The 143,067-nt window shown below is 44.7% G+C and overlaps 3 protein-coding genes across 4 annotated transcripts; 2 read left to right on the top strand and 1 right to left on the bottom strand.

Moving 5' to 3' along the window:
• Positions 1-42,603: 42,603 nt before the first annotated feature.
• Positions 42,604-80,947, bottom strand: SHQ1 (SHQ1, H/ACA ribonucleoprotein assembly factor). 2 transcript variants are annotated; one of them, XM_009091193.4, is made up of 12 exons: positions 80,883-80,947; positions 78,606-78,788; positions 78,095-78,159; positions 77,523-77,645; positions 76,601-76,749; positions 75,811-75,923; positions 73,862-73,989; positions 69,270-69,424; positions 67,972-68,025; positions 66,020-66,143; positions 63,202-63,322; positions 42,604-43,733 (listed from the first exon to the last, which is right to left on the bottom strand). In XM_009091193.4, the coding sequence occupies exons 1-12, from the start codon at positions 80,945-80,947 to the stop codon at positions 43,085-43,087; spliced, it is 1,929 nt and encodes a 642-aa protein (XP_009089441.3). In that variant the 3' UTR covers positions 42,604-43,084. The 2 variants fall into 2 exon arrangements, with proteins under 2 accessions (XP_009089441.3, XP_030083981.2); XM_030228121.2 differs by lacking the exon at positions 42,604-43,733 and adding an exon at positions 43,740-47,715.
• A 3,249-nt stretch (positions 80,948-84,196) lies between these two features.
• GXYLT2 (glucoside xylosyltransferase 2) lies at positions 84,197-107,007 on the top strand. Its single transcript, XM_030228099.2, has 7 exons — positions 84,197-84,378; positions 90,447-90,636; positions 90,835-90,966; positions 96,647-96,898; positions 98,250-98,373; positions 100,942-101,114; positions 101,723-107,007. Exons 1-7 carry the CDS (start codon positions 84,197-84,199, stop codon positions 101,903-101,905), a joined length of 1,236 nt encoding a protein of 411 aa, XP_030083959.1. The 3' UTR covers positions 101,906-107,007.
• Positions 107,008-108,675: 1,668 nt separating this feature from the next.
• PPP4R2 (protein phosphatase 4 regulatory subunit 2) lies at positions 108,676-136,022 on the top strand. Its single transcript, XM_050979228.1, has 9 exons — positions 108,676-108,846; positions 109,545-109,626; positions 125,705-125,875; positions 130,349-130,442; positions 131,264-131,301; positions 131,626-131,700; positions 132,076-132,219; positions 132,501-132,769; positions 133,692-136,022. The coding sequence occupies exons 1-9, from the start codon at positions 108,813-108,815 to the stop codon at positions 134,003-134,005; spliced, it is 1,221 nt and encodes a 406-aa protein (XP_050835185.1). The 5' UTR covers positions 108,676-108,812; the 3' UTR covers positions 134,006-136,022.
• Positions 136,023-143,067: the final 7,045 nt, after the last annotated feature.

Raw genomic sequence — 143,067 nt, 5'->3', positions numbered from 1 at the left:
AGGAGGCACAGGAGGGCATGCAACTGAATCCACCCTGTCCTTCCTGCCCTACATCTATTGTTAGATGCATCAAGGAATTTGACCCACTTTGGGAGTTTCTGGTGGTTTTTCACATTCCATTTGTCCTTTCTGACTAACATTTTGCACTTGTTTGTCACAGCCCTGGCTCTGCTCCCTGTGGTGGATGCTCAGATTGCTGGAAAAAGATCCAGCTGCTGTATCCCACTGTGTTTAGAGCTTCTAAGCTCTGAGTGGATCCAGGACACTACCCACGCTGGGTTTTGAGGCATCCTGCTTTCTCACTGAGCTTCCCTCCTCCAGCTGGCTTGAATTCAGGCCTTAAAGGCTTTGTACACTTGCTCACACAAAAAACACAAACTTTGCACTCATAATCCTTGCAGAGGCCCATAACAAATGCAATCCCAGGTGGGCTTTCCCCTGGGTTTTGGAGCTTGTCTGGTCTCTGCTCATGGTGCAGAGTGCAACAGCATTTAGTGATCTGGTGACTAGGATGTCCTCAGCACAAGGGCCCTTTGGCTCAGCTCCCTGCAGGAATCCTCACAAATCAACCATATGGCAGAAGAAAATGGTTTACACACCTTGTCAAGAGCTCAGATGTGACTTACAGTTTATCTCCTCTGGCTCTGGTTGATCCCACAGACACACCAGCCCCTTCCTACAACAAATGCCTCCCCATCCCTCTCCCTGACTCTGCTGCACACCTCTGAGGTTTCTCTTTTGTATGCCCTCCTATCACTTGACTTCTTCATTCAGCCTTAATACCTGTGTCTAATAATAGCTTAATAACTTTATAATAGCTTCAGCCTGTCTCCTGGGAGGTACAGAAATAAGCCTGTCTTTCCTAGTTGCAGACACTATGTTAACAGATCCATTATTGGTCACACCAGGACCATGAGAACTCTCAGCACCCATTGCCCCTTCTCCAGTGCCTTGGCATCCTTTTGGGCAAGATGCTCTTCCAGGCCACAGCAGCATCCAATGGAAAAGCTGCATGGGCATCTCATGGGCAGGTTGTGCCCTGCCAGGTGTGGTATGTGGGGGTTCCCACACTCTCCTCCTGTACCCTGAAAAGCCACAGAGGCCACAGCCCCGATCTCAGGCAGAACTTGCTGTTTCCTGACAAAACAGCCACGTCTCCACGGGAGCTAAAGGGTTGCAAACACAGAGCAGCCACATCCCTGTGAGCCGCCGGCCATCTGGTAAGAGTATCGGAGCGAGGGACTTTCAAAGCCAACAGACACTTATTTTGCAGAGTTTTTCCACTGTAGAGAAAAATCACAAAAATTTCTATTTTGTTGTGTCATAATCCTGGTAGCTAAGAGAGATTTTTATCAGTTTCAACAAACTCTGAAACCCATTGCAGAACTCGGGGAAGGAGCACTCTTCAGCCAGCCATGGGATGTGGTGCCCAGGGAAAAGACAGGTCCCCAGGAATCCTGGAGGGTCATGTCTCCTCTGGAAAAGCTTTCCCCAGTGGTTTGGGTCTCCTTGGAAAACTGCCACCTATGTGCCAAGGCTGTCCCCCATTATGCAGCAGGACAGAGGGAGACCACAGGCTGAGAGAAATGAATTTAAAGCAGATTTTCAGTCCCTATCACAAAATCTGGCTGTTCTGCTGCAACAGTAGTTCAACAAGTTGCAGGAACCAGGCTGCAAGAAGTCAGGCAATAAAGCTGGAGGCTGATCATCCACAGAATCCAGCAGCATTAATGTGCTGATCACATTTGGTGCTGAAGGGCCCAGGTGGGCAGTTATTTAAATTTTGGGGGCTTGGAAATGAACCAGCACATCTCACCGGCATCCCCAGAGCTCACACCCCCAGAGGACAGTAAATCAGGGAACAGTGCACAGGCAGTGCATTGACACTCCTCGGCATAAATATCAATTTTCACACTGTGGTCAGGTTCTGTAAGTGTGGGGAATTGGTGTGGCAACGGGATTTTAACGAGGTCTGGCTGCGATTAATCCCTTTCTAGGCAGTTCCTCTAAAGGCTCCATTCCTTGCTCAGGAATTACAAGACTAAAGTGAACTGTAAGAGACCACAGTGAAGACACAGATGAAACCATCCAAGAATGGAAAACAAAGGGACTCTCTGGAAATTATTAAAACAGCACAAAAACATGGAACTTACCCAAAATGGAAGGTACCTTGGAATGAGTAAGAAATATCATATTGCAATTAATGCAGTGCAGGATATGAGAGCAAGACAGAGCCTACCTCTGAAAGAGCATTCCAGTACTGGAGCAAAACCTGTGGCCAAGCCTGGCAAGTGTGCTGGGGGACACCCATCCTGTGTTGGGGCAGATAGGAAGCAGCAGCAACCCCGACAGGGTGAGATAAACCAGTACTCTGCAAATAAACTGAGATGGGTCACTCGGGTTCCGGCTCTTACATCATACACCCTCCTTTTTTTACCCCTGCAGCAGAGAAGATTCCCTGCCCAGAAGGCAGACTGCTACCAGAGTGCGCTGGGAAAAGGGAGAGCGAGTTTGCTTTGCAGGGGAAGCAAACGCCTCCCTCCAGCCGATCTCCATCGCTCTTTATCTGCCCGCAGCTGCTCGCAATCTGGCCCCGCAGATAAGGAAAGCAGCGCTCCCCATCCTTCCCGTTCCCCCAGCCGGTGAGGTCTGGCAGCTCCGCGCCTGCTGGAGCTGGGGACAGCAGCGCCACGTGGCAGGCTAGAGCGGGGCCAAGTCCCAAGGCTTGGGCTGGAAGGTGCCAGAGAGTGGCAGCTGTCCGTGGGGGTGGCAGGCATGGCAGAGCAGGGCTCCACACACATCTGCTCCAACCCACAGCCCTCCTGTGCTTCAGGAGGGTGCTGAGGACAGGGATTGGTCTGGATCCCTTCCAGACCCGTCCCTCCTCTCCATCCTTTCTGCCATCCCCCTCACAGCTGTAGAAGTAACTTGGTACCCTTCTTTCTTCCAGCTCTGTCAAGTGCATCCACTGTAAAAGGGCCAAATTCATCCCAGGTGTCCACACAGAGGCTTAACTGGAGGGACGCTTGGGATGGATTTAGCCCATTACACAGCGTGTTAATCATATTACTGCAGAAATCTGACGCAGTTCCCAAAGCACAGGCTGATGAATCCTCCTGGAGCCCAACAGGCCTCGTTCCAGCATGCCAGAGGTTCTTTTATTCATTAATCATATTTGCTTAATAACCTTGTATCTCTCCAGTGGAGGGAACTTCCAGGCTCACAGAAGGGATGGCTCTTCTGGAGAGCTGGAAGTACTGGCATTTTCAGCCAGTGTGTGTGGCACAGCCCTGGAGTAATTTCCCTCCTCATCCTCAACCAGAAGGGCACAGGGAGGGATGCAAAGCCCTGCAGATGCTTCACATCCTTCTGTCAGTGCTTCTCCCTCAGTCTGGCAGCAAAGTTTACGACAGCAAATTTATGATCTTCTGGGTCTGAGCTGCCTCTTGATTGACAAGCCCCCTCCAAGCAGCAGCAGCACGTTTAGTGCAGGTAATTACTGATGATGTCAAGGAAAAAATTGCAGAGAAGATCCTGTTCGCAGCCTGTTAATTGTAACTGTTCCTCTCGCTAAAAGTTTTGATAGGTGTAATCCATCAAACGTTCTTTATGCAACTGTGCAGTGCTTGACTAAAGGCCGATTTTATTGCTTTAGCAATCAACGGGGGCTGCACTGTTGGAAGCAGAAGATCCCACTGGTGTTTCCCCATCTCCTGTATCAGCACCCAGTGGAAGAGAGGAAGGTGCTGATTCCAGAGCCTGTTTCTCTCTGCTGCTCACTCGCTCCATGAGGTATCTGCTGCTGTCGTCCCAGGAGCATTTTTTAGCTCTTGTAGTCTATTAAAGCCTGAGATTAGTGCTCGTGTTGTTCCAGCATGTGGTCTCGCTTTGTAGCTGAGGTTCAGGAACTGCCCTTTTATTAGGCTTGCTGAGAATCAAGCTTTTTAAATATCCTGTGATTATATCACTGGAAATCTTTAACTGGCACATTTTCCAAAGTCTGTGCTGTTTGTATGTGTTTTGTTTATCAATCATCCTGGGGTTCTCCATCCCTCAACACACTTGTTTCCATACAACATTTCCTGGGTGTCAATCCCACAGCAAGTTAGAGTGATACCCCACTACAATCCCCAATCCCCAAGGCATTTTTTCCTCACTATTGTTCAGGGAAGGGATTCCCAGCTGGCAAATTCTGAGGCTGTAGCATGGAAGGAATGCTACATTTGATTGTTCATTCCCATTCGGCGTTGTTCACCTCACCACAACTCAGTTGCACCCCAGCAGATGATGTACCATCCCTCAAAGGGCCAGGGGCTTGTAGGGGACAGGCAGTGCCCATCTGGCAGCTGCTGCTTCCTCCTCTTCCTCCTCCCAGATGAGGAGCAGTTTCACATCAGCACTCTCATGGGTGCTGTTAAACTACAGTCTGGGCCAGTTTTAAATCAAGCCCAGATGATCCCTGTCCTCCTTCCAAGGGGTGGTAAATCCCCTTCAAATCCCACCAACCTCAGAGGTGTTAGGGAAGACTCTCAGCCTGGCAAGGTGCTGCTTTTACCTGGTGCTCCCTGTGCTCTCAGCCCTGCCAGCTGCTTGTTAATCCCTCCCGCGAAGGACTGCCCTCATTCCCGCTTTCCAGCTGGAAAAATGCAGGAGGACAAGCACCCAGGGACAGCCGGGCAGCACACGTGAGGGGTGCTGCTGGGGCACAGCAAAGCACTGCTCTGCTCCTCCTCCTTGGCTCATCCCAGCCGAGCAGCACATCCCGCTCCAACGCAAAGCAGAAGTGACGCTGACGGAGTACGACGGGAATGTCAATGCTCTTCCCATCAACAGCACAGGGAAAGCAGGGAGAGCATATGTGTGTGGAACTGTGTCACTCTTCTTCCTGAAATGCACCACCCCAGTCCCCATTCTGGAAATAGAAAATCAGGGACCTGCTGGCACATACGTATGGTGGGAAAGAACTCGGGAAATTCGATTTAAATGCTTTTAAAAAGCGAAGGGAAAGCCAACACCCTCCCAAGACAAGGAGACTAAAAAATGCTTCAGCTAGTGGGAACAGCCACAAATACAGGCTGGTGCTGGCAGAGTCGTGATATTGTTTAACAACATTGCTGGAAAGCTGCTTGCATGCTTTAAAAGCAACCTTAATAAGAAGTAACTACAAAAATGTTAGTTTTGAAGTTACAGGATTAGGAGAAAGCAGACTAGTCTATGCTGTATGTTAATGGCTGAATCAATGTATTAGAGTAGGAATCTGCACTTGGTCTCACTGTGTAAACCTGCTTGATATTTCAGCAGTGAGATATTTTTGCCTTGGTTCTCACAGAGAAAAATACACTCATTTATTTCTCTGAAATACCATATTATGATGGATGCAACTGCCAGGTTATAGCTAATGGATGTAACATGATGGAAAACATCATTATTTAGGTGTGGGAAATTGTTCTTTAGGAATCTGGTGTCTGTAGCAAACCTGCACTCCTTGAACCTCAATTCCACAATGCATTTCAGATGTGGATTTTAAGTGACTGTTTCTAATTAGTGTATCACAGAGCCTTGTCAAAATACCTTTTGGTGAATGGCAACAACGTGTGCACAGGATTTTAAACCCTGTCTAGAGAGCAGCTGTGGAACTCGATGCTTGGCTGAGCAGCAGGAGCACAAACGTGGTGACCACCCCCAGTACTCGTGGTGCTGCTGCTCCTGTGGCACTCAACCCCCAACGTCCTCTTACAGGGAAGGTGCCTGGGGACATGGCAGCTGGCAGTGCAGATCAGGCTGGTGACATGACATCTGCAAGATGCTTCTTCCAAGAGCCCTGCAGCTCCCGAGGGCCCTGCAGCTCCCGTCTCCCACAGCACGGGTACCCAAGGGCCACTCTGGGTGGGTGAGATGCCTGGCACTGCTAAGAGATGTTCCCAGCTGCACAGGGAAACTGGGAGCTCCCCAGTGGCACATGGCACAGAGGGAAGGCATTTTCTACAATTTCCCACAGGAAAATGAAAAGGAGCAATCAAGGAATGTGAGTGCAAGCATTCCAGCTGCTGCGGTGAAATTCATCCCTGCTTTGGGATTTCCCCTTGCTGCCTGGGGTGATGGAGTCAGCCTGGTGTAACACCTGAGGAGAGCTCCAGAACCAGACTGAGCTTTCTCTGACCATTTATTCACAGTCCAGCACTGACTCACTGTAATGTCCCACCACACTGCCCAGCTCAAGGGTCACAGATCACAGATCCACAGGTCCAGCAGCCCCAGCCCAAACACTCACTCGCAGCTTTGACACCATTTCCTTGCAGCAGAAGAAACCCCTCTCTGCTCCCCAGCAAGGGCACACATGCAAACATTTGCAGCTGGCTCCCATCAGCCACACAGAGGCGAATGCTTCAGGTGTTTGATAAATGCTCCTTGCTTCCTATTAATGCTTCTGCTGTGTATCAAGAGGCACTAAACCTGCCTCTGCAGCCCTAGCAGGGGCACTCCCGATGGTTTCTGCTCTGCTGGAATAACACGCTTTGCTACTCCTGGAGCTGTGCAGGCAACTCCCACTGAATCAGGGCTGCTCAAGGGATGGGTTTCTGAGCACTCTTGTGGATGCCTTAGCCAGTTTGAGATGTGCCAGCATCCAAAGCCTGGGTGCTTTGGGATGCTGCCAGATCATCCCTGTGCTCAAACAGGAGCGAGACTCCAGCTGCAGTAAATGTGGGCTGAGCCTTTCTGGTCACTCAGGCTTGGCTGGCACCAGAGGAGCCACCAGACCTGGCTCTTACCAGCTCTGCTAGCATTGAAAAGGCACTGGCAACATTTTCTTTTGTTAGCTTATTGAGAAAATAATGCTAATCACCTTGCACCAAGCCTCCATCTCCAGCAGTTTTGTGACTGTCGCTGTCTTGTGTACAGTTCTCTTTTGCTTCTCCAAATTGCCCCAAAAAGCGTGGTCCACATAGACCCTTAATGACCACAGCAACAAGAATGAAGCAGCAATAATTATTTCTTTGGAATGCTAATCTTAGATAATTTCTAGCACCCACTCTATAGTTTTAAGCATTTGGCAAAATCCTGACTGTCAGAAGAAAATTCACCAGGCTGGATCCCACAGCCTGAGAGGGGAGGCTGCTGCTGCTCTGCGCCCTCAGCACATGCACAGTATAGAACACATATATAGAGATATACTGATGTGCACAGCTGGCTACACACATCACAGACAGCACTCACACTAATGGGGCCAGCAATGGCCTCATCTTGCTCCCCTCTCTGGCTGGACAGGGTGGAATTCCACTGGTGGCAAGGTGGACCCCTTCACCTGCACCTTGCCAGGGAAGCTGTCGTGCTGGGAGCCAGCAGAACCACAGACTCACAGAATGGTTTGGATTGGAAGGGACCTTTAAAATCCCCCAGTTCCAACCCCGTGCCATGGCAGGGACACCCTCCAGTAGCCCAGCAATGAGGAGGCTCAGTCGGCTCACGAGCCAGCACGCAGCCCCTCCAGTTATCCTCATTAGAGCTGGTACCTGTTGCAGAGCCAGGCTGGAGGGAATTGCATTAGGCTGTTTATGGATGAGAGCAGAGCTGCAGGGAGGAGGAGGAGGAGGAGAAGGAGGAGGAGAAGGAGGGGGAGGAGGGGGAGAGCTGTGCCGCAGCCACCGCCGCTTGCTGAGCAGGGAAAGCCATGCCAAGGGACAGCTGGGGAGCCACAGCCACCTCCCAGGGCTGCAGCACCCACACAGAGCCAGCCCCTGCCAACAGCCCTCGTGGAGGGGGTCCCTGCCCCAAAGGAATGGGGACACTCTCTCCACTGGGCCCAGCACATGGGTCAGGGCATTGTTCTGGCCATGCTTTTCTCCAGCCAGCACAGAGGGCTTGCAGCTGCTGGGGGTTTTGTTTGTCTTTTTCTTCTTTCTCTTTCATGGCTGGGAGCTTATTGTGCATTTCCAACAGCAACCAAGTGACCCAGGTGATAATTCAGCTGCCACTCGGCCTGGCACCGGCACAACTTGGACGTGTTTCAGACACCTGGCATCACGCAAGGAGGGAGGGAGACAAAGGGATCGATACCCTCTGCCCCAAAGGCAAACAAATGGCATCGATTAACTCCAGCGGCCATGGAGACTTGCAGGAATTATCTGGGATTCAGCAGGTCTCACAGAGACAAACTCCTCCACGTGTTTCTCTCCGTAGGGAAGTGGTTTCATCCCCCTGTGCCTCCTCCCCCATCTGCTCCCTCTCTCAGATGTCCCAAACCCTCCAGGAGCACACACAGGGGCAAGAGGCCCCAGACACCTGCCAGCCCCCTTGGGATCACTCCTCAGAGACAAACATTAAGTAGAAAACAGGGTTTTTTTGCTCCAAAAAGGAACAATGCAGTTACAGGGTTTGGAGACAGATGTGCAGAGAGAGAGGCAATCCACGCCTGTAGCTGCCAACGCCTCGTTTCAGCTCCAAGGCATCTCTGTGTGAAGCAGCTGATGGCTCTTGGGATGCACACACAGCTCCCAGCAGAGTGGTCTGGGACCACAGGCTGGGTTCTGCTTCCCTGGAAAAGGGTCCTGGTTTGGGGTCCTTACACCACATTCTCCTCCTGGGCTCAGGCTCCCCCCTCAGCCCTCCCCTTGCCCGTGGTCCCTCCCAGCATTTCCAGAAATTCATGACTCCAGGCTTGATGGAGGTCAGGAGTTAACACTCTTCTGTAAACTAGTCCCTCTGAACTGGATTCCCCTCTAAATTTTGGAGGTGCTGATGTTCCCCTGGCAGAGCTCAGTGGGAGCTCCCAGCCAAGCAATGAGCAAAACTCCCCAAATCCTGCCTGTGAACAGTCACAGAAACCTGAGAGGGGCTTTGTGGCACAGAACCCCATCCTCACCAGTGCACTGTCAGCCTGCTGCTGCTCTTGGTTTGTCCCAGGGGCTTCCCCCAGAGCTGCTGTTCTCTTGCTGCCTTTTCCTCTTCTCTCCCTTCACCCTTGCACTGCTCTTCTCGCTGCCCAGCTTGATACTCAGCCAGCAAGGACATAAGCCACTGATAAAAGGCTTTTATTTATTATTCAGCCATCTCCAGGGTTTCAGTGCCACAATGCATTACCCTACTTCCCATATCCATTATTTATTTCCTGGTTCAACACAGGTAAAGCTAAAGTGAATGTGAAAGATGTTTGAAGCCCATACACAAAAGATTAATCCAGCGCAGCTTCCCCAAGCTGAAATCCCTTCTCTGCTCAAAACTCGGACTAAAGATGAAATCCGGCTCCTGCTGAAGTCAAAGAGAGTTTTTAATAATGGATTGCAAGGGCTCAAAGCCTTCACAGATATCTCAAGGAGGAGTGGTCCTGGATGCAGGTTTCTCCTCCCAGGCAGGTCTGCCCCACCACCCCTGTGGTGCTGCCCTCACCATCTCCCACACGAATGGTTCTGAGCTCACAGTGCTGTCAGACCAAAACATCTTGGGATCTTGCTACTTCTTTCTTTTTTTTCTTTTCCTTTTTTTTTTTTTTTTTTGGCATTGAGAATATGAAGGGAAGCAAATTCAGGAACCGGAGATGTTCCCGAGCCCTTGGGTCACAGCCTTTCTGCCATCTGCAGAGGAAGCAATCGAATTTCACCTCAACCCCCGCCAAGCCCAGGCTGGGCTGGGGCCATCCCTGCAGGATGCTGCCCTGCTCCCACCTCCCCGGGCTGCCAGGGCTGGCACCTGCTCTGGGCACCAGTGCTGAGCTCCCCTGGACAGCATTTCTTCAGAGAACAACAGGATTTCTTTGGATAAACTGTGGCTCCAGGAAGGAGGAGGAGGAATTTTATCTTCCACACCTCAGTCCCAAGAGGAGAGTGAAGAAAGATCAACTGAGATTATTCAGGCATTTATATTCTGAAGAAAGCCAGCACTCTAAGAAAAGGGGAAGAAATCCTTAAAAAGGCAGGAGACAATCCAAAAAAGGAAATGTTCCCTTTTTTTTTGTGAACCCTGCTGCAAAGGATTGAGAAAGTCAGAGCAGGCAGGCTGACAACACAGCCCTCAGAAATGCTTTGCCATTCCTAGACCTACACCCTAGGTCATAGAAGGGGAACTCCTCAGCACAGGGTGGCTGGATTCCCTCCCTGCCTTCCACCCCTTCCCACCTGCTGTCCCAGCAGGCCATACAGCTGGGGCTCTCCAGGCAATGTCCCTGCCAGGCTGGCCTCCAGGGACCCCACGTTTCCATGTCAACTCCTGCCTCACCCTGTCCCTGCCTCCTTGCTCCAGAACTGGCTTTTAGAATTCGGACTTCAGCTTTTTAGCCCAGGTTTCAGCTGTGCCCAGCAGCAGCAGGGTGTGGGAGATGTTTCACAACTGCTTGCACGGGGCAGGAGCATCCCAGGACCCCCCAGTTCCCTCCTGCTGGCACCAGCTCAGAGCAGCGATGCCCCTCGGAGGGCAGGGACACGGCGCTCAGCGTCAGGAATCCAAAATCCTGGGCTGGATTTTGGATTGTTGCCCTCGATGCCCCTGCCTGCTCAGGGCTCGCTGGAGAAGCGGGGCAGGGGATGGAGACCTGCGGGCACCTCTGCTCCCCACCTCTGCCAGAGCCGGGCCAGGAGAGGATGCTCCCCCTGCCCCTGCCACCCCCTTCACTGTGACAAAGCCAGCTCCAGGGGGCTGCAGCCCTCCTCAGATATGCAAGATCTCCCAGGCAGGAGTGTTGATACAATGATTAGCGTGTTTGTTATGTTAAATAGCACTACTTAAACACGCGGTGCCCTTCAGCCGGGAGCCCGTGTCAATATTGGCTTGGGAGCAGCAGCAGCAGATAAGCAGGAGGTGAGGAGTCCTCTCCCTTGTGCCACAAACAATGCCTTCGCCGTAGCTTTCAAACCTTCTTTGATCACTCCTCACAATTGTCTCGTCATCAGGACTGTCTCTCTTTATAAATAACATCAGCTTTGATGTAATATCGCCACATTTTCTCCTAATAAAATGGCCTCGATTCAGCCCAGCTCTGAGTAAAGCCCATCAATACTGCTTTTCCCTTCTTAAGAGCACACTTAAGTCCTTCGGAGAGCACGGGAAGGTGCACACATGCCCAAAGTGGGGAGGATTCATCACACGCTGCAATTTAAACGCGCACTTAAGTGATTTACTGAACTGCAGCATTAAATGGGAAGCAGCGATTTCTTTTAACTGCCTATAAATACCATAAGTTCTTGTCATAGCTGGAGCTACTTTTAATGACTGGTGCTTAGCTACACCGAAGTTTTAAACCCCGTGGAAAAAAAAAAATAATAAGCCTTACTTCAGCACATGGCTAACACAAAAGCAACATTTCTTGTCCATATGGAGAACATATCGGCTGAACTCAGCTCCGAGGCGACCTTTATCTTCACTCGGGAGATGAGACCAATTAAGCCGGAGGTGGCAGTGCTGCCGGTGAGTTATCACTCTCCTTCCTCGGGCAGATAAAGGTCAGCCGTGAGCCGATGGGATGCTCCTCCACCACGCTGCCTCTGCTACCTGTTGCCCTGAGACAGCTGCAGATGCCCACAGGCTGCTGCTCCCTGCATGGCCCGGGGGCTAATTTCCAGCTAATTGGGAGATTTTCGACCCCCCCAACCTGAGGAGAGGGTCTTTAGATGAATGTGTACACATAAATCTATAAAAATGCATATATGCAGTGTGCATGGCAGAGCTCCAGCACCTGAACCAAACCCTCCCTGCAGTGCCAGGGCTTTGTCCCCCCTCTGCCAGCCCTGTCCCACCGCGGGACACAGCTGGGGACCGCGGTGGCCTTCGAGCCATCCATCAGCACAGCCGGGTACCACGGCCGGGGCGCAGGGCAGCCACCTCCCCCCGGGGATGAATTACAGAGCAATAAACCACGCTCGTCTCAGCGGCAGCGTTTTATGCCTGCCATCAATCAGGAGACACAAACAGCTCTGTTCCCAGCAGGACTGGCAGAAAGAGAGGCAGAAGGGGGATCCTGGGGATTTACGGGGGGTCCTGGTCGGGGTGGGAGTGCTGGGCACCTTTGTACCTGTCTGCCCAAAGCTGCCCCGTCAAAAAATTCAAATCACAAAGTAAAGCCCCAAATCTGTCAGGAGGAGCTGGGGAGGTTCAAGAGATGAGTCCAGGGGGAGGCTTTGGCAGCGGTATTGCAGGTGCACTTTTGCCATCTGCTCATTAGTTTGATCTCAATTTGATGAAAGAGCATCCTGTGAAAAAAACCCCAACATTTTGGGATTTGAGGTTTTGGAGGAAGAGAGTTGAATATGTGTGTTTGGGGCTCACAACCCCTTCAGTGGCCGTTAGATACCTCAGTGCCTTGTTGAGTATTGCCCTAAACATCTGCTTTCCCATTATTTACAATTAGGAGAAAGAGCAAAATCCAAGCTGGCACATCCAAATGCCTGTATTCTAAGCACAAACACCTGGACAGGGAGAATATCTCCACTTGATACCTGCTCTCTGGTGAATTTGCATTTTCCTATTAGGCTTGTTTCTCCAGTGGAGTGGAGCTGCTTTCTGAAGCATCCCAAGCATCCCAATTCCAGCCCTCTGAGGCAGCCAGCCTCTTGTGCAGTCCTTAGCCAAAAGGAAAAGGCAATAAAACTACAGACCCCAGCTCATTCTTCAAGAGGAAAGCCGAGATCCCCGAGCAGCACAAACTCTGCAAACCTGTTTCAGTGGGGTGCAAAGGTTCAAACGAGCCGCAGCAGCACAGTCACATCTTAACCCCGAAGCCCCTCGGGTCATGCCCCCGGCACTCCTTGGGCTGTCCCAGGGGAGCAGCAGCTCTTTCCCTCCCCTCCCGTGCCCTAGGCAGATCCTCCCCTGGCACTGGGAGCCCCAGCCTCTCACATTTCCACGGGATCCTAACATGCGCCTTGTTTCCTGCAGGAGACACTTCAAGGACATGGAAAACAAGGGATAAGGACACAACAAAGAGCCGTTCAAGCATTTATGAACAGGCTTTTCCCTGGCTCCAGGTAGCTTCTATAAAGCCATCAGTTTCAATGAGTGTTTTGCTGTTACCTAATGTTTCAGGATCTTTTATTTTTCCTTGCTCTGCTAGGGAAGTTTTCCTTGCTGTTGTATAGATGTTTTTCCAAGCTAAAAATAGGACCATCTTTTTACCAATCAAGTCTGTCTGGGATTATGTATTCAAAGACCGTGACATAGAGATGTGGAATAAAGGTTTTATGAATCACAAAATTGAATTCTTTAGGGGCTGGCAGCATTTTTCTGAATAAAACAACAACTTAATGTCCTACGTGTTGTACTTTATGAACTGGGACCTAAACTTATCTTGTACAAAGGAAATTACAGAGGCAATCATGGGAGGTCTTTTATTAGTATTTCTTCTCTCCCCAGCACAGAGGAGAATATGAATTGATTGTCAAAGATTTTTTAAGTGCCTTTGATTGAAGAGATGATCTCTGATAAGCTGCTGGAGGAAAATAGAAGCCAACAGCTGCTCCATTTACCATCACTTAGCCTCCAGTTCTGGCGGTTTGCTAAATAACTCTTTTACATTCACAAACACATCTCTGTGTCACGGCCATGCCACGCACACCTCCCTGTCCTGGAAGTGTGCTGGGTGCCAGATATTCCATGGGGCTGCAGGAGAAGTTACATTGTGATGCTGGGATCACACCCAGGTCCTTCCCCATCTCCCCAGCCTGCATGCTGCCTTTCCCCAGCTCTGCTCCATCCTTTCTTAAGCTGGGAGAGAGGGAATCATCCCTGTTTTAGAGCCCAGGAGAGAAAATAAGCCACTGGTTGTCCAGGGCATTGTGTCTAGCAGATAATTAAAACATCAAGACTGAATCTTTGCTGTTAATGAATTTTGAAGGGGTTGCTGATCCCTGCATAACTCCGCCACGTGTCCCCCCCGCTGCATCTTCCCCTCACAGCTTATTACACCAAGCTATTGTCAGACCCATCTCATAACTCTGGTAGCTGCTTATTGCCATAAATCACCTTTGCCCATGCCACACAATTTGTTTTTATTTTAACACCATCCCTGCCCGTGTACTATGCATGGATCACAGCCTGCAGGTGCCCAGCAGGAGGGCACTGTCAGCTCCCCTCCCTGCCCAGCCTTTGCCTCCTCAGGCTGCCAAATCAGGACAGATGTGGGCATGAGCTGCCCCAACCTGTGCCAGGGTGCTGGGCAAGGGGCAGCACCAGGCTCTGCTGCTGAGGCTGCTGGTTTTAGGGAGCCACAGCCCAGATCTGTTCCCTCCAGGGAAGATCTCTCAGGGAGACCCTTTCCTGCTCCATCTCATTTCTAAAATGAATCTAAATGACCTCCAGCTCATCAAACAGTGCCAAGTGCAGGGTGCACATCTGCAGCACACACCTCTGCACATGGAGCAGCCCTACATGAGCACAGCTGGGGGAGAAGACACCTCTCTGGCTGCTGGTGACTCCCCCACCCAGCCAGTGACAAAGAACTGCCCTGGGCACAGGATCACCCCGCAGAAGTGGGAGCAGGGCCAGAGCAGGGAGCAGGGCAGCAGCCCCACACTCCCTCCTTGCCTGGCTGCAAAGCCTGACCCAACAGAAAAATTTACACCCCACACCTCTCCTGCAAGAGGTGCCTCGAGGCACCAAAAATCAATCCCTCTGCACAGTTTTATTACTCAGTTCAAAGTGCAGTCAGAAGATGTCCAACATATTTCCTCCTCCTCCCTCCCTCCCCCTGTATAAAGGAGAGGAGGAAAATTAAGTTGCTGGCTGGTGTTGGCCCCATCTCTGCCCCGGGCACTCCCGAGCTGGCTCAGCAGCACTTCCACACGTGTTACAGCCTGGTTTCTTGGCAGCCTGCATTTGATGCTATCCTGGAAAAAAGGCTCTGAGAAGCTCACAGGCTCTGCATTTAGCACAAGCAACGCCTTTTCCTAAGAAAACACTTAAAGGGTTACGCAAGAATAAAGCTAAAAGGGCTTGTAATTAGTCAGAGTTGGGCAGGGGCTAAATTAGCCAAGCAAAGTCATTACCCGCCTGAGATCTTCACTGCAAGGCAGCAGAGGATACACACATCTCTGAGATGGTCTGCTAGGAGGCTTTATTTATCCCAGAAACCCCCAGTGCCCCAAATGAAGCACAGCTGAAAACCACTGGCCCTGCAGAGCCACCACCTCGTCCTGCTGCAGCACAGGAGGAGCTGATGGGAGCAGATAAACCCTGCTCCAAACCACCCCAACCCAGCCTGGCAACGTTCTGCAGAGGGTTTCATGCCCTCTGACCTCCCTCACAGCCAACTGACCTCTCTAGGGCAGATGGGAATAAAGCAAGGGATGCACTTTGGGGTGCAGCAGCCCTGGGGGGCTTTGCCTGCTGCCTCCATCACACCCCAGATGCTGCAGCTTCAAGAATTAGTGGAAGAAATGATGGTGGATTTTGGCCATTGCTCCTTATGGGGCACTTGCCAAGGCAGGACTGTCCCCACAGGTCAGAGTGGCCCTTACCACGTTTTCCTAACAGAAGGGGGGAGGAGCTGTGTTTGTACCATGGGTAGGTGTGAGATTACTGGAGAGATGGAGGGAAACTGAGGCAGCACTATCTGCAACACAAACAGTTCCCAAGCTGCTGGAGGAGCATTGCTCCAGTGCCCTGACCCAGACAGACAGCTCTCCTGGTGGATGAGCCTGCCCTGCAGCTCAGAGAGGCACTGTGCCAGGGCCAGAGCTGCCAACACCGTGACACAGTGGCAGTGGGACACCCCCAGCTGTACCAGCCAGCACCCCGACACCGGGAATCCAATCTCCTCCTGGGGTCTCTGAAGCACAGATGCAATCTGTTAGAATTTGATTTCAGGATGCAGTTCCACCATAATTGACACCATAAACGTGGGATCAAACCAGCCCTCCTGCTCTCTCCACACTGGGAGTGCTGCTGGCCAGGCAGGATCCTGAGCTCTGTAGTTATAGCAACAGGCACCGTCCTGATGGCAGCAGTTACACAACTCCCAGCTGCTCCTCTGAGAGTGCAACTCACTGCACAAACCTCTGAGCAGCAACAGCCACCAAAACCCCGGGGGCAAGGGCTTGGGCATCCCTGGGAGTGGCCAAGGCCAGGTTGGACAGGGCTGGAGCAGCCTGCTCCAGTGGAAGGTGACAGGGGCTTGGAATCAGGTGGTCCCTTCCAACCCAAACCATTCTGTGGCATCCTTTCTGCAACACCCCTGCCTCAGGAGCCTTTGGAGTTCCCCAGCCACTTCCACATTGTCACCTGTGGGCACAACCCCCCCAAAAAGCAAACCACCATGTGCCTCCTTTGCCTGCACAGGCCTCAGAGTGTTCAACCCACATGATACAGACCATTTCCAAAGCCTGCTGCCACCCCTGGCAGTAACACTCTCTCTGGCACCCGGGGTGTGTGGGGTCAGCAAGGCACACTGGGTCTGTAAGTGACACTTTGCTGATTTTCTCTTCTTCACCACACGCAGCCAGGCTAAAGAGCAGTTCTCCTGCTTACAGCTCAGACACCCTGCTAGAAAATCAATAGTCATTTGGTGATGCTCTGGCACTTGGCTGGCTGCATTGCAATGCCTTGGGAGGAGCAGCTCCCATCGCCAGCCTCCGAGCAGGCAGAAACCAGCAAGAGTCAGACTGGCCTTGGGCAGATACTCTGGGGCCATTTGAGCAGCACAGCCTGACAAATCCATCCCAACCTGCAGGAGGCTCATTCTGTGCCTGTCCAGGGGGCTGCCCCAGCCCTTCAGATGGCAGAGAGCAGCCTGGAAAAATCCCCTGGGCTCTCTGCATCCTCCCCATCCCAGCAGAGCACATCCCACTGCTCCCAGCACACCCATCCTGAAAGTCCTGGAAACAGGGAGCACACCTTGCATCAGCCTCACTAGAGCCTGGAGAGGTTTAAATGTCAGGTTTATGTGGAACATGTCCCAGCCTAGACCAGCAACAGGTGCCCCCACTGTGGACCTTGGGTGCCTGGAGCCTCTGTGGCAGGAGAGCAGGCAGGGAGCATCCCAGGACCAGGACCAGCTCACAGATCAGCCACAGGCTGAGCCAGAAAGAGTACAGGGCACAAAGCACAGATACCAGCTTATTCACCTCACCTCCAGAAACAGAACAGGAATTACAGAATTCAGTGCTAGAAACAGGATCACTGCTTCAGGGCTGGGAAGTGCCCCTGGATCCCTGAGCCAGCATGGGACAAGGCTAAAGCAATGTGATTCTGCTTGCTGGCTTGACCAGGGGGCCAGGAGCAAAGGAAAGTGGGCATCAGCCACGATTTTAAAAAATCAGGAAGTATAAAATAGCTTTGAGCTGCTTGGAACCAAACCCAAAAGCTGATGGAGCGGATGGCATCTTTGTTTAATGAGGAACAGAAATTGCTCTTTTCTGCAAATCCAGGACAGCACCAGCAGGGCTGGATTTCAGTAGGTTCCAAAGGGCAGCAGACACGGTACTTTTAAATGATAAATAAAATGTAATAGCCCAATCTCAGGAATACAATTGCCTGTTTTCAATGCTCCCCTGCTCCTTTAATTCTTCTCCATCAGTGCAGATATATGAAGTGCCACAAATCCCTGCCGCCTCCCCATCTGTGTGGCACAGCCACAGCACAGGACCTGCTCGGGGCTGCAGCTGCATCGGGAGGCAAATCTCTCCCGGAGAGCAGCAGGGGAAGGACATGACTCTTTCCCCTGGGCGCTGTCGGTGATAAGAGGAGAATTAAGACCGCCAATCTATTTCTAATGGCGAGGTTACGACAGGGCATTTTGGAAGCAATTGAAAGGTTGGTAAAGGGGCTCAGCCAGGAAATGTATGGAGTCTCATTACCTTTTATCTTCCGAGCACATAAAGTTTGCAGAATCTCTGTTTAGGTTAGCAGGAAAGCTCTGCAAGAATTATATATGCTGCCCACATGCTTATCAAGGAGAGCGAGCTGTGCTCTATCAGCCAGCTGTGGGGCTCGGCAGAGATAAAGATATCCCCCTGCCCAGCAGTGACTGGGATAAATCATCCTGTCCTCGCTCTGCCATTAGGCCTAACCTCTGCCTGGCCCCTTGCAGCCCTCACACCACTGAGCTGCCACAGCCAGGACCACGGAGCTTGGCTGGGGCTGTTTCCACTGCTCTTTAGCCTGTCTGTTTCCATCACCCTGCAGCGAGGGAAAGCAGGGAGTGCTCAATTCACAGCACAGCTGCGAATGCTCTGTTCAGCTTAAATATGTGCACAGGGAAAACCAGTGTTTGAATCAGCTGGTTTTCAGGCTGGATCCCCAGGCTGGAATCTGAGGGGCAGCTGGGGACCCGCTGGCTGGGCAGTACTCATTTTTCTGCAGACCACCATCACCAGCTCCATGGGTGTCACTGCTCCTTTTGCCTTCAACCTGGCTGCCCATCAGGTCCCATTGGATCCTAGGTACATCAGCCCCCTCAGCACCTGCTACTGCTCTGCTGTACCACTGGACACCATGGACACATTTGGCTCCACCACACACATTTTCCCCGAGTCCTCTGGCAGCCCCAGACCCTCCATGAGATGCAGAAAACCACATGGGCCAAATGATTGTATGGAGAGGTTTAGGTTGGGAATTTGGGAAAATTTCTTCAGCCTGGTCAGGCACTAGAACAGGCTGCCCAGGGAAGTGGTGGATTCACCACCTCTGGAAGTGTTCAAAAGATGTGTGCAGGTGGCACTTGAGGACATTGGTTAGTGGTGAGCATGGTGGTGCTGCAGTGACAGCTGGACTCAGTGATCTCTGAGAGCTTCTTCAACCTGAACAATTCTGTGATTCCATGATCCTCCCCTACTGCTGTGGCAAAGAGGGTTTGCTCCAGCCCTAAGCACTGCTGGCAGGGTTGGCACTGTGGTCGGTGTGGAGGGGGGACAGTGGTGACCCTCTGGGCTGGGGACAGCAGTGACTGTATGGGCTGGGGGACAGCAGAGACCATCTGGGCTGGGGGACAGCAGCGACCCTCTGGGCAAGGGGACAGTGGTGACCATCCAGGCTGGGGGACAGTGGTATCTGTCCAGGCTGGGGGACAGTGGTGTCTGTCCAGGCTGTCAGAGCAGCCCAGGCCCCGTGTGGGCGATGTCACCGCCAGCACTTGGGGACTGTCAGAGCCGTGAAGGCAACACAGAGATGTCCTCAGGTGCCAGAACCTGCTGCAAATCCCAGGCTGTGCATACAGGGAGAGACAGCCACTGCCTGCAGCGTGTGTGACTCTGCAGTGTGGGCACAGACAGCGCTGAGGGCACTCAGGGCTGCCACGGCCACCCAGGGAAATCTGTCCCTTCCAATGTGTCCAGCAGTGGTCACGAGGACTGTGCTGCTCAGGAGGCTCAGACAGAGCTGGTTTGGCATCAGCCAGTGCCACCAAGGCAGGAGAAGTAGGGATGCACATGAGCCACGTCCCAGCAGACTCATTGGTTTGTTTAAGCACCGTATTTACACCAGGAGAAGAAAACTGCCCACGCGAAGGAGAACAAATTAAAATTCAATTTTGTTTATACCAAATAAACGCTCTCATCAGTGGGAGGATGGTGGAGATATATTGGTACTCACATAATTCCTTGGTGGATTTTATGGGCCAATTGATAAAAAATATCCTCATGAGAGCAATGCACATTATTTCTAGAGCTCCAGTATTTTACTAGCGAGGCAGCGTAGAGATGTGTGATTTACACACCGTGTGCAGAGGGCTACCCCGGCATGGGCAACACAAGCACAAGTGCTCCATGGGGAATTCTCCCCTGGAATCAAGGCACAATGCCTCTGTTTGGCCTGTGGAGAAATGACAACCTAAGCCAGGGTTTTTGTGGGTTGTGGGCCAAGGTGGCACATGGAGCACACAAGCAATGTAGTCACACCTCCAGTGCACTTTCTGTGTGCACCAAGCCCTCCCTTGCCTGTGGTCTCAAGGGCTCAAACAGTTAAATAAAAGCCAACAAACATGATCTTTATGAGCTCTGAGTTTCTGATTTCTTGGAATCCACAAGTCCTGTCTGTGAGGAACAGAGCTGATTTGGTTAATTAGTGTCATCTACACAGAAAAGAGCACTCTGAAGCTCAGACTCTGGAGCACAAACTTGAAACTCACAGGAAAACTACCCTGAAATTTGGAAATCAGGTGCTTGACTGATAACAGCATTTTTGTATTTTACTACACCTGTGCTGTCTGTCCCTGCTCTGCTGCCCCTGGCAGATGAGCAAAGGCCAGGACTCCAAGGAAGTTTTTCTGTGGGATTCTCCTCACACAGCTCAAACTCTTCACCCCAGGCACAACTTCACCTTTGAAACTGGAAAGGAGACATGGCTGGGACAGAGGGCCATGCCAGGAAATATTTACTGGGGTTCAACATCCACCTGTTGGGGGGTTTTTTTATTTATTTATGCACCTTTGCATTAATATATATCATAGCTCAGCCAATGATTCTTGGCATAAATTTTAATAAAATAATCCAAGATGGTTAAAACCAAAACTGACTTCATTACTTCTGACTGCACCAGTCACTGTAATCAATTTTGCCATGTTTTAGGCCACTCAGCAGTTTTGTCTCTGCTCATCTGTACTGACACATGTAGCTATTTTATTAAAATCTAATCCAACCTCAGAATAAATAAAAAATCCAATAGTAATACTGAGGTCTAATTAAAGACAAAAATCTGTTGCCATCTTCCTAGATTGAACTGTCTTCATTTTACTTCACAGATTTGTACTCCTGTCAATCAGCTCATCAGGCTTTTCTAGCTGTACAGACAATTCCAGGGAAGGGAGGGGGGCCCTGGAAAGACACCCTGGTGATGGTGACATGACCTGAGCACTGCTTGGGCAGGTTCAGATAAAAATGCAGCATTTGATTTTGTTGGTTACATCTTGGGTTGCTTGAATCAAATCTTACTTTCCAAAAGGCATTTCTGTGGCTTCAGGGTGCTCACCATAAAACAGTGACTTTTGGTATTTATTGGGTGTTTCCAAAGGCAGGAATGGCTGCTGCATCCCTCAGCCAGAGATACCAAATTTAGCATCTTGTGGGAGGCAGCTGGCCACAGTTTGCAGGGCTGCCTTGGGGGCTGCAGCCTCTGTGTCTGTCACGAGAGAGATGAGTGTTTTGGAGCTGGCAACACTTGGGTCTGTCAGATCTCAACAAATTGTGCAGGTCCATGTGCAAAGCAGACCCAGCAGATCAGACACTGAGGATTTCCAGGCAGACCCCTGGGTTTGAAATCAGATGTTGCTGCTGCCTCAAGCTTGGGTCCACACCTTGTATCCTCCCTCTGGCCTCCAGTTCCTTTCTTTAAGCTGCAGAAGTAGCTTTTCAGAGCCCCCAAACTGTGAGGAGACACAAGGATGTGACCAGACACTTGCAAATTGCTGCAGTGAGCAGCAATCAGAGCCTCCAGTACCAGCCCCACAAGGATTTGCACCATTCCCCCAAACACAACGTGCCTGTGCTGACTTGTGGGACTGGGGGACTTCTCTGGCTCCCCAAACTACAACAAACACACATAAAAACACATCTTAATCAATAATTTATTGCACTGAGATGGCAGCAAAATTAAGTAACCAGAGGGCTTTGGGCAAATATCTGGTAGCATAAGGTGCAATGGGTTTTTGGCATGAGTTTTATTTAAACACGTTGGATCAATTTGAATCAATCTGACATGTACACACTTCAGGGCATGGCTAGTTTCAAATCAATTAAACTCCTTATGACTTTATGATTAGAAACCTGAGGTTAAAAACATTAATATAAAATTGCAGTTTATAAAGTGAAAAGTAAAATCCCAGCGAAACGTTTCATGAAGATCACAGGAATCATTATAGAAGCTTCATTAAACAAACAAGGTAAGAGTAATTAGGCTGTAAATTGAGCACAGTAGTTAAAAAAAGAGGAAACTATAATTAGGAGGTGATGGCCACTTAGCTAAAGATAAGGAAATATGGAGAAGTGTGTAATTTCAAACAAAAACACAATTGATTTCCTCGTGGGATGGTGCTTCCAAACAAAACCTTCCAGGGCACAAGCTGCTTGGAGGAAAAAGATGCAGGACAAGCAACTGGTCTGAAATCGGCCTGGAAAGAGAGAAAAACCCCACATTAGGCAGCAAGGTACAGACAGTGCTGGTATAAAATAGTGAATAAAATCCTAATTTGTATGATGGCTGTAAGCTGTGCTCTGAAGCTGTGACTCTGCAGAGGACTGAGCAGGGGCTCGGGGCTTCCTCTGGGGAGAATGCACATGTAATGTACACAAACTTACACAGACAGGACTAAAATGTGACCATGATCAGCTGGACTGATGAGGAATGGTTCAAGGTGGGTGTTTGGGAGCATTTCTAGGGGAAAACCTGCCAGTAAATTTTGCCCTCTTGTGCATTTAGTGTAGGAGTTGCCAAATTCAAACATGCCACCCCTTACTAAGACAGTTAACAGAAATCTCATGAGAACAAAATCCTTCCAATGAGCACTTAGAGCATGATGATTTTGCTGCTTCTTTGGCTTGGCTCAAATGACCCAAACAGATCCAAAGCATCCCCAGCACAGCTGCATCCTCGAGCAGATTCAGGCCAGCACATCCTTCCAAACCCTGTGAGAGAGCCTGTAAGTGATTCTCCTTCAGAAATATGGATGATGATGTTGCATGAGTTTAATCTGCCCTACCCAAAACATATCTGTTAGTACAAAAAAACCTCTGTGGATCAGAAAATGGAAGGGGCTTCCCAGGAACTCCCTCTCTTACCCACAAGGCATCAATCCCTTCTGAGGACACTCAGCCACAAGTGCCAAAGGGCAGGGTCCAAAGTCCTCAAAGTTATCAGGAAAACTCATCAGCCTCAGTGAGCTTTGCAAAGGGCTGGGTGTCAGCAGATCTCCTTCACTCTTTGTTTTCATGGGGTGGAACACAGGAGGCCCACGCAGGGCTGTGGGAACTTAACCTTTGCTCACACCCAAATGGATGGTTCTGTAGAGAAGTGCAGGATCTGAAGAATAAAAGAAGGATCTGAAGGACCCTCCTGTGGAGGATCTGAAGGATCAAAGAAGGATCTTATTTTTTCCATAAAAATGCAAGGTGTAGAATCAAAGAATCATTAGAAGGGTTAGAAGGGACCCTAGAGATGATTTGGGACAATCCTAAGTGATTCCAGGCAGAGGAAGGACTTTCAGCAGACCCTGCCATGCAGGCAGCCCAGGTCAGGTATTGTCCTCTCTGTTGGTGTCACAGGACACCCAGTGTGCCCAGTGTGCCCAGTCTGACAGCCAGGTGAATAACTATCTTCTCTCATTACAGCCCAGGTGTTTCCAGGCAGCTCAGCTCCATGTCCTCCTCTCCCCATCCTTGTCCTTGGAGAGCCCCTGCCACCCACTCTGGCCCACACAGCCCAGTGTGGAATGTCTGTCTGTCTGTGGCCAGATGGATTCAGTTCACACATAAAGGCATCTGGTCTCTCCTCCTCTCTCCTCCAGACTTGCTGGAGGCTGCAGCACCAGGTCAGGCATCATCCCCCGCCTGGAGGGGTCTGAGCAAACACAGGACCTGTTTCCCAGCCACACACCCAGCCAGGCCACCAGAGCCTCCCAAACCCCACCACAGCATCCCAGCAGCTCAGAAAATAAGGTATCAGGCCTTGAAACAAACCCCAAATCTGCCACTTTGAACTTCTTGGCAGCCAGTTCAGAGCCTTTGAAGCTGCATCCCGGTCCCACCTCCCTCCTGGTTCAAACGCAGCCTGCACGCCTCCCTCAGCTGGCCAGCACATCAGGACAGCACATGGACGGGCAGCTGCAGCACCCTGGCAGACCACCAGCGCCACAACAGACCCTCCAGCACCCCAAAAAACCCACCAGCACTTCAGCAGACCCAGCAACACCCCAGGAGATGCACCAGCACCCCGAGAGACCCGCGGGCACTCGGCAGCAGCAGCCAGGAGCGGTGCCTCGAGGGAGAAGGTTGTGGGGAAGGCAGAGGCTGGGGGTTATTGCAAGGAATTAATAAACAGAAAGAAGGGATGGGCCAGTGTGGTGAGGCACAAGGCCCCTGGGATCAGACCCTGAAGGGTGAGGTATTGAGTCAGCCCCACAGCCGTGACCTTGGGTCAGAGCACGGGGAGGTTTGACTCGCTGCCCGAGGCTTGGCTGGCTCCCTGGTGGGGTTTGGCTTGGCTTTCAGGGGTGGGATGAATCACTTCTCCACGCTTTTCCTCCTGCCCAGAAAGGTGAGAAACTGCTAAAACCCAGAGAAACCCCTGAAGTCGGTGATATTTCCTGTGGCTTTGCTGCAGGCGCCAGAAACCATCTGACCCCGGGGAAAGGGCTCTGCTCCGTGTGCACAAACGGGAGGAGAAAAACTGGTTCTGTCACACAGGTGCTGGGGCTGTGGTGGCTGGGTGACACTGTCCAGCCTCCTCCCTGCAGAGAACAGGGCAATGAGCCTTCAGTATGACTTGGGGGGCTCACAGAACCCCCCCTACCTGGCAGTGGCACCACAGGGACCTGGCGTGGGGAGTGGGACGGGAAGGGGAGCCAGCATGGGAGGATTTTACGAGCTGGCACAGGGCAAGTGGCCAGGGACGCCTGAGCGCTGGCCAGGAGCCAGCACGACGCTCCTGCATTTATGAGGGGACCCGCTGGCTTGCCAGGAAATTACACAACAGTTAAATACTTTATACCCTGAACTAGTTTATTAAGGAACTGCTTGAGATTTTTTCACAGAGGGACCGTTCTGGAAATGATGATGCTGTGAGCTGGAGCTGGCCCCACGATGTGGCACAGGCTGTGACACTGTGTGAGGCTGAGTGACACAGTGCTGCTGTGCTGCTGCTCCCAGGGAACAGGAGCACAGCGTGCACAAAAAGATTCATCAGATGGGAGATCTCTCCCAGGAGCCTGCAAACAAATTCAGAGGAGCAAATCCCAACAGGCAGCTACAGTTACACATCAGCAAAGTCACGGCTGCAGCACAGCCTGGCAAACCCACATGGGTTTTAATCTGTGAGTGTGGGCACTGGTGAGCAAAACCCACAGTAGAATAAATCCCACAGGAAATAAATGCTTGTTCCAGGCCTGGAATGGACAGGTTCCCACCAGGGCTCCCTGTGCCAGCACCCCTGCCCTGCTGTGCTCTCTGCAGATGGGATCAGACCCCACTGTGCCTTCTCAGGTCTCCACTAATTTTCCATGGATGCAAACCCAGCTGTGACTCAGCCTGGCCTCACACACCAGGCAGGCTCTAGAGGCTGCCAGGATGGTAAATGCCAGCACAGAAACTAATGAGCAATCAATCCTGCAGGTGAGGAGTGACTTGGGGCAGACCCCGGGCTCGCAGGTGCCAAAGCCAACACAGATAAATGACAAACAGTAAACCTTGAGACTAGAAATGAAACAATGCACTGAGAGAGAAGGTCACAGTATGGACTGACCAGAAAAGTCATCAAGGATGTTGTAGATAAACAAAAAAGGAGAAAAAAAAATCCCCACATTTTCTTTTGGCAGTGAAGGAGTGCTGGGCTCCCGTCTGCCACCACGTGCTGGTGGCAGAGGGACTTTGCAGAGGGACATGACCACAGCCAGGGGGTTGCACACCCATCCCTACAAACCACCCTGCCCCAGGGAGCACCCAGGTTCTGGTCATGGCCTCAAGAATAGCAGCAATTGTCTGCAGGGCCAGGGAGGGGAGGGCGACCTTTTCTGATTAGGGAGGATAATCAGGGAGCCTGTAACTGCCAGGGTGGCTCCGACAGGGAGCTCCTCAAAGGAGGGCGTGAAAATCAATCTGAGATTGGATATTACACAGGAAATTATCTGAGATTGGCTATTAGGAAAATGTTCTTCACTTGAAGGGTTGTCAAGCCCTGGAACAGGCTGCTCAGGGCAGTGCTGGAGCCCTGGAGGGATTTAAAAGACATGGATGTGGCACTTGGAGACATGTGATTTAAGACACATGGATGTGGCACTTGGACACTGGCACTGGCAGTGCTGGGTTAACAGTTGGACTTGGTGGTCTTGGAGGTCTTTTCCAACCGAAATGATTCTGTGATTCCATGAAAATTGTCTCTGCCAACACAAACCAGCAAGGTGGCTCATGGCAGGAGGGGCACGGCCGTTATCAAGGGAACAGCGGCCATCCTGCACCTCCCGGTGAGGAGCAGCAGAAAATGAGTTTTCCATGGCCACAACAACTGTCAGCACAGTGTTTGCAGCTCATCCATCACCTCTGCAGAAAACAGGGACGCCGAGCGTGCTGACCTTTCCAGGGAAGCACCGCGCATCCGCGGGCCGGCTGCTGCCGAGCGGGAGCGCACGGCTTGGCTGCTACCCAACCAAAAGGATTTGTCTCTCTCCCCCTGGCCTCGAGGGCACAGGAATCATGTCCCTCCAGGACTGGGAAAATGCATTTCCCCTTGGCTTTGACCAGAATTCGCTACCTGGCTGCAGAAGCCTTCTCCAGCACCTGCTGCCCTGAGCTCCTATTCTCTCCCTTCTGGCTTTGGAGACAAGGTGCTCTGGAGCTCCAGAGTGCTCTGCCCTCAGCCCCTCTGCTCCTGGACAACCCAGGCACACTCAGCCAGTGGGCACTAGATCATCTACAACTGCTGGAGTGTCACCAGCAAGGATGTGGCAAGCAGCAGCTATGGCCACTCACCCATGAAATGTAAATTTAATGTAAGTATTTGCAATGTAAAGTGCTTTGCACTTTGAAAAATACGCTATTATTTGTGCCTTTTATTGGAGAGAGGGGGAAAAATATATTCAGAAAAAGTCTCTTGTGCGTGTTCAGTTCTTTCTGCCTCCAGAGTTACGGGGTTTATATTGAAATTTAGCAGCTGTGGGATCTGTGGACCAGCAGTGCCATCACCACTAAATCATCTCTTATTTAGCTAATGCCCTTCATCGCTCGCACTCGCCTGCAAAAGCTACATCTAGAATAGAAAATCACCTGCCAGGCTCCCAGCACACTGGTCAGGAAAATTCCTCCTTCCTTCAGCTCCTCCAAAATGCATCATCCCAATAATACTAACAATGTATTTATAAATATTTCAGGACTGGTGGGTTTGTTTTTAGGCAGTTATAATATTTTCATAAAAGTCCTTTTTCTTTTTTCTGGTTCTCATTCCCCTTACCAAAAATGTCTACCTCCAAACAGTGAAATCCATTGTGAAGGAATAAATGCATTAAAGACTGTTTAATCCAGTCATGAAACTTTATTCCATTTAATATTATGATAAAGGCTTAACTTTCTAGTTCATATCATTAAGGAGCTATTATTTTAACTGTAACTCTGTAGATACTAACAAAACAAGAAAAAAGTGTTCACAAACAGAAATATTTCAATTAATTAAAAATATCATGGGTTGGTTTTGCCATTTCCTGACTTTCAAATGCAGAGAATCATAGAATTAGAGAATGGTTTGGGTGAGTGGGTACCTTAAAGTCCATCTAGATCCAACTCTTGTGGCAGGTGGCTGCAAGGGATATTCATCAGAGCAGAGACACCCCCAGCCCAGGTGAGCGTCAGGATCTCCCTGCATCAGCCTGGTGGCACAGAAAATTGAAGACTGATGATGGTGAAGGAGATTTTCATCATTTGGTGAGGTAAGAGGCAGAGGTAAACACTTCTGGGGGCTGCAAGGCTGGGGGAGTGCCCTTCCACCACAATAATTTTCCAGCAAGCTCCATCTGCTGTCACTGAGGGCTACACAAGGGGACGTGGTGGCTTTCCAGGGAGCTGGCTCCAGAAGACAGCAAAACTTCATCCAAGCACTCTCTAAGCCACAGCCTTAGTGATGACTAATAGAAAAAAAATATGAAATGGAGGAGAGCAAAATGTGGGTCAGTAAAAGCTGTACAGGTGGCTCCCCTCCATTTGCTGTGCCATAAAGAACAGTGGGAGGGAAGGAAACCCAGAGCAGAGAAATCCCCAAACCTTACTGCCAGATCTGCAACGCTGCTGGCATTGGAAGCCAAGGAACAGAGAGCTGCAGGGCAGCAGAGAATTACTATGAAAAACCATCATTTCCTGCCTTAAATCAGTGAAAATTGGGAGTCACCAAGGTAAAGGCTGAAGTAACAACTAAGCAGCAGAAACATCCATCCCAGAGAACCAGATTGTGCTGAACTGACCCCAGCCATGAGGGAGGTGGCCCAGGGTCCCTCCCTGGGTGCAGAGGTGACACCTGAACATGTGCAGGGGTTTTGGGAAGGGCAGGCTGCACCTGGGGAGACCTTGCTCATGGAGCCACAGCCTTCATCCCCAGGCACTGGTCCCAGTGCCTCCCAGCAGACACCCAGTGCTCCTGTAGGACCTTGCAAGTGTCCAGGGCAGCTGTCCCCAAGGGTGACCATGGGCAGTGAATTGGTCAGGCTTGGACTCAGCTCCCCTCACCCCACAGACCCCAGAGACCTGGGGCCGTGGGGTCCCAGCACATCCATCATCTCTTCCCAAGATTCTGCCACTTCTCTGCCCAGTTTTCCTTCTCATTCAGCACACACAGGGATGGGTTAAAACCTAAAGCCATTTATAGTAATTATCCTGAAGGTTGTCTACAGATAATGCAGCAAATAACACTGGATTTGGAAAAAAATCTCCACTCTCAGCTTTAATAAAAGCATTTCAAAGCCCTGGAAGGTTATTTATAGGGTGTGTAAATGTAACTGGAGGGGAGGCAGAGTAAAGGGAGTTCAAAGGGTGTCTGTGAGAAGAAAAAAACCCACTGTGTTATTGACACTGCTTCCTGCTTTCTCACACTCAACAACCTTCTTAAAACAAACTAGAGGAAACAACAACAAAAAAAAAGCTACTGAGAGCTATTTGAGATTAAATAATACTTTTTGACAGCTGGTAGGAAAGGGACTGATTCTGCATTCATGCTTACAATGGGAGCATGCTGCTCCCAACCCTGGCTGGCATTGTAGAAGCATCTGAAAGCCCAGAGGGAGCTGAGGGTCGGGGCTGCCAGGGACACAGGGATGGCAGGGACATGGGGACAGGGATGGCAGGGACATGGGGACAGGGAAGGCAGGGACACAGGGATGGCAGGAGGATGGTGGCTGTGGGAAGAGCTGAGCTCTTTCCTGCAGCATCAGTGGGTTGAGTTGCTGTCACAAGGTTCTCCCTTGGACCATCATCCCCCAACATCACCCATGGCTCCAGGGGTATCTTTTAGGACAAGTGTTTTTCACTCCTCCAGGCTGAGCTCGCTGCTCTCCATCTCGTGAGCACCCCAATTATTTTGGGATGCAGCTCTGGCCTCCCTGCTGCACTCACTGTCACTGGGCTTTGGTGGGAGACAGCACCAGCTGCTGGGGGCTGCCCACGCTGCCTCAGTTCAGGATCCGTGGGAGAAATTTTCCTGGCAGAAACTTGGCTTTAGGCAGAAATAAAATCACGTGGTGCCATCGTTTCCTCAGGGCTTTGGAGCATCCGTGGGCTGAACAGGGTGAAGAGCAAGGCTCAGGTCTGCCCTGCAGCTCCCAGCTTCTCCAAGGAGCACCTTCCCACTCCTGATGCCTGGCCCTCAGGGAAACCACCCCATGCACCTACAGAAAGCCCTTGGATTTCTCCTCCCCCAGGCTCAGCTGCAAATCCATCCAGCATTTTCTGTGCAGGATGTTTCCAAACCCAGGGGCTCACTCTCTTTCTTCTGCTCTGTCTGGGGGATGCCCTGAAGATCTCTGGCTGACAAGAAGCCCATGTGGGGATGTAACAAATGTTCTCCAGTGCAACAGAAAGGAAAGAAAAAAAAAAAAAAAAAAAAAAAATGAAGTGATGGAGCAGGAAGAGAGTTGAATTCATTGCAAGAACCAGGGTGGGGAAGGAGGCACACCTGGACAAGGACAAGGATTTTATCCCTTCAATTCATCCAGCCCTAAGGGGGAAACTGAGGCAGGTGCCCTGCTGTGTTCTGAAGTCCCACCAGGAAACCTGCCCCAATCCTCCAGAGCTGACCTTGCTGCTTCCAAAAAGTTTCACACTGAGTGCAGATGAAGCCAGGAGGATTGGAATCACAGGACAGGAAAGCTGCACAAACACACATCCTGTAAGGTGTCTTCATCCTCTGCTCTTCCCTCAAAATGCAAACCAACCAAACCACAAGCTGGTATTCCAAGGAGGAAATGGCTGAGGCTGGCCAGGACCAGCCTGTCAGCCCTGGGCTCTGCTGATGAGCACTTCCCACACAGCTGGGTACAACAGCAGCTCAGTCTGGGGGGTTCATCCAGCCCTCCTCCTGCCTGGGTCGGGGCAGAGGCATCTTTGAGCAGAGGGAGGAGGGTTTGGATGTGCTTGGCTGAGCAGAGCAGCTCAGGGAGGAGTGATGCTGGGTGAAAACATCAGGGTCTGAGGCACTTTGCTCTTTGCAACAGCCAGCATGGTGCAGGAGAGCCCAGCTGGCTGCTCCCCTCCTGCTCCAGAGAGCCAGCCAGGGTGGGTGGGGGTATTCATTCATTTTGGGTTAACTATCTCTTCCATTTCTGAACAGCTTCCATTTTCCTGATGTCTCCGGGAATGGTTTATGAGGAAATAGAGCCTTGAGGGTGGACAGATGGAGAAAAATCTCCCTTCTCACCAAATTGATCACTATAATCTTTCATCTGCTCAGCACAGGCCAGGGCTGCTGGCATGTGGAGGTGCCACAGCTTTACCTTGGATCAGCCTGTCCAGAGGAGAGGAGCCCCCGGAGCAAGACCGGGAGGAGGATGCACAGCACAAATCCAGATCATCTCACCTGACAGAAAGCAGAGGAAAGGAGATGGGGGGGTTCAGATCCAGAGTCCTGAGCAGCCTCAGGGTTTGCCCACAGGGAGCACTGGCACAGATTTAATTGCTGCCATTGCCCCCTCCCTCTGCTGCTGCTGTTCTGGGGTATGAAGGAGCTTCACATCACTGCTGCTAATGAGGAGAGAAGAGAAGAGAAACCTGCTGTCCCTGTTGTGCAGCACTTGTGTAACAACACATCCACGCCACAGGCTGTAACCAAAACTCTGACAGGGCTGGCAGGGACACACTGCAGGACCTCCAGTGCTGGCAAAGTTCAGGAAGGGGTTAAATAAACAAACAGCTGCAGGGATTGATTTTGACACAGATCAACCTGCCTGAGGACAGGAAAATAGACCTTGCAAGGTCTGTTCCCTTCCCAGGTGCTCCCTGATGCCATGACATCACGGATACATTTTTTCCTGCTCAGTTCTATGGTTGCTGAAGATGTGACCAGCTCTAGCTGGTGCCAGTGGAAGAAACATCTTCCCTCTATGGGGAACACTGGTAAGCTGGCATTGAGCAAATAAATAAAAAAGGAACATGCAAGGAACCATCCTGATACCCCAAATTCAGCCAGGTCTACAGGGAAGAAGCTGAGCCCACACCAGCCTACACATGGTGTAACTCAAGTGCCTGCACCCAGACCAGGTGACTCATTTGACCATCACCCTTCTGGTGCCCAGAGAGTTTCTCAATCTTCCTCCCTCAGGGCTCACTTTTCACTTCCAGGCTGTCCAAGTTGCAGCCCCAGCCTGTCCCAACCTGCCCAGGGGGGGCACCCAGGGTGGGAGGACAATGGCCCAGCCACGGGGAGGTCTCTTCCAGGATCTCCAGCAGCAGAAGTGAACCCACACCTGGGGTGAGCACACCAAGGGATGTTGGTCAAGCCATAGGGTGAGCCAGCACCCGGGGAGATCCCCCACATCCTTCTCTCCTTTGGCTCCAGCCACTCCCACGACTCTCAATTAACATTCAAGATTTCACTGGATAGCTGGCTGATTTATTTCATTTCTAGGGCCAGTAATTTATGGAAATATATTCTTAAAAATCAAACAGAATGCACTTTACTAATAGCTGGGCCATTCTCTGACATTCTGCAGAGTAAATGAGCATTTGTGCCCAGTGGCATGTTGTCCCATGACTGAACCCCCATAAAGGGCTTAAAAAATATCTATTAGCCAAGCTCATTAGCTTAAATATCATTAAAATAAATTATATTTCTCTACATACAGGCCCCAAAGTGAACACCACTCTCAGTGGTTACAGGTCAAACGCTCACTTACTCTAAGGACTCTGTGCTGAAAATAGAAAGGGTGTTAAAATTAGTTTACACATCTGCAGTGGTACAGAAATGATGTGCCCGTGCCTCACTGATCAGTTTGAAAGCATTAACATTGCATATGCTGAATTTTCTTTTCCAGAAACGTCAACTTAACGATTTCCTGCTGGTTCTGTGAACATTAAAAAGATCTTTACCTTTATTGTTCAGCTTTTTAGATTTATTCACGTATCCATTTCTCCTGTTTGGACATCCAGCTGAAGGGAATAATTCAAAGCGGGTTTATTTTGGTGTAGCTCTGTTTCTCCCATTTCTGGTTTCAGTTCAGGGGGGGTGGTTTGTTTATTTTCCCATTAACCAGGCGTAAAATAAACAAAAGTAGCACCGGCTCCTCTGCAACCCCAGCAGCTCAATTAGGCTGATTTAAAGCACTCCCCATCAGCAGGGCTGATTTACAGCCCCTGCCCGGCGCCGCACGGGCCCCACTGAGCTCCTCACTCCTCTGCCTCCAGCAGCTGCCACCACGGGGCTGCTGCCCATCCCAGCCCTGTCCCCAGCTGTCACAACCCAGGACATCCCTCTGGCTGCCCTGCAGGACTCAATACCCTGGCAGGGGGCTCAGAGACCTTGGCACGGAGTCAAACACACCTGTGCCTTCGATTTTAGCCCATGGAAACAATTCCCAACTTTGTGTGAGGAGTTACAAGCCACAAGGGTTTGAGTAGAATGACAGCGAATTTGTCACAGGGTGAAAAAGTAGAATTTTGGGGATTTAGAATGGGGGTTCAGGAGGCAAGATGGAGGAATGTGTGTTCTGTCTTTCTCCTTCTTGCCCTCCATCTTCTGCTGTGATGGTGGCACTTTTGGGTTGGTTTAGGATGGAGACAGACTGTCTAACAGAGGTGATAGGTATTGGGAAATTATTGTAAATAAAGTACACGTTGTTCTTAGTATAAAAACATAACACTGCCCCAAGGGTGGTCAGGGTGCCTCAACCTGACCTGCTGGACAGATCTCAGCAGGGCAGAGAAAGAATGGAACAGATAAGAGAAAATAAACAACCTTGAGAACCAGAGCTGAGGAATCCCAACTTCTTCCTCAATCGCAGGGCTGGGAAAAAGTGTTTTTAATACCTCGGGAGCCATTGCAGCAACAGCAAACCCGACACCCAGCCAGGATGTGCCACTGGGCTCCCTGGGGGCCCACAAAGCACCATCCTCACCCAACAAACAAGGCAGTGTGTCCAGGGGCACCTGGAGATGATGCAGCAGCAGGCAATGGACCTTCAGCCCACAGAGCAGGTATTTTTGGAGAGCAGAGATGATGATTTAAGTTGTGGTGGCTCTGTTGAACCCAGGCTGTCAAAAGGGAGCTTGTCCTTCTTCTCTTTCTTGTTATGCCTCAACACTGAGCTGTTCCCAAAACTTGAAATAGTTGCATTTGTGTGATTGCAGGGGCTCAAAAGGCTGGAGAGGGACTTTTCACAAGGATTGTAGTGACAACCTGAAGGAGGGCAGGTTTGGATTTTACACTAAGAAGAAATTCTTCCCTGTGAGGGTGGGGAGGCTCTGGGTGCCCAGAGAAGCTGTGGCTGCCCCTGGATCCCTGGAAGTGTCCAAGGTCAGGTTGGATGGGGCTTGGAGCAGCCTGGGACAGTGGAAGGTGTCCCTGCACATGGCAGCAGAGATAGACCAGGATGGTCTTTAGGATCCCTTCCAACCCATTCCGTGGTTCCATGATTTTTGTTAGAATATGGAAGTTAATAGGATGCAGTGCCATCACCAAGGACATATCTGGGGGGGTGTGATTGCAGAGAGGTCACACAGCCCTTGCTGGGCTCTACTCGACCCCACGTCATGGGCAAGGAGATCTGGGGTGGCTCCAACGGCCCTGGGCTGAATTTGCAGAAGTTCAAGTTACTGATGAATAATCTCGTCACAGCACAGCGAACACAACAACCCACAGGGTGATTTTCACAGCCAGCCCCTGACAGGCTGAAGCAACAAGACCGTTTGACCTCGAAAGAACACCTTCCCAAAACGCTGCTGGGGCAGGTACCTGCACCCCAACCCCGCAGCTGCTCTAACTGCAAACCAGGGCTGCATCTCAGCCACCTCGGGAGAGAAAAGCACAAGTCACAACCAAAGCAATCCGTGCCTTGCTATTCTCAAAGCATCCCATGAGTTGTATTTTCCTTGTTAGCAGCACCTCAAGAACATTGCTGGCAGTGTAAGAGAAACCCAGCGCTGAGGTCCCCCCGTCCAGGCTGTGACAGATTGCTCGGAGAAACAACGCGGTGATTGAGGAGCCGGACTAATCACAGCAATTGATATAAATTACCGTGTCAGCTACACCGATGCCGCAGTCTGCAGGTTCACACCTCATTAAGCTTCCAAGTGCCAAATGAATCAACAGGGTTCAGCAGAACCATTCTTAATTAATTGTTGTAGCAATAGGGAAAAAGTAACGGAAAAAGAGAATCACAACTCCCGGCGCAGGCGGGCGGGCTTGCACAGACTGAGACTCTGCTCCCATTTAGCATTTCAGATTAAAGACGCCCACGATTTAATCTCAGCCGGCAAAGAATTGCCTGGGGCTGGTTTTGGACTAGGGTGGAGTGAAAATTCAGGCTGGCGACTTGCAGACGTTTTTCCTCGAGTTGTGCAGTGAGTTTTGCATGGAGCTCTTCTGTCGCCTGTGAAATCTCCAGGTTTCGATTTCCCACCCCACCCGCACGGGCAGAGGCCACTGCTGGGCACCTCAGAGCCTCTTGGAGCTGATGGAATTGCAATTCAGCAGATTATTTTTAAGCCAGATGGGTCCATTTTTTCCTGTCTATATTCCCCAAAGCAAGATGCAAATTTACCAGGGAGGGAAGAGGCCAGGAAAGCCGCGGTCTCACCTCTGGCTGAGCTCCCAGCCCTTTTCTCCATGGACTCTGCCGTGCTGGAAGGACACAAAGTCAGGCTCGGGACGGAGCAGCAGCAGCCACAGCTGAGTTTGAAAAGCAAAGGATCTCCAGTCACCATGTCCTTGTCCTTGCAGGGGGCTTTCCTCCAGCACAGGACAGCACCCAGAGGTCTCATCAAAGCCTGGAAATCCTGGAGCTCAGGGAATGCTGAGGAAAAGCCAGCACAACCTGTGGGCTCATGGCATCTCCTGTGGCTGAGCACAGAGCCAGCCTCCACTGGCACTTCTTGGGGCATCTTTAGCATGGATTCGACTCAGCAGCAGCAGCAGCATCCAGCTCCCCAGAGCGGAGTCAGCCCAGCACGCCCGTGGAGCGGATCCAGCCGCGCTCCCGCTCTCCAGGGGAGGGTTGGATATCTGCTCCTGCCTTCCCTCCGCGCGTTCCGCCAGCTTAAAGCCTCCCTGGAGCTCCCATCTGCTCACCACACAGCTTGTAATTGTGTGTGTAATGCGAGGGGCAGTTCAGCACTCAAACCACATTCCCAGCCTTGGATGTCTCCGGGTGTTTGCACTTTCCCCACCGCTGCCACTCATCCGGCCCGCTCTCCCTGAGCTGGAAAACATCCATCTCTGCTGATGTCCCAGCTTGGGGCTGGCACTGCTTTGCTCCAGCCTCCAGGCCCACTTACGCCAGATCATCCAGTTTCTCTGCAGCACTGATTAACCTGTGATCTCAGTAACCTGCCAGCAAAACGTAAATGGAAGAGAAAAAGGGAATATGAGCACAGACTTCACCATTTTCCTCCTTGTGGCTGGGGAGCAGCACTGCCTGGCAAGGAGCTTTACTGCTGGAATCTTATGGGATGTGGGGTGCCAGGAGGGTATGGGAGGTGCCCATGGTCACTCAAGAAAACAGACCAGTGAGTCAAAATTACCCATCCTCAGCCCTCCCTGTGCCTGGGGTGGGATCCAGTGGAAATACCCAGCCAGTTTCAGGGAACTCAGGACTCTTAAATCATCACTAGCAGCCAGGAAAAGCTGATACTGCAGCTCCAGCCCTTTCTGCAGGGCCTGGTTGGGTCAGAGCCCATGGGGAAGGAGGATGTGGATCCCTGAGCAGACACACGCTCAGGGCTGGGCATTCCCAGCACACAGCCTCCTGCATTCCCACAGACACGTGCACCAGGGTCTGCTTCACATTATCAGTGAAAATATCTTCCCATGACTCACCAAAATCCAGCAGATTCTCTTAATGGACTGGTCTGTGACTTTCCTCACATTGAATCACTTTTCCTACAGAGCAAATACATCACTATTTTCTTTAGTTTCTATTTTCCCCATATAAATCTCTACTTAATTAATAAAGCCAGCAATTCTTTAAGAAAAAATTATCTAAGCCATATTTCTGAGCCTCAGAATTACTGTTCTAGCAACTAGGCATATTTAAAAAAATATATTAATAGCAGTTTGAGAAGGAGGTTTTGATAAAGTTGGGCCCAGAAACACTAGTATTATAAATATTTATATTACAAATATTTTGTTCTTTTACACTTATTACTACAAATCAGCGCAATAACATTTCTGCCCTTGTTTTATTTTAAGGGAGTTAAGGTGCAAATTGGAGAATTAGCAATCCAAACAGAATAGCAGGAATACAAACAGGCTTTCCAAGCCCACATGTAAAAGCCAATTGCCAGAGAGTCTCTGTTCTCAAGCGAGGAGCCCAACACAGGAAGGCAGGTTCTTGTGTGGAAAGTCTCTTCACACCTTAATTACAGCTCCTGCCAACCACTTCAGCTCTGGAGTGGGATGTTTTCTCTGGTGAGAGGATACCATTAGAGCAAGGAGCAGCATCCAGGGAAAGCAGCTCGCAGGGGGAACTCCTCAGGCTTCTGTTTTTAGCCACTCTGAAAAGCAAATTGATCATCACACACACGCCCTTCCCTGCCCGTGCTGGCTTTGCACTGACACCCAATAGCTCTGCAGGTTATAATCAAAGTGAGATTTAGGACTTTCCATTAGGGTCATTAAGAGCAGGGAATTGAGGCTCCACGAGCTGGTTCAGCTATCAGAATCCTGGAATATGCTGAGCTGGAGGGGACCTGAACAGATCACCCAAATCCAGCTCCTGTCCTGCACTGGACACCCCGAGAGTCCCACCCTGAGCCTGAGAGCATTGTCCAAACCTGCTGTGTAATAAATAGATTCAGGAATGGTGTATTACTACAATTATTCATAGCTCAAACCTTCAGGATTTCAGAGCACAATCACGTTAGCACCAGGATCTACTTGGGATAGAGACTTATCCCAGTTTTCAGGCAGGGCTATTCCCCCTTCTCTCTGAGAGCCTCCCCTCCCTCCACGCCAAGACCAGTGGGGTTTGCTGTGGGGCATCTGAAGGCAAAGGCCAGCTTTCCCTGGCGCCCCACGCCAAATCCTTGTCTAATCCTTCACACCGTGGATAAAGGCCTGGAGCTCTGCCAGGCACCTCGGCTCAGTTTCACAGCGCCCGAACGTGACACCCGCAGCTCTTTGATGCAGCCTGAGTGGATCAGCCTGTGTCCCGGTGCTGTGGGATCACCTGGACACAGCCAAGCCTGCTCAGATTGTGAGCAACTCCTCAGAGCCCTGTCCCGCTGTGCAGAAGCCACAAAAAAGTGCTGAGGCAATTTAAAACACCGCAGGATGCACACCACGACTTTAACTTTGATAGTGTTCCCCCTCCAGGTGTGTTATTCCCAGGATGTCACAGCCCCTGTGTGTCGCTTGTGACATGGCACACGACAGGTTCTGGGCCGTTTTTACCCCTCAGATATTTTCCAGTCGGACTAACAGGCTGATTTGCTGAGTTACCTGCTGGCAGCAGCAGCAGAACGAGCAGCACGTTACCCCACCGCCACCCCTGATCCATCAGCCATCCGGGAGCGTGGCAGGGAGAAGCAGCTGAGGAGGAAAAAAGCTCCTTGCTCAGGACAGCATCCACTGACAGCTCATCCCGTGCTCCCCTGGCTCTCCCTGCACTGGCTCCCACAGTCCTGAGCAACTTCTTCCCAAACCCAGAGAAGCACACTCGCTGTTTTTGTAATGTCATCACTGGAGCCCAGATCCTCAGCTCGGGTGCTTTGACCTTGTCTGCTGCACTCCTACATTCAGATTTCGAAATTAATCATCTCATTCCAGGTAAGTGCTTTTAAATTCGGTCGAATGGGGCATGAATCTTGCAGGATGGGAAACGCAGGTCTCTGCAGTGAGATGGATGAAGCCCTGCTTCACTCCCCGTTTTGTTTCAAGGCTTCGGCAGCAATCGCCTGCTCTAATTCGAGATGGGAAGACTCGCTGTAGGGTAATTAAGCACGTGGGGAGCTCAGGAGAGCCGCCTGCCAGCACCTGGCAGTGGGATTCCCCTTCCAGAGGCACCTGCACTAAATGGTAATTCCTTCCCTCCATTTCCCACTTCACTCCCGAGCTTCTCCCGGCAGCTCGCAGAACAGATGGAGCAATCACCCTCCTCCTCTCCCCGGCACGGACCCCTGCTGCTACCCAGCGCCTCGTGCAGTTGTAATACACATAATTAGGCAAATCAATGGACAATGCAGCATATTAGAGGAGGTGGAGTTACATCAAGGCAAAACACGGATCCCTATTTATTTACCGCAGGAAACGGGACATTTCTGCGTAATTGCCAAAAATTGCGGGCAAGAGATGAAATGTAATCACAGCCCTGGCAGGTAGGGCGCAGCCAGCAGGTCACTTACCTGCCTTGTCTGGGGCACAGCTGAGGGCAACTCGCTCTCATCTTGCTATTCTGTTGATTTATGCTTTAAACATCTCATTACCATTGATCAGTTACACTCCCAAATCTCTCACACATCCATAATTAGAGAGGGAGGTTTGCAGCCATCCCCCCCACCACTGACTGCAGACCAAAAGCTCCACTGGAGGCTGCACAATGCAAGCAGCAGCAGTGCCTGCCCTCCCTGGGAAGCCAAGCACACACAGCTGGCTCCTGACTGAAGGGGCTGCTGAACCTTCTCCTCCTGTGGCTCCCCAGGCACAGCTTTGTTTGAGGTCAGTGCTGGCTCCCTGCTCAGCAGCTTCTCTGCTCTGCTCCTTCAGCCCTTGCAGCTCCCACCCCGTGGGAAGCAGGACATGGTGAGCTCTCACCACATCCCAGGGGCAGAATGAGAAAGTAAAAAATAAATAAAATACGTGGAGTTAAAGAGTGGGTGTGCTGCAGATGAGCCCCCTGTGAGCAGAGTGGGAGCTCGTGGAGCAGGGTGACACTCAGAAGGGGGCTCTACCTGGGGAAGAGGGGTACAGGGCAAATCACTGATGAGTGAGAGAGGCTTTTACATTTCTGGGCTCTTCAAGGAAGGTGATCCTCCTGCCAGGAGGAAATCTGTTTCCAGGCCTTGCACACACCCAGTGGGTTTTACCCTGGGTCATGGACTCAAACGCAGCTGTGCCCCTGCCTGAGAAAAGGAGCTGTCCCAGAGAGCACCAAAGTCTTGTTCAGGGGCTGCTGAGGCCCCACAGATGCCCTGGACAGAGGGCTCAGAGGGGTTTTATGGAGGTGCTGACACACAGAGGAACAGAGCCCAAGCCTTCAGACACATTACATTTTCAGGAGGTTTCTGGGATCTAATTTTGGTCAGCTTTGTCCAATTTCCAGGGATTTGGAGAAGCAGTGACTGCAGCTGGTGTGGGTGAGCACCACAGCTCCCACAGCACTGATGTCCTTGAGTCGCTTGGACACTGATACACAGAAAGGTATTTAAGGATACCTCAGAAATTCCAGATTTTAGCTTCTCGCCCTTGCTCTGCACAAGTCAGTAGCAGACAGAGAAATCTCCACTGTCAGATTTGTGTTTTCCTTCTTTTTACTCTATTTCTGTGCTCCCCTTCCAGAGTTTGGACCTTCCTGTGTTAGGCCTGGTACCTCTGTGACATCGGGAAAAATTATTTCATTTAAGTCACTCAGAATATCAGCATTAAAGAGAGGGACTGAGCAGAGAGCTCCTGGGGTTACTGGGGAGTTACATTATCAGACCTTGCTGCTTTCCAGACCTGAAACTTTTTGTCCTTTTCCATGCTTATCACTTCTCCCACAGAAATGAGCTGCTCTTGGGTCAGAGCTGTCCTGCATGGAGCTCGGCCAATGCCTTAGTCCTCACCTAAGGGACACAGATCTTGTTTTTGTCTCCAGGCATCCTCACAGTGCCACCAACTGTGCTCAGTTGCTGCTGTGTGGTGCCTTATGATGTGAGAAAGCATTTAAAGAAATGCAAACCAACACTACCAAGTGCATTTGGATCTGATCTCACTCAGGTCACCAAATTCAGCATTTGTTGAAGCAGGACTGTTACTTCTCCACAACCTAAGGATGTGAAAATAGCCTGATTTGTGGGTACCACAATAGTACAAACCCAGAGCTGTGTCAATGCAAAATCATGCCTCACATGTGCCCACATACCATGAAAAGGGGGAGGAACAGATCCAAGACAGGCTCAGGGAACACTTGGGTGACTCAGACAACTGCCCCAGACACGTTTGTTTGTTTGCTGTGAAGGTATAAATGTCATCCACTGCTGAAATGCTTAGGAAGGGTCTGCAGGCTCTCATGGGACACCTCCCTGCTGCTCCCTGCAGACACCCCGGGCTTGGGGACCCCCTCTGCCCCCTGTGCCACCACCCAAGTGCCACCACAGCAGCTCCACATCCATTTTCTTCTCCCAGCTTATCTCCCCCAGGCTTTGGAGTGCATTCTTCCTTATCTTGGAGACAAATGGCCTCCACGGAGAGCTCTAAGCAGCAGAGCCATTTATCTGCCTGACATGTGTTTCCCTGTTTGTTTTCTGCAGCCTTGAGCCATGGGCTGGGCTGTGACAACGCTCAGCTGTGCCACTGCTGGAGAGTCACCCGGCCCCTTCACTCAGGGCTCTGGATCAATGCCTTGGCCATATTTATCATTTATTGCACTAAATCAACTCTAATCGATGCTTTCTTGTTTTGACGTGCAGCAAAGCCCTTACAAGCTTTTCACAAATCTGTTTGGAATCAAGAAAAGCCAGGGGAAAAAAAAAGATACTTAATCAATTCAGCTCTAATTTCTGATTTGGAGAAAGAGGAAAATGTGGCACTGTTCCCATGAGAAAAAGGAATAAAAATCAAAACCCACTTCTGTTTAGCTCCTTCTGATGGTTTCCAGCATTTCACTTGTTGCTTTTAACACCTTAAAGTACTGCATGAACAGGCACGTCCCTAAGACATCTCCATCCTCTTCCAGCCAACTCCTGGATGCACAGGCCTCCCTTCTAAATAAATGTGACTTCTTAGGAGTTCCTTTTTTTGTGTGTGTGTGTTTGGTTTTTTTTGTTGTTGTTTTCTTTTTTTGTTTTGTTTTCTTTTGTTTTCCCAATGTTGATACTTCACAGACTCAGTAAGCCTCAATTTTGGCTAAACAGTATTAAAGCTCCACTTTTCTTCTGGAAGTGTCAGTGCATTTTTTCTGGAGAAGCAAGGCTTCCCTCTCACAGACACTGCTCATCCTGACCCTCCACGTGTGCTGGGCAGCTCAGCCTCAGGTGGAATTCTGATCACCCCACAGGCAAACCCTTCACACCCCACCCCTACCGAGGTCACATCAAATTGTCATCAGTCAATCCACAACAATCAACACCCCTTATCAGCTCCACAAGCAGAAAACAGAGTTTTACACAGATTTCTCCAGCCCCAGGGCAGCTGCAGAAGCTCCTGAGCTCATCCCTGGAATTTGGGGAGAGCAGGACCATTGCTCTTTTTTTCTGAAGTGCATTTCCCCTCTTCTCTCAGACTTTGGCAGCTCTGGTGTGGATTTTATTGCTGGCATTTAGAAGAATAAGTGCTCCCTGCCACACAGGATGGGAAAGGTTTCTCCCCCAGGGAACAGAACACAGAGACTGATTAAGTGAGCAGCAGGTATTTAAGAACATAAAAAATATTGGCAGGTGAGGGCTGCAGCTCTCTCTGAGCAGGAGCTGGTGCAGGAACAGAGCTCACCTGCTGGTTTCCAGCAGGGAACAGCACTGGTGAAGAGTAAGTCCTTCAGCTTAGGATTTTTGTACACTTTAATAGAAAAAAGGCTGAAAAATAATCAAAACTTGCTTCTCCAGAGGAGTGAATCAGATGTTCCTGTTGGGTCTGTGCTCCTGCTGAGCCACACCTGGGGGGCCATGCTCCATCTTCCCAAATCCTTCTGCAGAAATTGGCTAACAAAAAACCAAATGATTGAGAGCAGGCACCTGACTTCAATAACATAAATTAGCTAACAAACTGCATTACCTGACTGGATTATTTGAACATTTTAAAGGCAAAAAAGCATAAATAAGTTGGCCAAAGCTGTGGGCCAGACTAACAAAGCCAGGACTACCCAGGTCAGGTTTGCTCTCAGTCCTGTTCCAAGATCCACAAAGGGTGTTGTTCCTTCACTCTGGTTAACCCTGCTGTGGTGGAACTGAGACCATCTGCAGAAAAACATCAAATAATTGGGATTTCTGTTCTCTACAGAAGTGTCCACACATAGAAACTGCTCAAAAACAGCACAAAAGAATGAACACATGACAAAACTGCTGAAAGAACTTAGGAAAAACTGCAGAAATAGAAACTATCTTTTACACATAAAAGACACAACCATGGGGTCTTGTAGTGATGGCATAGAAATTTCCTTTATTTTTTACAAAAAATACAGAATCTATATACTTCAAAATCATTTGCCATCACTATTTAAACTTTTAAACTTATAACCGTTATTTGAAGTGCTTTACTATGAAGCATTTTAAAATAACAGTACAATGTCATAAACAAGTTTATCCAAACATAATGAGGATATTTTTCAAGTAAATCCCAACAGCTAGAGAAAATTAAAATGAGTCATTTCAGTTGTATTTGATTAGGACATCATTCTATCACTGAATAAGCTTAATGAAAACAGTTTCTAGAAGTTTATTGAATTCTCACATCAAATATTAGACTGTTGAGTTGGACAAAAATAAAAATTAGCTGTGAGAGTATCACACAGTCCTATCAATTATTTTCAAAGCAGTCTTGGCCTCCAACGAAAAAAGAAAAACATTTTTGTGCAGCACAGGACAGCCTTGGGACAGCTCATTCTAGAACAAGCTGTGAGCTCCTGGGTCACACTGTGCTCCTGTACAGTCCCTTAGTCTTCATCTTCATTTGTGCTGCAGAGAAAAAGCAACGGGTTTGGCTTGGGAGACACCTCCAAGAAATTTCCCTTCCCAGCAGCATCTTCTGAAAATCTGTCAGGCTCGGGTACAGGGTTTTCTTCTTGTTCCTGTGAAATGCAGCCTGCAGTAGCCAATCCTTCAGGCTGCTCTGAAAGTCTCATTGCAGACTGGATTTGCATTTCTAATTCTTCTATCAGTTTTCCAGGAGGAGTCGTAGATTGCAAGGAAACCTTTGATTTTCCGTCCCCGACCTCCATCGCCAAAGCGGCTGTGCCCTGCCTCAATCCATTACAGTCAATAAGTGGAGCTGTCCTCTCCTCCTGCAGCGTGCCTTGGAAAGAATTTATTTCCCCATCTTCACTGGTCGAGGACTCCTGCTCATCTGAATCAGAGCCTTCTGTCTCAGATGATGAAGTGCTGCTGGATTCTTCAGAGTCACTTGTCTCCGACTCGGAGCAAAGCAGCTGTTGCTTGGAAACTGTGCCAGCAGCTTTTAACGCCTTCTCTTCCTCCTGTACCAGCACTGCTGCTGCTTCCAGCTCTTCCAGCTCCAGCCCCACGTGGGACTTGCTGAGCGTGGATTTCTGCAAGGACTCACAGAGTGCAGCCAACTTTTTTGACCTTTAACAAAGAACAAGATATGTTATTGAACCTGACAAGCAGAACTTTCCCATTTGATAACGAGAACACCAACCTTAAACATTTCTTTCATTTGCTTGGTATGCAAACAACTTTCTTCTGCAACCCTGATTGTAAAAGTGGATGTTACAGGAAGAAAAACAATCAGAAGGATTCCTACTTACAATTATTTAGGGTAACTTTTCCCACAAGGTTAGACAATATCCCACCGAAAGGTTTTGAGGACACCTTCCTGAAAGATCCTGCTGTGGAATGCTTCAGCAGTGCACAGGGAGGGAGGAGAGATTTCAGAACAAACCTTTTCAGGTTTGCTGTCTTTAGCAGCCCACTCTGCAGCAGAGGGCTGGCTGGATGAAGTTTATGTGCAGCAAAATCATTTTGGTTTCCTACCCTCCCAGAGATATCTGTGAAATGCATATGAGCCAGGAGAACATTCTGATTAGTGATCCAGGCTCCTCCTCTCCCACCCAGCCTGCTCACCCACGATCACAGGAGATGTTCAATAACTCTGGCTGAGATGTACTCCACCCTTCCCTTGGAATTCAGCTGAAATAGAATTCAGCAGGAGTACCAGGACCATTGAGATAGATGTCCCTAATAAAGCAGACACACCACATTGGCTTCCAGTCTCTGGTGCAGCCCCATCCATTTCCTCGAGGGCTGGAAGCCAGCACGTGCTTTACCAGGAAAGGGCACCATGGATTTATAAACAGAGACTGAAATTAAAGAGAGTGCCTCGAAACGGAGGGGGGTGAGGGCAGAGGGGAAAACGGGCATAAAAACCCAAACATACATCCTGTTTCTTGTTGTGGAGTTTTGCCTCAGACTATCAATCAGCTTTTCACCACTTCCTGCAGCAGCAGGTCTGCAATAAATCCTGCAGTAACTGACTGGGTTTCATTTCCTCTGCCAGGGCTGTGAACCTGCAAGGCACGACACACTGACACTGGAGCAAGGAGCTGGGGATGTAATACACAGCTCCTGCAAGGCAAAAGTTAAAGTGCTTGTTCTCTCACTTGAATGATTTTAAAGATCTTTATATTCTATTTCCCAGGGGGCATAATTACTCAGTATAACATAGATGCTTCCACTTTTTTTTTTTTTTTGCTCCTAAAGGAATTGCATTTTTAAGTGGGGGAAGGGAAATTCAGTGCAGCTTCTTACACATTTTACAGACAGGGCAACATTTAAATGCTTTAAAAACTTGGAATAAATCACACTAGACTTCCTTAGTTCAACCCACTGACCAGGAAACTGTGAAATAATTTTCCCAGAAGTAAAGCAACAGAAAACAATTTCTATTTCTAGAATTTTCAAGTCTAAAGCTAAGAATTAAATGCAACATGATCCTACCAGCCTCTAATAAAAAAAAGGGGCACCAAATTTTAAAAACGTATTAGAGTAATGTTTTCTTTCTGGAAACTTATTTCCATTTTTTTGTCAAGGACTTGCATTTTTCTTGAAAAGTTTGGGGGATTTGAGAACTTGCCAACTTAATTGGGAACAAAGCAAGCATTCTCCCTGCTCCATCAGAAAAGAGAAAGGGAAAGAAGCCAAGTGATGCATTGAGAGGTTCATGGAGCCTTGCAGGTAGGTGGGGACAGAACAAGTGGCTGCAGGGAAATCTGCCTGCTGGGCACACTGGGGAGAAGCTGATTTACACCCCAGGTGACAGGAGTTTATATCCCTTTCAGAAAGCATTTTGCTTTGCTTTTCCAACAGCCTCTTTCCTTCCTTCTAACTGTCTGTGCACGTGCCCCTTCCCCTGTGAGAGCTGCTCAGACCATCAGGGTTCAATTCCTTCTCCTCCCCTGTTCCTGCCTGTCCACAGCCACAGGAGCTCGTGCCCAGAACCCTGGTTTGTCCCATTTCATGTGGCTCCCTTTCATTCCACTGACCCCATGAGTAACTCCCCACACACCCTCTGCCACAACCATTTCCCCCCAGTTCCCACTGCCTGTCTCAGCCCTGCTTCTCTGCTGCCATTATGACAGAAAAGCAATTTTCAAAATCCTGCTTCTCCTCACACTTCCACTGTATCTGTCAATTTCTATATGCATATTCTATAATTCTATTCTGTAATTCTATATGGGGTTTTTTTGCTTTTTCCTATTTTTGCCTAGTTTTTCTAACTTTTCATGCCTATTTCCCTTGCTTCAGATTCTCAGTCCTTAAAATCCTCTCCCCCTACTTCACTATTTTCTTATGATGCAGTTTATATATTAAGATACAGAAATATATCACAGAACTGCACCAGGTATTAAGGAGTTGTATGATATAATGTGCTTTTGTCGCATTAATAAATACTTTGCTGTGTCCAGGTTACCTAATGCCAAGTGTTAAGAAGAAAACAGACTTGTTTGAACACACATTATGCTACTAAATTCAAAGTGGTCCTGCTGACAGATAAAAGAATGATCTCCCTAAAGCAATTAAGTTGGTTTTTTAACTTTTGGCCACACCAGGTATTTACTGTCCCTGCTCACTGCAGGGAGCTGGACTAGATGGCCTTTAAAGGTCCCTTCCAAGCCCAAATATTCTGACTATATAAACTCTCATTTCAGTTTTCTCAATAGGTCAAATGTTTCTTCCCAACTTTCCTTCTTCTCATCCAGTCTCCATCAGAATCTACAGAGCTCAACTTTTAAATATGAGACAAACTCAAAACTGTCACCCTTAACAATTTTATAAATAAACCCAAAAAACTCTGCTTCCCAACTCTGCAATCTTGTATTTAAAAGAAACCAACAAAGAACACTTGAAGAATGGGGTTGTTTCTTTTCTGCCCCTGTGCAAGGGACTAAGAGAATTACAATCAGCCATGAGTTCATCTCCTTTAAGGCAATTATCTAATTTGAAGGACAACCAAGTTTCAGGAGTGCATTTCACATCAGCCTTAAGAAAAGGTGGCAGCACTCCCTGGACAAAAAACAAGGCAAACAGCATAAAAATCAGCATGGAGATGCTTTCAAAGGGAGACTGTGGGTCTCTGAGCCAATGGTTTCCCAAGGTGAAAGATAAGCAACAATTCAGGAAAACAAAAATGAGACACCAGAAATGAGATCTTGTGTATGAGAGACCTGCAGTAAACAGGCCCTGCTGTTTCCAAAACCTTTTAAGTAGTGTTTGAGAGATTAGACAGCAAATACTTTAATTTTTCAAGTATGATTAATGGAATCCATGATTACTTTAAGACATGCTCATTCAGTATGCACATTTGTGGTAATGATATCTTATTATTATGGTAATAGTGTTCTTACATAAACATGCATAATAGGTTTTAAAGGTGCTACACATGATAATTATTAGTTATCACAATGTCAGTTGCTTAAGGAAAATGTTTAATTACAGGTTAAACTGATCAGATGCATGTTTTGTTTAATGCATAGCTTTGAGGAACAGATAAGAGAAGCATCTTGGGGCTTGTCCATGTAGTCTGGAATTAAAATTCCAAGACAGAACTACAGTAATCCTTGTCTAGGCACAGGAGAGTTTCTTCAGGTGCTAGAAGAAGAAAAAAATCTTGTTCTACAGATCTTAGATTATAAAGGAGTGAAACTGGGCTGAAAAGAACAAAGAATCAAAGGAGATTTAGCAAATAAAGGGAGATGGACAGAACTCTGAAAAAAATAAAAAGAGGATTATGGCAACAGGAAAGGGAGATCATTAGAGGTTTACAGCAAAGGCCACCTGTGGCAGCAGGAAGAGAAGAGCTGGTGATGGCACTGATGGCAGGACTGGGACATGAGTGACAAGCAGGGTGGGAGCAGAGCAGGACACAACTCCAGGTAAAGCCAAACTCCTACAAGCTCCAGTTCTGCTTTCTGTTCCAGGGAGTACAGGGAGCACAGGATCTGAAGAGTCAAGATAGCTGTTATCTCCAGAACATAGAGCTGTGAGGAAGAAGTCTCACTGCAGACTGACATCAGGGATTTGATTGTTTTCAAGGAAGTTTTCACATAAGCTGGAAGACAAAAATCAACCCAGTCACTGACAGTAAAAAACAAATGCAGGACTTGGAGGGAGGAGGGGGTACATCCAGCCACAAAATCCTCTCATTTTTCCCAAATGATGAAGAAAAAAAAAAGCTTCTGTATACTATGTCCATCAGCCAGCACTATGTGAGGAAACAGGTTCAAAGAAAGAGTGTTAATAGCTCAGACCTTCCCATCTGCCTGGTACTTCCCTTACATGCAGAACCCTTGTTTTAGCAGTTATGTTAAAAAAGACCAAAGAACTCAAGGAGAACTTGAAAATATAAAAATCAGCAATCTGCTCCTCATTCTGAATGATGCTGGTACTGCATACTCAATCATGGCAGGGGAATTACAGATCTGAAACACTCTGCAGATTATTTGCAAACATGGGAGTGAATGTCACTGCCCAGAGCAGCTGTGGCTGCTCCTGGATCCTGGGAAGTGTCCAAGGCCAGGCTGGAAAGGGCTTGGAGCACCCTGGGACAGTGTAAGGTGTCCCTGGTTGAAACTGGCTGATCCTTAAGGCCCCTTCCAACCCAAACCCTTCCATGGGTCTATGAAAGATTCACACTGGCAGCACAGCTTTCCAAAGCTGCAGTCAGTAACATCCCACTGTGGAATGGAAAGTGACTTTTCTGCACAGGCACAAGCTCCAGCTTGCTTTTGTTTTTGTAAACAATAGAAGGATTATTTCTACCGGCTCATCAATTTGGCTTTGCATTCACAGATGCACACAAACATCTCCTGTTCTGAAGTACTCAGTGTAAACAAGGTGTAAGACATGGCACAACCCAGCCGAGTCTCTCTGGTATCTCCCCTGGCTCATCCCAGCCAAGTGACAACTCAGAGCTGCCAGGGCACATCGAGCTGCTCCTGCCCCAGCACAGCAGGAAAGGAACCAAGCACAGGACCCTCAGTGTCACAAACACTGACAGCAGCTCTGCTGGCCAGCCTGGTGCTTGAATGGGACCCAACTGATCTTGGAATGAAGTGATGTTGCTCACACGTGGTTAGGGCCCACTCAGTGCTCCAGTGGGAATCAGTGCTCTGTGCTGCAGGGCTGCCAAGCCCTGTTTTAGAGTGTGAAACACTTTCCATTAATTATCTTTAAGCCTTGCAGGCAGGATAAACAAGTCTCAGAGGCAGCAGAGCCGTGTCAAGCACAGACGTGCCTGCGGAACGAGCCGGGCTGCGTCCGGCCCTGCAGCTCCTCGGGACGCATTCAAACATTCAAACACCAACCAGCAGCCTGCTGTGCCACTCTGCAGGGCTGACACATACAGAAAGGGCTGTTATTTAACTTATCTCCACTCAGCAGGAGCTCTGGACACACAGGATCCATCTCATAGTAAAGCTGCTGCATTAAGCAAAAGGCTTCCTGTCTGCTGCATCACAAGAGCCTTAATTTTCTATCTTTAACACACAAGGAGTTACCAAGTTTAAAGAGAAAGCATCAGGCTATATTTACACCACCTTTCTCCATGAGGCCTGGCAAAACTCAGACTTAGCAGAGAAAGTTTCATAGACAGCCTCTTTCTTTGATAAAGCAGATAAGATATCAAACAATACAACCAGACCAGTATCCCCACTTTAAATGTGCTCCAAATTACATACCTGGCAGCACTGCTTACAATTTCCCACAATTATTCATTTAGCCAGAGGCACTGCAAGTATTAAGACAATTCTAGAGTTAATATTATCTCAGACATCACCAGATATTATCCCAGAGCCTCAGCAGTTCAGATATAGAGAGTGTGCAAATTTACTATCTGCGAGACATTGAAATGTCAGTTAAAACCATAACAAAAAATGAAATTTTCTGCCTTGCCACCTAGACTGGCAAGGACAGGCTGCAATAGGGCATGACTCCTCTTTCTGCAGGGTCTGTCACTAGTAAACAAAAGGGCACCTGCAAAGGGACAAGCTTTTGTCGGTCTCATTTCCCCTGCTCACAGTGGCTCTTGCTGGATTCCATCCATCACTGTCTTCCAGCCCAAGCCTTATCTGCCCACACATCAGGGGTATGAAGAGACATTGTTCCAGTCTCCAGACAATGCCAGATGAGCTCCCCACGGAGCCCTGTCAGGATCCTGATGTACATTCATATCCCTATGGCAGGAAGTCTACAGCTCAAGTTCTCTCTGAGCAGAAGGCTCAACAAGTTACAGCCAAACACAGAAGCAGAAGATAAGAAAGTGAGCTCATCCAAGAATGACACAGCTGGCAAAGCACCCAGCTAGCCCATCAAGAGGAAAATAAATTGTGCTTTGCTCTAAAATTCAGATGCAGCTTCTATCTAGTCTCAAACAGCTACCGGAGCAACCAAACTGGTGATCTTTGGGGAAAGCTTGAAGCTGGTAACTGAGATCACCCTGGTCACTGATCAGCATAATCTGAGAGACAGGGGTGGAAGATAAAGCAGAGGAAAGGCACATTCAAAAAATGGCTGTAACAGACCTTAAACTTCAAGGGTTTAGCCCAGAAGTAGCACAACTCCTTCAGCAGGGCAACTAACAATAAGAAACATCCCTCCACACCTGATGTGCACTTTCAGGCAGCTTGAAAGAAAAAAAAAGATTGAATTCTTATGATACAGAATTGACAGACAATTTGACTTTAATAAAATATTCAAGACATGAAAGAGTCTAGGTTTGATCAGGCCTGACTGGTAAGACACAGGAGCAATAATGATGATGGCACTGAATACTAAAGCAGAATTCATTAATGCAGAAACAGCTCGAGTCAACAGACACAAAATTGCATAAATGGTCCAACAATGGGGTTAAATCACAAAACCCCTCCAGTTCAGGAGAAGAATCTTTACAAATGGACATTTAGGTGCAATAATAAGAAACTCATCACACTAAAGGCACCATCCATTTGCCCAAACCACTCTTTAAAAAGTCATGGGTTACAAAAGAACTTGAGCCTCAGAATCTGCCTAGAGACAAGAGACTAAGGCTCAATTACACCTTTCAGAGTGTGTTTTATAGCATCTCACATATTTCATCATTTATTATTTCACTTTCAAGGTTATTTATAATGAGTGCTTCAATTATACACTAGTCAGTGACCTCCAATCATAGTGAATTAGCTTTGAAAAAGCAAGTTCAGGATCAGAGAACAAAAATACTCCAAAGGAAGTTCTGAAGGAAATTCAGAGCAGAAAATAATCTTGGAAAGTATTAATAGTGCCACCCACTTTGCCTGTCATGCACACTGCTGTATTACAGACCATGACAACAACTAACTTCACACTGTTTTTACTGTTCAAGTACCTTATTACAGGCTTTTACCCCAATTCCCCACAAGTCTGGGCAATCTGTGCAAAGATTTTATTTCGCCCAGATCTGGGAACACAACTATTCCTATCAGGCTAAAATTTAATGCACAATACTACCATGAAGTTTAAGGCATGAACTGAAAAATACACACAGCACCCAAACCCTTCCATGGCAGCAAAAGGCTTTCAGTCAGAAGAGCACAGAAAATATTTTAAAATCATCAGAAAGATGAATAAGTAACATCTAATAAATTTCTTTGCAGCCTTTATTAGCTGGTTAGCTCATCATAGCCTACCTGCCTTAGGAGATCTGAAAGAATCACAGAAGAGGTTGTAGAATTAACAGAGATAAAAACAAACAGCACCATCCAACAGTTTCATGTGCTCAATTTATTATACACTTTTATAGTAAGAGGGAGAAGCCATAAATAACTCCATTAAAATCTCATTAGCTCTGATCAATGAGTACAGAAGACAATGGAAGAATGTTAGTAAAGGAAAAACAGGATCTTTTTCTTCAGAACTTAGGTAAAAATTGACCTAAACTTTAACTAATCTTCTACCTTATCTGCAACAAAAGACAGATGAGTGTAAACACAACAGCAAAACCACAACATTTGTTCACAGGAATTAGCCCTGGATTAATCACTGTTTTCATAGGAAAGAAACAAACCACCTCCCCAGCACATCAAAGACTACTTAATTTCTAAACTTCAAATCAATACTCAAAAAAGTAAGTGCTCAGTCTGTGCAAGATCTTTTGTGCAACTGCAGGTAGGAATTCATGCTTTCTATCTATCAAGATGATGGACTCTGATTTTTAGCCTAAATAACCTAGCTTTGCACAGTTACACTGTCCATGTCCTTACTGACTGTTAAACATTTCCTTTCTAACAGCTCCTGGAAACAGCAAGCAACTTTACCAAATTTAAGAGCAACTAGAATTTCAAGATCTTTGAATTCCTAGATATTTCATGAAAATAAGCAGAGGGATGAATAATGAGACTCCTGGGACAAGGCTGGCAGGACACAGTTATTGTAGGAGGCCAGGGCAGGCACCCAGCTGATCCTTGCTAATTCCAGCTGTGGATACACCTCGTGCCTGGTGGAGGTGTCAAAGGATGTGGGGAAGGGACAAGAGCACAAGGCTTGGGTTGGGAAGTTTATAAAGTCTTTTTTCCTCTTTTCCTCCCAGATAACAGACAAAACAGACTGGAAAAGCATTCCCTGCACAGCAAATCTTCACTGCAAACAGGAAAACCTCACTGAAAAATCAGTGCTGAGTTCAAAAAAGTCTGGAAAATGCATCTGCCTGTGAGCAATATGCCTCCACTTCAACTGGAGAGGAGCAGAAAAGCTGAAATGCAGCACCAGGAGATGATTCTGGGCAGGAGAAACCCCCCTTCTGTGCAGGTGACAAAACACAGCCCTGCCCCATAAACAACGGCTGATGGGGAGAATCCAGCAGGCTTAAGGGGAACATAAAATGCTTTAATCTTGGAATTCTGGCTTTCAAAGGGCATTACATGGATTCTGAAACCAAGAGAGTGATGTACTTACACTGCAATCCAACTGGCAGTCTTGTAAACATGAACTGCTATCTACATAGCTTAAAGTATTACAGTTTGTTAACCATAAATCAAATAGAAAACAGCACCAGTGTTTCAATTTAAGTGACTTCTTTTATGTTAATAAGTCTGAATGTTTCAAGTGACTTTCCCCCCTTATTTATTCTGAAATTCCACAGTGCTTCTTTCATAATGAATCTAAATACTGCATGAGCTGAACTTCACATTTATAAATATTTTAAAAAAAGATGAAGCTTTCCAATATAACATCTTACTTTCATTACTTGGTCTTTTTGATAAGTTGAAGCCAAACAGATCATGGATTATAAAAGAAATCAAGTACAGCTTACTTATGTAGATGATATTATGAAAATATTCATAAGGGAAAACAGACTTGGAATTAATATTGCACTATAAAAAGAAACTGAAGAGTATTTATATGTTTTAAGTTTTAAGAATAGTTTAAGGGAGCTCTGTTGCCAAAACAGCTCCAGTAAGTTGCAGCCAGTCCAAACATCTAATAATGGCACAGCTTCCACAGTCATCTATGATAAACACAAATAATGAAAGATGAATAGATAACTCACCACAAAACAGATGCAGAGAGAGAGATTTTATAAAATGATAGTAATATTGGACGTGTTACAGAAATGGAACACTGAACTGTTCTGTATTAGCCCCATTTCCCTCAGGTTTCTTTGCTGCCATTACCTAGAATTTGGTCGTCACCATCACTGCTGGTGATCTAGGAAAAAGCCCTTCTCATGCTGCAAATCAGACAATTTGTGTTACAGCGTGGGAATGAAAGGTACTCGCACAGCAGGGCAGAAAATGTGAATTTTAGTCTCAGGATAATGCTAGCAAAGTCCTGTATTACAAAAATAACAACAATGGCAGGGAACAGGCTCAAAGGCACAATTACAAACTTTACTCCAACATGATCCTACCCCTTCACAATGGAATTTATCCACCAAACACCACAGTGGGGCTGATCAGAGTTTAACTCTTCCACTGCTCCATGGCTGTGACTGATACCCGAACACCTGAAGGGAAAACTCCACCTGCAGCCCCCTCACCCTCAGTCCATCCCCAACTCACTCTGAAAAGGAAAAGACACCAAACCAGAGCATCCTGCAAACTGCTGGCAGGAAAGCAGATTTTTGCAAGGGCCTGGAGTGAACAGCCTGCTCCCAGCTCCTCCCACATCCCCTGGTGTGCTCGGGCACCTGCTCCCAGCTGCTCTGGGCCACCACTGAACAAGGGGGGATGGCTTCAAACTGCAGCAGGGCCCACTTAGGTTAGATTTAAGAACAGTTTTTAACAATGAGGGTGATGAAACACTGGAAAAGGCTGCCCAGAGAAGCCGTGGCTGCCCCATCCCTGGAAATATTCAGGGCCAGGTTGGGCAGGGCTTGGAGCAACCTCACTGCAGGAGGGTTGGACTGGATGCCTCTAAAGGTCCCTCCCAACCCAAACTGCTCCATGATTCCATGATCATGCCTCATAGCCATAATTATTATTATTAAGCTAGCTGCTGAGCAGGTTGGAAGCAAAGCAGGAAGATGTTCCCAGCCTGGAGCTCAGCTTCCCCCTTGGAGCAGAGCTGCACATTCCACCTGCTCAGAAAGGCAGCGACTGCACGAGCTCATCCTTCCCCTCATCAAACCAGAAATCCACTCAGCTGAGCTGAGCAGCCTGAACAGACACAGATCACTGACCCTTCTGCAGGCACACAGGAACTGCCTCCCAACAACTTTGGAAAATCAAAGCAGTAGCCTGAGGGAGGAAAAAAATGGCTTTCTTCTTTGCCTTCTCTGCCCACAGCAAGGTGCATTCAGACACAGCCTGAAGGAAGCTGAGCTATAGAAAAGTGATGGAATAAATAGGAAAAAACAACAGAGGGCAGGAGAGCAAAAACATCAAAGGAAACTGCAGCTAGCAGCTGGAAGGAAAGATTAAATCCCTTGTTAAAAATCCATGTTTTACAGAGCTTGCTAAAACATACATGAGAGGGAATTTCTGGTATAATACACACCTGCCTATCACCTTTCTGAGCCCTCAGGGCAGTGTTTTGCCTTAAGGCTCTTAGGTCAGTGCACTGTGTTAGCTGGGTATTGTTATTTACAAGTGCTCTGTGTGCACCTCCTGCTTTACAGACACCTGAAGTGACAGCTCAGGCCTTAAACAAGATGCAGGACCTAAGGAGAAGCACAGGCAGCAAACAAACAGAAACAGTATTAAAAACATGCATCAAAACACTGAAAGGGGAGACACACAGAATGTGCCTGCAAATTATTAGTTACTCTTCTTAAATCCAAGAACTGGGATTTAAGGTGTAAGAGCAGATGACCTGGGATGAAAATAAATAAATTTGGGGGTTCTACCAACTCTCTGATGAACTGGTCAAGTCCTTCCTAAGCTTTACAGAAAATGATAGCATTTCCTGTTTTGGGAGCATAATAAACAGCTCAGAATCTCCAATACTTCCTGCATCAGACCCAGAACTCAGGTTTGAACCAAAAGGTGTTTATCTGAGCTGTGCAATTTTGATAGAAACAAGTAAGACTGTACAGAATTGCCCAACAACACAGGAAGAATGAGTCAACTCAATTACTTTTCACCAGGAAAATGTGAAAATTTATTGCTGTCTGAATTTTTCCTGTTCAAAAAGACTGTGTGATTTTTTTTTAATACAACTCAATGGCTAAAACCTGAAATCTCTCCCATCATACTTGTAGACAATTCCTAATCAACCTTTAATTTTCTTACCAATGCACTCCTGAGTTTATCTGGTGTCTTGGCATAACACAGGTCACTCAGACATTTACATTCATGAAGTATTTTCCCCCCCAATCCTCCCCATTTTTCAACATATTTTTGAACAAGCACTAGAATCAGTGTTTTAACACAGTCTTACAAATGATGCATTTTAAGGTCATGCCACTTCCTCCTTCTAAGTGATACTACTCTGCTTCTTCAGCTGAAGTGCACTCACCCTCTTACCTGCTCAGGTTCAAACTGTTCTCAAGCATGACCCAACCTATTTTTCTGAAGCTGTTGCCCTCAAATGTCTTTTATTCTCCAATCCATAACTGTGCTCTGCAAGCTTTTACCGAGTGTGTCATTTTAGACTCACTTGTATTAAAACGCCCATTGTTCAAATAAGCACTTATGGCCAGTCTGGGGCAGCCTGGGCAATTCATTTTACACTTTTAAATAAATAAATAACATTTAATGCCACAAAAAAAAAATATAACAGGACACATTATGTACTTTCTTAGAGATTTTTAAATATGCATTAAATTCATCTCAAAGACCATCTGAAGGAGCCACTCATTATTGGTAAGAGCAGCTGGGACAGCTCAAAGTTAATTCAGCACTCCAGGCCACCAAGGAAGTGAATGGGAAGCAAACCCAGCACAGCACGAGTACTCCAAGCAGTGCTGCACACTGCACTGCCTGCCAGCAGCAGCAATGCCAGCTTGTAAAACCTCCTAAGAAGGAATTACAATAATTGGGGATTGTAGTCCTGAGCTCCAGTAATTGGGGATTGTAGTCCTGAGCTCCTGAGCAAGTGCTTTCAGGGCAGTCAGGGTGCAGCCCCAGCTGCCTCACCGTGTTCCAGGTGTGACCACAAACAGCACCAAGGTTTTGGGGTTTGTCCTTGTACCTGCATGGCTCTTACCAAAGCAGAACAGCAAAGGAAAGAATAGCCTTCAAATTAAAAATCTTCAAAATAGGAGGGTTTTTGTTTTGCAGGGAAGAGGGGAAGAGAATTATGTGGCTTCAGTGCATCCCGCAATGACATTATCATTAAAAAGCTACAGTCAAAAATATAATCCTCTCACTACAAAACAGATGAAGTTAAGGGGTTTTGGGGTGGGGTTGTTACACTACCAGATAAGCAAACACAACAGGCTACAGCAGAACATAGGCTAAAAACACATGCTAATGGCAAAGCTGCTTTCAAAGCAGCACCATGAAAGCCATTTGGCTTTTCTCTGCACCACACACTCTGCAAACTGGAGTTTTTATCAAACCTGAAACTACTGCAGCCTCCACTAAACCAAGGCTGCCATGGGCAGCAGTGAAGGTGAAGCCAAAGCCAAGGCCAGGCAGAGCAGGAACAGCTGCCCAGGACCCTGTAACACAACACCACGAGGGGCATTTTCCCTCATGCCTCAACTGGATGAAGTGCTTTAAACGTGCTGTACAAATCAGATTAATCCCACAGAGCCAAGAGGCAGGATTTTCATCCAGAATATATTACTGCTTATGCCTTTGTTCTTTGGAATCAAGGCTGCTGGATCCAGGAGGTTAACAGCTGAAAATTAGCATATTCCTCTAACATTTGAGAATGCTTTAAAGCACCAATTCATTCTTATTATGTGTTAACACATTCCCTCTTCCCCCCATCACAAATCAAAAATTTAAAAAACTAACATTAGCAGTGCACCATTTGAAAACCTTTTAGGACAGTTTTGTTCCCAAATTCTCCTATCTGAGCTCAGTATTTTCAGAGCAGCAGAGGTGCTGACACTACAAGAAAAACTCCATTCACTCCTCATTTAGTAGTCCTGAGTTTCAAAGGTTACAATTAAACCCTTCCACGGAACATGGAAGTGTTATAAAGGTGAAATAGGACTTCATGAGTACAGGCAGGTTTAGATGGGATATGAGGAAGAAATTCTTCCCTGGCAAGGTGGTCAGACCCCAGCACAGGGTGCCCAGAGCAGCTGTGGCTGCCCTTGGATCCCTGAAGTGCCCAAAGTCAGGCTGGACAGGGCTTGGAGCACCCTGGGACAGTGGAAGGTGTCCCTGCCAATGTAGGGATGGAATAGGATGACCTTTAAGGTCCCCTCCAGCCCAAACCATTCTTTAAATTCATGAATATCAACCCTACAAGCAGCAAAAAAGCAAATAACAAAAGACTTTTAAAAGCCTGGCTTGTGTCTTTTCAAGTGTTTTGAGCTTTTCAAAACCCCAAAACACTAAAGAAAACAAAAATGCCAAGAAGAAACAGCTGCAAAAGTGGCACAATCAAGATATTTTCTACACACTTTGAAATGTTTCTCAAAGTTTCCCAGATTTTAACAAATAATAACCAAATCAAATTTCTTCAGTTTGCAGATAAATGATCCATTCCACAAATTATTTTAACATGCCATCAGAATTTATGTTAAAATTCTATTTACATTCACTGAAAGATCATATTTGACTGCAGAAGCTTAAACATGTTTATATGTTCCAAAGTATTTTCCCAAATCTAGCAAAAGCCTGAGGTAAAGCCAATGCAATGGACTGAAACTAAAATACTTAAAGTTGAGTTCTTTACTCCCTTGTGCACTTTAGGATCTGATGTGAGACAGGCAGTAAAAATCCTGTATCTCACAAATCTTTTTTTTCTCTCAAAGTCCTGGACTCCTTCATGCCTTTGCAGCATTACACTGTATTGATTAAACAAGGGATTCAGAAAACCTGGGGAAAAGAAAAGGGGGCCTGAGCAATCACAGTCGATCTCATCACCTCTGTGACATGCTGTGAATGTAATTAATCCTACATTTATTTAGGAGAAATTCACATCCTACACATCAAGCAGCAACTCCCCGCTGGCTTCGGACTGGGTAATTACAGTGTAACAAGGACAAGGCTTCCATTGTGAGGAAGAGATGAAAAGGAAAACAGACCTATGAGGCCAACCCACCTTTCAGGGGCTGTCTCACCTGCAAACCAGGAGAAGCAAATATGACACGCTCAGGAATATCTGATTTTAAATTAGTTAGTACCAATGAAGACAGCAGCTCCTACAGAGACTTTATAAATGCCACAAGGAATCCTGGTTTTCACTTTAAATCAAGGAGTCCATGGTCAAACTGGCATGTTACACCTACAGTCACCAAAATTAGCACCATCACATTTGTCTCAGGGTGCAGAGCACATATTTGTGAGGGATAACAAAGCAAGTTGCAGATACAGTTCCAGAGAACACAGCAAGGCAATTTAACAGCTCAGCTGCCACAACTCACAGCTCTCCCTCACTGCATGTGTTGAAGCTACTACAAAATACAACACAAACAATCATCTTTATAATCTTATGCTAAGTTAGAAAGTAGAAAAATACACATGGGATCAAACATTCTCTTGTACATGTCATACCTACGAAACTGTGAGAAAAAAACAACTGTACAACAGGCAGGCTGGATGGAGGAGTTAACCTGGTGTTGTGGAAGTCTCCCTGCCCATGGCAAAGGGCTGGAACTGGATGAAATCCACAGTCCCTTCCAATCCAAACCACTCTGTGATTCTATACTGAAAGCACTAAACCCTGGAAAACTGCCAGGAAGAGTCCCAGCTTCACCTCTGATTCAGGAACACAGATAATACACATTTACAAATGTTAAACTGGTACACATTTGAAGCTAAATATGCATGTAAATATTAGGTAAAAACACTTTAAGCTGCCATGGGCTGGAGCTGTTCCCTTGAGCAGGGGTGCAGAACTGCCTGTACTGCCAAGGACTCAAGGAAGCTGTTCAGGCTCCCACCCATGTCATGGCCAGCAGGCACATATGTACAACAGCAGCCAAAAAACCCCATGTGGATAGAGCCTGGCACAGAGGGGAACACAAAACACTGGAGAAAGACATCAGGCCACACAAAGGAACCTCAGCACAGCAAGAGACAGTGGGTAAACTGATCTGACTTCTCTAAAGGACACAGACTCCTGACAGGAGGGAGAAAAGCTCTCCTGCAGTAAATGCACACCTGGATTGCCCTGGTCCCAGCTGCCCACATTGCAGCCATCAACCAACCAGTGGTTTCCCCAAAACCCTTCTCCTCTCATTCATTCTCTTCTGCTTCAAGGAAGGTGTGAAAGATGGAGAAAATTCCAGACTTAGAACAAAAATTCAGTTCTAATTTCACCTGGGAGAGGCTGCCATATGGATCAGAGTGGCTTGTAAAAGCTCGGACCTGAAGAACAAAAGCATGCAAACCAGGCAAATTAAATTTAATTTTATTATGGAAATGAAAGCAATAACAGAAGTGACAGCAGGGTGGATGATAAGCTCACTTAGCAGGGGGATCAAATGAAGTGATGACATGTCATTATGACCTCAGGGGTTAAAGATGCAATTTTCCATCTGGCTGCATCTGGCTTTTCAACAGAAATGTTGACACCACCTGCTGAGATTTACCACAAGCTGCCTTCATAGGTCTTTGTCAAGCTTTTGTTACCCAGGTTAACATTTACTTTTCCCTCTTTTCTGATGAGTTTGACTGAGTAACATGCTCCCTTTCTTCAAAACCTAATAACACTTAAAAGGATTTACATGCCACCTTACACAGTGGATGGAATTATTAATAGTCACTTCACAAGCAGCTTGAAGGGCAATACTAGGAATCTAGAAAGCAGGTGAAACTGTCTTTAAGTTACAAGCAATAAGATAACATTTTAGCTACACTTGCTAATATCCTCCATTGTCTAAGACATTTTGGAATCTACTTTTCTCTTAGTAACAGGCACCTGAATAAAGTAATTTTTCTGAAAAAAAAAAAAAAACCTAAACTAAAAAATCCTTAGAATTCCACACCTAGCTGACTGTAGAATTCCATCCCCAACTGACTATTAGCCACCTGTGTGTGTTTTATTCATCATTTTCATAATTTCCAATTCCAGATACACTGTGCTTGAAATAAATCAGCTTTTGCCAGCCCAGTGACACATTCACTCATTCATCTAATTTACCCACAGCCAAACTATGATCTCAAACCAAATCTGTAATCAGCTATTGACACTCTGCTGGCTATAAGGATTTTGTTTCCACATGGCATATTTAAAAGCTAGTACCTACCAGGGGTGTTTCTCTTCATCTGGAATGGGACTGAGTGCTCTCTTTTACTGGATATATCCATTATGGTTTTGCCTGTGCCAAACTTTCTTCCTAAACCCAGAGACCTGTGCCAACACAGGTGAGCTGAAGAGCTTGTTTCCAGCTGGTTTTGAAGTGCCCAGATTCTTCACTAAAAAGAATCTAGAGTCTGTTTTAACTATGTAAACAGAGACCCCCACCTCCACCAGGAGTTTGCTGCTTACAGGGAAAGAGGAGAAGAAAAGGAAAACCCTCCATGGATTCTGAGATTATCCTCAGCCACAAAAGGACAGGAGGAAATGGAGACAAAGGAAGTTAATAAAGCCTGATGGAGCGAATAATAGTTAAGAAACAAAACAGGGGAAGCATCCAGACTGACTGGAGATGGAAATAACTTTAACACCAAAAGACCACCACAGTAACATCTATAAACACTTTCCCCTCCCAAATGTCTTCCACCACAACAGCAATTATAGAATCACAGAATGGTTGGGGTGGAAAGAAACTCAAAGGTCTCCTCAATCCACCTCCCTGCCATGGGCAGGGACACCTTCCACTGTCCCAGGCTGCTCCAGGCCCCATCCAACCTGGCCTTGGACACTTCCAGGGGTCCAGGGGCAGCCACAGCTGTGCCAGTGCTTCAGAGGGAATTCCCAGAGGGATGTCACAACCTTCATCCCTGAAAGGGAAGATGCACCACCCTCCTCTCCAGCTGCCTCTCCTTGGGGAGCTGGGACCCCTTGCCTTGAACAGACAAATCACCACCCTGTCAAGGTATGTCCTGAGTGACAAGTGAGCTTAGCTGTTCCCTTCAACACAAAGGAACAAAACCAAGTGTTCCCATTCCCTTTGCACTTGCTGAACTTCAAACACTGCTGAACTGCACAGCAATAACTGCAGCATATGCTTAAATGCTGTCCTGATTCAGGCCTAAAAATAGGACTGGGTTCTGCAGCTCCTCTCTCTCTCTCTCTCTTGCTCTCCTAATGACAGACAGCCATTGTGCCATGTCACTCTGACAATAAGATAGCTTAATTGCCCTCTTTCCAGCAGCTGTCAGTTCTGCTTAACTGGGACATAATGTGAGAGTCTGGGAGGAAATGTGTTAATCTATCAGTCACTTACAGCTACTGTGCATTTTCCTGGGCTGGATTTAAAGAAAACTAGGTTTATGACTGACTTGCTAGTCATTATATTCATTGATATGGGCAGCAGAGGTATTACTGCTTAATGACTCATTCCCTTGTGAAAGACCCATGAAATAACTTTCTCCTTTATTTACTGCACTTTTTCTACTCAACTTCAACCTGAATTTCCCCATACCTGGTGAATTTCCCACACATTTCAGGTGTGGTTGAAAAAGGGCTCTTCAAATTTGACACTGCAAAATGAACTGGCTGTTTCAGGAATTCAGCAGGATTTATGAATCAAAATGTTTGCAAACTCCTGTAGTTGTTTCAAAGTATTTTATATATTGTTACCTACCTAGGAACAGAGTCACTGAAAGCACACACAGAATAAGAATCAACATCTACAAACCATCATGAACAGCTATGAACTGAGGGGCTTTAATTCTCCAAGAAGTACTGCTAAGGTCACACCTCAACAGCCTGTGCAGGCTGCCTCAGTTCTGCCTCATTCCCCCTTCTAATCACAATTATTAAAAAATTCCCTCTAAATCCCCTTCACATTGTCTTCTGCACTTCAGATATTTTATCCCCCAGAGCCTCCTGTTAAATACAAAGACTATTTTAGCCACTGGTTCAGGAGTCTGCATTGCTGTATTAACAAATATGACACAAAATTACATTTTTTGTGTGTATATTAGTCATGCCTGTTCCAACTCACACCTTTTGTGGCTTTCAGAGAAGGCTGTGAAGATATAAAAAGGAAGGAAAAATAATACAAAAGCTGTATGAAAAACAGAGTAAATCTGACAAGAACAATATAAAGCTTACTAAGACTTGAACATGCAGCTTGCTTTAATCATTTAATCCACTTCCCACTGTTTTCCTACTGGTACTTTTGGTTTTAAGCCATTAAAACATGCTGGTATTCCAACCAGTCTGGCTGCAAACTACCCAAAACTCTGGGAATAAGCCATGCTGAGTCCATTAAAAGAACACAGGTGAGACACAGAAGCACAGGGGTTTTGTCTGGAGATGGCAAAGTCCCTCTTTCCTCTCAAGCAGTGGAAGCCAAAGCTTCCCACAGTGCCAGGGAGAGCTGCAGGGGCAGGAGCACAGAGCACACGGGGATTTGTGACACTTGTTCTGGTGTTAATAATCAATTGGTGCAACTGCTACAAGCCCATAAATCAATGCTCCATGCAGCTGGGAATGCTTGCATGTGCTGTCAGTTTTGAACTGCAAGCTCCTTCCAACCTTTATCCTTAAGTTATATAAGTGCAACATAAACATTTCTCTTCATAGGAAAGATCACAATAGAATGAGAATTTCCCAGAAGCTGTTTTTGCCAAAACCCCTATTAATATATTAATGAAAATTCACATTTTTATTTAGAATCCAATTCCTTCCTCCCTTCTCCAATGATGTCTCTGTATTTAAAAATGCACTGAATGTCTGCTTCTGTATCAAGAAGTGCTGGAAAGACAGAATTACTAAATGACAAAACTGATCATATTTCCACATATAAGAGACAATTTATTTTACTGATTATTTTACTAACATTTGTTCACAGATGAAGTATGCTAAAAACATCTCCCACATCAGCAACTACTGAAGAACTTACTTGACTTTCTGGATCCAGATGCAATAGTCTGTAATGAAGAGATCATTAAGGATGTAAGCAGGGTCACTCTCCATAAAAATCTTGTGAATGTCCAGCAGACACTTCAACACTGCAGCTTTCCCTGGAAACAGATTTTTGGTTTTGTGATTCACAAGAAATCACAACAGATCATCTTTATCCTCTCCCACCTGAGTGTGTTTAATAACCACAGTACCCACGACCTCCTTGGAAACTGGGGTTGATTCCCAGGCTGGGAACAGCAGCCCTGTAACTGTGTCCTTCAGCATTCACATCCCTGGGGATGGGGAGCCCCTGGATTCAGCAGGAATCTCTGCAGGACCAGAGCCTGCAGGCCCAGCCATGCGTGTAATTCTCCACAGCTGAAGCAGCCCCTTCCCCGAGCTCCTCCCCTGCTCCAAACTGCAGCACAGACAGGCAGGGCACCGTATTTAAAAGAAGCAAACTAAGCTGAAAAGCAGCTCACAAATCACATGAAGTTATGGCCCATCATCTCTCTCAAGAGGAGCATTTTTCCCTTTGTGCCACACAAGCACCAGTGCTGGGAACACACACTCACAGCAGGGCCAAGCACATGGAACTGGGAGAGGCAATGTAAGGATCACCTAACAGCAGAGCAGGGCCTGGAAGTAGGGAGAACTTTTCTGACTTCTGCTAGTCACAGAATAGTTTGGCAAAACGAAAGAAAAAACTCACTTCAGGTTCAGGAAGGAGCTATTTGACACACGGTCAGTAAATACAGTAAAAGATTAAAAATGTATTCTCAATCCACAGCCAGAACACTTTCTGTTGTCAGTTTGACTTTTCCTTCCTATGCAACATTCCAATTAGCTGCAATCTCCCCCCTTAGTTTTCTGATGACAGTTGCTAAAGGGTTAAATGCTGAGACACTTAAAAAAAATTATTTTCACCATTTAATGGTGGGGAAAGAAAACCCCACATTCAAATGAAAACAGCCACCACTGCAAATGGAATCTAATAACCCTCTCCCAAGAGGCTGGCTCCTCCTAGGCTATGAAACCTGAACAGGGATGAAATTACATTTTACAGATTTAGAGGAGAGGAGAAAAAAAAAAAAAAGGAAACAAAAAAGATCAGAACTCCCCCTGCTGTTCAAGCACAAAATTTGTTTGCTTATTTGTAATTCCATACTGAAAAAAGATACAGCCAGAGAGTGAGAGTTAAGGGTGAGGAAGATGGCAATAAGGAGGAGGAAATGGAGAGAGCAAATAGCCATGGCAAACAAAACAGAAAAAACCCACTGGTTTTGGAAACCAAGTCAGCAAAGAAAACCTAAAACCCCAAATATAACTAATAACTTTTAAATTCCATCCCCATCAATGCTCGTCAAACATCACTATTTTGACTAAAAAGAAGTGTGCTCTTTTACAAAGAAATGATGTGGGGAATTAAAATTTTGCTGATTTTTTTCAGATTCCAGCTGTCAAGCTGTCAGCCCAAACCATTTCCAACATCGACTCCTGTTACTCATCTGCCAAGTAACAATGTACATCAGTGAATGTTACACTGATTCCCAACTAAAAATGTCTTTCTTCATAAATTCAAAGTTTTGGATTACAGTAGCTTGATGGGTCTCTAATGAGAGGATGCAAATCTTGCCAGATTTGAAACAGGGAATCCTGCATCAGGCAAACTATCAAATGTCTGCTTTCAGAACATGGGCCCATGATATTTAACAGTTTTTGCATAGTAACAGCTCTGCATTATAGTGATCAATAAATAAACTGCTTTTTATGTGCAGGTGCTACTTCCTGATTATTCCAAAAACCCACTAGTTGTGTTTAAACCACAAATAAAAAAGCTTCCAATGTTTTAACAGGAAAGTAAGAGGTGTCTGCAGATCACTGGATCCTTCTGGAGCTCCTTGCTGAGAGATGACAGACAACAGCCTGAAACCTGAATTTTACAGACTCAGAAATCCAGTCCTCTTCCCACAGACTATTTCAAAATGAGGCTAAAATTTGACCCCAGCTCTGTATGTGCCATTTGATATGATAATCTGATTTTACACCATCATGAAATTCTACCAGCATTCATCCTGTGTATTTGGAAGGAAAGTTTAAGTCATATATCTCGATTTTACATTCTTTTTCCCTACAGACCTCTATGTGTTTTTCCACATTTTCAAGGAGGTGCATTCATCTAAAGATAAACTGAACTTTGCTGTTATTCTCTCTTTTTAATGGAACAGTATTCTGAAACATAAGGAAAGAATTCTACAAACTTTTAAATTAAAATATCTTGGTAATAACTTACCCAGTCAGGCAATATCTCACTGGATCACCGAATGTTCACTGCAACACCATTTTCCATTGTGACATTAAAATAAAAGCAAATTTCTTACCTCTCATGCACTATATCCTCCTCAGAAAAAGGCTGTCAGCACTGCATCACTGCAGTTTGGTTATCAAAATTTTCTTTTTCACACTTATGAACAGCAACATAAGGCAGTGCAGATAAGTGAGGAGGGACAGCATCCATCTTCCCCTTAAAACTTCACTCCCTGACTGTTTTAATGTCAATGGGATTTTCAATCAGCAACAGTTTTTGGCAGTAGTAAAGATTAATATTGCCATTTGTGTGGGTTTTTAATCCTGCAACTCACAAGCATTTAAAATAAACCACTGAAGCACTGCTTCTCAGTGATCCTTCTGTCCAAAAAATCAATCTGATGCTTTTCTCAAAGAAGTAACTCATGCTAAATAGAGAAGTTGCAGGTAACTTTGACAAGGCAAGGTATAAAGATGGTTTGTACAACTTCCAGTCCCTAAAGACTCACCCAGCTGCAGAATCATGACTGTGTCACTGAAGGCACGTGTCACCAGCTCAAAATGCCTGTACAGGGGATAGCACAGCACTCTTCTTCCAAAAGATACCAGGACATCATGGATGCTGGAGAAACTCTGTGTGCATCAGTGAAAAATCTGAATTAGTCCTTGTGCTTGTTTGTTTTCCTTTAAGGAAAAAATCCATAGCAGAATAGGAAGAAAAAAAAAGCACATTTTGATTTATTATGCCTCTAAAAATCTGTATTTGAATAGAAATGGAAATGTACATGTTAAATAGAAATAAGACACTGCACACTGAGTTTGCATGGCAAGATAACAGAAGTCCTGTACATTTTAGTGGTTTGGGATTAAAAAAAACCAAAGAGAACATGGGAATAAAGCATCTCAGTCAAGACTTTGCCATCCTTTAGATTAAAGCAATAAATTACATCTGTCCCACATTATTACATATATTAAGGAGAACCTATAAAAAGCCTTTTAAGAATAAAGGAAAATTAAATCCATATGATATTAACCAGATACATGTGTACATGTAAGATCTTTAAAAATTATACATGACTCTGCTTTTCATGAAAATTCTAGATATTCAAGACAGGGATAAATATACCTGCCTGGGGAGAACCGTTCATTGTCCTCCTTCATGAGTGAAGAACACTTCTAATTTACTCAGACCAGAGGCATTAAGCAGTTATTAAAGACTTTCTTAAAAGTGATTTCCCTTCCAGCTTTCACTTTTCAAGACAAAATGCTCCCTTTATTAATGAATTTAAAAAAAATACCTATTTCATCTTGAACTCTCAATCTATTAAAATTAATAAAAGCACTTTGCTGACAGCCAGCACTTCTTTGCATTCTGTGACTACCTCAACCCATTGTTCACTTTAATGGATCACCAGCAAGCATTTAAATCATTTATGGTTTGTGATTGAATATTTAGAGGCTGAGGTGTGTTCGTGTCATGGCCAGCAAAATGGCAGTCAGCTCAAACAAACCAGAGCTGAGGCATTCTTTCTGGTACAGAATGATGAAAACTCCCAGCCCTAATGGCTGGTCTAACAGAGATAGTTATTAAGAGTTTGGTGCCAGGACTGTGAGTTTTCTAGGTGTGAAATGCACTGTTGGCACAGGCAGCACAAGGATTGCTCCATCATAGGGTAAGCACATGCAGAAAACTCCTTCACTATGTTAAGATGTGGGTAAGGAAAAAAAATAAATTGTGAATTAAGACAGGGCATTTTTACTGCACTCCTTTGTAATCTGCTACTGCAGAACTCAAAATAAAACCTGTTGTCACAAGTTATAACTGAATATAACATTCAACACTAGTGGAAAAGATTGAAGGACTGGACCCAAAAATCCCATCCAGTTTCAGTTTTGATGCTGCAATGTGAGACTCGGCTCAGCAGACTCAGCTCAGAGCTGGGACAGGCCTTTCCACCTTCCTGCATTTTAAGAATTAATGATTTCAGGCCAGGTCCAGTCCTTTCCACCCCCAGCTCTGTAACAATTTCTTTGCCCAGGCCTGGGTGCTTCCAGTGAACAACCTGAACGTGGAGAGATGGAATTCAGGGTTTCCTCTGATCTCTGCTGGTTCCAAAGGATGAGCAGCAACTCAAGCAGGGAGTGGCACTGGGACATGGTTTAATGGTGGACATGGAGATTGTGCTGGTAATGGTTGGACCTGAGGATCTTAAAGGTCTTTTCCAACATTTATTATTCTAAGAGTAAGGCTGAAAAGAAGGGGGCAGGTAAAGTAATACATGCCCAATAACTTCTGCAGCCCAGAAATCCATTTCTTGTACTATTAACAACAGGATATACTATTAATTAATTAATATCTTCAATACTGAAAGAGCAAACTTGGCATAGAAGCACAAAACACACAAAAAAACCCCCAAGTAACCCAGCAAAAACACAACACAAAACTTGACTTTTACCTTACCTCCAGCCAGCACAATGTTGCACTCAGTTTCCTGATGTTCCAAGATGATTCAACCTGATTTGAAGAGAAGACAGTAAAACAAGTATTATCTAACCTAACACTGCTGGCAAACTATAAGATACCATTCTGGCAGCAATTTAAGAACCTTTGTGAATAAGAAGCAGTAATTACATTATGTGCATTGAAATGGCCACAGGACAGCATTAAAAATTATATTGCAATGCAGATGTTGAATAACTGAGTTGCTTCCCATAGTAGGATGATCCAGCCTATGCACAAAAATCTTTAAAATATAACAGCAATACACAGAGAAATGGTATTTTAGTGGAATTCTGTCCCTTTGCACAAAGCAACAGAGACTTGAATCAACAAAAGCCAAGCTCAAATGCCTTTTTTCATGAAAACAGCTCAAGACTTTTGGCTTGCAGAGAGGGTCCTGAAGCCAGCAGTACATGTAAAATGTCATTATTCTTAATATGTGACAGATTCATAGCATTTGAGTGGAAGTGTGGTCCAGTGGGATGACTGGGGCAAAAAGCCAGAAAGCCTTGATCTATAATCCTGGCTCTAGTAAAGATTTGTGTGGCCTGAATGTCTTGGTTTTCCTATTAAATAGGAATAAAAAAAAAGGGCAGGGGAGAAAGGAGAAAAATCCCAGTGTTTTCTACACACATCATACAGTTACTGCAAAACCAATAAAGAATTGCACAACTGTGGTCCTGGCAGATTTGCAATTCTGTGCAGCTCTAACATGCAGCACAACCACAATCCCAGATTACTCTGGTGAACCAGAGTCTGGACATTTTGCTTGTCATTCTACAGTCCATGCCCTGCATGTCAGTCTGATTAAGCCAGAATGGCTTTGATTACATGTGCCAATATTTTGCTTAAAAGCATTGAGAACACATCTCCTCGGTTCATATCAGCTCAGGAGATGTGAGGCACAGAGTTGTACCTGGGAAGCAATTCCAAGAGGGCAAAGGTATCCACACAGAACAAAAAAGAACAATTACTTGTTAAATTTGCCTAAACCAAGAAACACAAATCAGAACTACAGAGAATTGTCTGCAATCTCCTGCTATTCCACATCTCTCCTATTCCAATGCTGCTGCAGAAGAACACAAAAAACCCTACTAATCCCCATGTGCACCAAATCTAGAGATATAAAGTCCTTCATTTTAACTTCATCACGTAAGTTTAATGCCTGGGAATAAGTTAATGTTAAATCCTAAATGGCAGTACAGGGTCCAGCACTAAGTTCCTAAAACATGTTATATTTTTTACTTTTATTAACTTACATTCTTGTCCCCTTCATTGACACGGATCTCGTAGCAATATGCCAGAAGAATATCAATTAATCCAAGATAAACGTGGCGACGGCTCCTTTTATCCAGAAGAAAAGATTTATTTGTGAACTTCCTCATCTGCTCTCTCTCTTCCTCAGAGAAGACAACTATAAAAAGTAAAAGGATAATTGATTATGAATTTAAAGCTGGCACATTCACTTTAATAGGTGGTAATACTACCTCAACAGTGTCTTTAAAAACAGCAGGTAACTAATCACAAGTCACCCATCACTCAAGAAAAAGCCTAAATCACCCTCACTTTCCTTTTTAACTTTTATTAAGCTCTGGTATATTCATTTCAATGTCAAGCACAGCACTGCACGTACACACTGATGATTTTGAACCTCCCCACGTGCCAAGGGTTTCTGTGGATGCCTGGATATCTTATACAGGGATAAATGCACAATCAGGATCCAAGTAAAATGAGGATCTTAAGCCCACATTGTATGGGACAAAAATCCAGAGGCAAATGACAATTTAGAAAGAGTATGGCAGTTCTAACTCTGTTTTTTCTGTTCAAGCTAAGCAGGTCAGTATCACCACTATAGATGATGTATCTCTATTCTATCAGTAAATTTCTTTGTAAGTTGATTCTCCGGTGTAAACATGAACCACACTTTGCTTTTAAACATCAAAGAAACTCCCAATGAAATTAATGAAATATAGCAATAAAGTTTTCTTCCTTCAAAATTCAAACTCTGAAGCATCATAAGATCTACAACTGGACCATAAACACAGAAATTCCAGGTCTATCACATAACAGCAAACAAGATGCAGACTAGACAATTCCCAAAAGTAAATGTTACAAGATGCTCCTTAAGTTGCTGTGAAGTGACAGGTACTCTAAATAAAATATCCTTCTCTGAGAAAATACTTTAATGCTGAAAAAAAAAATTATATCAATTGCCTGAAGTTTTTGAAAATTAATTATCCAAGCCTGAAACTCATTATTAACATGTCCAAACCACCACCTACTTTGTTTTCCCTGTACTTCCAAGTACATGGTGTGAAATTACCAGAACAATTAAAATTGTAATTACATTTCTGCTGTACTAAGCCTGTACACTTTTGTACACTTACACTGCCAAGTTTTAGCTAACAATCTGTACCAAAATCAGTATTAATCTGATGCAAAGCAGCACTTGCTGCTACTTATCAAGTAAACTAAATTGGCAAGTTTTTTGTAACTTTGATTTAAAATTGTTTTGTGTATTTGCCAGTGGCAAAACCATGCCAGAATATAAATGTGTGTTAATATACCCACATCTAAAGGAGTCAGACATTCATCTCACCAAGTTTCTGACAGCTGAGACTGCAGACATTACCTTTACATTTTAATCACCTCTTTTACTTGTTTTAAGCTGGCCATTCCTCATGTTAAAGAAGAAGATACTTCAAATTGTCCTCCCGCAGCAGTGTCAGTGAAGCAGAGTTTAATCTCTGAGGGGAGGATGAGGTCTGACAGCCAGAGGGTGTTTTGTTACAGCCCTACTGCTATTTTACACTGTGATAACACCACTTAAATCACTGGGAGATCTGTATCTGCAGACTACTATGACACTTCCAGCTCTAAATGTGTTAGGGGCACTTAGATAAAATGTGCTGGACCCACACAGAGAGCTGACTCAGTGGTCAGTCAGGAAAGCACAGCTCAGGCAGCACCTCTGATAATCTGCTGGTGAGAGCAGAGCCTCAGTTTGTGATCCAAGTCTTGAATCCCACAGCTCTCCCAAAGGGAAAGAACTGAGCAGAACTGACCCCTCCTTATTTTGTTTTCTTTAAATTGAAATATTGTGTTACAATTTTAAGGTTTTTAAATGTGTGCCTCTACCCTGGGTTAAGGAAATCAGCAACATCAGATGAAGGAGAAGAATAGTCAGCAGAGAGCAGGTTAGTCAGAATGTAGTTAGTTATTGATATTTACCTTATCTTTTAAAACCTGAGATAATTTACAGTGGAGCCTTATCATTAGGAGTTTTGCATGAATAAAAGGCAGAATTTCCTCTCATAACAAAAACTGCTCTGCAGCAGAGCCAGGAAGGAACACAAGATGCAAAGCTCTGAAAACTGAGCAAAGCAGGTAGACAGAAATTTGATAAAAAAAGAAAAGCAATCCATCTTAAACTTATGAATCCACCAGTAATGGCATATATTTGAGCCAAGCCTTACTGAAAGGTGGAACTTTGAGAGGAAATTGCTTCTCTTTCTATAAAGAAATAAGAAAGAGAACAGTCATGAGAGGTTACCCTGAACAAAATAAGATATCCTTGGAGCATATAAATGTTAGATTAAATACATATGTCAGCCTGAGCCTTTGAAGATTATTGTGTTGCCTAAAGAGGAGTTTTTTACAGTAGTGCAATTGGAAGTAGAATAAAAATGAACTTTTAACCAAGCTGAATGTGACTGCTGGAAAATACAAACCCTTTCATCTGGAATCTGTAGAAGCAAGACACTAATGTAAACTTCAGCAGCAGCAGCAAGGAAGCTTTCCAAAAATGTTATCCCCTCCTGGGAAAGGCTGTGTAATTAATAAGGCTTTATGGAGTATTACTTGACTTGAATGAGACATTGTCAGTGTGAAAAAGAGAATGCCCAGTAAGATGTACCACAAGGACAAAAGAAAAAGACACTTGGGATAAGGAAAAAATTTAAAAAGGCAAAATACACAAACCATGCACACAAGCTGGAGAAGAAGTAAAAAGGTCAAATAAAAATAGATTCAAAGTAAGGACAAAGAGAGATGAAAACTTTAAATGTTAATGAGAAGAGATGAACCAAAAAGAAAAAAAAATAGTAATGAGACATTAGAAGAACCTGATGATGTAAAAACAGAGAAAATAACCAGGGATAAATATAAGAGCAGTAATCAACCAAAGAAAATCTTCAGTTAATTGCAATGTCATGCAAAAAATAAAAAAGGCCATCTGTACTTCTAATTATTTCTTGCAGCCAAAGACATTATAAAGACAAAAGTAATCAAGATTTTGGTTCCAAGAAACCAATGAAGATAACAACTGAAAAGACATCAATCTAAGTCAGGAAAAGGAAGAAAAAAAATTCTCATTATTCAGTGTTTCTGAAAAAGAAAAGAAGTTTTTAAAGAATCTGCTAATTTTTATGTCTCTTTCCCACCATAAACTCACTTCTGCATTGAACCTGAGGAGAAACATGTCTTTATTCAAAACCAAACCCTTCCTTCCCACAGGACAGACAGGAATTGCTGATTAAGTGCACCATTCCTTTGCCTGGGTACAAACCCCAGGGGACACATCCTGCTGATGGTCAGATCCCAGGTGGAACAGCCTGGAGCCACCTCCTGCCCTTCTGCATTCCCACTCACAGGAGACCTTCAAGTAGAACCTGCACTCCCTCTCATGGTGGTTTCCTTCACCACAGCTCACTCAGGGTTAGGAACCTCCACTGATTTCAGTCACTTATTCAAACACCACAAATGTTACCAAAACTGAGGTTTCTCCAAGGAAAAGGGTGGGTTTGTTGGCATTGACATCACCCAACCTCCAGATTGCCTCTTTTGTTACTTAAATTTCCTCAAGATTCACAAAACAGTAGGAACCCCTCCACTCAGCCCCATGAAGGTGAGATTTTTTTTTTTTTTTATTATTCTTATTAAATAGATATCTGTTATTACAAATGGTTTGGAGCAAAGATGATCCTTTATAAAGTCCCTTGTCTGTGTAATTTCCATTAGCAGCCTTGCCAGCCTTTTGAGGAGTTTTTCTGGTTTTGACCCTAAAACACAACAACAGACCTGTTTTTCCTCAGTACCTCAATTTGGAGAAACATTCCTTATCAATAAACTCATCCAGCAACTCTTGATTTTAATTATATTCCTTAAGCCAAGCAAACAGGAATAGTGTTTCATTTACTAAGGACTGAATGGATAAAAACAAACAAAGGAAGCCCACATTATTGTATTCTCAAGCCTCTTGTACCTTTGTCCACTGCTTTTTAAATCAAGTGTTTATGATGGACATAATTAACAATTTCAGAGGCTGAAAAGACACCAGGAATGAAGATCAGATTACATTCACAGTAAAATACACAACATCCATCTAAATTCTATTTTTCTCCCAGAGAAAATGGGGAAGTGCAGGTATTATCAGAGCACTGAGAACCCCTGGTGAAGGAATTATCATCATCTGCTTTAGGAATATCAGATTTTCATACAACATAGGAAATGAACAAAGAACAATAGAAGAAAATGCTCAGTAGTAACTTGCAGTGCTCTCTGTAATCACTGTGTGCAGGGAGGCAGCCTCAGTTATCTGTTAGCTGTGCTCCCACAAGGTCACTACTCACCCTGGAAACATCCCTTTAGGTTTCTAAATGGACACAGAGTTTTCTTTGAAAAAAGGTCTCAGACCCATAAAGTAATGCAATAAAGTAATAAATATTAAATGTAATAGAGCAATAAATTTCCTGTAAGAACAATAAGCTATAACATGGCATCACAGCAATTATCATTCAAGCAACAGATGTGTGTATATATATATATATATTTTATATATGCATATTCTCACCAAATGCAGGACTGTCATGTTCCTGATGACTTTCTCCCTGCAAGGCTGTCATCTTTTTATGAGCATCAATCCACCAGGGTTTGTACTTTAAAAGATGCTTAATAGCTTCATCTTCAAAAAAATCAGCTCTAGGGAAAATAAAAAGAACTTTCATATGCTATTTATTTCAATTCATATTATATGTGGGTACATATTAACCCATCCATAGAATACATCTCACTTGGCTCCAGGTTATTTTCCATGTTAGAAATATGTTCTTAGACTTTAAAGCAGAAAATAATAATTGTATAAAAAAACCCAATATTCTCCTATCTTTTAGTATTTCTTCCTTACTTCCTCCACCTTTCCTGAGCCACCCAGAAGCCCAGGGAATTAATGAGCTTGTAGCATCACATGAAGCTGAACCAGCCTGATTTGTTCTGAATGCAGATAAAGGAAAACACTCCAGAGGCTTCTCAGACAAATCATTTTGTTGGGTAGCTCTCCCACTTAAGAGCCAGGGAACATTTTGGGAGGAAGTCATGCAGCTGAAGGGTAAAGGTGAAGCAGGGATGGGGATGGACTTAAGCAAGGACATGCAGCAGCAAGGTGGAAAAAGAAGAGTTGTACATGAACTCTGGAAGAGAGATCATCTCCATCTCAGCACAAAGCCACTGTGGTAAAAATGTCAATCTAGTAATTCTGGGAGGATTTATCCTAAAGGATTCAAGCTCTAAGACTCCTCTTACCATCTGAGCTTTTTCTTCAAGCCAAACAATGGTATAAATACTGAGAATTGAAAAAAACCCACAGGAAATTTCTCAACACCTTCTTCATCCCCACACAAAACCTGAACAGAGAATGCAACCTGCTTCCCTCTCACACTGACAGATTTTTTTTGTTGCCTCCCTTCAATGTCAAAGCAACTTATCAGCCAGGGTACACTTTCCTCAAGGCCACCAGAACAGATGTTTGCCCCCATTTCTACCAGAGCTTCTGTTCCCCTCAGGAAAACAATTTTTGTTGGAGAAAGGCTGGTATCATCTGTTCTGAAACAACCAAGACACAGCCATTAAACTAAATGGTGTAACTCTACCAGGCCAGAACACAGAGTCTAAAATTGAAACCTGAAATTACTGCAATTTGCATCCCATTAGAGGTTAGGAACTACTTCAGTTCTAGTGAAATGTAGTTCAGCAAAGCTCCTGTCTTTGTGTGTTACAGGAAGACATGAGGATGCCTCTGAAATATCCAAGTGAGGAAAAATTCCAGGTTTGCAAAGTTACCTTCTGAAACAACCCAAAATGGGTTAAGCCTTCCTGTGCCCACAAAACACACCACAGTACTAACTGTCCCCACTGGCAACTACCCACTTCCCCCACCAGGTCCATCTTGCACGAATCAATTATAGTAGTAAGTCTCACAGCTTTCATTTATTTTACTTATCTGAATCTAACTTGACCTGAAATGCTCCAACCTGAAAGGCACAAAGAATCATTTTCACCTTGCTACATGGAATGAAGCACAAAGGAAACAAAGTTTTAATCTGGATATTTCCTTCATTCTGCTGTAAAACAAGTTTCACATGATGAATGCAAAAAACAAAGTAGCCAAGACAAAATTTCATGTCTTCAAAACTCAAATTCTCCTCTCTTAGACAAGTGTGGCTTATTAATCCTTCTTTCACAAGGTGAAAACAAAGTTCTGATTTTTATGAAACAAGGTTCTGCAACAGCTGACAGCAGCTCCCCTTAAACACAGAGTAATTAAACAGTTGAGTAACCCTAAAACAAATGAGCAATGTTTTGTGTCGGTGTCATACTAAAAATACCCACTAAGGCCTGCTCTGATGAAACAAACCAGACCAAAAGTAAAGCTGTTCTTTCCAAAAGCAATGTTAAATCTAATAATTTGTGAGAAGGGAATGTGTTTCAAGGGTACCTGGCCAGGTGAAGTTAATCAGTACTCACAGGTAATGATCAGGCTCAAACTTGGCAGCCTCAGCTGCCAAACGTCTCCTCCTACGTTCCTCTGCAGGAGTTTGGTCTGGATCCTTAATGTCAATAACATCACTGAGCTCATCCTGCAAATGGCACAAAATTATAGAACCAAGCCTCTGGTATGGCACACAAGATTTATTCAGGAAGAATTTAAGAAGGATGCTTATCAGCACTGAAATCCCTAGAAAAGCTCCAATCTCCAAATTCAGGCTCCACTATGCAAATAAAACATCAAAATTCCAAGGAATGTAATTATTTGAAGCTCCTAAGAACTCATTATATTATCAGTCTATTCAGGCCATTTTATCATAAGGCAGGGAGGTTATTTTACATTATGATAAATTTGCAATGTTAAACAAAAGAAGACAACCCCAACAAAGACAAGAAAAGAATCACACACCATTTGTGACTTTTGAGAATACTCTCTCTCTCTCTGAAGTGGTTGTACATTAATTAATAGACAATTGCAGTGCCTTTTTAAACATCATTAGGTAGTTATTTCCCATCCCATCTCCTGATGGGAAATTTCTTCACAAATTTCAAGGTAATAAAGCAGCATGAATGTCCAAACAATGTAAATCCTTTATTCATAAACAGCAATCCTGCTGCAAGCCCTGTGAATGCTATAATTCATACAATAGTAAGTTAGAGTTACATAACTGAGTTGCACTTTTCACAAGTTGTTGTTTTGTGGGCAAGGAAGCCTACACAGCAAGTTTATCCAGGATTTCTAGGACAGGAGAAGACAAAATTCACTCACTTGCAGCCTCTGGAACACTCCTGAGCGCAAATTCCCAAATCCATAGGGGTGCTGCAGTGGTGGAGGGCTTTCTTCATAAGGAATCTGTTCCATTTCCCAGTCAAATTCTTCTTCATTCTCTTCAGACAGTTCAGCAGAGGCAGCTGTATCTACAGCATGGTCAGAAAAAGAAAAGGATTACACAGAAAAATCCATGCTATTTCCTTGAAAGGTTTATTGTGCTACTGGTGTTTGCCTTCCTTATTTTACTGCATCTTTTAAGAACTCAACACTGAGTCACACAGACCTGTAACCCACAGGTCCTGCTTCAAACTCCCCAACTTTCAAAAATGACCATCAGGAACACTAAATTTTAAATCCACTCCCTCAGATTGAAATAGCTCTTTCACTGAATTCAATAAGACCAACATCTGATCCTAGGAAAACCCTGACAGAACCTAAGTGATGTTATCAATCATTTAAGGCAGGAATTTAAAAAATCAGACAGCCAAACATTTTTGTCTGTTAAATACTGATGTTAAGCAAGACATGCACTAATTAGAACCTGTAGTTCTAATTAGCTTCTCACTGGAGCTAACAGTCCAGTTGTGGTTTGTAGAAAGCAGAAGAATCAACTGTGTGTCTGTTCTACAGCCACTAGAGGGGTACAAAGCCCTGCAGAGCATTAGCATTTTGTAAAGCACATTTTAGCATATTTTGGAAAGATTTAAACATAACCAAACCCCTAAAGTTGACATGTGCATGATCTGCAACATATTCATTTCTGTTCTTATCCAAACTTATTTATTCACCTCTTTCTCACACCTTGGACTAGACAATAATAAAAATATTGCACTTTTCTACATGTATCACTCTATAGATCTATAACTGTTTCATTACACACATGTATCATCCTGTATAAACAAGATTGATTTTGTCATACCCATCTCTTCTACCAAAGGTTTTGCTGATCTTGATTTCTTTGGTGCTAAAAGAGATGTCAGCATGTCCAGCCCCTCAAAATATTGGCCAGGAATCTCCTTGGGCAACTGAATTGTAAAAGTACCTTAAAAGAAAGCAGGAATATAATTATTGCATTAAAATATCTGAGACAGGCACATGTGCATTCTTCCTCTATGAGAAAGGCTCAGAGGAAGTAGAACTCATCCAGGTAACATTTTATTTTTCATTGATCCCTGTGCATGTTTTTAACCTTATTTCAAAATAATTCAGGATTTTAATGCTAAAACATGAAAGAGAATATTTAACTACTTCAAGTCTCCTGACTTACATTGTATAAACACAGACAGAAGAAAGCAAGCTTTATTTAATTTTTAATCCTTACACCAAACAATCCACAGAAGCTACATTCACCAATCTGATTATTGTCTTAAGTCATGTAATAAAGGTTCTGCAAGCAACAAACTTATTGCTTTATCTCTTTTTTTTTTTTTGTTTTGTTTTAAAGCATAAATTTCTGGAAATAGCAACATTTTTTGACACAGATACCAATACCTTCATCTGTATTGTAAGATGCTTTTTCTCTGCCATCCTCTACAATTCTTCCAGGAAGTGTCAATCTGCAGGCAAAAAATGAGATGCCTCACTGAAAGCCTGACTAATTCTGCAAGTTAATGTCTCAGCCTATAAAAATGTAAGGCACATTCCAAAAGCAGCACAAAGGACTTAGCTACACTCCTCTTTGCAGTAATGCAATCCATGCAGTTCAATCCCCCTGGACTCCTCCCAGGAAAAGACACACTCTACAAAATTTACACCCAGAGATCTGTCTGGCCATTTACAATTAAAAAGCCATTGTACAGTAAATTTAGAACAGTATTTCTTTCAACTTCCTTTAACATGATTTAATGCCTAGGAACAAAGAGGCCAGATCCAAAGCCAAATCTTTGCATGAACTGAGCTGTCTGTAGTCAACAGAATAAAAGCTGCACATTCTGAAGGGACCAAAATTAAGTTCATTTCCTACTGTGAAGATCAATTTCTGAAAACTTTTTCCATGACTTGCCTGAGAAAGTATGGCTTAGCATAAAATTTGAAATCTTCCCCTTCAAAGTAAATGTCAAACTCTGAAGCTCTGGCATAAGGCACTCTGATTTTTACTGTAAGGAAATCCGGGTCCTGGGTCAGTTCAAAAGCTGGAGTTATCATGATGAATCCAGCAGGAAAAGCAAACACTGCTTGTGTGGCCCTGCAGAAACAGGAAAATAAGAAAAGGATGACTAGTTTCCAATTTGTGAGAGCGAGTGGTGTCTCTCCAAAATTCTGTAAGAACATTTCAGATTCCCACATTAATTATCATCTATGTGCTCAAGAAGAAAACACTGACGACAACAGCAACAGCATAAAAGTGTCAAAAACATGAAGGAACCACCTCTCTGCACCTTAATGAAACAACTGATCGTAGAGCTGGAGTAGAGGAAAGCACCTGTTACATGCCACAGGAAAACCACACTAAAAGTGAGTGCAAAAACTTTTCAGCTCCTTGTAACTGTTACTTATAATTTCACACACAGCAGATCTTAGACCTTTCCAGTTCTCTAGTGAACTGAACACAAACCACTATTAAAAAATCCTAAAAACAAGTAATAGTTCCAAAAAATAGAGCTGTTTTGTAATTCACACGCATATTGGCCAGAATATGAGCAACAGATTCAAGGTAAGATCCCTCAGAACCATGTGTATGTATACACACTGGCATATGTACATATGTAGCACAAGAAGAAGAATTTATATAGTGCTATTTGCCTAATATACAAATGCATGACCTTTCAATAGCTTCTCATCTCAGGTTTAATTTAGAACCCAGTTATGGATTGCTTGGGGATTTTTTTGTTTGTTTGTTTTGGAAGGTGTGTTTACAAAAGATCACACAGTTTTGAACATCAGCATTTTAAACTAAAACTATTTTAAATATTTAAACAAATAAAACCAGAACAGAACTATTATTTGGGAAATAACTACTTTTCACTCACTTTCAGTTACCTTACTAAACATATCCCCATTCTGATGAGTCTATGAACAGCCAGAAATCATTAACCACTAACAAGGCTAAATTAACAGAGCATCCTTTTTCTCATTTGGGTAATTAGCCTTGTTTACAATGTATAAAAAAATATTAAAGGTTCCCATTTTACCATATCACCTGATTCCAGGGTTAACATTTCCACCCATTCCAGGCTGAGAAGCTGCCAGGTCTTCTATGGAATTGTATCTAAATAGGAAACACCTGCCCTGTAGAGCACCTACACCTGTACACCAGATGCACTTTCCTGTGGATTTTCTTCTTCTCTCATGACCACAAGCACGGCTAAGAGCTACCAAAACCAGCTCATTTGGACTCTTCAGGGATGACTTACCAGTGTGCATTTTTATTTTCCCCAGTCAGAGGTCCATAAATAAACAGCAGCCCCAAAGCCAGGCCCAGCTCTCCTTGCCCTGCACTCCTGCTGCACTTGGAGCATCCCTGGCCCAAATTAATCACCCCAAACCCCTCTTGGTGGGGGTTTACACAAACCCCTGATATTTCACAGCTGAGGACACAACACTCAGACCGCAGGAATCCCAAATAATCACATCTCCCAGCCTCTCTTGAGTACTAGGGCAAGGCAGAGGGAGCAGGGCAGGGTCAGGGATGGAGGGTGCGAGGCTCGGCGTTAAAACACAGAACTGCTCGGCTTGGGGGGGCCTGGGGAGCCCTCCAAGGCAGGGTCACCCGGAGCAGGTGACACAGGAACCCCCGGTGGGCTTGGAATGTCCTGAGAGAGGGAGACTCCACACTCCCCGGGCAGCCTGCTCAGTGCTCTGCCACTCGCCATGCCAAAGTCCTTCCTCACGTTGAGGCGAAACTTTTTGTGTTTTATTTTACGGGCGCTGCTCCCCGTCCTATCGCTGGGCACCCCTGAACAGAGTCTGGTCACGTGCTCTGATACCTCTCGGCGGTATTTATGTACATTAATCTCATTTCTCCCTTCTCCAGCCTAACCAGGCCCAGCTGCTGCAGTCTCTCCCCGTCAAAGAGATGCTCCAGACCCCTCAACACCTTTGCTCCCTCCGCTGGACCCTCTCCGTGTCCTTCCTGCACTCAGGAGCCCAGAACTGAACACAGCCTCCCGCCGGTGCCATCACACCGGGCCACGCGCCGACCTGCGGCCGTACCCTCCTACAGCCACGCAGCAGCGGGCCCTGCAAAGGGACAGAGCCCTCGGGGAAGGCGGCTGGCAGGGGGAGAATCCCGGGAAAAGCACCGGCAAGAGCCCCGGTCGTGCCCGCCCGCGTCACTCACGGAGCTCCACGCCGCTCTCCGCAGCCACTTCCCGCGCCCGCCCGCACCGGGGCGGAGCCGCGCATACGCACTCGGGCGGGCCCGCCCCGGTACAGGCGCTCCCCTCATGGCCGCCCCTCAGCGGCTCCCGCCCCGCCCCGTGGGCTCTGCCCCGCGGCTCGGTGTTTGTGGATCTGCGCCTTTGCGGGAAACGTGCAGAAATTCAAAGGTCTGCTGTAAATTCCTGCTGCCTGTTAATTTGATGAAGTTTCCTGATGTTTGCAAGAGTTTTTGGAAAGGGAGTGATTAGCAGGCAGCACGGATGTGGGCAGTGTGGCTGTGTAAAGCTAGGTCACTTAGGGTGAAAATCATAATCCGTTGTCTGGACAAATGAAAATAATGAATTCTTTCCTGGTATTGCGAAAAAAACATCATACACAGACTGAGCATATTTTGTTTCAGCAGCTGCTTTTCATAAAGAAGTGTGGAAATTAAACTCGAGCGTGTTGGGGAGATGGTTTTTTTCTTTTCTGTGACATCACTGGTTAATCCAGTAGTAATTCCTGTGAACAAATGTGCTATTTCTGTTATGTTTACACTCCTCTGCCTTCTCCTTTGCTGCAGATAAGGTAGAAGATGAGTAAACAGAAGAGTGACCCCACGAGCACTGTCAGAGGAGGAATTCCCAATTACATAAAGCTCTTCTGAGCTACTGGATTAATGCAAACACTGACAGGGTGAACAGGGGACAGATCCTGATGGATCAAAACAGATGCAGTAGGAAGAAGAACAAGAAGATCAAAGAGCAGAAAAGTGGTTTTAAAAGCTGTAATTTATTAAATATATCACCTAATGTAGAATTAATCTAAATTTTCTGCCTTTGGACCATGAGAGGTATTCTGGTTCTAGATAATTATCTACGTTTTAAAATGCTGCTGACTGTCTTACTGCCCCTCTGAAATGCATTCAAATATTTTTTCCTGGAGGGAAAAAGCATAATTATGTAACCTCTCCTAATAAAGTTTTATTTAAAAAAAAAAACAAAACTAGACAAACAATCCTGCACACTGGAAATCCACTTAATATGTACTGAACTGAGACAGCAGTTCAAGTACTGCACAAAAATTAAATCATTTGTTTCAAAATAGATAGTTCTCCCCACTGGTTTAAAATTGATGGATGGTTTTAATATTCAGCCTAAACGTCCTTGCGTTCCAGTTTGTCACGTGCAGAAATTGAAAATGCATGGCATATAAAAAGCTTTTTTTTCATGTTAAAAAGTTAATGATATCTAATTTCAGATGCTGTGCTGACTTGTTTTGGGCCAAGGCCTCAGTCATGTCCTCAGAAACTTCTGATGCATTTCCAGAGAACTTCAGCACTAATTAACTTTTAGACCTTAGAAAGTAATCTGCAATAAGTATATTGGACAGAAAGCTGGATTATGAACCAGTAGGCACCATCTTCTCTGGATAAGTTCAAATTTGCAGGACAAGCCTGTGAAAGATAAAGAAGTTTCATCTAAGAATTTATTCTTGTCTCACTGACACTTTCCAAGACTGCCTCAGAATCATTTTTTAGAGCCTAAGAACTCCAGCCTGTTTTGTTTTTTGGTTGTTTTTTTTTTTTTTTGTGCTAATACTTTCCTTGTAACAGAACTATTTATATATTGATTTTAGTGAAGAAAGTGGTACATTAGCCATTCTGCTTTTCCATCCAAATAAAGGATGAAGTAGCATATCTAAGGAATGAGTATTGCTTTCTTCTGTAAAATACACACTGAATTTTTTTAAGGCTGCATTGAAAAAGTTTTATTTGGAAATGTACAGAGTACATCTTTTAGTGCATCTTTCTTATGAAGGGAATTTGGCTGGTATAAATTTAATGGAGCACAGAAGAATTAAAATGCATTATCTACAATGTGTTGGGCAAGTAATTAGGACAACTTGCTGGTTTTTTGAGAAACAGAAACATAAAGCTTTGCAATTTATAAGGACAATTGGCTCTACATTGCTAATAATAATGAGTAAATCTGGCAACCTTGGAAATGGTAGTCCAAAACAAAATCACTTAGAGGGCTTAATTGACACATCTAGAGAAGAAAGTGATTGTATTGATGATATAGAAATCACACATTTGAACAGCTCGAGGATTTCAGCCACTGGTACTCTTTTTCATTAAGTATAAAGTTTGGTAGGGTTTTATTATAGTCCATTATTCTTGGGAAAGAGCATATGTTTATGCATTGTGGTTTTTCTGTAGTTTCTCATTTAGTATTGCTATTTTCTCTTAGCATGACGTAATTTACATTTTCATATCTGGCCACAATCCGAGTTGGATGAAACCCTTGAAAGAGTAGCTGTTCATTGCATTTGGGCTGATGCTGAGGCAAAGTACATTTTGGGACACCACAGCTGAAGGCATGTGGTGTGAGCAGAGTAAAATGGACAGGCTGTGCAGTTCCACTGCCAAGTGGATGCCAGTGTCACTTCCAGTGGCTCCATGAGGGACACGAGGCTCCTCCAGCACTAAACTTGCAGGGCTCCACTTTCCCTTCTCTGCCCTTTGTTGTCTCCATTCTTTGCACATCTTGTACTCCAGCTCCATGGGACAGCCAGAGTCCTTGTATTTCTGACATTCTGTACATTTCAAGGTCTATTTCTGTCACCCTGTACATTTCAAGGTCGTAAATCAGATCATAACCCCAAGCAGGATTTATTTCTGTGAAATTCAGTGTTGTGATTTCTGCTGATGTCCCACAGCAGACTGGCTAGGATGGGTCACACGCGGACAAAGCCACCCACAAGTGAGTGAGCGCCTTGTTCCTTCTGCAAGCATTGCGCTTTCTCGTTTACCTGCCCTCGGTGCAGATGGAATGAGGAGTGCGCGCTGCCTGCGAGTGATAAACTGGGGCAGCAAGGCGGAGGGAGGCTCGGTTTCCCCGTTAGCACAGGCAGAGGAAACGCGCTGTCGATACGAGCTTCCCCTTCTTCTCCTGATCACATTCACGCTCTCCCAGCACTGGCCACCCGTGAAACCAAAGCTCCCTCTGAGTACCCGCGGTCGGTGCCGCGTTAGGGGGCACCCACCCAGCCTGTGGCACCTCCCGGCGTTCCGCCGAGCCCGGGCGGTCCCGGGGCCGGGCTGCTACTCCAGGCAGTACGGTAGGCGCGGCCCAGCCCGCCCCGCCCCGCGCCGCTCGGGCCGGGCTGTGCGGCCACGTCCCCGCTCGGGCAGGGCTGTGGCGATGCGGCCGGCGGGACGCGGCCGTGCGGCGCTGCTGACCCGGCCGTGCCGCGGTGCGCACCCGGCCATGCGGCCGTGCTGACCCGGCCATGCGGCGGCCCTGCAAGGTGGCGGCGGCCCTGCTGTGCCTGGCCGTGCTGCTGCTGCTCTATCTGCTGGCGGGCAGCGCGGCCCCGCCGCCCGCGCCCTCCGCGCCCGCCCGCCGCCCGCCGCGCCTCGGCCGGAGCCCCCCGAGGAGGAGCCCCGCGGGCGGCGGCAGCGCCAGTGCCAGGTAACGGGGACGGCTCCGTGCCCCGGCCCCTGCCATCGGGAATCCCCGGCCGCTGTGCCCGTGCCCGGCCCCACGCGTGACCCGCCCGCCCCGCGGGTCCCCTCGGCGGTGTCGCTTTGGTGCCGGTGCGTCGGGCACTTCCCTCTTCCCACTTCCCATTCATCCCCGCTAGAGATCGGCGATGAAAGACCCTTGTGCAAGCTGCTGAGGTTTGCAAGTACAAACTTTTCCCTGCGCGTTTCCCCTGGCAGCGGAGTTGCCAGAGGTGCCGCGGAAGGTTTTCCCCGTGCCCGAGCTGGGGGGTTCCCTCCTGTGCGGGAGCAGCTCCTGAAATAGCGGCTTTTCCTTTGCTCCTTGCCGTGTTTCGGCGGCTGACGTGGGCACTGTGCTGCTGGCTGTCTGCACTGAGGGGCTGCTGTCACCTCCGGAGCTGCGCTCGGCGGGTTTGCCAGGGAAAAGGGAATGCGGCTCCTCTTTGCCGTGTGGTGCCGCTGGGTTCCAAACTGCGGAGGCACTGGCAGATTTTAAACTTTCGAGTTTTTTGTTTTGAGTGTTTTTTAGATGTAAATTAATTCAGCAGAACTTTAAAGGCGTTTTAAATCGTGGTGTGGTGTGTTTCCTGTCCCAGCACCTAACAGGCAGAGTATTTTTTAAAAAACTAATTAGTTGAGAAAAAGGGCAGCTTTCTGTGGGTGGAGGACTTGTTTTCCCCTTTGCATTCCAATTATATTATGGTCAGTGTGACCTCATATATCTAATTAACTTGGTATGTCTTTGTGTCTCTGATTCATGATTTCACAGAGATGTTCTGAATGAAAGACTATTCCCGTTTCTTGAGCTCTTGCTCCTTAACTTATTAAAGCAGTTGGTTTCTCCCAGCATTGTTACCCCACTGAATGCAGGAGATGTTTTCTGGGGCTGAGAGTGGGCCACGGACAGAATTTAAATGCCGGTATTAAAGCAGGATTATTTCCACTAGCAACTGTACCTCCTGAAGTCATTTTTCTTTAAGGCATATCTCTGTGATTATCATGGAAATCAAGAAGAACACTGAAGGAGGGAGCCCAGAAAGTGTGGAACTCCCAGAGAGTGTAAACAACCATTCCACTTCAAAGCGCTTTTCAGTGGCATCTTCATGTTTCACAATTTGACATTATCTAACTTTTTGATTATTTGTTGACTTTGCAAGTCCTTTTTACAAGGTCTGCAGCACAATAGCAAAAAAAAAAAAAAAAAAAAGGAGGAATTCAGTATTCAAAGTGTGCATTTTCTTCAGAATTTTGCTTGTGGGGCTTGGTGGTTGTTTTTTCCTTCGTCATCCTGCACCATTGGCCCCAGCAGGAGTTTGTATAACTGAGCAGCACAATTCTGTAGGTCATGTTCAGCCATTTGCTGAAAGATTCTGTGTTATATTAGTTACTACTAAAATTTATTCAGGTGAGGGTGTCCATAAAAAAGGAATTTTTGTGAGGAGGGTGTGACATAAGTGATTTGAAGTGGAGGTGATGCTTGCCTTGTTGGAAAGGCATCAGGTGGTGAGATCTTCTGGGTTTAACGAGCCTGATCCAAGCTAAACTGAAAGCACTGTGGTGGGTTTGAATTTGGATTGTAAGAAACAGGCCATGATTATCATTTTAGTTCCTCCTTATGAGCAAAGGAACATTATTTTTTTATTTGATGCAAGATCCCACTTTATCTTACTGATTCATTCAGGATAAGAACAAATCTGATTAGGACTGTGAGATCTTGTGAGGTGATCACAGTATACATACTTGTATGAGACTGCAGAATTGATTGACAGAACTTGAATGGAAAACATTTAAATTCAGTTTTGTCAAGGTGGTTTGTCACAGGATGCAAGTTTTGAGCTCAGCTCAGAAACAAAGGTGTAACTTAGGATTTGTGTTTGCTTCAAGAGGATCAGCATCGTGCAGGGAAGATGAATTATATTTCTATTGGGATTTGTAATTTTGCTCTCTGTTGTCCCATAATATCAGAAGACATCAGGTTTTAAGTTTTAAGAAGTGCAGAATTCTTTTAACAAAAGAAGCTATACATAAAGTTTAATGTAGGCACATGTCATTAGCTGGCTGGTGCCTCACAAATGTTAGCAATGACATTCATAAGTCCTGCTTTGGTCGTTACATAATTTTGGCAAATCTAGATAAGTTTCTGGTTAGCTTTGAAAACTTGATTTTTTTGTGGTGGTTTTACTGCTCATTCCTGTTGGAAGTAGCAAGTTCTATGCTTTCAGTAAGACTTTTTTATATAAAGAATTTGAAATACGTGCCAAACCCATGTGTGCAAAGTATCAAAAAGAAGGAGGATCATTTTACATTTGAAGGGCAGATGGGACCATGCTCTCTCTTAAACCAGCATGGCAAGGCAGGGGAAGTGAACCTCCAACAGCACATTTAGTTCCCTGAAAATAACTTTTCCAATGCAAAACATCCCTTGCATGGCAACCTGTCAAGATACTTTTCCTTTCTGTGCAGCCTGTGTGCACACAGATGCATGTTTGGCTTGAGTTTGATAATAACATGCTGAAACCCCAAGTATTTCATACTTGTTTCATAAAGAACCTACTTCATAAAAGGAGAGAGAAACATCCATTCTGGTTTTGAGTGGCTTTTTCCCTTCCTCTCAGTGGTAGGAGAAGGTTGAAACTTCAACCATTTTTGGATTGGCAGCAGCTCCGGTTGGTTTTGTGCAACTGCTGCAAAGTGAGAAAGGTTGATTTAAAAACATTTGTATTTCAAAGTGTGCAAGAAAATGTGTTTCACATCATGGAGCTGTTGTTGGGACGTTGACTCAGGGGTGGCTGTCAGGAGCCTGTTCAGTGAATCACCAGTTTTGATACAATGCCTAAATCTACCCTTGTTTGTGCGGCAAAAGAAAATGAGATCATAATGGGAAGAAGGTTTCAAAAATCAACAGCTATATTGCATTTTGGAAGCATCTGCATGCATTATCTTTCAGGAATAAATTTGAAGGCTTGAATAGATTAGCAGGCTCTGAAATGAGGTGGGAATGCATTATTTTGAATGGATTTGGATTGATTTAGACAGGTTTTGGGTTAATTATGTTTGAGGCACTTTGGCTGTGACTAATAAGAAAATTACATGTAATCTAAACTTTAAGACCTAGGAATGCACACTGTTGTGCTTGAGCACTCAGGCTGCTCCTGCTGTGTCAGTGCCTTTCTGCAGAAATTGTATTCAGTCAATAAAATACGAGTGAGCAACTGGATGGGAGTTGCTCTGTATTGTTGGAAGGTCTTTGCTGTAAACATTTTATTGTGCTCCATCTTATTGAGTTCAGTCTTCAGCCACTCTGTGGGGATGTGTTCTGCAAGTATTTTGTGATGCTTTCTGGAGTGCTTAATCTTAGTTTGTATATCTGTTCTTGTCAAGCACGTTAAACTTTAGGGCCCAGGTCTCTGCATTGCTTTCAGTGTGCTTAAACATTTAATTAAGGTTATAAAATCCAGCTACAGACTGTTCATATCAGATAAGTAGAACTATAAAAGAATGAATGTAACCATTAGGAAAAATTGGCTAATGATAATAATTGCATTACTCTGTGGATCTTTGGGCTTCTTAATGTCTTGAGAGTCTCTTGAGGTGGGAAATTCTTAGAGCTCTAACAGCTGTTCCCATTTTACAGGTGGGACAACTTGGCTGTGTCCTGCACATCTTTCGGGGATGTCCTTCCATCCAGCTGTTGTTCCTCCTGTCCTTTCCATTCTCCTTGCCCTGTATGGGGTGCCTGCATGAACAGGGCAGGGAAGGGGAGCTGGGATCTTCTTTGCCATGATCTGCTTGTTTGTCCTCCAGGCAGTTTGACTTTGCCTCTTCTACACCTGCCTCTTCTCAGGCTTATGGATAATTGTTATTTTTTAAAAGCCTAAGTTAAAATTGTAGTCAAATGCATCCTGCTGTGGAACTATCTCCCATTGCAGCTCACCTTTGTTTTCTCTATCCTTTGAGTTTCTTTATGTACTTACAAAGAAGATGCAAAATGTTGTGTCCCAAAGTTCTTCTGTTGCTACCTCATTGCTACTTCTCTCGCAGATTATTGCCCTCAGTGTCCCAGACTATGACTGATGTAGTTCAAATAACTCATTTTTCTGGGATGTTTATTCCAATTCAGGCCACTCCAGGCTCCTGAACCCTGCAATGTTGGGAATTCCTCCCCTCCAAGGCTCAGCTTTCTCCTCCAGGATGTCTTTGTTGGATGTCTGTTGTTATCCCTACTCCCATGGGCTTTCCAGGCATTCTGCTTTCACCAGGGATTGCTTCTGCTGAGTCTGTTCTTTGGAAGTGTTGTCTGCACATTCTGGATTTTTCACTGTAAAACAGCTGCATAATGCAGAGCCCACTGTGGCTAAAACTGCCCAGGAAAGCCGAGTGCTTTGGTGTGGGGTTTTGAAATGTTCCAATAAAAGTGCAGGGTTTAGTCCCTCTCCCAGAGAATTCCATTGCCAGAAACTACATCAAAGTAGCTCCCAGCCTGTGCATGGCTTGATTTAGAGACTCAATTAAGGAGAAACATTACACAGATGGAGAGAAGGGGGAAAAGGTGATCTGTGTGAGCAGCTAATTATTCACTTCAATAATTCAGCAATTTTTACACTAATAGGTTGGAAAGTAAATACCACTTCACATAGATGTAATATTCCATTATTTATACACTGATGAAATTGGGGGTTAATTAGGACTAAAGCAGAAGATTTTAAACCCTTAATGAAACGTGTTGCTTTGTACAGTCAGTGAAGTGCCAGTGCCTGGTGTTCTTTTACACAGAGGTGGGTTACTCTGAAGGGTAGAATGCTGCTGTTACACAGAGCAGCACTTCAGGGTCTGAAAAAAAATAATAACAGCTTTAAACTGTCATTTTTCTCCTTATTTAGAACTTCTGTTTGTTGCGTTAACTCCAGTGATTAATTGTGTGTGTGTAATTGTGTTCTGAGCAGGGCTGGGATTGATGTGCTCTGCTCAGAGGTATGTCCAGAGCAGGCAGTGATCTATGATTTGCCTTTTGAACTCTCCAGGAATGATTACTGTGCCTGGGATTTGGTTGCTTGGTCAGCCCCATCCTGTGTGATGGAGGCTAAGTGCCATCAGTGTTGGAATGTGGATACACCATAGTGCAGGCATTCCTGGAGGATGCAATTTTTACCTCCACACTAATCACAGAACCAAAAGACTGCTTTCAAAAGGTCTTCAACTCCCCAGGAGAACCTGATTTTTCTGGCTAGCTGGAAGCTTCATTGTGCCTCTTACTGTGTTCCCTGTATATGGATGAAATGTATTTAAAGCCCACACAGGTGGGTGCCAAGTGAAAATCCCACTGTTTGGTCCTTGGAATATAGTCTGATTCATCTGGTATATGTGACTATATTTGTTTTCAAAAATCTCTATTTTAGCAAAATCTCGTGGATTCCATGGGGTGAAATGGAGAGCAGTCCTTTGAAACTCTGCCAGTGCCTTCAAGCTGGAATTAAGGCATGCATCTTTAATAGAAAATTAATTAACTGTTAGAACAATTTACATATGGATGCAGTGTTTTTTTTTTTTTTTTTTTTTTAAGTATGGATGTCTTCTTCCAGCCATTATGGGCTTGGAAATGAAATTGCTGGATGCAGTTGTGTGGTCTGCATTGTGTTAGAAAGTTGGCTGGGTAGTTGTAACTCTGTTCTGGCTTTGTGACCTCTGGGGCTGGGGAAAGAGCTGTCGTTTGCACAGAGCAAGGTGGTGTCTGCTTTGAGGTGCAGTGAAATTGGCTTCATCTGTGTCTGTAGTGCAGTGATTTTTGCAAGATAATAGCCTTTATCTTGCAAAAATAGCCTTTTTCTTTTTGTTATAATTATAACACTGTTTATTTGTACCATGGACAGAAATTACCATTCTATTTGCTTGTTCTGTAAATATCTAACCAAAAAAGTCCTCCTGATCCCTTGCAAAATGATGAAGAAAAAAACCAACACTAATGTCTGTTAATGAGGGATTCTCTTCATGTCTGCCTCAGTAATTTTTATGTGCCTATCCCTGAATTTCCTATTCCAGGAAGCCTGGAGAGCAGAAGCATCCAAAGGAGCCCCCATCCTTGCAGTGCATGCATCTGGCAGTGGTGGCATGTGGGGACCGGCTGGAGGAGACGCTGATCATGCTGAAATCTGCAGTTCTCTTCAGCAGCAGGAGGCTCTGCTTCCACATCTTTGCTGAGGATTCCCTTAAGCCTGAATTTGAAATGAAGGTGAGTTTCTTTGTCATTTGGTAAATAAATAAATAATTAGTTATAAGTTTTAAATCTCTGAGAAAATTACATTAGCATCAACAAGTAGCAGCTGAGCCCGTTGCTTACTGTCCACACTTAGAAATTCCTTATGCATGCATTTTTTTAAAAAAGCTCTATAACATGTAGTGTCTGATTTCCTCCCACCATGTCTTTCAGTTAAAGGAGTGGCCTTCCTCATATACAAAGAAGTTTGAGTCCAACATTTACCCAATAACCTTCTCAGTAGGAAATGCTCAGGAATGGAAAAAGTTATTCAAACCATGTGCTGCCCAGCGTCTGTTTCTTCCGGTAAGGCACCTGGATTTCTGAGTAGGTTGCTTCAGGAAAAGGTTAATTCCACAGAAAGGAAGCTTTGCTGGTCTAATATTAAAACCATTTTCAGGCTGAAACATCTGCTTAAAGATAATTTTAGTCTGTGCTTTAAGACACTGTAAAAAAAAAAAAAAAAAACCAGCACAGAAATCCAGCCTGGCTTTTTCCTGGCTAACAAAGGATGTGTGTTTCTGATTTGTCTCTGGTTCCATGAGCCTCTCTGGCTCTCCAGACTCCAGAGAGAATGTGCGAGCTCTCTCAGGGCAGATCTTTTGGGGTGGATGCTGGGTGCCTTTTGTAAATAGCATTCTTTACAACGTGCTATCTTTACCCACCATCTTCCTTTCCATATGTTAGCCCCCTTAAACTGATGCTCTCAGCATTCCCTTTTCCTTGAGTTTTACTTCTTTTTTCCAAGACTGCCAGAATTGCCCTTAAGGTAATAATTCCAGTGTGTTTGAAGTTGGATTTCATGCAAGAGCTTGGTCTATCCGGGACTCTTCAAGTTCACTGAAAAGTTATATTATACTCAGTGTTGTAAACTCGGAGAGAAGGGAAGTGTTGATACCAATTTTGCGTATCAGAAGTTGAAAGAACGTTTGCATAAAGCAATTTCTGTGGAACTGAGAACATCTATCAAAAATACCTTGTGGGTTGCTGTTGATTGGGGTGACTTCAGTGAAGTGACAAGCTGTTCACATGATCCAGATTTCTTCATGGCTGTCTTAGGAGAAGTGGAGGGGGGACAAAGAAATCTTTCCCCTCTCAGATGGAAGCAATCAGAGACAGCTGCATGTCCAGATACATAGCCTGTGAATACATATGTGAGAAAATATGTGCTGTCAGCAGTTCTGCTGATCTGCCATTTAGGGGTGGACTATCAACAGCACAAAGGCCAGATGGGCTGGAAGTAACTCCAACTGCAGCAGGGATCCTCTCTCCCCTGGGTAAATATTTGTATCACCTGGAAGATAATCCCTAAGCATGAGCTTGTTCCATACTGTGCCAGGATGTCCTGGGTAAACAGAAATCTCTGTTCTTCTGATGCTTTCTGTCGTTTTGGGAGACTAATCATAGGAATGACTTAACTTTTATTTCTCTTCACTGGTCTGATGACAGAAAGGGGTTATGCATTCATGCTGATTCCTTCAGGCTGGGCAGTGCTTTTCCTCATCCCTTTTTGTCACTCACACGTTGCTGAAGTTCTCCAGTAACTTCTTTTAAGGAATTTAAGGATTATTAGACTGTTGCTTGTTGTGTTAGCAGAATGAGGGGGCAGCTGTAGATGTTTGTTTCTCTAGGGGCAGTTGCAAAATGCTGTGTGTGGTCAGGCTGAGGTTTTTGGCTTTGTGTAGGAGGGGCTGTCCAAGAGGACTTGCAGCTGACACAGAGTTGATGTGGGTATAATGAACAAGCTGCCGTCATAGCTGAGGTGGCACATGTCCTGGGGGACCCTCAAGGTTTGGTGCTTGAGTTCACAGGCTGGCACAGCCTTAGGCTGTTTCTGGGTAATTCCAGCCATTAATTTGGTGTTTTGGTGTTTGATAAATGGGTTCTGATATCCCACTTGAACTGTCAGCATGCAATGGGAGCAGAGATCCAAGTTCACTAGTTCACTGTTTAGAGAACCAGTTTGACTTTTATTTTTAATAAATACCAGCAGAATATCAGTTTGGTTTTTTTTCATCCTTCTCTGTACGGGGCACTTTTCTCTGCAGCAGCATGAAATGTGCCTGGATTTCGGGAGGACCCCAGGAGAGCAGTAGTTATCAGCTGCTTAGCTCTCAGTTGTGCAAATTGTCTTGCTCCTGATAATGCTAAACCCGAGTGGAATGCAAGGCTTTGATTCACAAGTGCCTTTCCTGCCAAAGAAATCTCCTCTGCAGCACCAGCAGGCATGTGAAAGTGGACAGGAGGGTCTGAGGAATGTGTTCAGGGAAAATGGGGTAAGAAACCTTTCAGTGCTTTTAGCCAGTGGTGAAAGCAGAGCTGTGGGATGTGCCCCTGCAGTTGCAGTACTGAATTGTTCTGTTCTGGGCAGCATGTTGAAGTGCACATTCCCAACTTGTTGACTCTACCCAGGATGCTAAAATATTCAGGAAGACTGTACAGCATCCTGCATTTTGGGAGGCATTCTGAGGCATCTGATCACATTTGCCACTTGGATACAGGGAATGTTGATGGAGCCTCTGTGCAATCTCACAAGTCAATCTCTTGCTGCACTCTGCTGCAGCAAAACCATCCAGGGCATTTGTAGACACACAGGGAGGAAGATGTAGATCTTTTTGTAAGCACAGAGTGAAACTTTAACATTAAACTAGGAGGGCAGTGCTCTCAGCAGTCACTGGGAACGGGTTTGTACTCCTGCCACGGGTGTTAAGACAGCAGGTGAGGAACATCCTCCAGTCTCAGGGATGTTGGTCCCTCAGGGCTGGCTGCAGCTGTCTGTGTGCTGCTCTTCTGGAGCTACCAAAACAATCAGCTAAAGTATCCTCAAATGCCTAAGGGATTTTTGGATGATTTTTGGATGAACATTTAGAGCCCTTCTCAAAACACTTAATCTACTTAAGAGCTTTTAAGATAGATTAGCAATATCCCTGTGTTACAGCTTTCCTCTTGAGGGATGCTCGAGTATCCAGCCCAGGGGGAATAGATGCCAGGGCCTTATCTAGACAAAAGTCTCTGGTGTAACTTGAGTTAATCTCTTATTACAATGAGGTTTAGTAACTCAACTTCGTGGCACTGTTACTCTAGCATTAAGCTTAGTGATTTGTCCCTAATTTTGGATAAAGCTGTGCTAAGCTGCCACATGAGCCGTCACAAACCCTTAGGTAGCCCAGCTTCACCGTACACCAGTGTGTGTTTACTCAGGAGTGTGTTATTCTTTGCCAACCTTGCTAACACAGGGAGAATCTATGGAGACAGAAGTTGTGAAATCAAATTACAGATAATTGAGTATTTAAGTAAGTGCCAGGCTAAATATAGCCAGTTCTATGCAGAACTTTTTGACAGATTTACTAAGAATATAAGGCTGCAAAAAAAAAAAAAAAAAAAAAAAAATCACACTTTTAAGATGTAAGTGCCTGCAGAGCAAGGGGAGGACAAGCAGAGCAAGCTGTGTTTCTGGCCATCCCTTTCCAAAATCCCAGGCTGTCAGGTGGGTCTGCATGGTTTGTGTGAGCTCAGACCTCCAGACACAGCCTGGCAAAGCTCCTGCTCCAGGACACTGTGTGTCACTTTTAACCTGCACTGAAGTTCCTGCTCTGTGAGGAACTCCTAGAGCTGCAGTGGGTGAAATTAAATCCCCCCTACCCAAAGCACAGCCAGGAGAGATGTGAGCAATTCAAACTGACATCTGCAGCTTTTAAAGGAGTCTTAACACTCAACATGTGAAAGTGGGAAGGACTTAAAGGAGGTAGCACAGCTCTTTTTTAGCCACTTGGGTGTCATTGCAGGGCAACACCTTGGACACAGGAGAAGGAAGAATCTTTTAACCAGCAGAAGGAGAGTAGGCACTGCCCAAAGAACTGCAATACCTGCTTGAATCTGCAGGAAAATTATAACAGTCCATGGACTTCAACAGATTTAGGCTTTTTTTTTTTGTGTATTGAAAGCTGCTGAAAGAATTTTTTTTTTTTTTTGCTGGAAGAAGCAGTGGCCAGGCTGTCACTTATGCTTGGGAAGGATGAGGGGGGTCTGTAGGTACCCATTAAACTTCCCCCTGAACTGGGGTCAGTTTTACCTGCTGGAAAATGCCTCAATTTGCCTTTTTACCAAGGCCCCCTTTGACAAGAATCTTACATGGCCTGCAGTGTGCTGTGGATCCACAGGCAAGGTCTGCTCTGCTTGTACTCCAGTGTTACCTCCTGTCTCTGACTAAATTTGGGGGTGGTTTTTCTTTTTTTTAATACATTTTGATTTTATGTGACTTCATATAGCAGCTCCCTATGAATCAGGGCTCCTAGGTGCTGGAGAATAATTAATACACAATACCCAGGATATCCTTCAACTGAAAACCTTTTTTCTCTTCAAATCATAGTCTTTCTTATATTGATTTATTCTTACAGTAGCTGTCTTTTTTTATTGGTTTGTTTTTTAATACTGGACTTGAGGATACTTAACATCTGCAAATATTTACTCTGAGCTCTTAGTGTACTACTGTACAATGTTTGTCACTTACTTAAGATACCTCCACGTGGTGGCTTGTGGGGTTTTTGTGGGAAAATGCTGTATTGCTATAATCTCCCATCCAGCAGAGATCTGGACTGTGTTGAATGTATTTATTTAGAGTTTCTAGTAAGCCTAACTTTTGTTTAAAATGCAGAGACACTTCCTTCTCCTGCTTGCCCTGTTCTGCAGGAAGAACATGTAGTTATCCTGTCAGAAATACAGGTCAGGGATTTGTTAAACTTGACTAAATGTCAGTCTGAATCCCAATGTGTTGAGTCAGGTGAAAAATCTCATTTAAGTCTTTACTGAGGGATTTGGCATCTTAGTGGATTCCTGTTGAGCATGCTTAGAGGTGATATTTTTCACCCACTTTTTCACCCATCAATCCTAATGTTGTTCACTCTTACTTCACAGGTAATCCTCAGTCACAATACATTAGAATTTATGTAAAACCCAATTGCTTTGGTAGAATTTCTTTTAACCTGCATAAATAGGAGAGTTTGTCATTAATGTCATTGCAGTTGGATGAGAGAGTTGTTGTGTTCCACATGGTGAAAATCCAAAGCCTTTTGGGTTTGCTTTTCAAAGAAGGAGAGAGAAGTAAATAGGGGTTTTGGTTAGACCAAAGTAAGAAGATTTCAGTAGTTCAGGAGATTCTGGACAATTCTAGCAGATAATGAAGAGGAGCAACAAAAGTGCCGTTGGGACTGGTGGTCAACTGTAGGTAATGATCTTTATTACTTTTCAAAGGCTTGAAATACCAGGTCATTTGTCCCACCATGGATATTAATGGAGTGTGTAAGGATTTGGGCAGCCACAAGGGGGAACACGGTCAGCAGGAACTGCTGAAACATCCTGGCTCTAATCTGCAGTTACACCCTTCTGACCTGACCAACTTTACTGTAGTTACTCCTCATACAGAATCTGGTAACAGAGCTCAGAATATGACCTGGTGTGTTTTAATGTGACATTTCTGTTTAACAGCCAGATTTGTTCTTCAGGGAGATGCACATATGTTGATGATCAATGGGGTTGTCTTAATTAACGTGAAACAGTTGTATATATTAATTATATATGAAGGTAAATCTAAATATTCTGGTCTCCTGAGTTACCTGGTTTACCATTTTTTTAAAGTGGAGATCTTTAAAATACTCGGTACGTGCATTTTATTTACATGTAATTTCTGACCAGGTACTAAGTAGTCCTTGCAGATATTTTTGGGAGCTCAGTGAATTACTGCTTCATAAGAAGGTTAATCCAACCTCAGTGCTCTGGTAGCTGCTTTATTGGGCAATTCAAAAAATACCCACAGCAAACAACAAGCCAATAATCTGATAACTGTTGTTCCTCTGTGTAATTACATTTAGCTGATAAATCCATAACCTCTTCCAAATGATCAGTTTAGAGTAAAAGTCCCTTTTGCCAATAACCTTTGTGTTTGTCGCCTCTCTGGTTTGTTTCTCACCCTGCTGCGCAAACCCCAAAGGTGATTTTAAAGGATGTGGATTCGCTGCTTTACGTGGACACTGACGTGCTGTTCCTGAGGCCCATCGATGACATCTGGCACCTCCTGAGGGAGTTCAACTCCACCCAGCTGGCTGCCATGGCCCCCGAGCACGAGATCCCCAAGATTGGCTGGTACAGCCGCTTTGCCCGGCACCCCTACTACGGCAGCACCGGCGTCAACTCCGGCGTGATGCTGATGAATCTGACTCGGATCCGCAGCACTCGCTTCAAGGTGAGAGCAGATGCAGCTTGCACAAACTCAGGATTGGTGTGTTTTTGTAACCACATTTCTCCTCACAGAAAAATAGCGAGGCAATCTTCCCAAGAAGAACCTTAGAAAATGATCAAAACAATTCTTATCTCATTTGCTGTGCCTGTGTTGTGCCAAAGTAGAATGAAATATGGAGATTTACCCAAAGTGATGGTGTTTTGTTTCCTTGGCCTATCAGGGCCAAGTATGTGTGTGTGTCAGGAATTTTGGCTGACAGTCTCAAGTTGTTGTGCAGTGGTGTGCAGAGTTAAGTGCTTGGCAGATTCAGTTTAGATGTAATGTAGTATAATACAGAATAATATAGTATAATAAAGTAATTAATTTGCCTTCTGGTATCAATGGAGTTGTCCTCATCATTCCTCTCCTAGGTCGGGGCATTCCCTGCAAATCCTGTATGTTTGCACATCTTGGAAAGCTCAGTGTAAAACTGCATGGTATTTATAATGCAAAGAATCAGAGAAATATGGAACACATATAATTGGATATTTAAAGCTATTGTGAATGAGATTATTAAAATAAATGAAATTTCCTCAAGGCTGGAGCAGTGAGAACTTGCAACTGAAGCAGTCTGGTAGCAGTGTTAAAATGGCTTCCCCAACATCTTACATTTCCCTGAAAAGATACATGAAAGAATAAACTCAAAGATCTTGAGTGCAGTAGCTGTATTTTTTTTTTTTAAATTGGAAAGCTTGATGTGAATACCCTGAGAAATTGGTGATTTTTGCATCTGTTGTGAATAGACTTTTGCATCCTGCTGCAGATAAGTGACTCTGTGAACTGGTGTAAGTGAGAAGGGAACATTTTCACAACAGATTTGTGTCATTGAGCACATATTCTGTAATCACTAAAACTTTGCTTACCCCAAGGGGTTTCTCAGGCACAGCCAGGGGTTTCCCACATTGTTACAGGAACAGTTGGAGGGAAAAACCCAAACCTTGCTCTTACTACCATAATTCCCATGGAAGGTGATCTTTAGTCTGTAATTTTCCTTGCTTTTATACCTTGGTTTTCACCTTGTCCCTGTATTTTCTCCTTTTTCCCCCTCTTGTTACTTGTAATAGGAAGATTGTGAATAGCAGGAGCTGACATCAGAGCTGGGCCCAGGAGACTTTGTTTTCCTGTTTAGATAAATTCAGGGTTCTGCTGTTACAGCCCTGTCCAGGTCCAACGTTTCCTGGCAGTTTTTAATTTTTCACTGGGGTGTCCAACGTGGCTTAGCAGAGCTTAGAGGTTTGTGTGTGCCCACTCTGGGTCAGATACCACAGCACTGACCATGACATTAACCCCTTGCTTCTGTTTTCTTGCCCTGCAGAACAGTCTGATACCAGGTGGCTTGACTTGGGAGGAAATGTTGTATCCATTGTACCAAAAGTACAAAAATTACATCACGTGGGGAGACCAGGATTTGCTAAACATAATTTTTTACTTTAACCCAGGTAAGGAATGATTCTTGGAGTCTTCATTATCTGTGTTGGGAAAATATATTTGGCTTGATTTTTTTAAGTGCTGTTTGTTATTTATAATGTGCATCAATACTCTGGTATGGAGTTATGTGTAACTGCATCCTCAAAGGATTTATAACCTATGAAAATATTTCTGACATTGCTGCAGGTAATGGGGCTTGGACTTGGTTCCATTGAATATATAAATCTGTTTTATGGAGATTTGAGAAAATAATGAGGTGTAAATTAATGATGAAGTGAAGGGGTGAATTTCATGTCGTGTGTGTCCTTCGGGGTGTCACTGGACCAGGGTGGAGCTGCAGACATGTTTTTGTTTCAGATATTTGCCTGAATGTGAAAGTGCCAAACTTTATGCAAAGCTAAGCCCTGCTTTTCTGGAATTCAGCTGACTTGTGATACCTATGCAAATCAGTAACAAAGCTAATATAGGGAGAAAGTGGACACAGCCATTGGAATATCTCATCTAAAGCAGCTTCCAGCCTCTGAGTGACCTTGTAGGGGGATACAGTATGGGCAAATGAAGGTAATCTTGTCCCCCAGTGAGTTGCAGCTGGATCAATCACTAAAGATTAGAAGCAGGCCTGATCTTAAGAGGCCACACCTATAGCCAATAAGGACAAGTGGTATAAAAGAGTGGATTGGTGGGATCTGGAGTCAGATGAGTGCTGCAAGGACCAAGAACAGTCAGTGCCTAGAGGAGCTGCCTGTGAGAAACATGGAGGAGGTATGGAGCTCTGGCAATATGAAATCCTTGCACTATAATGATGTTAGAGCTTGTGCTATCTAAGACAACGTGACCTGGCCTCAGCAGGCACCAGATGATGTCATGGATGTCCTGCTGGTGAGAAATGCAGGGATTTAAATACTGGAGCATAGCACACACTTCCCAGAGAAGCTGAGAACCTCACTTCATGCTTCTAAATGGATGCTGAGTGTCCATCCCTACTGCTTCTTCTCGTTTCCTATGTGGCCTTGTCACCTTAACTTACCTTAGGAGTAAACCAAGTTTGGAATTATCTTTATTTATTCTGCTCCCACTTCTTTTTCTCTGAGGAGACACAGGGTTGGTAATTGGATATAGCCAAATCCAGGCAAACTGCTGGAGTGAGGAGAAGCAAAGCAAAAGGCAAACATCTGTTTACTGCAGATGTCAAACATCAGTGTCCCATAGATTACCCCCAGTCCTAGGGAAAAATAGTGGGAATTAGTTTTCAAAAAGAAGCAAATGTTATGGGAGCATGGTCTCCTGGAGAAAGAAAAATATGGAGCCAGATTAGTTGTGAAGTCAGACACAAGCTGTTCACTGAAGTGTGCAGGAAAAAAAACAAAGACTGCAAAAAAACTTCAGTATTTTGATGAGTGTTCTCTATCAAAGCTACATGTGGAGACTCCTCTGCACCACGGTTTGTCCTTTCCTCAGAACTGGTAAAGAATTTTTTATGAATTGCGTAATATCAGACTGCTTGAGGAAAGAAAATGAAAGAACTGTGTACCATTAGCACAGAAAACTGGACTTTCTGGGGTCTTCAGCTCTGGGCTGTTATGACTGGCTGGGAGGGGAATTGGCCAAGACTGCTGCAGGTGCCTTTTTATAGATGTGAGTTAAAACCACAGAGAGCTCTGTTCCCTGGGCCTGAGGAGCTGCTTCCTTTGTCCATCTCCAAAGACTGCTCTCCCTTTCTGGAGAACTCTGCTGGAGAGGCCTTCAGGGAAGAAAAGTTCAGAAAGATTTCTGCTTTTCAAGAATCACACGAGACCAGCTGCAGGCTTCCCGGGAAGCTGGGAAAGGCCAACGAAAGAATTCAATCTTCAGTGCTTCTGCCATGCCCTGCTGGCACCAGCCATCATTCATTATTCCCTAGGGCCAAGGCAGAAAGGTTGCAGGGACTGGAGTGATTTATGACAAGCAGATTGCAAGCACTGTGTGCATGAAGTTAAAAAAAAATCACCAGGAGAAAGGGAGTTATGAGCCCTTTTGAGAAATTAGACTCATCTCTAAATAACCTAGACCTGTGAAATTAATGGATGATGACTCTTTGGAGGGCTGTGGATAAAATACACCACCCCTTCTGCTCTGCTCTGTAACAAATTGTCATGGCCTCTGTGACAGCGTCAGCAGCAAGCACTGGATATACTTTGCAAGTTTTCCCTTGCTGGCTTCAGGAGGAGTCTGGGTTTTTCATAACCCCACTGCTGTGTGTGCTTCCCCAGTCATTCCTGTCACTCCAGAGACTCCTTCCTATGCAGAGGGTGCTGGACAGTGCCACCTGCTGTGTGCTCTCTGGTTTGGTTCTTCACTTCAGCTTTCTGAAGAGCTCCCTTGGGTTGTGTTCAGTCCCAGATTTTGTGTTGTCCTGTCTGTTCAGGAGCAGCAGCTGGGGAGTGGAGTCACCCATGAGGGAAGGAGGTGTCTCTGTTGGGGATACTTGCAAAAGAAATGACTGAGCATTCCCCAATCATCTGTCCCAGGCTGGTTTAATTTGTTGTAACTCTTGTCTGACGTGTCTCCTCTCCTTCCCTGTGCCCTGCTGGCGTGGGCAGAGTGTCTGTACGTGTTCCCCTGCCAGTGGAACTACCGGCCTGACCACTGCATGTACGGCAGCAACTGCAGGGGGGCGGAGGAGGAGGGCGTCTCCATCCTGCACGGCAACAGAGGCGTCTACCACGACGACAAGCAGCCCACCTTCAAGGCCCTCTACGAGGTGATCCGGGATGTAAGTGCTGCCTCCACAGAGCCACTCCCTGTGCCCCAGGGTGGGTTCACTCAGATGGCTCTGCCAGCCATCAGGCTGGGTAGTTGTGTTTGGGTAAAACCCACCAGACACAAATGAACATGATTGCTTTGGCTTCTCATGCATTTGAGGTGGTTTAAACATTTCTTTTTTTGTATTATAGTAATCAAAAAGGCTGATCAATTGCTTTTCTGTAGTGCTGAAGGTAGAAAAAGCTGGAGTGGAGTTTCTCATGCTGGGGCTGCAGCTCTGGTCCATAAATTCCCAGGGAAAGCTCCTGTCCTCCCTGAGCACCTCAAGCCTCCAGGCACATAGAGAGCAGAAGCTTGTCTGTAGGCACAGCTTGGGATGTTGTGTGTGTACAGCTCTGCTTGCCAAAACTCCTGTTTCCTTACAGTATCCTGACATTAGTAAAATTCCTGTCAATGCACACTCTCAGGCAGGCAGGATGTGAAGTGATGGGGTCGGTGACCCTCAGCAGGTGAGGGACAAGACATTCCTACCTATGGAAGGTTTTCTCTTACAGAAACTTAAACTGCCCTTTCACAACTACTGAAAACTAAAAATTCTTTTTTGTTTCTTTTCCTTAGTTTCCATTCGAAGACAATCTCTTCCAGTCCTTGTACTACCCTCTGCAGTCGAGGTTTCTGGATACAGTGCACACTTTATGTGGGAGAATTCCGCAAGTATTTTTGAAGCAAATTGAGAAAACAATGAAGAAGGTGTATGAAAATCGTGTCATTGTGTACTTGGGGGCCAACCACAGATACTAACTGTGGCTCTCTTACACAGAAGTTTAAGTCTTGTACACTATGAAGGATATAAATGAAGAATATGAACTTTTACTGAAATTCAAAATATTTCTTTTTCCAGTTTTCTAATAACCCTTGAAATTACCAAAAACAGGATATCCTAGAAGCCTACTGAGATTGTTGCTGAGAACATCAGGAGAATCGTTTTTTTGTGTAATACAGTTGTGGCCTGCCACCTCAGCCCCTTACAGTTTAAGAATGTATTCTCTGGCTTGGTACTGTGATTTGCATTTCCAAGACTATTGTCAGTGAAGAGTACAAGCCTGTTGATCCATCCTCCTCTATAAGTCCTATTTCCTGCACAGTAACAGCAGTATTCCACTGCCAGCCAGTTTTTCATCCCTGCCCTGGGAGATGGCCAGTGCTGCTCCTGACTCCCTCTCCTGCATGGAAATGTATTTCTGCCTATCACTTCCATTTCTGGGATCACAGGACCACAAAATTCTAGAATGGTTTGGGTTGGAAGGGACCATCAGGGATATCTTGCTCCGCACCCTGCCATGGGCAGGGACACCTTCCACTAGACCAGGTTATTCCAGCCCTGTCCAACCTGGCCTTGAACACTTCCAGGGATGGGGAAGCTGAGAGCTTTATGCTGGGATCAAAATGAATAGCCTCAAAGTGGAAGAGGACCTCAAAGTGGAAGAGGATACAAAGTGGCTTTGATGTTTATTTAACATACTTCATTTAGCTTAAATTTCCAAGGTATGATCCTCATCTTGTGATAAGCACAAAGAGCTTATTTAAATTGCAGTAGCTGAAAGATGCTTGGGACCATTCCCTGGGGATCTGGAAGTGAGGACAGTCCTGCAGAGCAGCTATCCAAGAGCAGACTCACTCCTAAAGAGCAGTGATCCAAGACTCCCAGAGGGCATTTTCTAGGTGTAAGCCCCATGGGTGTGTGTAGGAGTGCTTCAAGGAAGCAGCAGAGAAGATGATGTTACTTTTCAAGTCTGTTGTGCAGAAAACATCAGCCAGTACTTGGAACTGCTCATTTTTGTATCTAACAGGCAAAGGAAGAGCTGGGTGAGATAATGGAGCCTTCCCCTAATGAAAGGAAAACTGGCACAGATGGGATATCCTGTACATGTACCATACATTTGTTAGAGAGAAATTCTTGGGGACTGTGGATGAGTGAAAGGATATGTTCCCAAGTTAAAATAGGATTTCTGAGGAATTGCAGTTTTGGGCATTCTCCCCTATCCAGTCAGGGTTTCATAAGAGAACACCATTTGTCTCAACATTTCTCTCTCCTTGTGTGGCAGTTCCTGAGAGGAGGGAAAACACGACCTTGGTGCCATCCCAGGCTGCCAGATTAGAGCCTGTGCAGGGGATGGAGTCCCAACAAGCTTTTCCAAGCCCTGGAGTGTGAGAGTGTCTGTGACACAGCCTGGCAGAGAGCAGGGGAGCAGTGGGACGGGGGCTTGGAGTAAGGGACAGCAAAACTGCAGGACCTCGCAGGAGTGACAGGAACAGAAACCTTGTTTGCACCTCTGCTGTAAATCGTAATCTCAATTTGGTTAAACAATGTGCTCTGACTCCAGCCCTTATCTCGCAGTGTTTGCCACCTGAGTGTAAATTGACATGTGAAGGACAGAGGCAGCTCGACTGTTGTGATTGAGAGCCTGGGAGCCAGAAAGTCATTTAAACTTGAGCAGAGATGCCTTTCCAACTTGCCTTAGGATTTTCTATTTCAGCTGAAGTTTCAGTTGCCAATTTTTAAGGAAGAGTACACTTCTACCTACTGAGAGAAGTTTGAAATGTAACCCAAATGAGCATTGAAGATTTCAGAACCAGAAGGCAGGGAAAAGAAGGTAAAGCTGCTGATTTAAAAAGTCTAAAATAACATATGACAGGTAAACCTTGAGGCCAGCAATTCTGAGAGCTTGTATAAAGTATTAGCTTACTTTTGGTCTTTATTTTCAAGTGTCAGTATAAAGCTGACACAGGTTGAGGAGCTGGTGGAACTGCATGCTGGGCTGGCTGAATTCCTGATTTCCATGGTGTCTCCAAGGCACACAGAGAGCTGCAGAGCACAGTTTTGCTGCCCAGGCAGTTGCAGCCCCAGTGCTGAGGCTCTGGAGTTTGGGAGGCTGAGGTTGTGTAAGCTGTGATTCAGCGGAACCTGCAACTTCGGGCACATTCAAATGAAGGAGTGGAATTCATTACAAAACAAAGGCATTACTGCATATGAACTGATAAGAGATTAAAGCAGTGCTTTTTATGTTCACAGGAGGTGCTACATTTTGTTTAGGAAGAACTGAGCTGTGTTCCCAACAGCTATTAAATATATGAAGTACTTGCTTTAACATGAAGACTCTTGTTAATGTAATATCAGCTGGCAGGAAGAATGGGGGAGGTTCCCCCCTGCTGGGCTTTTTCTGAGGAAAAAAGCAATAATTTGAGCTCTCCAAAGTGTTTTAAAGCAATTACGTAACTTTGTTTTTTGTTGTTGTTAGAATTATTAATTTATATTTCACTACAGCTTCCAAAACCATGTTATATTTTATTTTTAACAGTAGTTGATTGTAATATTCATCTTACTTAGAAACCAGTTTTAATTCATTTTGTATTTCATACTTGTGGCTAATTCCATGTTAATTAGCCTTCATTTATCTTAATAATGGGATGTGTAAATACTTACAAAGACTTTATGTCCTCATTTCCCCTTCCTCTCCTGTGTTTTAGTTATTTCCACTGGTATAATGGATAGAGCTCACCAGTATTTTGCTTACAGGAGAAACTGGAAGCTGCTCAGTGTGTGTGTGCACAGCATGAGCATGTGTGTAAAAAATGTCCCTTTTCTCTGTCACTGAATTGCTTGTGGATTTTTCTTTGACAAGTGCACTGATTGTTACAGCTCCCAAGGAGGCTGAGCAGTGCATTTCTGAGTTGAGGATGATCCCTTGGCTTACAATACAAATAAATGAAATTTTAAGCAAGCTCTATAATTTGCTAGTTTTCTTTTAAAGACAGGATTTTGTGCTGGTCTGGTTGGGATAGAGTTTTGTAGGTGTGATGTTTTAGTGTGTATATACCAGTTTTGACAGTAGGGAGCACAGATAAATGTTCCTCTTTTACAGTTTTACTGTAGTGAAAGAGTCTGATATTGGATATAAAGAGACAAATGCATTTAACTTCCCCCACAGTGATTGTGTGTCATGCTGCAGCTCCAGCTGTGGTACAGTGAGCATAGATCAGAACCTTCTCTCAAAGGAAACTGGAGTTTTATCTGCTACTCTTTACTGTTTCTCCATAATGTTTCACTCTCTGGAGGTCATTTAGCATCATTTCCTCTCCCTCCTTCTTGTATGCATTTTTTGACATTCTTGTGTGGTCACTGCTGTGCTGTCCTTGCTTCTGACATCTCTGTGTGACAGAAGCTCCTGGGCTGTCTGTTCAGCCAGATCCTGGTGCTGACACTGGTCCCAGCTGGGTGATGTGTTGGGCTCAGCCTCAGCTCTCTGAAATCAAGAATAAATCATCCATGTCATTGACCTGGATGGGTAGGGGTGGGCTAGCTGTAAAACCCCAGTCCTGTGTGGGTTCTGGGAAGGCTCTGGGTGTGTGGGGTGTATTACACACTCACAGTCACACTGCTCGGTGAGCCAGGGTTTTTCACTTGCAAACCTGGCTCCAGCCAGTGTTGCTGTGAGATGAGAGTTTTCCCAAGCTGGGAATAAAGTACAGTTTAAGAAAGAGATAAATCTTGACACTTTATCAACTGTCAGAGAATCCTTTTTCCCTCTCCATCAGGTACAATAATATGTGATGGTAGTAAATAGAGAGTGAGATGGGATGGGACAGTCACCAGGATCACATTTCCCACTGCTCTTGGGGCAAGCACTTGTGTGTGCTGGGATCAGCCTGCACCTCCCGCTGGCACGAGATAAAGAATTGTTATCTCAGTTTCAAAAGAGAGTGATGTTTGAAGTTTTGTTTTCAATCTGGATCAGAATAAAAACCAAACTGTCAACACTTCCTTTGAAATGAAAATGGAGACAAAACACCAAATTGAGAATCAGCATGGAAGATGAGCAAAGCACTTTGTTAATGTTTTCTTTTGAGGTAAAATATTTTGGTTTGACTTTCACATTTCTGTAAATGGACCTTAATTGCTGCTGTTACTCCGCTATAGCCCAAAAGTGTATGTATAGTTTTGGTAATTAATGCTGAAATAATGACACAGAAATGACATGGCGCTTTATTATAAAGACCTGTTCTTCTAGAAGCATCTTCTCCTGAATCCTCCTGAAAATGTTAATTCCCTCCTGTGAGGGTCAGAACTGTGCACAGCCGGTGCCTTTTCAGGGTTCACACCTTCAGGGAAAGATCTCCTTCCTGTTCTGCCCAGCGCTTCCAGAGGCCACCATGGTCCTCACCCCTGAGGCTCCAGGTGAGAAAACAGGGCTGGTTTTAGTCTGGCTGGTCCAGAGTTTGTAGAGTGATGTCAGGAAGCTCCTGTCCCAGGGATGTACTGGGAGGAAGGTGTGAAATACAGCTTGGAAAGAAAACTGCTGGCCAGTTTGCCACAGGCTCTTGGATTAATAGGAGACAATCCCTGGGCACTTCCTGGGGCCAGTGGCTCAGCCAGGTAAAGCCTGCAATGTTTGTCACATCTGGCTATTCCTTGGGGTTTTTGTATCTCCTGTGGGTAATCTTTCAAAAGAAACAACTCCCACAAATACAATTTTTCTCTTTTCAGCCTCTTTTTTTAAGGCACTGTGTGTGAGCTGTTCTCATCTTTCGATACTCCCAAGTCTTCCAGATTTTTTAAAAGCACAATAAAGATTTTTAGTCATTTTCTCAGAGGAGAATCATAATTTGTCTCAAGGTGGCTGTGATATACTTTAAAGAAAAAAACAAAACAACTTCCAGAGATCCATGATTTTAGTGTCAAGTTATTGTACCATACTCAGGTTCTGCAGCTATAAATTTAAACAAACCAAGCAAAATCTCTGTGCTCCTTTTTTTGAATCCTTTGATGTGTATCGATGTACAATATTTTCTGAAGAGCTAAGTGGGTCTTGAAATATAAGATTGTTGTCATTTTCTTATTGTTCTCACTGGATTCTGCTGCATTTCCCTTGCTTGAATGCTGTATTGAATTGCTACAGATTGTTTCAAAGCACAACAATCAATTTTGGTTCAAACTGGGTGGAAATACCTTACAAATTGCTGTCACACTTCAGTGAAGGGAAACTGCTTTAAGTCAGGTTGGGTCAGGGCTCTCTAGATACCTAATCTAAGCTTCATTACTGGGAGCAGAAGTAGCTGCTGGTCTTACACCACAAATAATTTTAATTATTGACCCATGCCATGGGGTTGAACAGTCTATAACTCTCAAAAAGTAAGTTTTAAAATCTGAAACGTAAATCTTAACGAGGCTTTGTGTAAGTTTAGTGGAAGAAAAAAACCCCAGGATTGTAAAACAGTTTCTCATTGTTCTTAGGTGTTTAAACCACCACATCTTCCCTAACAAGGTGATTATTCTTATTGTTGGGGCTCAGTGAATACAAGCAGGCTGGGAACTGACACAAAATGAAATCATCCTCTCTGTGTACGTTTTTATTACAAGGTGTGTCAAATACCTTACAAGGAGTAATTATAATTTATGTTTCATTAATGAAGAAGCTCAGGTGTGATTGCCTCGCCTCTTTGCCTGAGATCACACAACAAACTGATGATGAAACTACCTACAAGCTTTTTGTGTTCTAGGGATTATGTTTAAAAAATGTTTCAGCTTTGAAAATGGAAGGAAAAGGTGAACTGAACTCTTGCCCAGTTAGTAGAGGGGCCTGGGCTGGAGCCTCGTATCTGCTCCTTGCCTCACCTCGGGACCTTGGCCAGGAAGGAGTGACAGCTCTGCCAGGGCTTCATGTCCTCAGAGCAAGAGCTGGCACAGGATGGGCAAGGGGATCCTCCCAGGAGCACAGGGAATGTGTGCCAGGCTGGAGAGGCAGGAGAGTCTCCTGGAGGAGTCTGAGGGGAGACCTCACCGGGATCTTCTCAGGAGGGGAAGCGGAGGGGGCAGGTACCGATCTCTTTCTTCACTCCTGTGACCAGTGACAGGACTCGAGGGAATGGCCTGAAGCTGTCGGGAGGTTGGCGTGGGATATTAAAAAAAGATTCGTCCTCGCAGAGGGTGGTGGGGCACTGACCAAGCTCCCCAGGGAATGATCCCGGCCCCAAGGCTGCCAGGGCTCTGGGAGCGTTTGGACACCGCTCTCAGGGATGCACAGATGCACGGGGGGGATTGTTGGGGTGTGTGTGTCAGGAGCTGGGCTGGATGGTGGGCCCCTGCCAGCTGGGGATCTTCTGTGATCTTGAGAATAAAAAGACAGATACGTCCTTGCACAAACAGGGGTGAGTGCAGTCACCCTCAGCCTGAGAGCGGCGAGGAAAGAACAAGAGCTCTCTGAGGGGCTGGCGCATGAAGGGGAAACGGCTCCGCGTTCCCTCCTCCGAGGATCCGCACGGCGGGGCTGGCATGAGGAGGACGCAAACCCGCGGCCGGAAGAGAAGCCCAAAAAGAGCCGCTCTCGGTCCGTGCCTGTCGGCCGGGCACTGCGGCTGAGCCTTTCCCGCCGCTTTTCCCGCCGCCCTTCCTGCCCCTCCCTCACTGCCGCCGGCCCCGCCCCCTGCCGCGGGACCCCCGTTAACCCCGCCCGGCCGCGGAACCGCCCATTGGCTCCGCCCCGTGACTCCGCCCCCGGCGGGCGGGGCCGCGGGGCCGCGCACGGGCACGGCGCGGGCGCCATGTTGGAGCGTCGCTGAGCGCGGGGTCTTGCTGTGAGCGCGGCCCGGTCTGCGCGGGACTGGGGCGGGGGAGCCGCGCGGAGCCGCGGGGGAATCGCCCGGGCGGATCATGGACGTCGAGAGGCTGCAGGAGGCGCTGAAAGGTGGCGGCGAGGCTGGCGGCGGGGGCTGGGGGAGCGGTGTCGCCGCGCGGAGGGGAAGACTGAGGTCCCTCAGACCCTGTCGGGAGAGCGCCCCTCGCTGAGGGCGACGGGTCCCCGCGCTGTGGGGAGGGGGCTGCTCGCTAGGGGGGGGTCCCGCAGAGTGGGGAGAGCCCGGGGGTCGTTGTGGGGAAGTGGAGGGCACAGCCCCCGATCTCCCTACCCAACGACCCTCGGGGCTGCGTGAGGGGGATCGGTGACTCTCGGGTCTCCCCGGCTGCCGCCCTGGACTCCCCGGTCTGGCCGCCCCTTCTCCCTCGTTCCTCCCCCTTCCCCCGCATCCCGGCCCCTTCCCTCGCCTCCCGGCCCAGCCCGAACCTGTCCCCTTCTCCCTCCCCAGCCCACTCTGTTCTGGGCTCAGCTTGAGGAAATCGGTCTCTTTCTGTGCCGTAGCTGCTGAGAAGTTGCAAATCAACTTTTGCTACTCTGGTGCGTGCGGTTTCTCCGCAGGAAAAATAATAGGTGTTTCCCAGGGCTGGGAAGCTGGTGGAGTTCATGGGAACAGCCGGAGCATTGTGAGAACACAACAGTGTTTATGTGGGAGCTGTACTGATAGTTCAAGCAAACGACTAATTATTGTGAATTTTTGTTCTGTCCCGTCTTCTTTTACCATTCTTTTTGTGTCGTTCTCATGCCAACAGATTTTGAGAAGAGAGGAAAGAAGGAAGTGTGTCCAATACTGGATCAGTTTCTTTGTCATGTTGCTAAGACTGGAGAGACGATGTAAGTGTGACTGTTTTGGTGGTCCTCAGTTGTGACTTAAAACAATTTTTGCCTTTTACGTCAATGAGATTCTACCAGGATTCCTTTTTTTTGCCTGTAGGTTGCTTCAGCGAGCTGAATAAGCTTTCCTTAGTTCCCATTTAATTTTGTGTGGATTAATTTAGTCTGCAGATAGTTTGATCTAACGAGGGGAGACTTCTCGTATAGGCTTTGCTCTGGGGTGTCTGTCGGGTCTTACTGATCCTCCTCAGCACAATAAAAAACCTGTTGCTTTCCCTGGATTTTTGAGAGAGATTCAGGTTTTGCAAGTGGCAAGTTCAGCTGCTGTTGCAATGCCTGCTATACACTGTTGTATAACTGTGTTCGCAGTATCTAATTGTGTTATTTACATAAAGATATCAGTCGCTCACATTGTTTCTTTCTGAGCTCTGTAACCATCCTGTGATTGTGTCAGGGCGCTGCTGGTGAAGGGGGCCGATCCGGCGGTGCTTTGCAGCCGCGGTGTGTGGGAGCCACTCGGAGCTGCCGTCGTTGTTCAGCTCGGTGGACTTTGCCTCGTGCCGCCCTTCCCATGCTTTCCCGGCGGCTCTCCCGGTTGGTAGCGGAGGGAGCCGCGCTCCTTCCAGGGATCGCTGCTGGTGACTTCCTTGCGACTCACTATTTGGCAGGAAGGGGAAAGGCTTCCCCGGCTGCGCTGCCGTAGCTGGGCTCACTTTCTGGCGCCCAGGCTGTCTCCTTGTTTTTGAGGCCTAGTGCCAGACCACGGCTCCAGCAGGGGAGATTTGCTTTTGCGAGTGTTTTGTGATCAACCAGTGACCGCAGGGGCTTTGTTTGAGTTTCTGGAGTCCTGCAAACTTGTAAGAGGTTTTGTAGGTTTTGATTTTTTTTTTTTTTTTTTTTTTTTAGTAGCTTGCTAGTGCTGCTTGGATTAATGGTTTAGAAAGAAAAACAAGTTCTGAAATGTACTTTGCTCTTTGAATGGAAGGCTTATGCTCAGCAAACATACACAGCTGTAATGCTTCATGTTTTAAGTAATTTTTAAAAAGTGATTCTACAGGGGCAAGTTCTTGGGAAAATTATTTCCTCTCTGATTTTTATTTTCATTTAGGAAATCTAGGTTTGTTTTAATTATTTTAATTTTATTTTTACACAATTAAACCTGAACTGAGGTCTGTCATCTGATATACAGATCCTGCCTCCTATGTTTCCAGGGTTTTTTTTTTTTGTTTTTTTTTGAGGTCTGTTCTTTTCAGCCTTCTTAAACATTTCAGTTGCATTAAATAGTTTTTTTAAAAGGTGTTGGATGTGAACATCAGAAATGCCTAATATAATCTGGAGATAGGCATTGAAATACTGTTTTATAATACTCAGTTTTGCTTCATATTATCTACCAAAGTCTGTATTTGTTCATGAAACATGTTTGTGTGTTCACTGATGTGTTATGTATGAAAATATCAGGGGAAAAATGAGTAAAAAAATTAATATCTCCTGGGAATCACTCATATGAAGATTGCTAACATGCCTTTTAAGAACTTAATGTACTTTTAAGCTGGTACAGCTTGACAAGTACAAGTATTCTGGAATAGGCAGACCTTCCAAATACGTGCAAATTTAAAATGCACTAGATAGTCTTTATTTTCACTCATGTAAAAATAACTTTGTGTAATAGAATCTAAGCGAGTAGATACTTTGAAGTGAGAAATTACTAGTTTGCCGTGACATTTGTTAGGATTTTTACAAAGTTCAGAGTATAGCTTAAAAAAAACAAGCAGTGGGGATGGTTTAGTCAGGGGTAATTACACCCATGGTTTGCAGACTTGATTATTGAACAACAATGGATCTTACTCAGTCACAGCCTGTTCCTAATGTAGCAAACAAAAAGTACTGAGGCAAATCAGGACAAGTGAAATGTGAAATATTTTTGTGTTCTGTTGTTAGTTCTAGGAGAGCTACATGGTCTTCATGGGGGTTCTGTCAGCTTTTTAACTTCATCATGAATACTGATTGTTAGAGGATAAACTGCAGTCTGCATCCCAGGGTAAATGCTCTCATCCTCCATATGTTTCCAGACACAGTTGCAGCAGATCTTGGTGACTCAGTAAAATTAGTTTGAAAAGGTAGTAATGAAGTAAACTAAAGTGATGTTTTAGGTTCTCCTCAAAGCTTGATCACATGCAGCTCACCCAGCAGATGGAAAGCACAGGCTCAGGTAAGGTCGCTGGATACTTCCCTGCCCCCACTTGTTCCAAAGTGCTTATTCATCTGAGGGAGCTCGGAACAGGTAGGTGCAGGTTTAGGTGAGGCTCTGATCTTCCTGGGATTTCTCTGGCAGCAGCCTTGCCTGGTGCAGCTCGTGGGTCACTGTTCCTCCTGGGCTGTTGAGCTGCTTCTGCAGCTCCACAGGAACCTGGGGCTGGAACTTCTCTCAGTACTGACTCTTTAGGACAAGGCTCAGTTCCTTGATCCACGTGTTTTGTCCTGGTAGCTGGTACTTCCAGCTGCAGTGCAGCTGGAGAGGTGGTGAAGGGGAGGAACAAAGGGTGAGGGTGGTAAAGCCACCACTGCAGCTGTGATAAGGCTCTTAGTATCTTTATTGTAATTAGAGGTCTTTTTCACTTACAAGGGAGGTGTGGAACAAACACATTGCTAATTTTGGTTCTATTATCACTGTAAGCTTAGGTGTGTTATCAGTGCTGTGCAGTAAAGTCCTGATCATACAATGATGTGCATTCACTTCATCTTTTTGAAGTTGAAGTTTTCCTCTTGTACAAAGTTAACCATTCACTTAATTGCTGCTGAGATTATGGCCTACATTTGCAGAAGCCAGTCTAAACTTCCTTTATTAGAGGTGACAGAAGCAAAAGTCTGATTGCTTGGCTACTATGAAATATTTTTGTTTCTTAACAGTTGCCATGGTAAGACAGCCTTAGATGAAATATAATATAAAGTTTGTTGTTCAACGTTTTTAAAGTTGTCTTGAATCTTAGGAATTTTTTTTTCTTTTCAGAGCAGTAACATACTCCTGAATTAACCTGTCTTTTTACTGAGATAATAACATGGAATTTCATTTATGAGACCAAGTACAGTCAGGGAAGTTTGTTACAACCTCCTTGTCTCCAGTTTGTAACAGATCAGTGTGACTTGCAACACTGAGGAAAGTGAAGAGGGAGGAAATCTCTTAGTCCTAGTACTTAGCTGTATCTGAAAGACCTCTAGAAACATGATGAGGTTTTGTGTTCTTTTTTTTTATTTTTTTGTAAGAAATCCACTTATCTATTTTTTCTGAAGTAGAAAGAGCTTTAGAGGATGGGATAGAAATCAGAGCATTGCAGTACTAGAAGTAAAATGCAACAGTGACATTTTTTTCTTGTTTTTGAAGAATTCTTAAAAATAGTTATGAAGATCACTTATCAATTGTGATCTTGTGTCCTGTATTTAAAATGTTTTCTCTTACATCTTAGGAAATTCTCTTGGGTTTAGAGTCACTCTGCCCCTTCAATAGCAAAAATATTTTAAAACCATTTATTTAGGTACTTCACCAAGAAGATCTAATGTGTTGGACTGGAAAGCTAGATTTTTCTAAAGTGGAAAATAAAACTTTGAAAACTAAAGCAATCAAAAATTTTATGTTGGTTTTTTCTGCATTTCCCTCACTCTTGCCCTGGGGCAGGGAACCTATAAAGTGCAGTTTTAATGGCTTACTGTAGTGGAAAGTATAATGCAGAAGCTTACTGCCAGTGAAGGAATTCAGAAAGTAGTGAAGTACCAAAATCCGGAGCAATGCAGTTCGTAGGCAGAAGTGAATAATTGTAAAATCCTTCTAGGCCTAAGTAGAGAGCACTGGCCAGGATGTGATGCAGTTACACTGGTTCTTCCCCTTAAGTTGTTTAGTGCAACTTAAACAGCCATTAAAATACATTCTGGTTTTATTTCTTCCTGTAGTGAAATTCTTTTGGAAGCTCTGAAATGTTTATTTGAACCTCATCTGACCCTGAAAACTGAAATTGTTTCTTCACATGTTTCCTGGAGGGCCAGCATAAGTGGGTTTTGCAGAGTTTCTTGAGTCAGGTTTAATTCATGTGAGTATAGGGCAAATCTGGACATCGGTATTGTCACCACAGACTAGTTGGAAGTGACTTGTGGAGGTGATCCAGGCAGACCCTGTGCTCAAGGAGAGCTAATTCCAAAGCTAAATAAAATTGATTAGGGCTTTGTGCAGCATTTCTGAAAATCTCCAGTCATGGCAATTCCATAGTCTCACTTTGGCTCCCTGTTTCTCTGCTTATCCATGTGCATGGGAAGAGTGTTTCCCTTGGAGCATCCTGGGCCCGGTGCCTCTCAGGAAGGAATCTGTTTCCATCTCCCTGGATGCAGTTGGCCCTTCCCTGGTGGCAGTCAGCAGCTGGATTCCACCAGCAGAGCCTTTGTTCCGAGGCAGCTGTGCTGCCTCAGCTTCCCGCAGCAGCCTCTGTCACAGCAGGGCTGGCAGTGCTCGGCTTCCCCCGGGCCAGCCCAGGGGGTGCCCTGCTGTGGGCTCTGAGCTCCGGCTTTTGTAACTGGGTGTGGCTGGACTTTGGATCCCGGCAGCTCAGGCACTGCAGGGAGCTGAGCTGCACCGGGGCTGCAGCTGTTCTCAGGTTGAACTACAGCGTTCTCTGGTCCTCCCTCCTCGGCAGTTGTCAGGTGGATCAGGGATGCTTTGCCTTTGGTAAATTACATAACTGTAAATGTAAGTTACATAACTGCAGTTCTACCAGAGATAATGGCAAAAATACTTTTGACCTTTTGATGCTGTTTCATGTACTTTATGTAGCAGTGAACTTTTTTCTGATTACACTTTTAAGCTTTTTTGAATCAGTTTAACTTTCCTATTAGTTTATTACAGCAAGTGAAACAGTTTACTGTAGGAGAGCTAAATGAAGATACAGTAGCCATGAATTCCTACAAGAACAAGTTTGCATCTCAGTTTAACTGTTTTAACTATGTACTGTGAAGGCTTGTATAATATCCTTTCTCTTGTTACAAATGTATAGGTTTTTTTAGCCATATGTTCTCTGGCTTATTTCACATGCTTAAATTAAGTCTATTTTTTTCCCTTAACTATGTTCTCTGCTTTTATTCAGCAAGCAGTTGTCTTGCTCAACATGTGTGTTCTGGCATTTTTTTCTGATTTTGAGATAACTTACTTTCTGGAAATCTTAGTGCTTATTTGGGGAATGTAATTCCGTATGATTTTTTAAAAACATGAAATAAAACAATTCTCAAGTTCTGCTGTAATAAGCATTATCATATTTTTCTGAAAGCAGTTTCTCTGTGCCTTTGATAGTGTAAGCCTCTTCCATTTCCATGTTCTCACTAAAGCAAGAGATGTAAGTAAACTTCCTTGCATTGTTGTCCACTCTTATTCCTCACTAACTCCATTCCATTCAGCATCTGGAATTACCCCCTACTAATTCGTATTCCACCGACACTTTTCTGTTTCATAATCCACTGATGTTTTGCAAGGAGAGGAATCTTTGGTCAAAAAGTCTGCTGATGTACCTTTGTCAACACTAATTTACCTTCCTTGTTCTTTTACCTCTATTATAAACAAAAATTTCTGTCTGTGTGAATTGTGTAGCTGCAGTACTTGAGAGCAGTTGGTGATATCAATGAAATCACTTGCTGCTTTGGGAAACACTGTTGTAGTGTTTTATTTTAAGTGCTGCCACTTCATATCTATTGGGAGTGGGGTTTACAGTATAAAGGTCAGACTTCAACTGCCATTATAAAATGTGTGTGATGAACTGAGCCTAATAAGCATTAGTCTCTCTATGGAACACACGTGTAAGGAAAGGCAAAAAGCAAACTCTGATTGCAGCACTGAGGTTTTTGGGGTTATTGGAATGTTTTAATCACAAATGTAGCTCTTTGCACTTTCAGATTTGCAGTGCGAGTGTGGCTTCCTTCCCTGTTGCTATACACAGTTCATTCTTGTAAGCACATTTCCTGATAATCTTTTTGGCAGCCAGTCCATGTCACTTTGCACAGAAAGCCTCCCTACTATGCATTCTCTGGTAGTTAATGCAGTTGCATGTGTTTCTGATGATCACTTGTACTTGTATTCTGTGCTCATCCTTCTCCTCAAGCTCACTTCTCTGCCTTGTTTGATAGGATTTGTTGTCACCCTCAGGGTTTATCTTGATTTGTACCTTCACCTTTCAGTGACGTTGCTGTAGTGACTGCCTCAGTGTGACCTCTGATATTTTCCAGTGGACCTCAAATCTCTGTTCTGTAGGGGCTGTGCTTGTTAGTGTTTCAAGTGAAGGACTTTCCCAGGCATTTAGGTATTGTTCACTCTATAATACAATTCTCAGTGGCAAGAACGTTTTTCCATTTTGACTTTGTTATTGGTGAGCCGTGATCCCTCTTCCTGTCTGAAGCTTTTGGCAAGGTTTGTGCCTGATGGCACCTGGGGGGAAGGAATGAGGCAGTAGTGCACACAGAAGGAGGGGTACAAAGCAGTCTGGTTGACTTGGGGAGAGTGGATTATCAATTTATGGATAAACCAGACTGATGCTGCTTTTCCACAAAGCTGATACGTGTCTGGCAGATCTCAGCTTTAGAAATAAAGCCACTTGAGACAATGACAAAATTTCCATGATGGCGATACCTGGTGATGCTTGGCTTGGAAGTGGCAGGGGAGTGTGATGATGCACAAACACCTAATGCCTGTGGATTAGGTCAGTGAGGTAGGATACACCTTGTCATCCCAGGCTTAGCATGTGTCGGCTGAACTGCCTTGTGGGGAAGCCAATTGGGTGGCTTTTGTTTCTGGTTTTGCAAGGAATCAGTAACAAGTGCAATTTCCTTGACCTCAGCAGAACTGCTGTGAGACCTGAGTGAGGCCTCTGGGTTTTTGGGACACTGCATATGGTGCCAAGCACAGGGACTCACTGCAGCAGAGATCCAGGAGTAGCTGCACAGGGTGCATTTTCCTCATCTGTTCTCCCAGCTTTATTGCTTGATACAATAAAGATCTGATCATATTGCGTCAGTGTGGTCTGCAGCTCCTCTGAGGTGCCCAGCTACTCTAACAGTGACAGCCACACTGGCCAGAGGGCCTACAGCAGTTCTTGTGTGGATTTGGTCATTCTGGGCAAACTGGTGATATCTGAAGCAACATTGGTGTCCTCTATTGCTTTCTATTCTGATACAAGGAAGTTCATTTTTGAATGAAGAATGTTGTAATCTTGGACTTTTTTGTTCTGTGGTCAGTTTTTGACTTTAAAATAAAAGCAAATGAAAGGTACTTGAGTTTGGTTTTAGATAACTGTATTCACAAATGTACTTCTTAGAAAATTTTGGCCTAAAATTTTGTTTGTGTTCTGTGGGGCAGCTATATTCTGTTAGAGTCAGCTGAATATTTATCAGCAGAGATTAGAATTAGTCCCTTGATGATTAAAGATAGTGCTTTAATGTCTTCTTCAGCTGCTTGTTTCCATAACTAAGTCTTAATCTTTGTTGTTCCTGGCAAAAGTAGTAGTCATTTGCAAGCAGCAGAGGTGAACACTCTCACTACTGAAGAAGATGTAGTTCTAATGCCTGACAGTTTCCCTGGTTCTGGAATGAGCTCATTGTGCTCTCAAGGAGAGCAAAGACTGGATTTAGGCTGACAACAATCAGCTAGTGAAAATGGAAAAACACCTCCTGTGCTTGTGGGAAATACCAGTTTTTCCTCCTTTGAACTCTTCAATATATTTTTAATTAAAATGAAAGGTAACATGAGGTAAAACCCTGCTGAAGATAAAATGTGAGTGTTTAATTTTACATGACTTATCAGGTGAAAGGGAACAGGACGCTCCCTCAGGACGAGTGCTTTGCCAGTGTTTTCCCAGCAGGAGCACACTGTGCAGCAAGGCAGTGTTCCAGGAAATTCACCCTACCTGGAGCACCTCAACTTTTAAATTGATTGTTCATTTATAAACACTCAAAGGATCTAGCACTTGCTTAAGGCTTTGATTTTGTCTGCTTGCCAGAAGCCAGTCTCCATTGGTGTACAGGGGATTTTACAGTGTAAATCTGTTGTCATTGTTTGGAATTTCCCATTTTAATATGCACTGTGTGAATGGTGAAAATAGCAGCAGTGTGCAAAATCATGACAATAAAATGAATTGCATCAAAATACTGTTAAAGCACAACAAATAGAAAAATAGGTTTAAAATATAAAGAATATTTGACACAAGAGTGGAATTCTTTTACCTGATAAATGAGTGCTGCTGCTTAAAAAAATGGCTTAGTTTCCTGCTAGTCACATCACACATCTTATTCAGCCTTATCTGCAGCATTAATTTTGTGGTTAGATCAGTGATCTGCCTCACCTCCCTGTGTGTGGGATCACAGGAACGTGTGGGAGCAGCAGAGCAGGCCTTGCCCCTTTTGGTGTAGACAAAGGACAAGGTTGAGTGTCGGGTGGGCCAGCACCCTCCTGTTCTGCACTGGGATGGGATCCCTGTGGGAACCTCAGCATGGCTCATGTCCCTGTTACTGGGAGTTCAGTGCTGCAGCTTTTTATCCCAGAAATGTTCAGTGGTATTTTCTGAAAAAAATTGAAAGCACACCTGTTTAAGAAGCAATCTGGTTTATATCTTAAATAATGAGATAGTAATTCCTGTGTGAAAGCTAACATGTGAAATGGCAACAGGTTTGGGATTTTTCATTTGCTGGTCTGAAAATGCTGGGAATTGTGTTTTACAGGCAGTTCTTAAAATTTTTAGCTTGTGCACCCTTTCTGTATAATTGTGTATGTCCTGATATCTTTGTTTACAGCCACTGAATAGATCTCAAATTTGGGTGTGCTGGATAAGCTTAGGATTGATACAAAACCATGAAAAGGTGGAGGGAGTAGGAGTAGAACAGAGCCAGCCAAGGGAAGAGCTGAGCGTGGCCTCGGTCTCCTTCTCCACAGGCCTGCACTCCCTGGGTTCCCTGGGCTGCTGGAGAGATCCCTGGGTGTTGCTCCGAGAGCTGAGGCGCTGCTGGGGAGGGGGACAGGACAGGCAGGGGGACAGGACTGCCCGGGCAGGCTCCCGGCACTGCCTCCCCGCTGCTGCTCTTTGCACAGCCTGGGGGAAGGGAGCCGCGCTGGGGCTCCTCCTGCCTGCCACGAGCTCTGTGCTCCCTGGTGGCAGGCATGGGCCGTGCGTCCAGGCTGTGGAAGAGCATGCTGGAAAGTTTGCTGCCTTGCCAGGGGTTTGATTTGGGTGTGTGATTGCTGAGTCCACTTCATTTTCTCTGCCATTTCACTTTCCAGATAGTTCTGGAGATCCCATTGATAGACCAGAATAGAAAAAGAATTAACTTGTTTTGGATGAAACTTTAATTTTGCCTTTGACAGCCTGGGGAATTTACTGTCTTAAAGTATATCTTCATCTCCTATGAGCTCTAGAACAAGACACAAAAGAAAAGAAGCAGTTACTAAAGTTGGCAAGTTACTTCACTTCAAAACACCTGTTTCCTACTAGCAGGTCTCTGCGGGGGTGTCATGTAAGTCATCAAAAACTGGGGGCAAAGGTAACACCAGTGACTGACATCTCTTGTTCCATGTCATGTGACTCCCTCAGAGATTGTCCTCTGGTTCTTTCCTTGTGTGTTCTGAAGACATTGCCTTAAAATCAGTTTAGCTGGACATAAAATGTTTGCATCCTAAATATGCTAATTTGGTGGAGGTATTTTTGTTTTGTGCTGTTTTTTTGTTTGTTTGTTTTTAAATTTCTGCTTGTCACAGAGCCAATAGTGAGAGAAGTGTGGAGAGAGAAGTATTCCCTTTTATTAAGTTCTGATATTTCTTTTATGGCCTGTTCAATGAACAGAATCAATAGTAGATCCACTTTGGTTTCATTTTATGTTCTGTGTGGTATTCAGCATCTCTCCAAAACAGATGGCATCCTTTTAAAATTTAAATCAAGTAATTTTGTAATGAACTTAAACACTGTGAAATCTGAAGACAGACATCCCACCAGGACTCCTGGGACTCTTCAGGTTTTAAGTACATAGCTGGGTCTCTGGAAGCTTAACATCTCTTCAATGTAATGTCTTTCTTAATTAAACCTCTAATCTGTAAGGCAATTCCAGAAAGATTTATGGAACAATTGCAGTACTTTCATTTCAGGAGTTAGCCTTGTTTCAGGCACTCTAAATTTTTCCTCCAGTACTTCAATTTTAGGTTTTGTCCTGCTTTGCTTCAATAGGTCTTACTGGAGTTTGAACCTTAAAATCTGTAGAGTTTGTCTAAAGTGGATGAGCCATATGCACTCCCCCAGGGCTATGTCTGATGTTTTATGTCAGTTTTTAAAAGGAGATGAGTAAATCAGTGGAGCTGCCTTCTGCATTCCTGGAGACTTGGCAGCCCAGCCTCCACCTCGTGTCCAAGTCGTGTTCTGGTGTAGGGATGCACTGTTACAGCAAAGCCTTGCAGTGCTAAGTATGTGAGAGGAAACCATGTAATTTGTTCAACATGGATAGTTTTCCCTTAAAAATAGTAGGGATTTTTATCTTTGTCAGGTCTTGCCCAAACAACTTTGTTAAATATTTTAGGTTTTTTACTCTTCTCGTTGACACCTTATCTCCCAAAGTGACTATAACAAGTGGCAAAAGAATCAACTATGAAAACTTGTCCAATGGTCAGAAGAAAATATCAGTTAATTCTCTGACAAACAACAGTGCAGATATTGAGCTGATTCTTCTCCTCCCCAATAACTTTTGTGGTAGGAGAGAAAATCTGCTTTTTGGTAAGAGAGAACCTGCTTTCACAGTTTCTCCAGGACAAGCATTTTGCATAGGCAGGAGATAAGGGAATGGGGGGGATGTCTTTTACACTCTGGGAATGATATGGTTAAATTATTTCCATGTAAAATGCAATTTTGTTTGGATATGCATGTTTGGAAGGATAAATCCTATGCAAATCATGTTAGCAGAGACACAGTCATTCCTTGCAAGTAACTTTCTGCTACTAATTCTTTGAAATCAAAGCATTGCATCAGATTTTGCCCTTCTTTCAGTCTGAGGTGGCCTGTTCCCTGCTGAGGATGCTGTTCATCAAGTAGAATTGGTGCATTTCTAAACTTGTTTGATGTTGCCTGGCAAATTCTGTTGATCTGTAGTAATGGATTAGTTCCAAGAGCAAATCATGTAATTCAAGTACAGATGTGAAATAGATTGATTGCTTTTATTAGAGAACAGAGCTATTTAGGATTGTGTTCTTCTGTGACTCTGCTCTGACAATGTTAGATTGTGTCTAAATTAATCTCTCTTCTTTTTGTTGTTGTTTGTTACTATTCTTCCCTGTGCAGTGGAGATTTTTTTGCTGCTTCATCAACTCTCAGTGACTCAGTGTGTTACTGTTTCACTGTTCTGACTGTGGAGTTCCCCATCCCTCCTTTGTGGCTTTCCTCTTAGAGTTTAAGTTTCTTGCCTTCATTTACTAATTTTGATCCCATTCTGGGGTTTTGTTAGTTCTGTGTGGGATTTTTTAAAAAAAATAATTTTATTAGTGGTTCTTTTGCTTAGCCTCTCATTTAATTTAATCCCTATTGGCTCATTTCATGTCTCATGTCTTGCCTCACCCTTTCCTAGCCTTTTGTCACCTTGTCTCTCTAATTATATGTAAATCTTAAAACTTGCTGATGTTCTTTGTAGGATTGGCTGTTTGGTCAGGTAATGTCTGCTTTCCTGATTGACTTTGAAAACACTTTGAAGTCTTCAAACACTGAAATCTTATCCATCCATTTTTCTCTTATGTTTCTGATGTTCAATGAAATTGCAAGGTCAGGGACTGCACAGGGGTGCAATATTAGGGTGTTAAACATCTCATACCTTGAGGCACATTATTAGCATGTATAAAATGTTTAAGTAAGGTAGAAAGACTGAATTTGTTGGACTCTGTATGAGCTTCCATGCTCTCATTTGTTGCTTGACTTTTAAAGGTGCTTTTTTAAAAACAATTACATTTTTGAGTTGAACTACCAACATTTGTGTTTGCCCTGGGAAAATTTGAAATGGGTGGTGTCTATATGGATATAAACTCTAGTTCTGCAGTGCTGTGATTGATTGTTCCTCTTCAGCCATTCCTTTGCCTTTGACTTTTTTTCTTGTTAGGGGCTTTTTACTTGAAATCAGTTTCTTCCTCTTGGTTTTTTGTATGCCAGGGCAAATAATTTAGGTTGATAAAGGGGAGGAGTATGGTGCAGGAGCTGGTGGGAGGAAAGCAGAGGACTTTTATGATAAGCTGGCATTTTTTCCTAAGTTATTTGGAGCATATGTGGAACTCCAGGCTCATTAGCCCAGGAGAGCTCTTTGTACAGGTAAATTTACACAGGGTGACCCAGATACTGTAGTCAAAGATGCCTTCAAGCACAGAAAATATATATAACTACAAAGCCATCATTCTCTAAAATGAAAGTACACTGAACCAAAACATTTTGGGATCAGCTAATTTTTTTAAGTAGTATTTTTGAAGGTGTTGTTTCAAATGATGCAGTGTTCTCAGTAACTTTTTTCTTTGAGTGGCTCTAAAAGCTCTCAAAGTTGCTGATACAAATTCCCAAGCTAGTGTAGTGGACAGGAAGAGCATGGTTTGGAAGAAAAGGCTGATAATGTGCAGTGCTGAGTGGGAAGAGCAAGTATTTATAAACAAGTCTGCTCTGAAAAAAAGTACGAACAGTATTTTCTCCATGGAATTTCTTAAATTTGTTTTTCTTACAGAATTTATCTTGTTTATCAGTTATTTTCCAGTGTATAAAACTTAATGAGCTTGTACATAAAGCAGAGAGTAGAAAAAATTTCTTTTGCTTCTATTTGGCTCTTGATCTGACTATGGAAAGTATTGACCAAACTTTTCTCTTGGTTTTGGGTTCTCACATTGTGTAACAAAGCAGAGAAAATAGAGGTCTTTCTCAGGAAGCTTACAATAAATGTGGAATATTTTTCTTTTCCTTGAAAACAGATATTTGGCACTTGTTTGTCTTTTCTGTTGTCTGTATTTCTAAGCAACCAGTCTTTCCATGAACGGGAAAAAAAATTTTCTAGAGTTGTAGATAAAGAGTGCTTTGATAGCTAGCAGGATATGTGACTTCTAATCTTAATTTTGTACTGCCAAGCAGCTCTACCCATTGTTATGAAGGAACTGGTTTTCTCTATGGATGAGACACGTGAGTTTGTAAAGTTCAGCTGATGCCAATTGTACATGTCATTTTCATAGACTGGTAAAACAGGAAAGGTGACTTGGCTCTTGTGACACTCACTTTTGATCACTTCCATGAAGTAAATGGGAACTGAGAAAATCTTACTGTCTCTGCAGAAATAATTTTGGTTCTTTTGGTCAGAAATGAGTTCATTATTTTAACAACACTGATGTCAGGAGATGCACAGAACAGCTGTGTTTGTTGTTTGAATTGCTGCTCTGTCTGAGATTGCACTGAGTGTAACAGTGGCCTTTGAGCAGTTCAGCTTTCCTGCTGCTGCTACTGCAGCCCGAGCAGCAGGGAATCCAACAGTGCTGGGAAAAACTGCTGGAGAAACACAGTGAATGTCTGAGCAGCAAGGCTGTGCTGAGCCCCTTCTGCTGTGCTTACACAGCTTCCAGCAACAGTTTGTTGGCTTGATTTGAGATGGTGTTGCTCTCTCTGGGCTAGCTGTGGTCACCCTGTGATTGCAGGGTGAGTATATCCTCAAACCGTGCTGCCTCTGTGTGTAACCTGTCCTGTGTTACCTGGCCAAACAGCCATTTAGCAAGTGGTTTGAAATGCAGGTTGAGAGACGCTTTCTGTGTCAGTAGTTCAGTGTGTTGCAGATGTAAGTTCTTAGCCTTTTTATAATGGGAGAAATGCTAATTATAATTTGTAATTTAAAATCCAAGTGACAGTTTTCTCCACTTCTTGATATGGGCACAATGTTACAATCTTTGTTTTCTGCAGTTTCAGCATTGTAAAAGGTGGGTGCTACTTTCAGGCAGGAGATTGCCATTTTAAACCTCATGTTGTTGATTTATTTCAAACACTGATGGGTTAATAGTCTGTGAAAAGATAAGTGTTACTGTTTAGAAAGAAATAAATAACAATGAAAACAAAGAACAATTTAAGTTTTACAGTGTGGAAATATATCCAAACGGGGTTGTCAAAGAATGTTTAGAATAATAGTGGAATCCCCTTTCATGAGGCAAGTAAAGCTCTTGGGATGCTCTGTGGGGAGTAATCCCACACTGTCATGAGGTTATTTACTGTGGCTGTGGTTTGTTTATGTATTAAATCTGTGATTTGTTACTAACACTTTGGTTTCATGGTGGTAACACTGTACAGCTTTTTAATTTAACATTTGCAGTAGTAATGCCTGATAGTGTACATTGGAACGTCATAGTGTTCTGCTTTGGATGTAGAATGCTGATTGGAGACAATCCAGCTAGACTCAGTGGTGCTCTTTAGTCCATACCATTCCCTTTCAGACCTTGATGTTTATTTATTTATTAATTTTTATTATTATTCACTAAGTCCTGTGATCCCTCCTGTTGTGAGGTGCCTAAAGGCCTCTTGTGAAGGAAAACAGAGGTTTGCTTTCCTCTTTGGAATTCCCCTATTCTTGCAAAATTTATCATTCCTGGTGAAAGACAGGGGATTTCGTGTTTGGATCTCTGTAGATAAACCTGAGCTGTGTTTCCCCCCTTTTCATTTCATAATTATTTCTTTGAGACAAAGGGGAAAATTAGGCAAAGATGACGTGGCCCTGTTTTTCTGGTGCAGGCAGGCTGATGGAGCTTCCTTGGCCCATGGTTTGGGATTTGGTGGTGCTGGTGCTGGAGAAGCAAACATCACCACCCATGGGTCACAGCACACATAGCTGGGTCAGCCCCACAGAAGGGCAGCTGCTGTGTGGGGTCAGAAATAGGCAGGGCTGCCAAAGGCAGCCTGTAGAGATAGAGCCTTTGGCTAAATAGTTTTCTGTATAGTTGAATATTGCTTTGAGCAGGAGCTGAAGGGCTGTCCAGGGGCTCACATTTTACACTTGTTTGGTTTGAGCCTGCTCCTACCAGAGTGTGTGTGTTACAGATAAATGTCAAAGATAATTTTCTCTCTTTCTTTATTGTTGGTTTGTTATTCCCTGTTTCTTCTTTTTCTCTGTGCTGGTGCTGTGCAAGCTCCTGCATCAGGAATAGAAACAAATCGATTCTGAACTAAATCAGTTGCTGCTTTCGCATGGCTCCCTGTGCTGCTCAAGCATGCACATCCCAGAGAGGCCCTGAATGTCTGCTGGGGCTGCCATGGGTGGGGAGGGGCTGCCTCAGCACTTGTCTGTTGTACCCAGTGAGAGGGACCTGCTTGCTTGAAAATGTCAAAATCTAGAATTTTATAAAGGATGAAACTTGAAGCTGTAAGGCAGGAGGTAATGGGAACCATCTTAATAGCTTACTGCTGTGGGAATGTTTTTTGGGAGTCAAAGTTGTTTTACTCAGTTATTTGTCAGCAAGTGCCAGCTGTGATACAGGAGTACTTGCTTTTTTGAGAAAAAGAGGTACCATGAAATGTTTTTTAGGTGTGTGGAGTTACAAAAGGCCTTTGGTTAGGTTTTTTGAGGGGAGCAGATAATGCTGTGTATAGTTGCTCTATGGACTCCAAACTTGAAAAACTTTGTGGTTTGGTGTGGTGGGTTTTTTGGTGTGGCCTTTTGTGGTTTTTTGTTGGTTGGGTTTGTTTGTTTGTTACCCCTTCCACCTCTTATGAGCTCAATGAAAACTGGGCTCGCTTGACATTGTATAGACACGTGTATATTTCAGGTTTAGGTTTGCCTTGTCATTGGATATTGGTTCTTTAAGGAAATGGCTTCCCCTGCTGTTAATGGCAGTTGATTTGTGCCCCATTGTTCCAGTGTAATTGTTGAAATAGTTACCGTGCTTTAAATTCAGGAAGGAAAACAGCACTGCATTACTTGCCTCGTTTATCTCAGGACTGGCATACCAGGGTGAAGGTTGTTATGCAAACATAAACTTACACTGTTGTTCTTTGGGTTTAGGACTAACTTGCTTATGTCTCAATGCTTGTGTTTTATGCAGGGTTCAGTGGTCTCAGTTTAAAGGCTATTTTATTTTCAAACTGGAGAAAGTCATGGATGATTTCAGAACCTCAGCTCCTGAACCAAGAGGGCCCCCCAATCCAAATGTGGAATATATTCCCTTTGAAGAGATGAAAGAAAGAATCCTGAAAATTGTTACTGGATTTAATGGGTATGTATCCTTTGTTTTCTAAAGTCAGGGTAACAAACATATTTACCCTATTTTTAACATACTAGTTTGTACTGTCTCTGTGACTGTTCATTTTGCTTCCTTGAATAGATGAGCAGAAGCAAATATGCACTTTGGAAATACGTTACAGTGGTTACTGAACTTTATTATTGTGTCACTGAATGAAAAGTGTGACATGTGACATGCTGTGCTGTCATTCACTTTGTTTTTTCAATATATGGTTAGTTTTTAAACACTGCAGATCAAAGAAGTATCATGTTACTGTGTGCATTTAAGAGATTAAATAGTAAAGTCAGATTTCTTTTAGTGCATTTTGAAATACCAAATGGACAGAGGTCTTCTGGTGTTCAGTTCCTGATTGTTTTGTGGCAGTTCACTGGCTTTTGAAGAAATCATGCTGTGAGAAACAGGGTGTGCATGGGTTGGAATTACTAAATTATGCCAGATTCAAATTTACAGCTGAAGTGATACTGATGAAGGACATGGGGTGTTTGATCTGTTGGTGACAGCATCCTAAAGTGAAATGTATCTGTGCCCTTTGCTGGTTTCCTAATTTTTGAAGTTTTTGTTTCCTTTCAAATAAAGCTCCTGATGTTTTTGTCTTATTTGGTGTGTCCTTTTTACTAGGTAACTTAGTATTTTTGTTGTTAAACTGGATTACATGCTTGCCGTAAGCTGAGTCATCCTGCTTGTGGTGCTCAGTGCTTGTTAAGAGACTTTCAGCATTTTTCTCAGCTTCTTGATAAATGGGCATGTTCTAAATCTTGCCTTCCTGATACTCTGAAATTTCAGGTTCAGAGGTACTACTGACATGTCCTTAGTATTGTATTTGATGCTGTATTTATCATTTATGTTGTCATTGTTCCATGCTGCTTCATTTATTGGCAGTTTAGGAGTCTTAAGTCGGATCTCCTCTTCCCCCCACAATTGCTCTCATGTAGGAGACTTCTAAGAATGTGAAATTCAGCTTGTTCTCAGCTCCCCAATATTTATACCGGGCTGCTTCACTGCAGGAATTTAAAAACAAACCTATCCTTTATGCTCAAGTCTGCCTCTCTCCCGCCTCCCCCAGCTTTTTGTTCATGCTTCATTGCCCACAAAATGGGTAATGTTCTCCCAGGGACAGCTAATGAATGGGCTGCTGTTATCTGCTGTTGTTCCCAAGTGCACTGAGCAAACCTCTGGATGATGAGTCTGGAGCTGTGCCTGGGCTATTTCCATCCTTTGCTGTAACACTTCAGGGTGCTCAGCTTCCTCATACTTTGCAGTGAAACTCCCAGGCTTTGAGGAAGCAAACTGCATCCATTAGTTACCTTAAAGGAAATAATGCCTGGGGATGTTTCAGGATCTGGGGTTGCAGAGTGGTTTATTTAGTAAATCCTGTAACCCCCACAGGGAGGATGTGATTGTAAAAGCTGAATCATGTGGATCTGTCCAAAAAGCAGCAGCAGCAGGTTTTGGATTGTGTGATTTGTATATCCAGGCTGCTTTAGTGCTGTGGGTGTCATTTCAGGGTACTAGGGCAGACAAGGAACCTACTTGATATGACTTTATTATTGGGACATTTTTATTAGTGTTTAAGAGAGAGGGAAAGAGTTCATCAAAGTAGCAAATCTGTAAAAACTTTTAATTTGAGTCGAAGAAGTAACACATTAAAAATGACCCATTTTGGGGTATCTCTAGCTGAAGTGCCTTTTTTTACAAAAGCACTAACTGGCTGTTTTAACCTGTTTATATCTTATTTGACATGGTGTGTCTGCACAGGTCTGCCAAGCCGATTCTCTTTATAATTCTCTTAAAATTGCTTTGGAGTAGGAACTTCTGTAATTTTTTTTCATCCTTTTATCTTTTGTTAGTGAAACAAGGAAGTTCCAAGTTGTAAGTTATTGGGGATCTCTCATGACAGAGAAGTTTTCACAGCATGAATAAAATAGATCATAATCCAAATTTCATTTACAGGTTTTTTTTTTTGCTACAATTTAATATAGCTGTTATAAGTAATGTTCCCAGATCCCTCTTCAGTCCTGTCCAGATGAATTTTTGGTTTGTTACTCACTCTGGACTGTAGTGCTGGAAGTGCAGTTTCGAGTGTGTTGGTATAGAATTTTAAGTGGTTACCTTAAGTGGGCAGATCAAGACTATTCATGCAGCTCATGTACTGAGCTAATTAAATTTCTGAGTATTTACAATCAGTTCTTGTACTGCTCACAAACTTTACATTGGCGTTCCTTCATAGATTTACACCATTTTAAGTTGCTTCTGTTTTAAATCACCTTGTTGAACTATTTTAAAAGAATAGTTTTTTCACCAGAAAGAGTTTCTGAGGTGAAGTTAACTTAGGGTTTTGTCAGCTAAAAGCCTTTGTAAATGTTGAAGGAGTTCTGTACAGAGGGGTGATTGTGTGACACCGGGTGCCATCTGCTGCTCAATGCACGAAGTTCACTTTGCTGGGAAGAATTTGGAGGGAATTGAGTTGGCTTTTGTTTTGCCTTTTTTATTTTAACTTGTTATAACTGAGAGTAAAAAAAAAAAAAAAAAAAAGAACCAACAAAACCCATAGCTTTACAGCTTTTCCTTCTGGAATTAATTGCAGGCTGCACATTTCTTGAATTTTCTGTTGTACTTGGGGAATTACCACTGCATTGGTATTCCAGGACACTTCATGTCACAGCATTCCAGGAGACCAGTTAAAAGTACAGCTAAACCCAAATTAGTCAGGTACTGATTCCCCAGGATGTCTTAGAGATCTGGCTGATGGAGAATAATTTAAAAATCTGTATGTTTTTGTTTCTGTTGAATAAATGGATTTTTGAATGGACTGTCTATTCTATTAAAAAAATAGCAAAATCTCTTCCATTATGAATTTCCAACCCAAAACCAAAATGACCATCACAAGAAATAGTAAGATCAATTTAATATTTTATGTATATGGAAAGATTAACAGATTGAGTAAATTCTTTTTGAGTTAAAAGAAGGCACTGTGCAGAGTCTGAATAGTGTGAGTATGGACTTGATCTTTAAGGTCTCTTCTAAGCTTGATGATTTTATGAAGAATTTGGGTGTCAGAGATTGCTGGTTGACCAATGAAGAGCAAGGGAAGGTAAATTAATAATTCCAGAACTATTGTCAAGCTTAAGAGCCTTCATGTAATAAACTGAATTAGAGGGAACACTTGTTCCTGTGGTTTTTCTGGTTTGTTGAGGATTAGGACTTCCTCAGTAACATAATGTACAGGCAGTTCTGAAAAACATAATTAAATTGTTGATACTTAGTCACTCTCTGAGTACTACTGGCTTTTAGTTAAAGTGTCGTGTGGGATGATGAATTGGAGCTGTGCTGACCTCTCTGCCCTGAGCTGGGGCATCTCTAATGTGGCTTTTTAGCTAATGAGCAGCTGGAGATCCATGCTGTGTTAGCTCATGACACAGGCTGGAGATACCATGTACTGATTTCCTCAGAAAATAAACGTGGAATTTGGACAAAAATTTACAGTATGGGGATGTATACACACATACATGTCAGTCTGGATTGATGCTGCTCTGGATTTGGGGTCAATTGTATTCCCAACCATGAAATGGTTCATAAATATTGTATTGTACCAAATATTCTTCTTAGATAACTTTTTCAATGCTTATGGCTTCAGCTTCCAATAGTTAACTATAAAAATGTATGGTGTTTCATAATTTTACTGAAATATTTTTGACAGAAATTTATTAAAATGTGACACTGAACTTGGATTGAAAGTGTGTGACACCTCAGGTAACTGGGAATTGTTTGTAAAGTGTTGCTTGTCTGAAAGGTCAGTTTCTCATTTCACCAGGGATGAAACTGAGTGCAGAATTGTCAAAACAAAAAATGTGTTTTTGTGGTTCCTATGGGCTTACACATCACTTATTATTATTATTACTTATTTTTCCTGATCTGTTGCTCGATAGATGAGTATATTGTCCAGTTGTAGCAAAATAGATTATTTGTAACAGCTGAAGTACAATGGTTCTACTAATTCCAACATTTACTGCTTTTTCTGTAACTGTGTTTTGTAAAACCTGAAATAAACTACAAGTTGAGACTTTTTTAGCTCTAGTGTGTATGACTCAAATTTGTTTTGAATCCCTTACAATTTCTGTTCTGTGTATTGGAATAGTACAGTCAGAAAGTTTGCTGTTGATGATCTGATTTCCTTTTCATTGTTGAAATGAATCCTGTGAGATGTGGGATGATGTGTTTAGGATTCTACTTGGGTTTTGTGGTGGTGAGCACAGGAAACAGCTTTGTATGAGACAGGAGAAAATAAAGCCTTGAGGTGCCACCCAGTATTGCTCAAATAGTAACAAATTTCAGTCCTGGTTTTGTTCCACCTTCTCAGTAAGGGGGAGAAAGTGATAATGTTGTTGCTTCCTAACAGTTGTACTTACTAAAATAAAATTAAATTGTTACAAATCTATTTCATTGCAGCATCCCCTTCACTATCCAGCGACTCTGTGAGTTGCTGACAGATCCTAGGAGGAATTACACAGGAACAGACAAATTTCTAAGAGGTGTGGAAAAGGTATGTATTTCTCTGAGAGAGAACACAGCTCCACAGTCACAGCCACCACTTAATAACTTCCCAATTGCTCCCAAAGGTCTACTGCTTTCCTTGGGGCTCAGAGCCAGAGTACACCTAATGGCTGCTCTTAAGTGTCTGAGTTTATTTCATAGCTTTCAGCAGCAAAAAGCAGTTTTAAAATAACTGCAGACAAAAAATAATCCCAGGGCTGCAACTGCTGTGTTTCCCAATCACTGTGCAGTACTGCACCTGTAGTTTGTGGAGGGAGGCAGTTTTTGTATGGAGTCCTAGTTAGAAATGATCAGATGAAATACCCTCAATCTTTTGATCAGGAATTTCCTCCCTTGTTTGGTTTCAGAGTAGATCCAGAGGTGAAGAAGAAGGGAGGCCCCTTCCCTCCAATGTCTTTTGTTTCAGTATTTAAATCCTGTGGTGTCGCAGTGTGCCTTCAGAAGAGCACACAGGTGTCTTAACTGGCATTTTATAGTTGAATCAGCATGTGGGATCCTTCAGAAGCCAGGAAGAGACTTTGAGAATGTGGTTCCACAACAGGATGCTTCAGCATTTCTGAATACTTTGTTCTCCAGAGATCCCTCAGTTAGAAATTACAGACACTCAGGTCTGAGGATTAATGTGCTGGACAGTAACAAACTTAATAAAATCCTGAATTTTAGTGTAATTATGGCCTGACCTTGTAAGAGGGAGCACAGGTATTTTAACAAATAGGACCAAAATCCTGTAACTCTTAAAAGTTCTGGGATGTTGTCAAGAGCTGAAGCTTCTGTTTCTGAACTCCTCATGTGTTTGTTTGTATATTACAGAATGTCATGGTTGTCAGCTGTGTATATCCATCTTCAGAGTGAGTATAATCCTTTTTTCCATGAAACTTCAAGCTTGTGTTGGTAACAGGGAGGATGCATATGTGTGTACCTGATGTCTCTCTCTTGCTGTCAGTAGTTGTATCTAAAAGCCAGACACGCAGAGTTCAGCTTTGGTTACCAACAGTTCAGTCAGCAGCAGGGATGGTGCCTGCAAGTGTAATAATTTGGAAATAAATAAAAAGCCCTTGGGGACTGATAGTGGGGACTTTGTAAGATTCAGATTGGAAAATTCTGTGCAAACAAGCTTAAAGTGATTTAAAGTTTCTTTATTCATAAGACTTTGTTGTTGTTTTGTTTGTTAGGAAAAATAATTCCAGTAGTTTAAATCGGATGAATGGTGTTATGTTCCCCGGGAATTCACCAGGGTACTCTGACAGGTGAGTTTGGCTCCAGGGGTTCACTTGTACTGGATCAAAGCAGTAGAGTTCTGGGAATAAGCACCTTTGAAAATGAGGTGTGACATGGGATACTGGGGAATGGGGGTAGAGGAAGCATGAGCTTGTGTGCCATGTTCTCTGTATTTTGATCTCTCTAACCTCATTGTTAGAAATTTTTTTTGTTATTTAAATTTTTTAATCAAATCTGCATGTTGCAGGCAAGGAATATTTTATTCAATATAAAACAGCAAGGCCCTTCATCTATTTGTTTAGTTCTGTTGATCTTTTAAAGGAAGGGTATAACTACTTTCTGCCAAGTAGGAACAAATGACTTAGCTGAAAGGCTGGAGTAACTTTTCATTATTATTTTTAAAGATCGAATGTAAATGGCCCCGGGACCCCCAGACCTGTGAGTCGGACGAAGGTTTCCTTGTCAGCTCCCATGACAACCAACGGTTTGCCAGACAGCACAGAGCATAAAGAGCCCAGCTTGCAGCAAACAGAGGAGAAGAAACACAGGTTTGTCAGGAGGAGTGTGTTTGAAGCTCAGGTTTTTATTTATGTTTTGAAAATACTTTAAAAAAGACTGTGACCCTCTAAGGGATGCATAATAGAGTCTTAAATAAGGAGTGATGACTTTGAGGTTTTGTTATGTAGAAAGTGGAGCAAATTTCTATTGTTATCACTTAAAGTGTTTTAATCAAAGGAGTTGATTAATTTAGCTACTTTTTTCTTAAAGTGTGACAAGATACAGAATGTTTGTTTTCAATAAAAGCTACATTTGGTTTTGTTGCTTGTAGTGAATCACCAGCATCTGAATCAGAAGGTGCTCAGAGCAGCCCGGTGAAAAATAAGCACTCTGAGGATGATCCTGCAGAAGCAGAAGGACATGAGGTAAAAAGACTTAAATTTGACAAGGAAGGGGAAGCCAGAGATGCACCAAACCAAACTGCCTCCAGTGAAGTCTCTTCAGGCATGGGGGAAGAGACAGAAGCATCCTCCACATCTCAGGATAAAGAAAAAGATGCTTCCTGTGCCAGACAGCACTGTACAGAGGAAGAGGAGGAAGGTATTTCAGATTTCACTGTCTTCTTTTACTTCCAAGGAGTTGGGATTTTCTTTGCTTTGAAGGTCTCCATTTGTGCTTAAAGAAGAGCTGCTTGTTCCTACTTCAGCTGTACATAATCTAGCAATTCTGTTATTTCTTTTTCCTTGGTCCTACGCTCAATTTGAAACTTACACAGAGGTACTTAAAATCTTCTGAGGCCATGAATTAGATTAGGGTGCACCAAGAATTCAAGCATCCCTGTGTTAGGCTATTACCAGGTGTTCTCATCCTTTCTCCAGAACAGGGATGGGTCACAGCTCTGTTTGACTGTCTTTATTAATTATGGAATTTATTTAAATACAGATACAAATTTATGTTCTTCCCCTGAGGAGACTGAGCAACAAATCTTCATATGCTATTAGAACTGTAAAAATTATCTCACTGTAGGGCAGGCTCGGTACCTAAGTTAAAAAAAAAGTAAATACTGCAGTTAAGAGACTAATCTATTTTTTTACATATTCTTCAAAGTTTCCTTTGAATCATTTTTTGTGGCTCATGTGTTTGTACAATGTTCCTGTAGATCATGATGGCTGTACACCTGAAACAACCATGGTTTCATAATTTCCAAAAAACTGCTTCTGAAAGCAAGTGGAGGGTGTGGGGAGGCCAGAAAAAGTTACTTCTTAAACTTTATCTTTATCCAGTGAAACTTAATTAAGTGAAGCTACCTGTTAGATAACTTTTTTTTTATTGTATGTTTGGATAGTTTGGATATCCTGAGAAAGGGTGCTCTGACTCTTTACCTCTTTTAATAAAACTGGGATTTGTGTGTTTTTCCTGTCCTTGACTGTGCTGTGGAGGTTTTGCTCAGCATAACGTGGAAAGTAGCACGATCAGGGTATGTTGGCAGATCCCTTGGTAACCGTGTGCTTTCTGTTCCTAGAGTCCTTCATGTCTCCCAGAAATGTTGGTCCAGACAGAAAAGATCAAGAAAAAGACAGTGACTCCTCGAGTGTGGCTGAAGAGAGCTCTGAGGAGAGCAATCCCATGGAGGAGTCGGAGCAGCCACAGGCAGAGAAGGATTTACACTCAGCTGACAGTGACATCAGTGCATCTGCCACCAGTGGAGCTGACTGCAGTGACACAGAAGAGCTGGGGTCCTATGCTAGTGAAACTCCAGAGAACTCCTCAGAGACCCTGATGGAAAACAGTGATGAAGCCACAGAAGCTGCAGATGAACCTATGGAGCAAGACTAATTTAAATAAACTTAGAGGCAGTATTTTCCATAAGGCTCCGGTTTTACACTGTATAAATAATTTTATGTAATAAAGTGGACCTTTAGTTTTACAAAAAGAAGCAGGTTGTAAAATAAACTTCTCCATGGATTGAACCTTGAAAGAGTTGTACATGATAAGAACTGTGAATACCAGCTCCTTCAGGTCCTGCTTACCGCTGAACTTTCGTTTGGTCAAATCAGTGGTTTGTGTATAGTTTTTTTTATTTAGAATAAAAGTTTTTAAACTGGAAGGTAATTATAATTTTGACAACTTTTTGGAGATCACCACACCTAGTTGTATGTAAGCAAGAAAGCTTTTTGTCTTGTCTTTTTCTGACAGCTCTAGCAGTTAACTTCATATTTTGGTTACAGTTTCAACATTTGACATGTGAAATTCGGGGTTTCAGGCTGGTTTCCGGATTTTTATTTAAATACACACCGAGAAACCTTCTGTTGTGTGTTTCAAATGTGTTCCATTTCACACACACATCTCCACACAGCATGCACACCTCCGTGTACCCTCGCTGTTCCAAGGGGGACAGGGTATATTTTTCAGTTTCTATAAAAGATAAATACAGCAAATACTTTTTCTATAGGAAAAGACTGAGTTCACCTCTCAAGGCACTTTGCTTTGCCTCTGGAAAAACAAAACACATGAAATCTGGCCCATATGAAACCCTGAAAATACTAACATTGTTGAAAACACCAGAGTAAACACATTCCAAGAGAACTGTTCCAATGACAACATTTTTGTATACTTCTGAGGTGCCTGAGTGAAAGGAGTTCATTTATTTATGAGAAAATGTGCTTTATGTTGAGAACGTTGTAATCAAAACATTAGCTTAAACTTTTGTAGAAGAAATGTTTGAAAATAAAATACCTTGGAAGAAACGAGCAGGTATTTGCCTTTTTGAGTGCTTCTTGGAGCTTGTGAATATTGTAGAGAAGTGTCAGAGTTCCTCCAAGGTTTGCAGGTGGCATCGGGCTGATCACACCACTGGATGGGAAGGATGGAGATGTGACCCTGGTCATGTTCCTGAACTACGAGGGTTAGGGGTGCAGAGGAATCACCACAATTTATATAACATTTTGGAAGTGAACTAAATATTTTTGAACATGCTACTTTGACAGCCAGTGTTACATTTTTTTCAAACCAGCTCAAAGCACAAACTACTGCTTTAAACTCAATATTTTCCAGTTCCCATATTTAAAGACATGCAAGCTGCAACCTCCCAGTCACAATTACTGGCTGCCAAATTTATACCTGTTTCTTCAACTGTACCTTTTTGATATTTAGAATTTTTAAATTTCTGTAAAGTAGATTTTTTGTAGATTGTAATGAGTGCTCACTGCCATTGTGAAACGGTATATAATTGTATAATTTCTGTGTGTAAACTGAATGCTTGGGCTTTCAATACAGTATTCATATAAAGCAATAAATATTAATGTTATGAAATATCTGAGTACATTTTTATCACACTTGTCCCTCTTTGGTTTTAAGTTCATGTACCTGAAGTACAAAAATGACCTCTAAAATGCATGCTGATAGTTTCTTGTACTACATGGTCTGCTTTGTATTGTTTGGGGGAAATTTAGGTTTTGGTTAATACCAGAATTAATTTGGCTCAGTTGGACTATTTATAAAGTAATTTCTTGCTGATGTTACCTATCAAGTTGTGAGCAGACAGGATTCAGGGAGACGCTTGCAAAAAAAATAAAAATCTTCTTGATCGAGATCCCCTTGCAGAAGGAAAATTGTACTTTGACTTATTTTCATTGTGCTGAAGGGTTGGATGTGTGTTATCAAATTAAAGGACTGAACCAATATATTGAAATTAGGAAAGTTTAAGAATATAGTGACATCTTACACTTCTTTTTTTTTTTTAATATTTTGCCAATGAGAAAATTTTAAAATTTCTAAGTTTAGAGATTTCTGAAATTTTCTTTAGATTGTTTATTTGTGACAATATTGTCAATAAACTTGTTCTTTAAGCACCTGTGACCTTTCCAGATGTTTGTTTGAGCAGCGTTAGTGCCACTCCTGCAGAGACCTGCAGAGGGATTTTGAGGTATGAATCCATTTCTGTATCTGCAACTTATTTTAAAGACTAATAAAAATTGAAATAATGCTTTAGCCTCACAGCAAAGATCCTAATCCTAAATGTGCATCCTACATTTAACGAAATCTGCTTTAAATTCCCTAATTGCACACTCCAGAGCACCTGGCTTCAAAGTGAGAGTGGGTTTATTGGATATGGGGAAGAAAGCCCTGGCTGATGGTGCTGAGGCTGCCCTGGATCCCTGCAAGTGTCCAGGGCCAGGTTGGACACTGGGGCTGGGAGCAGCCTGGGACAGTGGGAGGTGTCCCTGCCATGGCAGGGGTGGCACTGGAGGGCCTTTAGGATCCTCTCCAACCCAAATTCTGTGTCTCTGATGCTGTGTTTGTGCACAGTGTTCTACTTGAAAGAAATGGGAGGTTAAACCAGCATGTGCTTGATAGTGTTTGTGGGTGGGTTCCCTAGAAAAAGTTATGTGGGACCAGAATAGAAAGTGAAATGGAATTTATTCTTCAGAGTACAAGGTCGAAGTCAGCACTTGATTCTGCTCTTGTTATTTAAAAAAAAAAGGGGTTAAACAATGATTTCTTTATGGTATTCAGGGTTCTCTGTCAGCATTGATTTTTAAGCCTCAGGTAATACTTGAAAGCTTGCCCTAGGGAGAGCTTTCTAATACAGCATGGATTTGGGGTTGTAGAGACTGGATTTGGACTTAAAATGTTCAAAAAAGTCTTTGAGTTGAGTGAATGGAGCAGAAGTTGTTGGATTTCGGGGTTAATTTATGGGCAGCAACTTCTGCTGAGAGACCATGGGAGGGCATTGCCCCCAGTGGGAGAGGTTTGCTGTAGGACAAATCAATCCTGGAATCCTCGTGTGTCCCAAAGGGAGCTGGGGACAGCAAAGCCCATGGGCCTCTGGGGCTGTCCTTGCCTGCAGCGGCCTGAGGCAGCCCAAAGCTTTGGGAAAGGATTATTGCTGCTCTTTGCATTGCTGACCAGCTCCAGCACTGACTGGGGCTTCTTTTGAAAATCCTGTTGGATCTACTGTGGACTCCCACAAAGTGAACTTTTTTTTTTTAATACAAAAATTGTGTTCTGGAGATTTCCAAGGCTGGGGCACCTCTGCAGCACCAAGTATTGTTCTTAAACATTTCAGCAGGAAATACTCATAGCTGGAAGAGTAAATTGGAATTGTGTTCCAGTTGGTGCCTGGCCTGGGGGATGCAGGAAATGGGCTAAAATAATCTGCTTCAGCCTGTGGGTTGTTTTGTGTGTGTGCTGTACTTTGCTCAAGCAGTTCACTGAGAAGCTGCATCATGGCTATCCTGGGTCTGGTACAAAAGAATCAAGCTTTTATTTTTAGTTTCTTTGTTAATTGTATGTGAGGGAAAAATAACCAACCTTGATAGGGTCTTGGTTCTGTGAGTTTTCTGTTGCAATAGTTAAGTGGCAACACAAAAAAAAATCTATTTATTTAAAAATAAATAGATTTTTTTGCTAGAATGGATGCCTTCTATTGATTGCAACTGTACAGAACACCCTTCTGCACTCCTTTGACATTTTTCATGCATACAGTGCACTTCTAGGAAGAGTTCAAAGGTTATTTGCATCTCTGTCTGTCCCAGGTTGTGTTTTTCAGTGAGACAAGAGTTATAGATTGCTGCTGGCATCCCTCCATTACCAATGGGAGGCCCATGTTGTGTAACTTGTAAACTCTTGTTAATCAAATTTTCGTCCTCATTCACCTCAAGGACTTCTTGAAGTAGTTCTATAATCCTGTGGGAAGCAAAATACGGGGTGTGAAAAGAGAAGAGGGAGAAAGCAGAGCCGTGTGGGCCTGCAGCACGATGGATGTGCTGGGGTGACACAGAGGGGACAGCGAGCCCAACACAGCCTGGCCTGCCCTGGGGGGAGGTCACAGGGCTCAGCACGTCCATGAGCAAGCAGGAGGATGAGGATTCCTTGGATAGGTGAGAAAACTCCTGTGCAAGCTCGCTGCCATGCCGGGAAACCCGGGCTGTGGAGCTGCTCCGGACACGGGGCAGAGCACGAGGGGAAACTCGAGACGCTGCGGGAGAGGGGTGATGGAGAGCGGCATTCCCGGGGGATGGAGAGCGGCATTCCCGGGGGATGGAGAGCGGCATTCCCGGGGGATGGAGAGCGGCATCCCAGGGTGATGGAGAGCGGCATTCCCGGGGATGGAGAGCGGCATTCCAGGGTGATGGAACGGGGCATTCCGGGGGATGGAGAGCGGCATCCCAGGGGATGGAGAGCGGCATCCCAGGGTGATGGAGCGGGCATTCCCCGGGGATGGATGTGTCCCGCTGCTGCCGGAGCTCAGGGCTCTGTTGGGTACAATATTTCGTGTGCCAAGGGCAGGAAGGGCCGGGGACAGGGACAGGGACAGGGACAGGGACAGGGACAGGGACAGGGACAGGGACAGGGACAGGGAGGGGACGCGCGGCCGGCAGAGGCCGCCTCGGGAACGTGGGATGTGTTGGGACACCACAGGAGCTGCCACGGCAGCGCTGTCACAGATCCCTGTCCCATTACACAGATCCCTGTCCCCTGTTTCTTTCACATTACAGAAACCAGGGACTCCTTTATAATTTTAAATCGAGCCCCTCTGAAGTTCCCAGCTTTGCAAACTTTCCTCTCAAACTTCCCCCCTGATTTCGGTGGGAGCTGAGCCGTTCCTGTGTTAATTCCTGGCTCCAGGAGATGGAGCTTTAGAACAGACAAACATCACACTGAGGGAAAACGGGCATGGAGATGCTCCAGGAGCGGCAGCCTGAGAGATGGGAGGCGCAAAAGTTTTTTGCTTTTCCCCTGTCCTGATTTGGAAAGATGTTAAGGAGATGCTTTGTTCTCCATCGCTGAATGACTGTTCATGTGGGAGACAGACACTCCTGCCTGCACTTGGCGTCACTTATCTCCCTGGGAATCTCAGCAGGGAGTGACAGTCCCTGCCACAGGGGCCTCTCTCAGGCACTTTCCACAGCCAGGATCTTGCCTTTGGATGTTCTGCTGCTGGGGAGTCCCCATAAATCAGCCCCTGGTCCGTGATGGCTGCACTCCTCGATTTATTCCAGGAGTGATTCATGTAAATCCCCAATAATTTGGGGAGCAGGAGGTTGGCACATGTTTTCCTTGACAAGGTGACTGGGTTAGAGGGTGATGCCCACACTTGCTTTTTTCTTTGTTTTCCTGGGCCAAAGAGACAACTTCTGATGCTGTTGAGTTAGGGACAGAAAGAAGGTAGGATTAGAAGGTAAAAGTGTTTAATGAAAGTATTGGGTCTTTTTATAATGTGACTCGCTAAGGTGATACTTGATTAGTCAAGTAGAAACATCTCACACTATTAGTAAACTATGAGTAACACCCTCTAGAGAACTAGATCTGTAAACAACAGTTACAGAAAAAGAAATAATAATTGTTTAAATTCTTTAGTCCAAGTTTCTCACAGTTTCTATGAAGCTTCCCAGGATTTTCCTGGGAGAACTCTCTCTCTCTCTGATTAGAAGATATGTAATTACTGCAAACTTTGACTCCTCTTGAACAAAGGATAAACTTAAGTCCTGTGGAAAAACATAATTCTATTCTTATTAGGCTCTTCTCTCTCTGTAATTGTGTAATTTAGAACAAAACTCGCTTTAAACAGCAAAAGAAATGCCTTGCACTCCTGGTGCTACTGGACTCAGAACAGATCTGTGTATCTCAGAGTCTCACCAGCTTCTTTCTGTTCTTGGTCTTTTGATTATTTATTCCTTTCTGCATTCTCTTTGACTTGTGGAGGAGCTGTGAGCCCTGCACCAAAGGCCTTCTCCTCAGATCTCCCTCTGTCTGCTGCAACACCCCACAGGAAATACAGCTCTTGTCTGTGAGATCCTAAAGGGGGCTGCTCTCCAAGCCCAGGGGTTTGGCTCTATCAGGGCATTACTGCAGAGCTCTCTGGGTCTCTTGCAGAACTCTCACCAGGTTTTCCTCAGTCAGGGAGAGTGCCTGAGGCACAGAGAGCTGTCTTGTGTATCTGGGTGTGATACATGACTAAGGAGAGGTGGGACCTTTCGGAGCTAACTTACTCTAAATAACCAGCTTCTAAACACAAACATTTTCTTCCCAATCATTTAAAGTGTTTACAGTGGGAATTTCACCTTTATGTGGTTTTAAATTCTTACAGCATTTGTAAATAATAACAGGAACTTCCAGTTTGGGAACTTTATGGATCTGGCAGTGCAGGGCCCTGCCTGTGGCCATGGGGGAGGAATTTGCACTTGTGTGTGTCTGATGTTTCTCTGGAAAGATTCTCTGCAGATTCTCTGCAGCTCGACTCCAAGCACAGCTCAGCTGCACTTCTGCTGCAGGAATCTCTGCCTGGAGAGAATCTTGCACTGGGGCAGAGGTGTCAGCAAATTCCTCTCCCTCCCCCAGGCTGCTGTGCTTTGTGTGGCTCTGGAGGGGCTCTCCCCTTCCCCAGCCAGCCCTGGAGTTATTTAGGCCAGGCTGAGCTGAGGAGGGCAGGGCAGATGTTCAGAGCAGCTGGGGGAACTCTGGGGGTGATCCATGGGCCAGCTCAGAGGGGTCAGCCCTGGGATCTTTGATCAGGCAAAGCCACTTGCAGACAGGCTTGACAGGAATGCAGAATTTAGCCTGACAATGCAGAATTAAGCCTGACAATAAAAGTGGCTTTTAAAACTTTCTCTTCCTCACAAGTTTCTTTAACTGGAGTTCCAAATCTTGGCACATTACAAGGCTTGTGATTTCTTCCATAAGTCACAGAGAGGGAATGTTTTATATGACTGCATTTGAAAGAGAGGCATAATTTTATGTTGGAGGCTGATCCTTTGAAAGTATTTATGTGATGGGGAACTTGTCAGCTGTGGCTGCACAGCCTCCCTTTGACTGGCTGGTGGTTAAAAGCACCACCCCAGAGCCAGTGGCTGCACTCTGGCCAGGCTTGTGCACATCTGGTGTCTTTTAAGCTTGTGGGAAGACTGGACAGCTTTTTTATTTTTTTTTTAAATCACCATTGTTTAAGTTTTAGTTCAGACAATCTTTGTAGAAGTGTAACAAGAAAATTATAAAGCAGAAGAAAGGTAAAACAGAGAAAAGGAGAAACTGGGGGTGAGTGAGAAAAGGTAGAGGGAGAGGGAACATTCTGGGGCAGAGTGGGAATCCAGATCTTTTACTTGTGAGTACAGAGGGTTTTGCTTCCCAGAGCTCAAAGCACGAAATACTGTTTAACATTACCCTGTCCTTAGCCATCAGCTGGCTGTTCAGAGGATCTGAGTGTGTCTGTGTGGGGTTTGCTAATCTAAATCTACTGCAAATGGATGGAGGAGCTGGTTAACTTCTTGTGTGAAAGGTTATTCTCTAGCTGAAATTGCTTTAGGTGGCTCAGCTGTATTTTGTCAATAAAATGTGCCATCAATGGAGGAATTGGCAGTAAAGCTGCTCCTGTGAGCTTGTAAATGGGAAGCACGTTTGAAGGGCAGCAGCAGAGTGTCTGGGAGATGTAGTTGGCAATTGTATCATCACCAAGGCTGCCTTTTTGTTGGATTCAGGATTTCAGTGTGTTTAATTGCAATGGGCTGCTATGATTCACAGCCTGGACGTGACTCCTTCATCTCCTCTGGTGGCTGCAAAGGGAGCTGTGTGCTGTGCACGAGGGCAGGGAAGGGCAGGAGAGAGGGCACTGCCAAAGCATTCATGGGTGTGCTGGGAATGGACCCTGGCACATCTCTGTGGGGCACAGTGGGTGGGTGTGGGCTGGTCAGGGCACTTGGTGTTGGGTCCTTTTTCATTTGGGGCACATGAGATGGGAGGAAAGGTCTTGCCAGGCAGTGAACTCCTCACACACCACAGCCAGTTTGAGTGCTGGTTTCTATTTCCAGCATGACCACATGGGCCAGGTTGCTCCTTAGTGCAGCTCCTCCTCCTGAAAACACAATTAATTAGTCTTGATAATAATGCTGCAGGCTGCCTTGTGCTCTTTTTCCCTAATTTTAAGAGTGAGAAATGATGGTCTTGACAAAAAGACCGTGTCCTTCTTGGTTCTGAGGCAGATTTTGTGTGACCAAAGGTGAACTAATTTATCTTATTTGCCCACTTTCTGCTTGTTGTATTTCTTTGGGCTGTATTGAGGCACCTACAGGGTTTTGCTGCACACTGTGGTTAATGCAATGAGGCCTGAGCTTCTTTAGGGTTTCCAGGTGTTGTGGCAGAACAGGTGAGCTTGAACAGCATTTCAGCAGAACTTATTTGTAAAGGACTTTGCCCAGGAGTTATTAAAGAGCAGCAAGCTCTGGTGTGTGTGGAGGGAAAGAGCAAAATGTGGTGCCTGGAAGCTTCCAGCTGCTGTGATCAGCTCTACCAGGGTGTCTGCTGCAATCCATGAGGGCAGCAAGGGTACCCTGCCTGTACCTGGAGTCTGGCCCTGAAATCCCACTCTATAGCTAATTCCTAGCAGTGTTTAGGAAATGATGCCGTTGGCTACAGCAATACCAAATCTGCTGTAGCTGGGCTGGGTGAAACCCTGCCATGAGCCAGAGCAGCACTGTGTGTGTGTGTGTCTGGGACAGAGAAATTCAGGGTCACCCTCGGGCACCACTGCACAGGGTTCTGGGGCCCCCATCCCACAGGGTGGGTCTGCACAAACAAAAGGGATTTTTGGAGTTTTTACCATTTCAGGGCAAGCTGAGAAATGAGCTGAGCTGCCTCTCAGGGCACAGGGCTAAGATCCTGTTTTCCCTGGGAATACAGATGTGCCCAGGCTTTGTTGTGGCTGTGGTTCTGTGAATCACTTCTCCCTGCTGGAATACAGTGGTGGGAGAGGCTGGCTTTGATGGAAATGGAAATATTTCTCTGGGGGTGGAGAGGCTGCTCCACCTCTGGCTTTCTCTGCTCTTCCTGTCCTGAGCAGCAGCAGTTGGGTACCCTGGGGCAGGAGATTTGTGGGTTTAGCCTTTGTTCAGCCTTAGCTCTTT

This window comes from Serinus canaria, chromosome 12 (assembly GCF_022539315.1).
Source record: "Serinus canaria isolate serCan28SL12 chromosome 12, serCan2020, whole genome shotgun sequence".
NCBI lineage: Eukaryota > Metazoa > Chordata > Aves > Passeriformes > Fringillidae > Serinus > Serinus canaria.
Note: the sequence above shows the minus strand (reverse complement) of the source record. Positions and strands in the feature narration are given on the sequence as shown.

Bases quoted from the DNA above. Each gene is read 5' to 3' on its own strand.
- SHQ1 (XM_009091193.4), bottom strand. From the start codon at position 80,947: ATGCGCGGCTCCGCCCCGGTGCGGGCGGGCGCGGGAAGTGGCTGCGGA. The intron at 77,646-78,094 runs GTATTGGTATCT...CTTTCTTTTAAG, and splicing joins ATCTTACAATACAGATGAAG to GTACTTTTACAATTCAGTTG. The intron at 76,750-77,522 runs GTATGACAAAAT...ACCATGCTGTAG, and splicing joins ACCTTTGGTAGAAGAGATGG to ATACAGCTGCCTCTGCTGAA.
- GXYLT2 (XM_030228099.2), top strand. From the start codon at position 84,197: ATGCGGCGGCCCTGCAAGGTGGCGGCGGCCCTGCTGTGCCTGGCCGTG. The intron at 90,637-90,834 runs GTGAGTTTCTTT...CATGTCTTTCAG, and splicing joins AGCCTGAATTTGAAATGAAG to TTAAAGGAGTGGCCTTCCTC. The intron at 98,374-100,941 runs GTAAGGAATGAT...TGGCGTGGGCAG, and splicing joins AATTTTTTACTTTAACCCAG to AGTGTCTGTACGTGTTCCCC.
- PPP4R2 (XM_050979228.1), top strand. From the start codon at position 108,813: ATGGACGTCGAGAGGCTGCAGGAGGCGCTGAAAG. The intron at 131,302-131,625 runs GTGAGTATAATC...TTTGTTTGTTAG, and splicing joins TGTGTATATCCATCTTCAGA to GAAAAATAATTCCAGTAGTT. The intron at 131,701-132,075 runs GTGAGTTTGGCT...TTATTTTTAAAG, and splicing joins TCACCAGGGTACTCTGACAG to ATCGAATGTAAATGGCCCCG.